The sequence below is a fragment of the Haliotis asinina genome, chromosome 3 (genome assembly GCF_037392515.1).
Source record: "Haliotis asinina isolate JCU_RB_2024 chromosome 3, JCU_Hal_asi_v2, whole genome shotgun sequence".
Classification (NCBI taxonomy): domain Eukaryota; kingdom Metazoa; phylum Mollusca; class Gastropoda; order Lepetellida; family Haliotidae; genus Haliotis; species Haliotis asinina.
In genome coordinates, this window is record NC_090282.1 from 56,257,767 (window position 1) to 56,363,140 (window position 105,374).

General features: G+C 40.1%; 7 protein-coding genes across 14 annotated transcripts; 2 read left to right on the forward strand and 5 right to left on the reverse strand.

Moving 5' to 3' along the window:
* Positions 1–3,070: 3,070 nt before the first annotated feature.
* Positions 3,071–15,406, reverse strand: LOC137278208 (uncharacterized). 2 transcript variants are annotated; one of them, XM_067810416.1, is made up of 22 exons: positions 14,859–15,406; positions 12,257–12,746; positions 12,051–12,106; positions 10,927–11,578; positions 10,637–10,753; positions 10,418–10,509; positions 10,148–10,243; positions 9,820–9,939; positions 9,599–9,721; positions 9,403–9,477; positions 8,932–9,053; positions 8,311–8,415; positions 7,466–7,561; positions 6,815–6,937; positions 6,406–6,634; positions 6,047–6,193; positions 5,848–5,939; positions 5,681–5,754; positions 5,403–5,482; positions 5,050–5,200; positions 4,521–4,594; positions 3,071–4,423 (listed from the first exon to the last, which is right to left on the reverse strand). In XM_067810416.1, exons 1-22 carry the CDS (start codon positions 15,151–15,153, stop codon positions 4,407–4,409), a joined length of 3,426 nt encoding a protein of 1,141 aa, XP_067666517.1. In that variant the 5' UTR covers positions 15,154–15,406; the 3' UTR covers positions 3,071–4,406. The 2 variants fall into 2 exon arrangements, 1 of the variants encoding a protein (XP_067666517.1); XR_010956650.1 differs by having other exon boundaries at positions 3,783–4,423; positions 6,387–6,634; positions 14,859–15,349.
* A 1,380-nt stretch (positions 15,407–16,786) lies between these two features.
* On the reverse strand, positions 16,787–30,998 carry LOC137278209 (zinc finger protein 585A-like). 2 transcript variants are annotated; one of them, XM_067810418.1, is made up of 6 exons: positions 30,838–30,921; positions 27,718–27,793; positions 26,597–26,890; positions 25,956–25,985; positions 25,767–25,820; positions 16,787–23,514 (listed from the first exon to the last, which is right to left on the reverse strand). In XM_067810418.1, the coding sequence occupies exons 2-6, from the start codon at positions 27,779–27,781 to the stop codon at positions 20,468–20,470; spliced, it is 3,489 nt and encodes a 1,162-aa protein (XP_067666519.1). In that variant the 5' UTR covers positions 27,782–27,793; positions 30,838–30,921; the 3' UTR covers positions 16,787–20,467. The 2 variants fall into 2 exon arrangements, with proteins under 2 accessions (XP_067666519.1, XP_067666518.1); XM_067810417.1 differs by having other exon boundaries at positions 25,767–25,985; positions 30,838–30,998.
* Positions 30,999–38,115: 7,117 nt separating this feature from the next.
* LOC137278210 (uncharacterized) lies at positions 38,116–59,776 on the reverse strand. Of its 2 annotated transcripts, none has more exons than XM_067810420.1 (25): positions 59,701–59,776; positions 57,976–58,120; positions 54,907–55,026; positions 53,887–54,276; positions 52,781–53,201; positions 51,555–51,595; positions 50,494–50,770; positions 50,069–50,248; positions 49,882–49,922; positions 49,571–49,678; positions 49,130–49,243; positions 48,213–48,335; positions 48,046–48,120; positions 44,913–45,025; positions 44,329–44,430; positions 44,092–44,181; positions 43,695–43,814; positions 42,460–42,655; positions 41,858–42,001; positions 41,464–41,549; positions 40,721–40,791; positions 40,324–40,391; positions 39,690–39,858; positions 39,502–39,575; positions 38,116–39,264 (listed from the first exon to the last, which is right to left on the reverse strand). In XM_067810420.1, the coding sequence occupies exons 2-25, from the start codon at positions 58,073–58,075 to the stop codon at positions 39,209–39,211; spliced, it is 3,279 nt and encodes a 1,092-aa protein (XP_067666521.1). In that variant the 5' UTR covers positions 58,076–58,120; positions 59,701–59,776; the 3' UTR covers positions 38,116–39,208. The 2 variants fall into 2 exon arrangements, with proteins under 2 accessions (XP_067666521.1, XP_067666520.1); XM_067810419.1 differs by lacking the exon at positions 59,701–59,776 and adding an exon at positions 58,719–58,775.
* LOC137278212 (uncharacterized) lies at positions 58,824–77,218 on the forward strand. Of its 5 annotated transcripts, none has more exons than XM_067810424.1 (23): positions 58,824–58,902; positions 60,350–60,508; positions 61,411–61,885; positions 62,247–62,684; positions 63,066–63,205; positions 63,334–63,456; positions 63,736–63,858; positions 64,154–64,225; positions 64,341–64,465; positions 64,805–64,909; positions 65,026–65,115; positions 66,061–66,141; positions 68,481–68,570; positions 68,688–68,777; positions 69,287–69,373; positions 69,856–70,048; positions 71,210–71,356; positions 72,395–72,477; positions 73,718–73,788; positions 73,892–73,971; positions 74,239–74,410; positions 74,738–74,817; positions 76,464–77,218. In XM_067810424.1, the coding sequence occupies exons 2-23, from the start codon at positions 60,376–60,378 to the stop codon at positions 76,466–76,468; spliced, it is 3,003 nt and encodes a 1,000-aa protein (XP_067666525.1). In that variant the 5' UTR covers positions 58,824–58,902; positions 60,350–60,375; the 3' UTR covers positions 76,469–77,218. The 5 variants fall into 5 exon arrangements, with proteins under 5 accessions (XP_067666525.1, XP_067666523.1, XP_067666524.1 ...); XM_067810422.1 differs by having other exon boundaries at positions 58,831–58,891; positions 63,063–63,205; XM_067810423.1 differs by having other exon boundaries at positions 58,835–58,902; positions 63,063–63,205.
* Positions 77,219–78,142: 924 nt separating this feature from the next.
* Positions 78,143–78,673, reverse strand: LOC137278927 (histone-lysine N-methyltransferase SETMAR-like). Its single transcript, XM_067811427.1, has one exon. The coding sequence runs from the start codon at positions 78,671–78,673 to the stop codon at positions 78,143–78,145; it is 531 nt and encodes a 176-aa protein (XP_067667528.1).
* Positions 78,674–84,955: 6,282 nt separating this feature from the next.
* On the forward strand, positions 84,956–98,184 carry LOC137278214 (uncharacterized). The gene is made up of 19 exons (XM_067810428.1): positions 84,956–85,040; positions 87,284–87,508; positions 87,829–88,227; positions 88,356–88,806; positions 88,914–89,101; positions 89,238–89,357; positions 89,975–90,097; positions 90,405–90,479; positions 90,665–90,783; positions 92,703–92,798; positions 93,058–93,147; positions 93,453–93,575; positions 94,196–94,418; positions 94,508–94,648; positions 94,847–94,938; positions 96,245–96,318; positions 96,430–96,503; positions 97,682–97,829; positions 97,981–98,184. Exons 2-19 carry the CDS (start codon positions 87,328–87,330, stop codon positions 98,066–98,068), a joined length of 2,805 nt encoding a protein of 934 aa, XP_067666529.1. The 5' UTR covers positions 84,956–85,040; positions 87,284–87,327; the 3' UTR covers positions 98,069–98,184.
* A 154-nt stretch (positions 98,185–98,338) lies between these two features.
* LOC137278213 (zinc finger protein 676-like) lies at positions 98,339–103,882 on the reverse strand. The gene is made up of 3 exons (XM_067810427.1): positions 103,788–103,882; positions 101,944–102,131; positions 98,339–101,186 (listed from the first exon to the last, which is right to left on the reverse strand). The coding sequence occupies exons 2-3, from the start codon at positions 102,052–102,054 to the stop codon at positions 98,820–98,822; spliced, it is 2,478 nt and encodes an 825-aa protein (XP_067666528.1). The 5' UTR covers positions 102,055–102,131; positions 103,788–103,882; the 3' UTR covers positions 98,339–98,819.
* Between the last annotated feature and the right edge of the window lie 1,492 nt (positions 103,883–105,374).

Sequence of the window (105,374 nt, forward strand, 5' to 3'; positions counted from 1 at the left end):
ATACGTCATACATATTTGGTAAATGGACTGAAGGAAAGTGGCTCATATCAGGCTTAAAGACGCTAAAGATGGCGTTTCGCCAGTTACCGTGCCTGGTGTCCGGCATTAAATGAACAAAACAAGGAACAAGGACTGTTTTACTATGTCGGATTTAAGGTATTTCATTCTTAAACCCCATTTACCATCTGATATCGTCCTAGTCTAACCTCGAACTACTTACATGTACATGCAAGTTAGCGACGATTGTTATAACCATAGGTAAACCAACAAGAGACAATGCAGTGTTATAACAGCTGTACAAGGAAACAAATAACAAATCGTCATGTGAGTGTTTACTCGGTTGAAGGGCCATGACTCTAAATGCATTGAGCTCTCTCTCTCTCTCTCTCTCTCTCTCTCTCTCTCTCTCTCTCTCTCTCTCTCTCTCTCTCACTCTCTCTCTCACTCTCTCTCTCTCTCTCTCTCTCTCAAAACAACTTCTAGTTAAATATCACAAGATACGAAATGACAAATATATATTTTGGGGGACAGCGGGCGATTAGTGTTTGTTTAGATCGGACGCTTGATGTCCTTACTAAATGTAGATCGTTGTAGATCGACAGTGTAATATATCAAATATATCAATGAAATCATAACAAATATTAGTAAACAGAGCACTAACCATCTGCTTGCAACTACTTTCAGTTTGAACAACAAATTTAGACAACCCTCACCTCAATATGTCACCGATGATGTTGGTATTGATCACGATATCGGCCACTTTCCAGCGTCACCTCGGGTGAATCAGGACATAGAATTCTCCCATACAGCATCCTGACGTGTAACTGGAAATAACCAACTGGAAAACGATACTACTTCCCGCTTGGGTAACGCTCGATACAAAATATATTTCTTCAAGTTAAAGTGAATTTAAAATGCATTGACAGGAGTGGAATACTTGTAGATAGTTGCAAGAAGTTTTAGAATGGCGTCATTTGATGCTTCGTCCATTTGATGACTGGAGCTGCAACTATAACCAATAACAGTACTACAGCTACCGTAGTCGACTGATGACTGCAGCTGCAACTATAACCAATAACACTACTACAGCTACCGTAGTCGACTGATGACTGCAGCTGCAACTATAACCAATAACACTACTACAGCTACCGTAGTCGACTGATGACTGCAGCTGCAACTATAACCAATAACACTACTACAGCTACCGTAGTCGACTGATGACTGCAGCTGCAACTATAACCAATAACACTACTACAGCTACCGTAGTCGACTGATGACTGCAGCTCCAACTATAACCAATAACACCACTACAGCTACCGTAGTCGACTGATGACTGCAGCTGCAACTAATATGACTACCACTATCACCACTACTAGTACTACCACCACCACCACAATTACTACTACAACTGTCACGGAACCTTTGCGTGATCAACACCCGTGACTGAAAGAACTAATTCCACAACTACTACTGTGTATAGTTGGCCGTAAGTGTGTGTGTGTGTGTGTGTGAGAGAGAGAGAGAGAGAGAGAGAGAGAGAGAGAGAAGGGGAGGGAGAGGGAGAGGGAGAGGCCTGAGACAATGAAATCCATTAAAGCCCATGCACGTCTAGAGTAAGTAGCAAGTCTAAATAATCATCATTATCTATGAGCAATGTTTCTGTAAAATATGTTCATTTCATATATTAGATGTTAGTCTACCAGTCGGTGTGTTGGGGGTAAATATCTTTGTTCTCTCCAAAACAATCAAAAGCAGCCAGTATACACATACACACAGTTCTTGTTGTTTAAGATACATGTATTATTTCAATCAATGTTTATGCCCAGCTTCACCACTACCACTATTGCGTTTGCTGTTGTGTTTTGCATGTGCATTTTTAGACCACCAGTCCACTGAGACGAAAAGAGGGACAACCTACACCTGCTAGATACAAGTTCCCCTTTGTCAGCACAATAAAACTGGTTGGATTCACGACTTGACGGACAAAACCGTATGAGCCCTGTATACAAACTACATTTCGAAAGGTATTGTTGTAGTGACTGAAATACAGTTTGACAGTGATGTCTTTCAATTACACTTAAATGGTTCTTTGTTTATCTGAATAGAATACTTGAGCAGTGCAACCTATAAACAGACACGTGTATACATATGAATATTGTACACAGTCAAACAAACGAAAATATGTGCTATGTCAGTATCGGCTTATATTTGAATGTGGATACTGCAATACACAACTAATGGGAATAAGGTACGTCAAAACGCCAATGTAGACTATGCAATAACACATCTATGTGGCGAACACTGAACTATTCACTCTATGCTTTCTTCAGCTGGGTTAAGCTAGAAACCGCAATGACTAATCAAGGTCCGAAAGTAGTCACACGTCAGTCGATCAATCTCCTGCCAGTGAAAACCTTTCCGATAAATGTAAACCTGTGTCCATGGTTACAGACTACTATGTCGGCTGTGTTTAATTTGCGGCACAAGTGGATTGTGGATGAATTTTCAATTGCATATTGTATGGAGCTATTCCTCAAGAAGTTATTCACAGAGGCCTTGCCACCAGCATGAAAAGTGGGGTTGATATATCGAACTGAGACGATCGAATCTGATGTCAACACATAAAGGCTACGACTTTTAAACAACACAATATCGACATGTTTCTAAACAAAATGGAGGTTATCGTGGGAACTGGGGTGTGCTTTACAAGGCAGTTGTTCTGGCCATGTAAAATGGACGTTTTCTTCTCGTTTAAAATATTGCTCACTGTTTGTATATATCCCAGAAATAGCATACGGATAAAGATGTTAGATACTACACAGGCCTCTTTTCATTCAGTGAACACATAACAAAATATGGTATAACTGAAAATAACATATGTTGCCTTTGACCACGCTAGAAAAAACATGGTGTATTCACGCCATCCACAACTAGATTGTTGTAATAATATATACTTCGTGGATCAATAGATGAATAATCATGGTTGCCATTTCACTGACAGCATGCACTTCACTACTATTCTCCAAATCAAGACTATTATTTGATGGAGAAAGAAACAAACCAAGAATAATGTATACAAAAATGTTTATTTAGTAACAAACAAATATAGCATACCAGCAACATCATTAACAATAATCTGGAACATTGCATTTATTCTGTATTATAACGTCACATTCATCTGACCTGAAATGGCCTTTTTGCTTGAAGTGTTCAAAGTATCTTGATTGTATCTTGAAGTATTAAAGTATCTTGCTTCAAGAATCATAGAATATGTCTTCCCTTCCAGAGTCACTGAATCCTTGATACCTGCTAGAAATGATAGAATGTAAATGGTACATATTTAGGCAAAACATGCTTTCTTCAAAACATCTAATACACCATCTTGTCTCAACAATATCTTAGTTATATATTCGTGTGTTCATGTGTCTTGTTTAGTGCAAAGGTTATGACGTGGAAATGTAGTATGACTGTCAGTTGACGCCATATGACACAAATTTCACCTCGGTATTATCAAATTCCTTTAAACCGAGTCTACGAAGATTACAAAGGCGTATGCTAAAAGAATCTTTGCTCGGGTGGATTTCTTGATCTTCCTCCCATAATTTGCGTTTAAGATACATTACTAATGTTACGTAAATATACTTGTCAAGATAGTCCTGCAATGGTTTATTTGGGTTAATTCGATGTATTCCCTAGTGTGTATTATATTCTTCTCATGTACATAATCTTACAAATGGGAGGATTGTATTGTAATAGTGAAGGAAACATTTTGAGAGTTTGGGTTTTTTTTTTCTTTTATGTTTCATGTACTTGTGAATCGAGTTGCCAAATCTCATCTGTATCTCATCTCAAATGTATTGAATGTATGTCAACGTCAACTACATCCACGTACACACCTACACCATTATAGACACATGATTATGGATAAATATCTTTTGAGCGATGTAGACATGTACCCTTGTAACTATAGACATTGACGTTGACACTGAGTGTGATGTTCCAACTAGCAGACCTTAGGCTCTTCCTCCACATATCTGACTTGGAAGCCAAGTAAACAAGTTCCCATCATTCACGCTATTAATTAAATTGTGAAATAGGCTATGTTCGGCAAGTAGAGAGGCACTAATGTACTAAGAGTAGAAAGTAGGAAATAATAATACCGTAACGTGAGAAAGCTTTAATTATATTTCGAAAAGAGAATATCTTAGACTAAATTTGACATTCCACGCAAATATTCAGAACAAATATGCAAATTTTACAAAACAGACAAAGTCTCTTGTAGGTAAATAAGACGCATTGTTCTGTGATAACCGACTGCTGGCAGACAGTAATCCTGAGGTAGCTGCCTGATCATAAAGACAACACTGCCTCAGAGCCTCACATGTAATTCATACAGCAGGGTAGAATCACTTCTCGTCAGCACCTGCAAATGAATGTAAGACAAAAATTAAAAGTCAACCAGGATTTAATTTGGATTTTGTTCGGAAATACATTCAGCGATCAACAGAAATACCACTTACATGTTCTCTTCACTTCTCTTCTGGATTCATTACTTAAATCCTTCTCAAACATGTCCTTGAAGAGTACTCTGTAACTGTAAACACCATTACATATACAGCAGTCTCATAGTCTCTGTGGAAAGTCTAGTGGAGAGCAATGTCATTGCGCTCATGGACATACAACTGACAAAAATTATCACAATCATCATCAACACAATTTGTACGCTTATCCGTTGCACATGCGTGTGTGTATTAGTGTATGCAAGCATGTATTTATAATTTTGTGCATGTGTTTGTGTACAAGTGTGTGTGATTTATTCTTATACGTGTGTGGATCTATACGTATGTGTGAATGTCACACGGCATTTGCAGTCAAGCGAATGTCAGTCAGATGGAACCAGTCCCATCTTTGATTTCAATCAATCTTGACTGATCGGTCTCATTTAAGTGAGCTGACATCAGTATCAAATAGGATACTTTATGTATGTCTAAACCTGGAGTGGGGAATGAAACCAATCACAGATACGTCAAGGACAAAATTGGACTTTACCTTTTATCACTCCTCTGTATAAGGCACGACCCATTACTCCGTTTTTGATACTGGTCTTCAAGCTTTCTCTGCTGATCTTCTGTATATTTCTGCCACTGTTTTCTTTCGTCCTTCCAGTACCACACCCACGTACCCTTATTCTGCACCTTGACTGTAAGATAGCAGAAGGTTTAGATATAGACAACCTCTGCATCAGATACTGATCATGTTTCATCGCTGCACAGTAGGCCGTCTGACTTGTGCTTCTGACAATATGAGTGTGTAATAATGGGATATATTGATAAAGATATTCTAAACCATATGACTGACATGGTGGACATATTGTGATCACTCAAACTTTGACATCACTTAACCTTGTGTGTCTTCCTCGATGTTGGTAGGGAGCTTCCCCTGATATGATCTTGTAAGTTCAGTCAGTATGTCACCCGGGTCTCTGGAAAAATATCCGTTTTAAACGCAGTTTTACTTACGAGAAAATATGTAGTTCCTTCACAGTAACGTATGTTTGTTATTATTTATAATTGTCCACTACAGAGCACCATGATTCCAATGTTTCCCTGATACAGTGGAATATACATTATATTATGTTGTGTATTTTGCGTAGTACAGGAAGTAGCTAGAAGAACAGTACCTTAAACTGAGATCCAGTTTTCCGTCAGCACCATATCGATATGCGCCTATGTAACAGGTCTGTTTCCAGCGAACCTGGTGAGATACAATGGAGGTTGTTATGTTGGTTTTAGTCTACCGAGAGAAGGAAGTCGCTCTGACAGAGATTCCGTAGCCATTTCATCTTACCTTTACCATCCCTTGGTCATTCTTTCTGATGACGACACCAACACATCCAGGTCCTCCATCCTGGCAGCCGTAGTCGTCCTTCCAATCAGGCCCTGCAGAAAGAGTGATTAGTTTCAACATTTCACAGTAATATTAAACACTAGGACAATTAAGACGGTCATTTGAAATACACAAACAACGCCAGTCATTTCACACTTACCTCTCGTGACCTCACAGCCCACTTCAATAAGCATGTCCGATGCAACTAGTCTGGGTTGATCAGGAGCTGGCCACACGTCGTATTGGCCGTCCAAGCCATACCGATACTGGTTGAAAGTCCCATTATCCCACTGGACATACAGTAAATCTAAACAGAAACATCACTTTGCTTATTATACAAAAGACAAATGTTTGAGGGTCGAAAACCATATTTCACCCTGGCTGGGACATGGCCATGTTGGAATCATTGTTCATGAATTAATGTCCCTTTTGTAAATACAAGGTTAAATTGCCGTTTCACAACAAAATTACGTCGGTTTCACAATATTATTTTCACTTACAAATACTAATGATAATTACGTTGTTCTCCCCCATATCGTCCTCCCCCTTCATTATGGTTGATGATTGTGCCCGGGCCTTCTGTGTCTTGGTTCCCCCAGTTCCAGTCCGGACCCCTGGTCACCCTAGTCCCTAAGGGAGGAAGGCTATCCACTTCAGATATATTGTCAAACCCATCAGCGCCCTGGTCTTCGTTCCCATATCCTTCTTTACCTTCAAGCTTAGCCATGACACTCTCAATAACCTCGGTCTACAAAGTAAAACGTTTGATCCGTGAGGAAGACAGAATATCTTCTTGGGGTACATTATTCCAACATTTTAACAATGCTGTGGAAGCTGTTGGGCCTGAGACTTAAGGCTATTGAAGGTTTTCAGAATGAAATTTAGTTGGGAATAGAACTAACCGACTAATTGTGAGAGCCTCACATACCTTGTACTCCTCCTCCATGTCCCCAGCCAGTGCACCCATAATTGTCTCAATGTCCTGACGAATGTCTCCTGACTCAGGACCAAGCTGTCTTTGGAGACATACGAACACCTTGCCCACAGTTTCCTGAACAATCAAGCAAAACAAACCGATGAAGACGCAGGCATATTACCATACGTGTATAGACAGTAGTAAGTATATATTGCCATGATATTAATGTGGGTGCACAGTTTGAGTGAACTTAGGCATGTCAGTTCAAAATTTACCCATATAGATACAGTATCTCAGGATGATGTTGCGTAAATGCATTCCTTAACTCCTTGAGTACAAGTATGACTATTCATCAGACTGAATATGTTTTCAAATGTGTACAAACGTTTATTTATCAGTCAAAACGTTTTAAGTAGTGACATCAGTTGTGTCCTTCACACTTTTCTCTCTTTGACCTTTACGCTTTCTCTCTATAACTTCCTAAATTGTATGATACTTAAAAGCATGCATATAGTTAGTGGTTATTACAAGTAGGATAACATGTCCCTAATACTTATATTTTTATTAAAATATGCTTAAATCGGGTATGAGTAAACATGAGAAAAGTCTATTTCGTAACCTTCCATTAAAGGCCGAGGAAAATGGAACTGTGGATCCTGTTACCTGTATTCTCTGGTACTGACTCAGTTTCGGTATAACTGAGAGACCGCCCACCATGTAATGTCCCTTGCCCATATCTGCCAGCGACTTTAGGAATGACTGAAATGACGTCATCATATACACGATGAAGCCTGACCTCGCTATGATCATTACAGTTGTTACCCGGTAGATGTGGGATGGAATTTACACACGGTTTTTTTATAAACGTGAAATATACTACACTTAAAATACATGGTAACACCCTAAAATTTTATAGTCATATATCTTTATAAATGGTACAGCCCCGGCCTCATTGAAATCTGTTAAACGAAGTGATGTCATTGATACCCTAAGCTAAATGCAACATTATATGTGCTAACACTTTAAAAAGCATGTTAGAACATGAAGTAAAGTGATGGAATTGTGATGCTTCAATGCTCTGAGTAGCTTCTTCTAAATAAAACGTAGCCACAGGCTGCATTGGAAGTCTTCCTCATGCAACAGGCTGTTGTGGTTGGGCGTTGAAATCAAACATGGTGCTCGAGTATTTCAGCACCTTTGTTCTTCGCTGCTTTTGACAATGTTTCATTTGACTCAAACACAACGTATACTAAATCCGTTGTTTCACTGCATGTTCTAAAATGTTGTTTAGAGCTCTCATATAGCATACAAAAGTTGCTTTTACTTAAGGGTATAAATGACCTCTCTTTGCTTCAGTTTATATATGACTATAAAACATTAGGGTGTTCCTAGAGTGTTTGTTTGTCAAATATTTTTATGGCGTCTGGGGATTACGTATGTGACTATGAATAAAACACAAGAGATCCAAACATCGTCAATGCTGACTTGACAGGAGGGAAGAAACGTACCGTATTTGCATTTCCTACCGGAATCCACACCAAAGGTTTAGGAAACGTTGTTTGATTCTTCTTTGCCGTAAATTCTTGCATCAGCTGAATGATGCGCAGCTTGACCTTATAAAGAGATTATCAAAGATTATCAGTTCTGTCTTGGCAAATGAGAACACAGCGAAATTATACAATTATACTACGTGCAGCACTATTTGCTACTACCACCAAGATCTGCACCCGAGGCGGCTCCACTCAGGCTTACGCCCCAAGCTTCCACGCTCACCTCGGCGACCCTCCTACTCCTTGCGGCGTGGCTCCCCCAAGGGGTTCTTTAGTGCCGCAACGGACTCCCTTACGTTGTCTACCCGTGAAGGTCCCGGGGTAGAATAGGTCTTCGGCAACTCATGCTTGCCATAAAAGGCGACCATGCTTGTCGTAAGAGGCGACTAACGGGATCGGGTGGTCAGGCTCGCTGACTTGGTTGACACATGTCATCGGTTCCGAATTACGTAGATCGATGCTCATGTTGTTGATCACTGGATTGTCTGGTCCAGGCTCGATTATTTACAGACCGCCGCCATATAGCTGGAATAGTGCTGAGTGTGGCGTAAAACTAAACTCACTCACTCACTCCCTTACGTTGTCATCGACGTTGTCCACATCGCCTGTACAATCCTCTGATTCATCGGAGGCCTTCCCGTCTGTGATTATGATGACACGGGGCTGAAGTCGATGGACACCAGAGATGCTCAATGCACCCCCTAAAAATCGCGGACTCAGGAATACATAAGGCATGTTCATTGTGCAACACCAAAGATCTTATCTGATGACAGAATGTCTACATCTATATACTAGTCACGTAATACTGTTACACATATAAACTAGTCACGTGATATGTTACATCTATAAACTAGTCACGTGGTAACAGCATCACACCTACACACTAACCTGATGATTTGGACACTAGCTGATCAGATGATCTACGCACAATTAGGCGAGCTTTAGACTTACCGTGCCTTAACACACATACATCAATCAGATGACTGTGACACTTTAGATATACACAAACACAGTGTATACAAATCGTGTAAGTATTTTTAACATACTTACCTCGTCCATTGATGGCACAGAGGCAGACCATAAGTGCTTCAAATAGTGGTGATCGACCGCCAAGTTGAAGTTTATCTAGGACAGAAATATTTGAAGGCATCTCTACTTTGTTGGTGTACGACAATTCTAACAGACATTTAACAGTTGTTCCTGTTAGCACTCAGTAATGATTTCAACGTTAACGTGTATATCTTACCAATTTTGTCTCTGATACTGGTATAGTCATTGCTCAAATGGTGTTCGATTTTTGAACGTCCTCCGAATGTCACAACAGCGATATTCTCCTCGATTTCGTGCTTCGCTGCAATATCATCCAAGGCTGAAACAATACATGGTATTTAGTTATCATTTGAACCAGCAGTTCTGTTAGGTGGTCGCACATATGTATCGCACCGACACTAGGCAGAGTCTACATACCGTCAATAAATGCAAAAGCAATGTCCTTCATTTCTGTTAGTCCTTTCTGCCCCATACTGCTTGAAGTGTCCAGACAAAGGATCGTGTCGAGGGCTTTGGTCTTTGGAGGCATCGGGATCTCTGTGGGAATATACAAGGGAAAGTGTATGCAGTAGGAATTACACGCCCTTGGTCTGCAAACATTTAACGACCGATAAATCCACTTTAAAAGATATAAAGAAATACTTTAATATTTACTTTTACATAAATGAAACAATAAATTGACGACAGCTTTATGACACAAATTCCAGTGTCAGTTGACAGTGTATATTCATTTACACGGCCGTACCGTCGATCATTGCCAGTTCAACCGTTTGTATCAACCGTTGTACTTCTGGGGATGAGCCGTGTACTCCATGTATCTTTAAGAAGTGTTGTGCTTGTTCTGTAATTAGCAAAAAGAAGTATTACGTTACTTTCGATGTGTCAATTTGTCATCCCTCGCATGTTCTGATATTCAAAATTCGCTAGTAGTGAAACCTAGAGGAGGAATTGCTGAGTGCAGCATAAGCCTCAGTTTACTCACTCACCTAGTGGAAGGTACATGAAATTTTCTTACGTCTTTGATGTCTTGGAACCTGAGATGGACGGTGTTGTGGTTGTGGTTGTGGTTGTGGTTGTGGTTGTGGTTGTGGTTGTGGCCTGCTGTTTCTATAATAAAAGAGTGCACATCCCTGTGAAAACTGACATGTACACAAGTTTGGTTATTCTATTATTTTTCACTGACAGAATAATTTATCAGAGCAATATATCCCATGCATTAGAGGAATTAACCTACCCTGAAGCTTTATTCTCGCAAAGTGGCAAGAGGTCCCTGCCTTGCGTCGCAACTATTAACTTTGGGTCGAGTCTGTAACCACCTGCTGCGCCTTGACTTGAGCCGAGCATCTCTTCTCTAAGGTAAAATGAAGAGGTCTTAAGATAAATGTAAATGGTTAAGAAAACGTAGTTTAATGTATAACCACATATTATGTCATTGTGGTATTGGTTAGAATATTCATGCAACAAAAAGTATGTTATTTCCAGATACATTCATCATTAGTAAGACTAAATGTCTTAACATCTCACTGTTTTGCATCGGTATTGGATGACGTTTCCTGTTGTTTCTCCGGTTTCCCCAAAGTTGACAGGGGTGTTGCTCTGTTGAAAAGGACATCATATACATTTTCTTCAGGATTCCATGGACCTTCCTGTCGTGACACCTCAGACAGAGGATGTCCAACTCCATTCTTCGACAGTTTGTCATCCAACTTCAAACGATTATCACTTAACGGATTTTCTGGTACCACTTGTTGATGGGCAAAGTTTTCTTGGTCAGTATCCTCATGTTGTTTCTGATTTTGTCCCGACTGTTCCGATATATCAAGCTCTGGTTCCACTTGACTTTTGCGTACCTTCATTTGGCTTACAGAATAATTTGTTTGACTCATTACGACAACGTCCTCCTTTCCTATAGCCTGACCTCCCTCAGAGGTAGATGTCGGATGAGTGTCGCTGTCAGTGTCTAAATCATGCGACCCAGACGGATGTGGGGACTCAGTGGCACCTTCCTGGGGCTGTTTTGTGCTTATTTTCTGTTGCACAAAGGACATGAGCGTTTTCAGCGTGCTGTTAATCTCCTCGTTCTGGGCCCGCTGTTCTTCAAACTTCGCCTCAATGACACTTCTTTGGGTCTTCAGATTTTCTTCAATATCCTCAAACTTCCTCTCTGTTTCAGTGTCTGCAATACTCATAGATCAGTCATGTGTAAGCAAGACAGGTTTAGTGACATCGTAGTGGCATCTTTCACTGAAGATGTCGGCATGTGAAACTTAGCATGGGGGTGAGTGAGTTTAGTTTTACGCCGCACTCGGAAATGTTCCAGCTATGTGGCGTTGGTCTGTAAATAATCGAGGCTGAACCAGATATTTTAGTGATCAACAGCAGGAGCATCGATCTGCACAATTGGAAACCTATAACACGTGTCAACCGAGCCTGACCAGCCGGTCCCGTTAGTCACCTCTTACGACAAGCATAGTCGCCTTTATGGCAAGCATGGGTTGCTGAAGGCCTATTCTACCCCGAACCTTCATGAGTGTCTTGGAACGGGGACGACCCAATTTTGCATTGTATGGAACACATACTTAAATTTAAATTCATATTCAAATCTATTTCGTGCATTAGAAATTTAATTTTAAAATGTCAAGGGTTACCACTGTCGTCCAGTGAATCGACCACTGTACTCCGGTTTCCAGCTTCACCAGCGCACCTTAAACATCAAATGTTAACGGATGAAATAACCAATGGGTTTATATGCTGACATTGAACATCGTGCGTGATCAACCTAGTAGTATAACAGATAAACGGGCATAACGCTTTTACGTGTTTAACAAGCCGTGGCAACAAGTACACAACATACCCAGTTTCATCAACGTTGTCAGCAGTGTTTGCCAGAACAGAGTCACCACCAGAACGGGTTTGGTTCGTTGGCTGTGTAGATACTGGAGTATCGTCTGCCTCAGTATTGCGTTCATCATAAGTTGGCTCAGATGAATCACTGAGGTCCAAACTTAGTTCCAGTGAAATGTCTCTGTTGGCACATGCAGACAAGACAATTTGGACATCTCGTTCCAAGTCTTCAATCACACTCCCAATTTCATCCAAGCTTACAGTACTCTCATGAGCTAGCCCAAAGCCAAACGGGTTATCCTGTACGTATGTTACTCTTGCTCGGTAGTTTGAGTGAATCTTTTCTGTTAGTTCGCGCAGCCGCTTGTAATTGTTCGAAATTAAGCCGAGGATAATGTCCGTATTCATAGCTTTCGATTCCGCATAAACGTGCACTTGGCAAAAGGAACGTGGCCTGTTTGTGAGACAAGACCATGACAATGCGGCAACCGTAAGAGCATCTGTAATGAGAAGCAGCATTTAACTGACATATCTGTCTTGTTGATCATCATCAGACGGAAATGAATTACGCACGCACAAACAAAATACATATATTATATAAAGAAACATTTGAGCACCTCCTGACATATCTCACGATTGAGTGAGACCAAATCTTAACCCTTTGGAATATATCTAGGACATGGTTGGTCGTCATATGCATGAAAGGGATCCAAATGGAAGCTACTTTATACGAGAAATGAGGTAGACTGGCCATTTATCATGAGCAATTATAATCATAAAACGAACATGGATTCCAATAATTTTGAGTCCAAATATCATACTGGTCAGAAAATCTCATGTTTTCCATCGAGGTCCCCACGAGAAGTTTTATGTACCTGCCGCTAACCTGTCATTACAAATACACAGGATGTGTTTAATAAAGTTGTGAATGTAAAGTTTATATGAATGTTCACTGACACTACTCCTTTTTATTATAATGATAAGCCTGTTTATATTTGGGTGCTCTATTAGTTTCAGTTACTCATGGACATGAAGTCATCACATGCTAAACTTCACATTGTCAAACAAACTGCGATATTGATCAAACACAAAATGCTAAAACAAATATTAGGTCGGAATGGCGGAATGGGATTACACATTAAGAGTTGAGTTGGGTGCTACGGCACATCAGCAATACTCAAGCCATACATTGACGAGGTCAAGCCTGAAGTCATACACTTTTAAAATACAAAGTCCAAAAAGAGTTATTTTTCTTTGTTTGTTTTTTGTTGGGTTTATTTTTTTTTTTTTCTGAGGGGGGAGTTGTGTTTGTTTGTTTGGGTTTTTTGCTTTTTGTAATGTTTGGGGGTTTTTTTTTGTGTGTTTTGTTGGGGTTTTTTTGTGTGTGTTTTTCAAAAAAACAAAGAAACATATATGTTCATTACATTATAATCACTTACAAACAGGAAGCAACAAATTTAAAAACAAACAATCTGCCATTCACATAACATACTAGTAGTTACAATTCATGGTACAGATCGATTTCCCTCAGGTAGCTAACAATTATATGTCCGCTGACTCGGGAAAACAGGACTTTCTGATTTACCGCCTCTCCTTGCAATTGACAAGTTACACAGTCAAGCAAAATATTTTGATGGCGAACGCTTCATCGCGAGTGATACACATAAGGAGTCCACCTCCATCAGTTTTTAGGAGGCAGTCATGGGTAAACCGACAATCGTCGTAAACTTACATTATCACAACTTGACTGACAACCAAAGTAGGTATACCGAATTGTTGACTGCAATTCGTGAAGCTTATTTCTTCCTGCTTAGATGTCCCACCTTTTTGCATAAGATCCCGACTATGCCTTTTGAAAGTGGGTTTGAAGTTACTGTTCGGGATCAACAGTGGGGATACGGGCTTGCCAAGGGCTGTTTTTGCCGACGTGACCCGACAACTAGCAGAGGACGATGTCACATTAGCCCGTAGAAATATCGTTGTAAAGTTCTAAACTGTTTATGATGATAGTGTGACCTGAACTAACATTTTGAAGTGTTCGGTGGCAAGAAAAGATAAATCTGTAATGAAGGTTTTGCAGTGGTTCTGTTGTTTAATATAAGACAAGGCCTGGAACGTAGCTTTAGTCTAAGCTGTGAAAATGAAACTGTTGACTGAAATTCTGGAGGAGCCATTCTTGAATCCAATGACTGTAGCAGTGACAACTTGGCCATCATCCTTGGATCCGTCTGTGAAAATGGATCTATGGATGTAATGCTGGAACGCTAAAGGATTTGTTTCTGACATGTTGAGTTTGATGAGGGTAAGATCGACTTGTGCAAGTCAGGGTGGCGAAGACAGAAGTCGGTAAGGTGCTATGATGCTGAGATCAATTTTAGCTGCAAATATGTGTGTTTGAATTTTTATTCCAAGACGTTTTCATAGAGAGGGTTGAAATCAATTGTATGCTGAATTAGAATGATTTGAACGTATTGATATAGGTACAGAACCGCTATAATAGAGAGGGGGGAAAGTGTGTTCCTGCAGGATGTTGGTAACAGTTGAGCCATAACAAAAGTATAATAATCTTCTCAATAACGACAACAACACACCATTCATGGTGAGACTCTGACCTGTAATGTTGTCTCCTGCTGTCAACATGTTCAAAGCATCCTGGTCTGTGTTGATATCCACCACGTCACAGTTTTCTGTAATCATTTTAACATCAGCGCCCACTGTCTCTCGGAAAATAAGGCGTCCCATTTTCTGATTTCCTTTACTATCGTCAGTGTCACCATGTTCTTGTTTCCTGTCGTTACTACTGTTAGCAGATGGTTCTGGCGGTATATCGATTATAAATTCTTCATCAGAAGACTCCATTGTGAGGGTGCGCTGCCTTTCTTGTGTGGCTAGTTGCCTCTCTCTCATGAAGCCGTATGGGCCACGTACTGCTGTCTGGTGGTGGACGTACAGTGGATGATGTAATGGTATTATCACTTTCAGAATGATCAGACGTTTCACATCAGAGTTTAGATGATGGAAAGTTTCACACTGAAAATACTTTTATACTTCTAAGCATACTCACAAACCTACTAGGATATCAAGTAGATAGGGCTTTCACTATGTCACCCGTTCATTCTGCAACGTACATGCAGCTACACGGGAAGTAGCCTATTTTAATGCTCTAGTCATACCGAAAGTGTAATCCCAGGAAACTACATGGGAATCCCCCAGCTGAAAATAGACGGGCTGAGTGTGGCCTTTCTGACACGTGATATGTTAGCTTTCATGTCGGTCGAGGTGACTCAAAGCAACTCATTATGACCTGATATTGTAGCTGAGAGACCTAACGCTCGGAGAGACATAAGCATGCTTATTATTGTATTAGGAGGAGGTAAAGCTAGGGTCTGTTTCCTTCCCAACTCTTACAAAATATAACATGTAGTATTCAAACAATTATTCCCATTTAAATTCTGTTTGACTACTAAGACAGAAGACTAAATTTTATGCATAGAAACAAACCTTGCCTTTTAGACACACGGTTACATGTTTATGGACACATGGTGTGCTGTAAATTCAGAACGAATGAATGCTTCTCGGGTTATTCATTTTCTCGTGCATTTCGTGTGGATATATATGACATGCAAGTGTATCTGAGGGTTAACGAGGAACCAGCATGCTGAACTGTCAGTGGATATATAAGATGTGCATGTCTGTGTGAGGGTTAAAGAGGAAACTGCATGCTGAACTGTCAGTGGATATATAAGATGTGCATGTGGGTCTGAGGGTTAAAGAGGAAACTGCATGCTGAACTGTCAGTGTATATATAAGATGTGCATGTGTATATGAGGGTTAAAGAGGAAACTGCATGCTGAACTGTCAGTGGATATATAAGATGTGCATGTGTGTCTAAGGGTTAACGAGGAACCAGCATGCTGAACTGTCAGTGGATATATAAGATGTGCATGTGTATATGAGGGTTGAAGGGGAACCAGCATGCTGAACTGTCAGTGGATACAGTATACAGACCCACCATGCTCAGGGGTAGAACTGGTCTTGAGCAACACATGCCGGTCATAAGTGGAGACTAACAGGATCGGCTGGCCACAGGTCATCGTATACAATTGCGTAGGTCATGATGTTGATCACTGGATTGTCTGGTCCAAACTAGATCATTTACAGATAGCCAACATGTAGTTGTAATATTGCTGTTCCTGCACAATTTGGCACAAAGATATCTTTGGCACGATTATCATAAGTACTGCCAAGTACTTCACTGTGTGACATTGTACTCATCCAACATACCATAATTGTCACGTAGAAAATAATTAACAAATCAGAAAGCTTTAAACAAATTGCATCAGCAATTTTCCTAAATATTTCTTTGACAATCTTGATCCAAGTGTAGTTACAGAATTATTTCTAGAACATTTCCTAACTAGAGGAGTTTGTAAGTGCCACCTGAAACAGAAGCAGCTCTTTCAACTTAAAATCTGAGCTCTTACAGCTGACAAATGGGAACGAGCATGTTTCACTAGAAAACAAGTCAAAGAACACATACTTCAAAAAGATAGGATTTTATTCTTGAATGTATGAACACAGACATGGGCCATTTCATATACATGAATTATTACTGTGGGCATACACTTTGTGATCTTGTTCAGATGAGTCGACTTGACACAGTATTTGAATTAAGCAAAATCATACAATATAATCTGTCAAGCCTTGGTAAACAATAGAATTACATAAAGATTCTTAGTACCTCAAAATTGTTTGCTCTTTTCACTCACAAAAACATTAAAATGAATAAGGCTGCACATGTTGTTGGAGTCACTTTTTGTCAAGTTTGCTATTTAACATTTTAAGAGATCTGAGGCAACGGAACATAATAAGAAAGGTAACAAGGGACACTGCACAATCAAACGCATTACAAAAGTGAACTGACACAAGTCATCATAATCTGAGCTACAACATCACTCGCAAGCCAATATGTAAATTGAAATAGAAGTTTAAGGTGAGAAAGTCTACACTGCTCTGAGGACCAAACACAATGAAGCATGCAAAATCATTAACATAATGCAATAATACACACAAAGTGTGGGATGTACATGTACACAGATATAAGAAGTGCAAAGTCATCTACAACTGACTCAAGCAGAAATATTGGGAGGCATAAACCATGTTCTTGGGAGGCATAAACCATGTTCTTGGGAATGACCACAAAATGTTGAAGATGTCTTCCTCTGTTTTATCAAATATCAAAATCCTGGGTATAGTCTAAAAGAAAAGAAATCATGAAGACATATCACAGAAAAGAACTTAAACTGAATGTTGACAAATGATGTCTTAATGGGTATTGTGTTTATAGATAGGATGCACTTTCCGTGTACAAAGGAAGATTGGATTGGGTTTGGTTTTTTTGACAAAGGATTTAAAAAAATGCACAACCACCTGATTGATTTTGTTTTTTATATCTATAAAATGACAAACATATTCCTACCACATATCATGGTGAGGGTACAAAATGGGTTTTAGCATACTGCATTCATATGAAGAATCAATTCTGAGTCTCCTGGGTGATGAGCTAATGCCTGAACCAGAAGGCAACTTTCCTGTCCCAGTTAATACAGACCAGCACATATCCTTAGTCATATTGGTTAAAGGATACACAGTAATCTAATGATGTTACCCTTGCATAAGGATAAAAATTGTCCAGCTGCCAAAGGCTTTGAATCAAGCGAATTTTAACTAATGCACTGAAAAACATTGTCGTTCCGAAGTTCCTATCATCATTTACTTTTCACATCATCACAGACCTACTCTTCCATTGCAATTTAGTATTATCAACATAAGCCATGAAAAGAACCGACTATGTGATGTGACTGTAGCATACTGTCAGGTCCAAAATAATGTTTCTATGGAAGCTGAATCCATTTAGTTTTAAGGAAACATGTACAAAGAAATGACATCACCCCCAAGAGTTGAATGACCAGCAACATTCCCACAGAGCAGTCTGTAGCAAACTATTTATAATATATGTAATACAATAATTTGCAGGCAGAAATATTCAGACAAATGGCCTATTCACAGTCTGACCAAGAGAAAACCTCACCAATGTGAACTTGTGATAGTTGTCTTTTGTGTATTGAGAGACACAAGACTACTATAAAATAGGGAAGCTGTGTCCAACCATATGAAAGCATTTCCAGGTTTGCAATACTGTCATTCTGAACATTTTTTGGCAATATACATCCCAACATAGCATCATAAATGACTCTTCCTGAAGATGACAAAAAACATATGACAGTCACATTGTAGCATATTACAAACAAAACAAAACAGTTCTTTAATTCATGTAAAACCAATCTCACAATTAATATACTACCTGGCAAAATATGACTCATTTTCACAACAGAAAAAAAAACAGACCAGGAAACAGACCAGACATACACAAGATAAATAGTAACAGTTTCAGGCTTATGTATGCTGGCACCTTAAGCATGACATCTACACACATCTCTGAAGTTGGATAACAAACTTGTTACACTGTGACACCAATTTCAAGTTCCAATAGAACAATATCTCATACTGCACACACAAATTTTAAGAATGGTCAAATATCATTGAATGGAATTGGCAAACCTTTGATACAAGCTGATTCAGACCAACAACAGTATAGAAGTGTCAGGATACAAGAAGATGTACGAGTGGAGTATGGGCAAAGTGCACCAATCATCAGATCAAGACCAGGTCATACATCAACATGGGGACATGTCCTAAACACTTAATGCTATCAAATATGACACACAGTACACACTTTGGGTCTCTCAAGCTGTGTTGACTGGATACCACCTAAAGGAAGCTAGACATTTTCAAGAGCCATATTCAGTAGTAATCTCTCGCAAAATGTCAACAAATTCCTGTCTTGCATACATCACTCAATACAAGTGTATTTACTAATAGACAAACAATTAATACATTATCATAATTTCACTGACTAACAATTGATGTCATGTTCAGTGAAAACATTATCCTGCCACAGGGACCAAATCCTTTGTACAGTAGCACTGCCTTCCTACGAGGGGCAAGACTGGTGATCCTGAAAATTACTATGGGCTTTAGTATACGCAAGCTGGCTGCCTCATGAAAATTTAGCCATGTACCTAGCTTGTTCAAAGTACCATCATACTTGGCATGTCTGCAAGACAGCACAGCATACAGTTCATCACATACTGAGTGAAAACAATGAAAACGACATAACTGAAATCAATTACTGCAACAATGACAAGCAGTATCTTACATGTGGTCAGTACTGTGTTTCTACTGGTATCGCATGCCAAAACACGTAAGTACTTAACATGTTACACTGTGATACAACATGAGATAATACAGTGCATACTGTGTGATGATTACATATATTTCCATTCCACTAAGGTGCTATTGTGCAGGTACATTCAAGTAATGTATCTATTCCTATGAACATTCTCAAAATGACCGAGGTGATTGTTTATTTGCACTTGACATAACCAGTGCTAAAGGTTATGTATTATGCAGATATTATGACATGATCTAATGACATTGTATTCAAGCATTACAGTAAAACATCTATTATTTACAAAATGTAAACATACTACTTTGGAACATTATTACAATGATTATTGGAGTTTAATATGTTTACAATAAAAAAAGATTTACAATTATATACCAAGATTACACAACATAAAATTCTAGAATCTAATTCAGTTGACTTTGTGTAATCTTTAACAACTTGAATCAAATGAATTATTCTCACTGTGACCTGTTCACTGACTAAATACTGAATTCTTGAGGTAATACCAACAAACACAAGACTACAGCTATGACAACACTGGACATTACTTATCCAGCAGTTAAACATTTGGACACTTGGGCTAACAAAAATACCTTACAATGAAACTTATTTCAAAGAGGAAGTAGATACGGAAAGTAAAAAACCTTAAAAATAACTAGTCCCATATCCAAAATCATGTACAAATTAAACAATTCCCCCAACCAAGCTTTAAAACTGAAGAGAGATTTAAATATTTGAATAATAACTCCCCAAGATGATGATCACTTAACCATGTTTTCAGTGCAACACTTATGATCATATGGTCAAGGGGAGATAATTACTATTTGAAACTTAACTTCTCTGTGCCAGCTTAATCCACTGGTTACTGTATATTCAACTGAGAGAATCCACTCTTTACCATGTAAAACAAATTCAGTTTTCATAATCATTATCAACTGGTTCCTGCTTCACTTCAACAATAAAATCTTCATCCTTCTCATTATTTTCAGACAGCATATTCTGATCAGGTGAACTAGCACGGGACAGGCTTTTCTCTGAACCATTTGAGTCTAAAGAGCTTGACATGGTGTGCTGCATCACGGGGGGAACATAGATCCTCTCCTGCAAATTATCTGGTGCCTCTGTATCAGGACCTTCAGTACTGGATGTGTGGCCAGCGGTCATCTGTAGATCTTGGAGTAAATTGTCTTTGCCAGGTGTCATTTCAGATGTGCTGTAATCATTTGAAGAGTCAGGGTCCCACATACTTTCGGTTTTAACGCTGACACTATCTGATCTTGAATCTTCCCCGTCTGTATTCGGTGGTCTGAGAAAATACAAATTTTGGGGATCTTTTTCAGGATGGCTTGTTTGGACATGTCTTCTCAAATGTCTGTCAAGAAAATAGAACTTTTCACAGAAGTGACACCTGTAAACACGTCGCCCCGAGTCATCTTTTTCTTCTTCCACTGCACGGCCATCATTTAATGTGGAAGTAGGCATCAATAAGACATTCATGTCAATATCCATTTCTTCAGGGTGAGAACTCCTCACATGTCTTCGTAAGTGTTGAGATGTGCCATATGCTTTGTCACAGAAATAACAGCCATAGGGTCTTTCCCCTTTATGCAATTTCATATGCGCATGTAAAAGTTTGGATGTAGCAAATTCTTCAAGGCAGACAATGCAGCGGAAGTTTTGCTCCCTTTTACCATGGATCTGCATGTGACTTCTCAGATGAGATGCCTGCAAGAAAGACTTGCCACAATCTTTGCACATGAATGGTCTGGCCCCAGTGTGACATTTAATATGAGTTGCAAGATGGTATGGTGAGGGACATATTTTGCCACAAAAAGGACACTTAAGATCCACAGCAACAGGCCCTTCCCCTGGATTTTCCTGTATATTCTCACTGGTATCTGGCAGTTGTTCATCAGCTTCAACAGGTTCCTTCTTTATAACAGGTAGTTCATCCCCAAGCTCTTCAACAGGAGTCATCTCTTCCTCAATAAGTTTTTTCATGCCTGAACCTTTCGATGCTCGATTTGATATACGGGTCCTTGAAGAAGAAGGGGTTCCTCTTGCCTGGGCTAACAGTTTCCCCGATGGAGTTTTCTTCAGTGGAGAAAATGAAATAGTGCAATCCCTTGGATCTGCAGGAATAAATTCTTCTGGACGTCTGTTTGCATTTTCCTCCAACTCTTTCTCTTTCTTCTCATGCATTTTGATATGGTTCTTCAAGTTGTTACTTTTGATAAAGCCTTTTCCACAAAGATGGCAGACATGAGGCCTCTCACCAGTGTGCAACTTCACATGATTACGGAGGGTTGTAGCAAACTGGAAAGCCTTGCCACAAATTGTGCATGGAAAGTCTCTCTGTCCAGTGTGTATCTTAATGTGCATGGACACATGTCCTCTTTGTGTGAAGGATTTTCCGCAAATTCCACATGTAAATGGCTTTTCTCCTGTATGAATACGTATATGAGCCCTAAGATCAGACTTGCTGTGAAACTTCCGACTACAAAACTCGCATTCATTCTTCTTTTCCAATGCTGGACGATCATGACACTTTCTCATGTGTGTATCATAGAGGGCACTTTTGCTTCTAAATGTCTCTTTGCAGTACTTGCACTCATACAACCTCTTGCCATTCTCATCAACTGGAAAGGACTTTGTAGATTCTTCCTCAGCATTGTTACGTGCTGTATTATTACCACCAGCAGCATCTGGTATCAAATCCCCATGCAATTTCTTGTGTTTGGAAAGAGTTGCCCTGTGAGAAAATTCAGCACCACAAACCTCACATTTGTAGTTTTCTGGGCTTGTGTTTCCAGAGCATGTAGTGGTTCTGAGGTGATCATTCAGCATCACCTTAGAGAAGAATACCAGGCCACATGTACTGCAGAGAAACACCTTGTCTTTCTTCCTAACAATAGCTTCACATGTCTTCCTCATATGTTTTGCGAGAGACTGCTTGTGGTGAAAGAGCATTCCACATCCAGTGCAAAACAGATTCAGCTCTTCATTTTTCACTTCAATTTCTCCTTTACAATATTTCTGTTTGTGGATTTTTAATGAACCTGGAAGTGAATATTTTCGGTTACATTTATCACATTCATACAACTGTGCTTTCTTCTCATTTACCTCATCCACAGAAAGTGGAGGATTACTTTCAACTTTCCTCTCGTGTAGCCGTTTGTGTTTGGTCAGAGTGTAAATGTCCCGGAATCCTTTCAAGCACACGTCACACTTAAATGGTTCTTCTCCAGTGTGCAGATACCTGTGTTTCTTCAGTGCTCCAGCTCTGGAGAAGGATGAATCACAAAAGTCACATTTAAACCGCTTGTTTGTTTGATGGACCATCATATGTTTTCGGAGATAATCCCTAGCTTTGAATGCTTTGTTGCACAGGAAACATTCATGTATTTTGTCAACTACATGTACACATTTCTTGTGTGTTCGAAGTAAACCCATTTTGACAAATGTCTTACCACACAGATCGCATTCAAAAAGTTTGTTCTCATTGTGGTACTTTCGGTGCATGGAGAAAGATGAGTTATCTCTGAATCTTTTGCCACAGAGAAGACAAAGAAATGGCTTTTCCCCTGTGTGTACCCTGGTGTGTCTGTTCAAGTTCATATTGGAGCTGAATGACTTGTCACAGTAACGACATGCAAAAGGCTTCTCCGAAGAATGCATGGACAAGATGTGAGCTTTAAGCCTGAAGGGTTTGAGGAATCTCTTGTCACACTGGTCACATTTGTACCTCAGGTCTCCTTTGTGCTTGCGGACATGGTAGTTGAGTGTGCTAGAATGAGCAAAGGACTTAGCACAGATAGGACATACAAACTTCTTAGGAAGTCTGTGGCTAGACATGTGACCTCTCAGGGACAATGGTGTTGCAAAAGCCACGGGACACAGTCGACACTGATATGGTGTTTCACTGTTGGGTGGCACAGGAGTTTCAACTGGATTGTAGCCTACAAAGAAAAAAATAAATTAAGAGACCTGATCTCTTGCATAGACAGCAATAAAATATGATTCATAAAACTAGGCTGAACATACAATACCTCTACTCATATTGAAAATTTTAAACACTGGTTTGTTTTTATATACAGACTGATGTGACACAGCTGGAAATTTGATGAGCACAGCATTTACAAGACCCTAACTCATAATGGAGTAGTAACACTGACATGACAACAAAAGTCAGTGTTTGACAGTTTGGCAATAGCATACTGATCTAAATTCCTGAAAGATGCAAATTAGCAAATGTAATCAATGAGGATTTTATAACTACTGCCATGAATATTACACCTACATGAGTACAAATGAGTTTCAATTCAGTTAAGTTGAAAAAAATGTGCTTGATCTACATTATCAAAGGACGTCTCACATGTTGGAACCACCCACAACGCTTGCGTTCACACATACATGCTGGACATTTGAAGCCAAGTGTCATGAAAAGACATGCAATAAAAAAGCAGCACTATTGACCAAACTCATTGTGCTGTCCTCAGTTGCTGGAAACGTGGAAATGTCCTCATTACAGTGCTAACCTAATGAGACACTAAGCTCTAGTAAAACCGATTTGCTATCTGTAAACATGATACTGTCTTTAGGCCAGACAGTGCTTTTAAATCCCATTCATGACAACATTTAAGGGAACTTTTACAATGTAAAAAATGTAATTTTCTGAATATTTCATACTTATCCCGACTCATGCTTATTATGTTTATCTCCTCCCTCTATGTGAAGTTAGTGGAACACTTGAAATCCCTTGAACTTCCCTTCTAATTGAAGTGGATGTACAATACACCCACCGATCGGAAGCCTCCCTTTCCCGCCTATGATCACATGACCAGACATGCTTGTCACTCTCCCCAAAATCTCATACGCCCAACATAAGAATTACAGTGAATTCAGCGTGCCTGAGAGGGGCGGTTGGGAGGGTTTGACATCATGAATCTGGATAAGTATAAAATATCAATTTTATTCAGAAAATTACATAATTTCCTTATCCGACTCATGCTTATTATGCCAACAGAATCAGACGGAAATGGCAATGGGTCAGGACATGCTGGATTCTGCTGGCTGCCATTTAAGTACGTTCAGTACTTTCCCACTTCGGGAACTGTAATGGCAGTAGCCTGGTCCTCTTCCTCCAATATTCATGTGTGAAATGGGGGTATCACAACCAGTCGAACTTGTCTTCTCGTGAAGCAGTCACTGACTGGAACATGATGACATATAGATCAGAGTACGAGTACAGGGTCATAGCCACTCAATCTAGCCTGTTCAAAATGTGCGCATGGACTCTCAACCATTATACTCCACAGAGCATCTTGGTCTCAACAAGTCATGTGATAAAAGGGTGAGTGAAACTCAGCGCCTTTGTGGAACTGTTGGTTGTTGTGCGACAAGTGGCCCAAATTGGTGAATGCTAGCAACATCCTCCGTGGCGCTGTCCCCGTACGTAGTGGCTGGCAAACACCACATTTGATTTCCAAAAGCAGTCCTCTATTATAGTTGTTAGCAAGTTTCCACAGAGCAAGTGTCAACGCAAAGGCTATCACTTCGTGTTGATTGGAAGCTCGTTGAGGTTCAGTTTCCAGTAGTTGAGGTGTAAGTCCTCCTACTTTGTAGGCTCTCAGTATAATGGCTTTCATTCATACTGAGATAGTGTTGTGGGATACTTCCGTAGGTGTCTCAGAAGATAATGGGAAGAACAGGCACTTGAAACGTCTCCTTGGTTTAGTTCACTGGAGATATACTTTCAACACTCTGACTGGGCACAATGATGAATCCTGTGTATCATGTGGCCCGAGGACTGCAGATAATGCCGAACTGTGCCACTGTAGCTAGGCCAAGTAGAAACAACGTTTTCGGTATCAATAATTCAAGCAATGTACAATCTAGTAGCTCATAAACAGAGGTGTTGTAATAAGCCATTTAATTTCAAGCTGGAGCTTTAAATCTGCATTGTCGGTCTACCAGCTTGAACGACAAGTACTTTAGTCAGCTTGATCTCCCTTTTGGAAAGGGAGGTTTCCAGTGGGTGAGTGTATTGTCCACTTCAGTTAGAAGGGATGTTCAAGAGATTTCAAAAGTTCCACTAACTTCGCATAGAGGGAGGAGACAACAATAATAAGCATGAGTCAGGATAAGGAAAAATGAATTCATTAGCTAGAGATAATACATGCCAGACCAGAGACATGTTTATACCTCATACCTGGCATAGCCGCAAATTCCAGATTCCCAACATTCAACTGCCCCTGCTCAGTAGGTGTTTCCCCTTCTCCATATGCAGTAGGTGTTTCCCCTTCTCCAAATGCAGTAGGTGTTTCCCCTTCTCCAAATACAGTAGGTGTTTCCCCTTCTCCATATGCAGTAGGTGCTGCCCCTTCCCCAAATGCAGTAGGTGTTTCCCTTTCTCCAAACACATTCATACCTGAAAACATGAAATGATAAACAACCTTAATATGCGTTCTTCACTTGTTTACATGTTTCAACCAATCTGTTTCTGTAATACTACATAAAGTTATGATTACCATGTTTAAAAGATTTCTTTGCCTTTTCTATAAGGAACTCAAAGTTGCTATTCTCAGTCTCATATCCATGTAATCAATATATTATATTTGGCAATGAAGGGGAGAGTGACAAGAGCATGCCAGTGTTCAGGTCACATGGACACTTTGGTGAGAGAAGGGAGGTAATCCACTGGGTGAGTGATTTATCTATTGTTTTCCAAAAGGAATACAGTGATCACTAATCCTTGCTAGTGATTGCTTGGAGGGAGGAATGAATTGTGGTATGTCCAAATTCCAGTGATACTGAAGTAAAATGACAGACACTTAAAGTTTACATACCATCTGCAAGACCTCTGCATGCATGAAATGTCCCATCACTAGTGTTTCACAGATGATTTACACAATAAATATCTTACAACAAACTATGATCAGCCCAAGTAGGAGACATTCAAACTTTTCTAGATTGGCCCAAGTCTAAGAAGGTCAAGTCTCAAATGAGGAGTAAACTAAAGATTAAGTTGCATTAACTTACCCGAATGTTCATCACCAAAGAAAGGTGGCTCAGTATTTGATGATTCTGAGATGGTGGGGTTAGGTGACGGAGACTGCCCAATGTTTTTGGACTGCAATCGAATCAGTCCAAGTAGTTTGCTGGTTTTCATTGCTGGGGTCATTTGTTTCTTCATTTTCATCTTCCGTCTCTTTAGGTCTTGAAGGTAGTTGAAAGATGTGTCTTGTCCCGTGACGAGAGGGAATGCCACGTTATCAGAATCTTGACTCTGGCTTTCCCCTGTGCCGGACTCAGACTCAGAAGCTGTGGATGAAGCTGTAAATTGGAAGGGGGGAAAGGAATACAACACTGTCCATGATTGTCTTGATTTTGAAAATGAATGCGCCACCATATTTGTCAGGGTATGAAGACATGCATTTCATCCGACAATGTCCCTTTCCACAAGCATATACAGTCGAACCCCTTTCTACTTGGACACTGTGTATTTGGATGCCTTGCTATCTGGGCGATTTTCAAGAGTAAACAAACTGTCCGGATAAATGGTTTTCCACTGTATGTGCAATGAACTACAAACAAAGTTAAAAATGACAGTATATGATTAAAAGATTAATTAGTGCACATGAACATGATGAAGAAGTAGTCTCACTGGTTCGTAGGAACACCAAAATCTGAATGAGTGAATTTAGAACAATGCAGCAGTATTTCAGCGTATCAGACTGATGTGTGAAGAGAGCCTGAAGTGAAACCTTGTTTGAAGTTGAGAAACTGTATACATGGTATATCACATTCCATAGGTAAGCTGATCCCTGAATGTGACCCTTCAAATCAGTATCAAAATGTTATGTCCGTAGATACCCCAACCCTGCAATCTTTGCTAATATTTTCGGCATGATCATTCATTGGGAACACATCTAACAAATCCAGAAAGAATTATGCAAGTTTATCATTTGTTATTTACACCTTTGGTCCACATTATTCACAGCAAATTCAGCAATCACTATCATACTGATGTCATTTTCTTACCCCCTGAAAAAATTTTGACAAAAGTGTAATCCATTGTGGTACCCCCATCTACAGACTTTTGCTGTAGGTCCTCAAAATGCGGCTTGTATACAGTTATTTATTGTACATCAATTACATACCCTGGCCATTTTCCACGCTGTCTTCCTCAGATGCCAGATCTGTTTGAGTACATGCCTCCGCCATTGTTTACAGAATCTGTAAAATGCAAACATTTTCATGACATAAAATCAATCAAATACAGGTCTGTTAACAATCAGCCTGTACAACCTATGTTTTCATTTTAATCAGGATGTTTTTTGACTGACAATTGCATGTTTTCAAATCCATCTTGAGTAACATGTGACATACAAGAAGCATGGTTCACCCACCAAAACTATCAGGTGAAGGATTGGCTAGTGTTTCAATCTTGGTTCCTGTAGGAAGAAGCTAATGCAAAATGTTTTGGAAATGTTTTCAAAACCAAATTAACATATATGTACCTTCTGGGACATAAATTCAAATATTAAAAAAATAACCCCATGATAATAATTGACTAGCTATTCAGGCCATTCACTGTAGAGATTTACTGGCGCCACTAGATTTTTACTAGCCATGGACTAGCTGGCCATTGGTCCTTTCGCATACTGAGTATTTATAGGTTGTGAGTTAAATTATTTTTACCATTGGCCTCTGTTAAATTGCATCCTTTTTTTTTCATAAAATGATCAAATATATTCTTCATATAAAGCATGTTTAATAACTGACAATGGATCCACAAGAGAACCTGACACCCTTCAAGCCATTCCTTCTTGCAACATTGTAGGTGAATATCTTTTAAATAATATTTCTTTCAGATATATGAGGTAAGTTTGATTTAAAAAATTCACAAAACATTAAAAAATTTAATGTGAGTTAATCATGTTGAGCAACCCCAATATACCATAACAACATTTCTTTCACAATTTCCCTTAATGTTCTTAGGCACTGGCACCATAATACAAAAGTCAGGGAGCAACCTAATAACTTTTAAATAAGGGTTACTATACTTTTTATAAGAAACACAAGTTTTTCAATCAAACTGAAAACATTCTCAGAACCCTAAATTGATAGAGTTTTTGCAATAAAGTGATGCCTGATGATGTTAACAAGAACTTTTGTTGCATTTTGTAAGGTCCGAATAAAAACTCATCAATAGAAGAAATCACCAAAACACCATGCCAATGAACGTGGGTGTATCACGCACACACCTCTTGTGAAATCGAACATCCATGAATTGTCACCACCATTGGTAGTTATAAGACTGCACAATAGTTGGGTCTACCATTCCTTGTTCAAAAATGCCAACAGTTTAACTGAGATTGAAAGAAACCAGTCTATCAGATGTTTGGAAGGAGGAGTGTTTGTCCAAAATGTAGCCCGTCATTTCGACATATACAAAAGAACAATCTCCAGCATCTCCAGCATCGATACAACGCTACACAGACCATAGATGACCTTCCTTGGAGAGGTCGTCCAAGGGTTGCCTCCCTTCAACAAGATTGACACATTTCCGATCAACACCAATGAGATCCTTTCCTGTCAACCTCTTTATCTTTCAAAAACTTAATAATGTCATCAGTCTTGGTAGCCAACGAAAACTCATCACTCATTTTGTTGACTATCTGACCCTGTCTACATTTATACTAAACTTACAGAATTAATAACATGCACAATCATTAGTTTTACAGTGATGTCTATACAGGAACATTCCTTTTCATCAGAAATATTATTCCCTAATCACTTTTATATGAACTTGTGAAGAATATAATATCAGAGCTGACAAACACTATGCATAAATTATGTCATTTTGACTACTCCCCTGGGGCATTTTGTAGCTGGGGCAGTTAGACTGATACCCACTTCACTCACTGAATACTCAGGTACACAAGACATTTACATTCCAGGGAGGGAACCAATCTCATACCAAACAACACATTATTCAGTGTTTGTAAAGCTTTTTCAAATTACATTCAACCCTGTGTTGTCATAAAGGTTATTTGCACACATGACTAAAATATGCTTGAGAGATCATAAGAGGCTTTAGGCAGCACAACTCCACTCATGTTTGCCATATTCATTTTACCTGGCACTAGCAAAAAACATAATGGTCCACACAAATTGACAAAACAAATTAACGTGAGAAACTCAGCTGCACAAATGAAAATCAGGAATCAACTGCATTCAGGACATAAATGCTTGTTTATAAACAAAACTCACTGCCATTCCTAATGATTAAGACTATAATATTAATAAAAGAATACTTTGCATGGTTTATAACACTGATGACTTGAGTGGAAAAAAGATGATGTAAGTAAGTGAGTTGAGTTATATACAGTCTGTAAGTCTGTAAATAATCAAGTCTGGACCAGACAATCCAGTGATCAACAACATGAACGTTGATATGCGGAACTGGGAATCGATAACATGTCACCTATTAACCAGTTCTGTGAAAAAATATCGCAATCTGTATTGTTTGAAAAACGCATTGCGACACACCAATTTACTGGTAATATCGTGCAGTCCTATTGTGAAGATGTGAAAATCAAATATTTGTTGTAATACATATTGCAAAAGACCATCACACACACAGCAAACATGTACAAGATACAACACTCATGTTAACACAATCCATATAAACAAAGTAATACCAGAGACCATATAATACCTGTCAATCTAAAATCATATGGGCATATAACAATATGACAATGGCAACTGGCAAAGCACACCTTCCACATAGCTACCCTCCTGAGCTGGCACATTACCAACCTCCAGTTTACAGGAAACAATGTCAATGATTTACATAATGTTAGTAATTTTCAAAAGCCATCATATCTCCATCAAAATTTTGCGGTAAACATTCTCACACTGAATCACATCTCACGGCGAATTCAATGCTCTTAACATTTCCCAACCCTAACTGGGCCCCTTATGATAACGAAACCTGCGGGTTCGCTCGCTCATTGTCTGCACTGGACTAGAACGTGGGACAAACACTAAATACAACTCTAAACATTTCAAACATCCGGTATCTCGGTATGTGGTTGCTAAAACAACTACAATATTGCCTGGATATGACATACTGCCTCACTAAACGCTATCTGTATCGATTTGGAGATGTCTTGGCGAAATGGGAAGTCGCCAGATGGTTGTTTTGGTTCGGGGGTCACCGGAAAATTGGTCGTTAGCATGGAACCTACTTGATCAAACGCATCCAAACTCACCTTAAATGTCGGTGTAAGTCCTTAAGTTAGTCAAGACACATGAATGAAGGTAATGAGAAATCACAGAACCCCAATATGGGTGTTGAGAATCGAGCAAAGTCTACACCCAGACCCGTCGAGACAATGTCTGCTGAACCATCTAGGTCACACTGCGCGTGCGTGGAAATCGATTGGGTGTTGGATCGGCTTTTGCTGCGAAAGCGGATCGCATGTGTTGAGGTGTTTGGCTGGAAGCCCACATATATTTACACACTATACACATAGGTTTCAGAATGAAATGTTTCAGATGATGTGACACTATGGTTATCCCAAATCTGGGTCGTTATTCAATTTACACGCCAGAACTGTTCATAAACGATGCTGTCCTGTGTCACATTAATTATGCAGTTGGACTGTATATTTAATATAATATATAAACCATACTCATAAATAATTGTGCTCTGTATACAACCCCCAATGTTCACTCAGAACATGTATAAAAAATATGTTAATGTTTATATTACATAGCACGACGTTAAGAATATTTTCTTTGCGTTACCGTTGAGCAAATAGAATACAGAATGTGTGTGTGGTGTGCGTGTGTGTGTGTGTGTGTGTGTGTGCGTACGTGTGTGTTTTCTCGGCTTCTCTGTGTAAATCCCAGTTTCGTCTAGGTGATGTTTATGTTATACACATATATCAATATTTCAAAACAGTTTCATAAGGATCAAACTTCATGCATAATATTTTACCTCACTTCATTAACTCTTAATGACGCTATTGAATTCTGTTGACGTTTCCTCTACATTTATTTGTTACTATATTCATGTTCGTATACGACCTCTGTACATCTATATACACCAGCAAAACCTCCCTTCCCCTTCCCACCACATTTCATACCCGAGCTAATAGGCGGATCCAGAGAGGGGGCGGGGGTGCAGGTTTGCAACACCCCACCCCACCACCGTCCCTTTTTGTCCTGATATTTCGCTTAGAGACCATTGAAATTCAGGTGAAAATGACGTATACTCCCCCCATCTTCTCAATATGTGCAACCCGCCACCCACCCACCCCTTAAATCTACCCCTTCTCATAAGCTTAGGCTGTATCCGCTCGTCCTAGCTCCTGCCAACTCCAAGTCACAACATTGTGTGACTGAATTACTGTATGTATCAATATTTAAAATATTCCTGAACTATAGAATACATTATCTTAAATGCCTCCACGTTCAGCCCTACCGCTGCAAGCTCACCCTAGCTCCCTTTCCCAGAGACTCATACAATTGAATGCATGGTTGTGTATTGTTGTGCTATAGTGTGATTAAGACATTCAACAATAAATACTATTATTTATTGTCCCTCTTTTCTCGATACATATTTTAACTAAATGATGCTACACCCAAAACATTCTGCGTTGGAAGAGTGTGTCTATCACCCACCGTCGGTCGACACGCTTCCAGCGCCTCAAGAGACTCGGGTGATCTGTTCACCATCAATACACGTATGTGAATACGATTTCACCGCCCGACAAGCTCTCACATCTGCCTAGGTCAAATACAACATATCGGGAACCGTTTATCTTAGTTTGTACATTCTTGGAAAGACCGCCCACGGTTTTATTTTCGCACTGGCAAACCCTTAAACCATTGAGCAGTTTGAACCTATTTCTGCCGTGGGAAGTGCGTCACGGGCACGGCAGGTGGGGCTTGGCTACAAGGGAGGTAACTGCAATCAAGCACGGCTTCCTGTTGACGGCTGGAGTGGGAAGGGGTTTAATGCTGCTGACGGGAATTTTCCACTCATATCACCGCGTGAGACGCCAGGAATTGGCTCCTCTTCTGACAAAAGATTCGATCCGTCTCCATGGAAATGAGACAGACAAAGAGATTTAAGGGTTCAGTTTTAGCCAGAGGCTATGTTGCGATCGGCAATGTAGGTATAATAAATTGTCATGGTTATACAATTCATCAAACTGAGATTTTATACATGGGCTCAGCGAGTGTTTATCAATTATCTAAGGAGTCATTTGATTTAATATTTATTACTCTATGTTTCATTATTTCTGTCGGTTGCATGGATGATTGTTGGCGACTAGCTACAGATTAATTATTCACATGTGTATATCGCTGGCCGATCCAGAGGGAGGGATTCATTGGGTTCGGGAACCCCCCGCCCTGAAAATGACTTATGTTCACATTAAAGATTTTTCATTTTTCGCGTTGGCGGAGCCACTGAATCCTCTGAACCCCCTCCATTAAGAATTCATGGCTAAGCCCATGTTATATATCAGAAATCGTTTGTTCGTTTGGTACATTTTTGAATATCACAAACGCTCGTTGTGATATCGCACTAGTGAATATTTTACTATTGACTTTGTTGCATCAACATTTTATTACTATTATAAAATAAAGGATTTTAGAGGTCACATGCAACGTAAAACACAACTTTGCAGATCCTGATACCTTTCCATATGCACTTACCGAAACAAATCATCAAAAATGCCAATTCAACCTATAAAGTTGAAAAAACGCGATGAAAAAAAGCCCGCGAAATCGGAGTTGAAACGATTCACTAAATTTCCCCCAGCGCTGGGTGAAAAACTGGTTTCAACACTTGTGCTGCGCCCATAACGCATGCGAAGTGAATGGATTCGCGGAGCTTGAAACAGTATGTATGCCCGGAGTATGAGGTCGTGAGCATTAGTCTTATCTTGGTTGTGTACACAAACAAGTAAATAATCTACTCGTTACCTTAAAAAACTTGTTGATTGTGGTAAGCAGCCTCTAGCTGTCACAGGGAAAGCCCAATGCCTGCTTTGTTGACACCTATATGTCTGCCTGCCTGTCTATTATAAAGACAATATGCCATACACAGCTACAATCATTGACGACATACCATATCATAAGCAGTCTCTAGCTGTCACAGGGAAAGCCCAATGTCTGCTTTATTGACACCAATATGTCTGCCTGCCTGTCTATTATAAAGACAATATGCCATACACAGCTGCAATCATTGACGACATACCATATCATAAGCAGTCTCTAGCTGTCACAGAGAAAGCCCAATGTCTGCTTTATTGACACCAATATGTCTGCCTGCCTGTCTACTGTAAAGTTAATATGCCATACACAGCTGCAATCATTGACGACATGCAGTTTGAACTTAACACCTATCAGGCTATACGCCACAAACAAAATAAATTGATTTATGACTCGTGCACCCGAGTCCTGTCTCTGCCACATTGTGTAATTAGGCAGGTGTGATACTTGAACACATGACAATGTTTGTCATGATTTCTCTTGTCTTCTTCCTGTTGCCCAACAAGACACAGTGCATTTACAAAAGAGCGTTTCAACTCTTGACTGTCTGCTCAAAGCGTGGACTACAGCTGCAGCTGCAGCTGTTTCAGGTAACTCCATCTATACAGACGTGCGTTCTTTCTGTCACTTACTTTAACTGATGTATTTGCGTAATGTAACATGTAACATAACTGTACACGTACATTTTGTTTGCAGGTGGATTATGAGGATTCAGCAAGACTTGCGCCATCGAAATGTGCCAGTGTCGTTGGCTGGTCTGCTTCTTCCATTACACTCAGTGTATTTGGAGGAAGACCAAAGCACTTGGAATGCAGGTCGACTACAGCGAGAACCCGGAGCTGCAACAGTTTGTTCGTCGTGTTGCGGTGCCCCCTCTGATGCCAGTAGATGGGTATGCATGTTTCAGGTAAATTTACTTGTAGCAGATAAAATACCATATCTATTTCATACTCAACATTTTCATCTAAATGTAAACTTTATGGTTGTACGTTAATTTTTCGGGTTGAGGAAATGTGGCTTTCAACATTGGAGGCCATGCCAGATGATCATCGCTGCACCAGACTGGCAGATTACGTGACAACCCAGTGTGTCGAAGGAACCCTGCATCTTCACCAATTGAACCATCACTCGATATTGGGGCCCCGAACGAACAACCACCTGGAAGGGTGGCACCTCAAGCTGAAGACTGTCATGTCCAAGGCGCATCCCTCACTCTTTCAGTTCCTTGATTTTCTTAAGAAGGAGCAACACACCAACGAAACGCTAACAGTACAATTTATGACGCTGGGAAGCAGAGGCCACACAAGAAGAGAAAATATCGTCACATTGACTCCCGGCTGCATGTGCTCAAACAAAGACTGGAGGACATAATATAATAGACCTGGAAGAGTATGCTGATGAGTGCGTGAAATTGATTCATGTGTGAGACTGAGTGATGCTCTGTGATATGGTGACAATTAATTTTAAATTAATAAGTGCCAATCATTGAGGGGTGAATACTGTTACTTTTATTGTTGATTTATCTTCCCCGAGACTGTGTATCGCTAAATAAACATTCTCACTTTGTCGAACTGAGATGCCCAGCTTTCTCATATTTTTACCAAAAGGTCGACATAGTGAGAATTAACCATTCGGAGAACATGTATTTACAAGACCCAACATCTCTATATACATTCTTTATACATTCTTTATATGACTTCCTGTAGTGTATATGATTTTATTTGATAACGGTATATGAATCCATGCTGAAACGACGCATCAAATAAAACAAAAGTTGTTATCCGTGAAGAATCCCCTTACTTTCTTGTGACTCGCCCATCAAACAGACCATCTTTCTGTACACACAATGAGCCCTCAGCGTATCAGCAAATGAACCAGCCATTCGGAAGCCGTCGTAACACTTGAGTGCACATCCACCCGCTGTGACTGGGTTTGGTCTCCCGAGGGCTTCGTTTCGGGGGAAGTAAGCCCAAGTTCAAAATATTGCACTTTTGAATCGGCTTATAGTTTTGTTTATTTGTTTTTTACGAGCAGCTATGTATATTATATGTCATTAATAAGTGATAATTGTGTTTTAATTATGTTTGACTTTTTGGTTGTATGTAACCTTTAACGTAATTCAATCAATGGGAGTCGCATATCCGCACCGATCTTATGCCTGGTAAATATGTAGCTGTTACATTGTCTTCTGTAACACGTATCTTGAATCAGCAATAGGATTATTGAACATTCCTGGCGGACAGTCCTTCATCCTGGCCAGTTGAGAAATGGATATCGTACACATTCATGATGAAAGTACCACGTACAATTCTCTGCAAATGGATATCCTACAATTTCATGGTGTAAGTACCACGTATAATTCTCTACATATGGATATCCTTCACCCTCACATACAATTCTCTACAAATGACAGTAGCAAGTGACCAGCGCAAAAGGGATGCAGTTTACACAACCATAGACAGGTCATAACAGGGCTGAGAGTGCATTATCACTGTGGTCATGTTATACACTATAACAGTTGATGACCGACAATAACAGTAACTCGTCGATGTAATATGGCACACAATTAGCCAGGTTACGTGAGAGATAGCCTACAGCGTCATCCGTCGAGTGAGTGAGGTGTGATTATGGTTTTACATCAGCTTTAACAATATTCCAACAATATCGCGGCGGAGATCACAAGGAATGCGGTTTACACATTGTACCCGTGTGTAGAATCGAACCCGGGTGTTCGGCGTGACGAGCGGACGCTTTAACTACTGTGCCATCCAACCACCGCCCACCCGTCAATGGAAGATGACAGTTAACCAGGTCACGTGAGAGATGGCTTACAATACCACCCGTCGATGTAATATGGCACACAATTAACCAGGTCACGTGAGGGACAGCTGACACAGTCACATGCTGATGTTAGAGGACACACAGTTTATTTCACAGGTCACGTGAGAGATGCCGTCCACTGTCATTCGTTGATGTAATGCGACACACAATTAACCCGGTCACGTGAGATATGGCGTCCACTGTCATTCGTTGATGTAATGCGTCACACAATTAACCCGGTCACATGAGATATGGCGTCCACTGTCATTCGTTGATGTAATGCGACACTCAATTAACCCGGTCACATGAGATATGGCCTACACTGTCATTCGTTGATGTAATGCGACACACAATTAACCAGAAATTGCTTACACTGTTACCCGTCGATGGGCAATAACACACGATTAACTATGACAGATGGTTCTCTGGTTACCTGTACAGGTGATCACAACGGACAGTCAGAGAGACCATCCTATAGCTGTGGGTACTTATTTGACAGTTATGTAAATATATTTCAGCTGAGCAACTGAATTACTCAATACAGTGGCAGTTTAGCCTAGCGTAGTATAAACGAAACGTAGTATCTACGAAACTAAAAACTTTACACTCGTTTCAAAGACAATAATTTGAACATTTTGGAAAATGGGTTTGAAATAACGATTGTATTCAATTCTCTTGTCATTAAGATGTTATAGTATACAGATCATGTTTGTCATGGAATCCTTTCTACCGGAAATGCGACTACATTGTCCGTGATCAAAAACTGTGAGTCACAACTCAATGAAATCATGTCAGTATCGGGTGTGTCCTCCATGGGCGTTCACAACTGCGATACAACGTCTCCTCATGGATTGGATGATGCGTCTGAACACAGCTTTGGGAATGCGCCGCCATATTTGTACCAACATGGCACCAAGCTTCTGCAAGTTCTGTGGAGGGTTCCTTACTTGACGGAGCCGCCTGCCTAACACATCCAACACATGCTCTATGGGGTTGAGGTGGTGAGATCTTGAGGGCCACTCCATGACATTGATGCCAGCGTTCCTGAGGAAATTCGTTCGTAAATTGGCGTAAATATGAGGTCTGGAGTTATCCTGTTGGAAAGTCAGACCTTGGCCATGAGCTGCCATGAATGGCAAAAACTCTGGAACGAACACCTGATCCCTGTATGCTGTCGCATTAAGGTCTCCCTGGATGACAATGGGTTCGGGATCGAGCATGACCGTTGACAGCACCCCAAACCATAACGCTACCGCCCACAAATCGATCCACTTCCTGTACGCAAACACTGGGCACTGCGTTCTCCTCGTCTTCTCCAAACTGTAACCCTTCCATTAGCAAAGGTTACCGTGAACCTTGATTCATCATTAAACCCAACCCTGTTCCAAGCTAGCTCACTGGTCTTAAGACTCCATGCCACAGTTCAGCATGAACACTCAACGCGGACACATTATATTGACTCCCAGCCGACCAGTTTGACCCATATATGCCGAGCGCCAGGCAGGTACCAACAAGTACCTTATTTTAACGTCTTTAGGCATGCATTCCGCTGTCGAGGAGGACGCTCTAACCACAACGCCACGAAAGCAAACTAACAAAGATAGTCTTATTGTTAGATGCCCATGCATTATTAATATGAACAAAAGAAAATGAGGAGATTATTAAGTGGACATTGTTTTATGTCAGGCATACATAATAAAAACTTGTTCTGTTAATCAGGACAAAGAGTCTGCACATTCATCTGCAGTGTGGGCGAATGGACAGTATACATATGTTCCCACGACAGTCATTTTGTGCCTTCAGCCTCTGACGTCACAGTATTTCTTATAAATTTACATATCGGAAGGACATTATTTCAATAACACTGGCAGAATAAGAGCAAAATAACATGATGTTCGATAAGTTTTGTTTGGTTTTGGTTGGATGGTTGTTTATCGCCGCGCCTGGACCTGACAATCCTGAGATCAACAGCATGAGCATAGATCTATGCAACTGGGAGCCGATGACATGTGTCAACCATGTAAGTGAGCCTGACCACCCGATCCCGTTAGTCGCCTTTTACGACAAGCATAGATGTTTTTAGAACAAAAGGGGCTGAATAATGTTCATGGTAACAATATTCACTCTCAGTTAAATCAGTATGAAAAACAATAGCAAAAATTTAACTCTCCACTTTGATATCGTTTTGTCATGGAGAGTCAACCATATGTTCCATATGCCATTTACTGTGTTTTATAGTTTTCATTTTTAAAAAAATATATAAACACTTTTGTTTTTGCCTCTGTTACGTTGATAGTTGCTCACCACTGTAGTCCTTTCATTTGATTCTATCACATTTACCCTTTGTTTTTGGCGCCACAGTTCGCTAGACCAGAAACATTAACGTGGTCCGAATCTAGTCTAGCCATTATATAAGTATTCTCTTTATTAGAACCCTTCCTATGACCCTGTGGTTCACCGCTGTGCACGTGGTAAACAGCCGTATAACTCCTCCCATATTCCATTCTCCACACGGACACCGTGATATTGCTGGAGTAAAACCTCACTCACTCACTCACTCACTCACTCACTCACTCACTCACTCACTCACTCACTCACTCACTCACTCACTCACTCACTCACTCACTCACTCACTCACTCACTCACTCACTCACTCACTCACTCACTCACTCACTCACGGGTAATCAATAACTAAACTCTGCGTTTTCTTTAAGTTTCAATTTCTGGCTTTCCCCAGACCTGGTGCCAGGTCTGCTAATCCTGGAGCGATTCCGCTACTTTCAGATTTGCAAGTTCCCCGTTGTCTACATCTGAAATATACCACAAACACAATGTCATATTGATCTGAAACACCTTCGTAAATTTGGCATTTTGTAACCTTATGTTGCGCGTATCATTTATTAGAATAAAAAGGCCGAAGGTTTTCAGTATTTTCTCTCAAAATATCGCTTTTTATATCAAAACTAAATTTTCGGTCAAATACCTGTTACAATTTAAGAGATCTCAAAGATAGTTGTATTTATTAGTATGATGAAATAGACGCTTACGGAGTCTTTGTACGTCATGGCGTATGTTTTCTTGTAAAGATTTTTCTTGCATCGACTTGAAGTATATCCGGTAGCTGAAAATGGTAAAGGTACACGTTTTCACCAATGACGTAACTGAAAATCATTGCTCATTCCCCATTACAGCACAAAGACTTTGGGGACATGCTCGATCGAGATTAGTTACTCACCTTCCATCCCGTTTCTTCACTAAACACGTCCCGTCCTTTTTCCGTTTGTACTCTTGGTGAATCTTAACCTGCAGGTCGTCCTGGTACAATCTCCACTGATGGCCGTCGTGCCATCTCCACACGGCCGGGCGAGAGTCCTCCTCCTCCTCTGCGTGTGGGCTTCCCAGGCCTGAAACAGTTACCTTTCTAGCTCTTTACAGTCCGTTTTGCTCAAAAGTGGACCGATGACTTGCAATCTAACTAGAAAAGTAATAAACATAAAATACTCAATGAAACGCTAAACATAATCAAAACATCAGACCAACTCTGTGTCCTCGGGTCTAGTCTTCACTTGTGCAGCACGTTACGTAAAGGTGTGAAAGAAACACATACCTGTGTCCTTGATCAAGTGTTCACTTATGTAGCACCACACGTACAATAGTGAAACAAACACATACCTGTGTCCTTTATCTCTCCTTCACTTATGTAGCAAGACACCATCACGTGTGAAACAAACACATACCTATCTCCCGAGGTTTGTTTTCAGTTGTGAGGCACCGCACCTGCGCGTGTGAAACAAACACATACCTGGATCAGGTTTCCCAAGATCCAGTTTTACTAATGTGGCACTATGTGTACTTGTAATGAAACCTACCTGTATCTCGGGGTCGTCCTGGGAACATCCTCTCTCCATCTGTTTGTTTCTTGTGAAAGAGAGGGTTGCTGAAACACATATTTCACAGTGCCACATACCTTTGGAGTATTGTTGATCCTTCGAAGTGAGTGAGTGTGTGAGTGTGTTATCAGATGGATTAGCAGACGAGGGCCCGACTCAGGCTGACATGTATGGTGTGTGCATTCGTGTTATGGGATTACCCAAGGTTTTTTAGGAACTGAGGTTTCGATTGGAGACAATTATATTCTGAAATTACATTTCTGTAAACATACCCTCATCAATATTAAAGAGCATTCTTTGTCTATAGAATATGTGAAAATCTAATGTTACATTGTTTTGTAGTTTTTGGACACAAGGTGTTGCTTTAAATACTCACCATATCTCCAGCTCGTATACTCCATCCAGTCCAAACTTGTGGGTTTTGATGTTGCCGTTACTCCAGCGCACCTGATGAGGATAAAGAGATGTCAGATTGTTATAAAAGTGTCTAAACTGATGTGTCCACAAATGTGTCCTTCTTCTATACATTGTTAAATTATGAATAGAACTGTCGGTAAGGTAAAAAATATGCCAGATTTGAAGAATCCTGTTTATATTTTGAATTATTGACGTTTTTGTTCTGGTTCTTTCTTGCGTGAAAATTACGAATAAGACCAACGATCACTACGATTTTAATCTTGGTTTTGATCGACCTTTGAAATCAGCTGAAAACCTCAACGGAAAGAAGTTATTCAAAGTACTTTTATACAACAAAATTTTATACAACACAATGATTGTGTTAACAACCATTACAATGCATTTACTTGTCGGTCGCAACAGCTGAACTGTTCATTTTGCACTTAACTTCTTCAAGTTTAGATCCTTGATGTACCGGGTTAGAACTGGTCTTCAGCAATTACAGACCACCGCAATACGGTTGGAATAGCGCGGCGTTAAACAAGAAACAACCAATACGTTTTCAAGTTTACTTCATCGCAGTTACATTCAAGGGTGGTTATATGGCTTTGTACCAGCCCAGATGTCCCAGTGTACAGTAGACCAACTGCAGTCATTTCAACAATCCTAATGTCCCTGGAATGCATGAAGCAGAGCAGACACGAAGCCAAAGTTAATTCCCACCTTCACTTCCTGATCACCCCTTGTTCTGATAACGACGCCAGTGTTACCCTCTCCACCGTCATAGTTCTTTGACTCCCAGCCTTGACCTGTCATCCAAGCACAACCATACAAATAGTCCTTATTAATCGACTGAACCGTTACTATCGTATCTATCATATATATATATATATATATATATACAGAAAGAGAGAGAGAGAGAGAGAGAGAGAGAGAGAGAACAAAGTGTATTACCGGGATAGATATGATTTAGTATTTTCTTTTAACAGTTAAGTTAATTCAGTCAGTGGATGCCTCCACAATTGTTCATTACGATTTACAACGAATTAGCAAGTATAAAACAGACAGTATTCAAAGATTGTATAAAACAGGCAGTATTAATCAGACATGTGTTTACCTCGTTTAACTCTGACTCCAATTTGGAGGAACTGTTCTGTTGGGACGCGAGGATGTCCGTCAACTGGTACGACGTCAAAGACACTATTTAAATCGGAGCGATGCCGACTGGTGCTGCCACTATCCCAGAGAACCCACACCCAGTCTGGAACAGTGGAACAGGATGATGACCACCATTAGTTCTTTATCTATAAGGACCATATGCATTCTACCACAAAAGACACGTCCTAATATCAGCATAGCATACCCAGGACTTAACTACATGTGGTGTAGAAATTGTTCTGCTCTTTAATTCTTGTATTTCTGAATACAGTAAAAACTTTATCATCAAAAGTCATTCCAGGAATACGATGCATCACCATGAGTTAAGACAGTCATGTTACCATGCTTTCATTCCAGTGTGCCGTAAAAATTACAGTGTTTCACAGTGTAAGAGAGCAGGGACTAAATGTAATGGCTGTGATCAGAATATGGCGAAAACTTACTCCAGTTCCATAATGGCCTCAGAACATCCTTAAAAATGATTTCGACTTTATATGAAAGTGTGAAAATGGCCAGATCGCATATAATTGTGTTTTGGTGACTAGCGGCACCTAAACTTACTTTCGCTCTCATCGTGGTTAATAATAGTGCCCACATCCTGTGAGTGCTGATCCTCCTCCTGCAAGTCCTTGTCTCTCATTACTCTGCTCCCAAGTGGTTCAAGCTCAGGGTTCTCGTACACGTTGTCGAAGTCGTCAGGCTTCATGTCTCCCTTCTCACTGGCGATCTTGTTCCGTACAACAGCTACAATCTCATCCTGTAAAACAGTTCATTTTACGCCGCGCACTTAGTGATATTCAGCTTCATTGTGGCGGTATCTGAAGAAGACGTTCCAGTAAACAACAGAATGTGCATCGATCTACACAACTGGGAAACGATGACATGTGTCAACCAAGTCAGCTTCCCAACCCCGTTAGTCGCCTCTTACGACAAACATGAGTATTCGAGCATAAGTGTTGAAGCTGATGTTGGTATTAAACGGGTATGTGACAATGTGATATTTGAAATATTTGTATGCAGAAGTATGTGAATGATTCGTATGAGTTATTAAGCAAGCCAAGCGGTAGAACGGGTGGTAACAATTTATGAACCTATCAAATGTATAAGGATGTGTATAGCTGTGAAGGTTATGTGCACATGAGTATGCCCCGTTCTTACCGCCCTGCCTTCTCCAAATTCAGATCATGTACTGCTCCTCTGTATTCGGAAACCGGGAGATATTCAAATGTGAATGTGAATGAGATGGTATGTATTCAGTGTAGTGAGAGTGTTGAGGATGAAAAACATGTTCCGTTGTACTGCCCCATGTGTAATGACTCGCGTGAAAGGAATACGAAAATGTGTTTTATAGCTGTCCCAACGTCTTAGATCTCTGTGGTGATGACAAGTCAATTTCACTTTTTAAACACAATGTCTATTATAGTACAAAAGCCTGCTATATATTAATATTTACTTTCATCATATTTTTGTTTTTATAATGCATTATAGTCTCCCATAGCCCTTAAAAGGGTGGCTACACACACACATGTGTGTGCGTGCGTGCGTGCGTGCGTGCGTGCGTGCGTGCGTGCGTGCGTGCGTGCGTGCGTGCGTGCGTGTGTCTATCCGACGAATATCTGCCAGTCTATCTGTACTGGGCTTGATGTAAGTTATTAGAATGAGTACAATTTTATTGTTTCTGAATAGATATATCTTCCCTAAGTCAGTTAATCATTTTTGCTAATAAGACACTTCTAAGAACTTTGGACATAACTATCCCTAGTGGTTGAAGATTACGTATAGTCTTCAGAGCTTACAATGTCACTAGGATTGACCTCCCCAGCAATGCCGCGCGCTACGTGCTTTATGGCCTGTTGTACATCAGGATAGACCTCTATGTTGCTGTGGACACAAGCATAGATCTTGCCGATACTGTCCTGGAATGGAATCATATCATCAGCGCAACCATCTTGCACATTTATGGTAAATAAGCACTTTAATGCATTCATTGTCAATGTGTGTCGTTTGTGAACTCATACATGTGACGTCTGGCCGCCGCTACAGAAATTGAGTGCTTTTCCGTAATATGTTGAATTAGGTTACAATATTGGGCATTTTAAGTCTGGCGAGGCGCTCCTTCCGGTTCCAACATAGTACCTGACTCCCTCTGTTATTATATATCTTAATATTTCAGAATCTATAATTTAACGGTACCTGTATTTTATAGTAACGGATCAACTTTGGTAGGTCCTTTGCCTCTGCTACTTGCCCGTTACCAAGTTTTGCTAGAGAGTTCAGCAAGTCCTGAAAAAGATCACTCTCACGATCCGATTTTGTTCTCAAGCCTTCAAGTGCAGATTTTTTTTTTTGTGGTTACTTTACGATTTATGTGAAGCGTTAGGAAAATATACTTAACCATATATAAAGACACATTCAAGGACCAAATCTTACTTTATCTGCGTCTCCGACTGGAATCCAAACAATAGGAGAGGGCGTGGTCTTGTGTTTCTTGGATCCTAGTTCTGTTATTAGACGGATAATAGGAACCTTAGCCTGAAACATATCCCAAGATTTCTCTGCATTCACAAACTAATCATCCAGTAAATTCAACATACGCTAAGACATTGATTGACTACAGAAACCTCTGGTCGTTTCATATCACTACTGTTCTCTCATTACATGATCATATACTTGAAAATGTGTAAAATAATTATTGTAAATGCAAGGTGTGACTTAAGCAGTCCTATTCACTTAAGCCATATCATTTAGATTTCTCAATCTCTAACTTAGAAGTCTAAGGGAGACAATTTTTCATTTAACGTCGCTTATGTTTTGATTACCTCCCTTGTGTAAATGAGCGTTAAGGGCTCTTGAACAATAGATCCTCAAAGAAGATCATCTGGCACATTGTTCATGGAAGTGATTATCACTGTTTGTTTCGTAAGTGGCAACCACGTCAGAATGCCCAACATTAAAGCCAATAACTTGTAGGAGTTAGCTGAAGCAACACTGGAATATTTGTGAGAGTAACTCACGCTGTCTGACTGGATATCGGGGCCGCTGTCTTGTTTTTCGTCAGTCAACTTTCCATCAGTGATGACAATAATCCTGGGCCTGATAAGGTGTTTGTACACCTTTAGCACGCCACCTAGTGTCGGGTAATTCAAAGAGGTTACCATTGCTTGACTTCCATCAGTGTCATCAATGATTTAATAGTTTTTAGTTTTAAACATATTTTATTCGTGAGAAAAGGATTGGGTACAACTAAGGATTGGTTGGATTGATTGGTTACAGCTTAGAACACCTTCTCCGTAGTATTTACATAATATTATTTACATTCATTATACAAGATGGACAGACAAGAACAGAAAGATGAGAAAGATTGGGGCAATTGCAATAATTAAGAAAATCTTTTTGATTGACAAATGCATGTTTTTTTGAACAATTTGAAATATGTTTTGATTTGCATGATCAGTCAGATCTGCATTGCCACGTAACAGTAAATCAGAGTTTATAGTAACATTGGTAACACTGCGTAAATTAGCCATCATGGCAGATCTCTGTTGAGTATATAGTTGACAGTCAAATAGGTAATGATAAGAGTTTTCACAAATATATCCACAAGAACATTTAGGGTTATCTATTATGCCAGCACGGAATAGATCGTAATTCAGTTGACTACACTTGTAACGTAGTTTTGTAAGTGTAATATTAGTGATTCTCGGTCCAAAATCAAAGTATTTGGGAGCTGTGTTTTGTGTTACAACAATATTTGATTTAAAAGAATTCAGTGACACGCTTTTTCTAACTTCAACTGGAAATGCATTCCACATTCTAATTGTGGATGGAAAATACGAATTATAAGAAAACTTCAAACGGGAGAAGGGAAGCGAGATATCGTCAGAGTTACGAAGATTATAGCTACTTTTTGACGCTACCTTCCCAGGAACAAGGTCATTAAGGTACGATGGTGCCATATTGTGCTGTATTTTGTAGAAAAGACAAAGTTTTCGCTTTCTCCTACGCTCTGCTAAAGATTCCCAACCAGTTTCATAATACAGATGTTCATGATGTGTATATTTGGGTAAACCTGTTACAATTTTTGCTGCTTCTAATTGCAGTTGTTCTAATCTATTTGCTTGGTATTGAGCACACCCATCCCATACCTCACACGCATATTCGAAATGGGGTCTTATGAACATTGCATAAATTCTATTCAATACACAGCGGGGTAATAATAATTTGAGTTTATGTAGAGAAGAAATCATTTTTGAAGTTGTTTTTACAATAGTATCAATGTGGTCAGACCATTTACAATCTTTTGAAAACGTTAATCCCAAATGTTTATGATTTTCAACGGTTTTAACCCGAACCCCGTTAAAGTAGAGATTGAGTGCCTCAATATTCTTATGTAAGGTGAAAATAATTGCCTCAGTTTTATCAGGATTGTATGTTGTAAGCCATCGCTTTGACCAAGCCCGCAGTCTTTCCAAGTTTGAATTCAGTTCTCTTTCAATGAATAGATGATCATGAGAAGATAAGCCTAGCGACGAATCATCAGCAAATAATCGTGTCAAGCAGTCTAAGTCATCAACAATGTCATTGACATAAACAAGAAATAAGAAAGGACCGAGGACTGACCCTTGTGGGACACCAGCTTGTAAATATCTCGGCTTGGATAGGGCTCCATTTATAAAGACGCTTTGTGAACGATTACTTATGTAATCAGCTAGCCATGAATTCCGTACTTTTCTAATTTCAACAATAAACCTTTATGCCACACACGATCAAAAGCTTTAGAGACATCACAAAAAACCATACAATAGTGTTTTTTATCATCTAAGGCCTCACATATTTGGTCATAAATTTCAATTAATTGATGGACAGTTGAATGACCAGACTGAAATCCTGATTGGTACTTATATAATAATTGGTTTACATGAAAATAGTTGTACAGATGTTTGAACATCACTCTCTCAAACACCTTGCCCACACAACTGATCAAGGATATAGGTCGATAGTTAGAGACCATTGAGCGGTCGCCCTTTTTAAATAAGAGCATTACATTTGATTCTTTCCACACACTTGGATATATACTAGTCTTTAATGATTGATTGAATAACATGCATAGTGGAATACTTATTGAATGTGCTACATTTTTAAGAAACTTATTACTGATTCTGTCCGGGCCAGAAGCTTTTTTGAGATGTAAACATTGGATTATATCAGACACTTCATTTACATAAATAGATACACAATCTAAAATAAAATCAGTACGTTTGTGGAAGAATGGCATATCAGTGTTTACTTCGTTAATACTAGATATAGACTGAAAATACTGATTAAGTTTCTCTGCTTTCTGCATATCAGTGAACAAAGTTGGATTTTCATCTGCATCATTTTGTTTCAAAGGCGGAATACAAGTGACGGATCCTGAATCTTTAATCAAGAACCGAAGTAATTTCCAGTAGGAATTGTTATTACTGCAGTACAAATCAAGCAAAAAATCGTTTGTAAGACTGACATAAAATGAATCCTTTGCATAACATTTCATATTATTTACTTTGTTTCTTGTAAGCCAGGATATCTACTAGACGGCTTGTTTTCTTAGCCTTTTTTCTCATTCTATTTCTTTTTCTACATTCCCTTCGAATTTCTGAATTAAACCAGGGTTTGTCAGTTGGTCGAATGGTGACCGTTTTGGAAGGAATGCACAATGAAATAAAGCGGTTGAGATTGTGCACAGGCTTCATTAACATTCATGCAGCAACTAAATATGTATTTCCAATTTGTCCCATTAATCATAGCGTTGAGTTGCTCATAGTCACCTCTTTCATAACATAATACTTTTCTCTTATAGGCTAACTTGGTATTTACATGAGCATCAACAGTGATATATGTACCTTTGTGATCACTGATACTTTGACATAAATCTATAACACCACTCTCTAAAACATCAACATCTTCAGATATAATAATGGGATCAAGCAGTGTGCTCGTTGTTTTAGTTACTCTCGTTTGCTCTTTAATAAGATGTTTTTTTAATATGCATTACGTTACCAGTTATGTTGGCTTGAAACGTTGGCATACTAAATACCAGCATGTATATAGGATCATCAGATGTAAAATGTTATCATATAAAGTAGGGTATAATTTGTAACGAATTACCTTTCCCTTGGCTAGCTGCCATAGCGACGATCAACATCTCGAAAAGTGGTGACCTTCCCTCTGGTTTTAATGTCTCTGAAAAAAGACAAAAGTAAACATTAATTCATACAGTTGATTTAAGTTCTACTTTATTGTTCATGGAGTGAAGGACAAAGATTCAGACTGACCGAGAGCATCTCTGACTTTGGAGTAGTCGTTAGTAAGCTGTTGAACCACCCTTGCTCGGCCGGACACACTGACCACAGCGACGTTCTCTTCCATATTATCATTCTCAGCGACATCCTCAATACCTGGACATAGGATGGTGATATCATACCGAGTGTTGAAACAGAACTTAGAAGATAAAGCTACATAGTTTTCAATTTGGCGATCCTCTATAGTTGACTTAAATGTATTTTATAACCTGAACGCATGAAAAGATTAGAGGTATAAGAGAATCGCCGTCAACATAATGTGATGGCGTACACAATAACAATGACTGGGATTTTGACCTTGGTGTTTCAGATGTATCGATGACCTTATGTCATTCAATTATAGTCAGAGTACTAAGAACCCGTGAAGGTTCCGGGGTAGAATAGGCCTTCAGCAACCCATGCCTGCCATAAAAGGCGACCATGCGTGTCGTAAGAGGCGACTAACAGGATCGGGTGGTCAGTCTAGCTGACTTGGTTGACACATGTCATCGGTTCCCAATTGCGCAGATCGATGCTCATGTTGTTGATCACTAGATTGTCTGGTCCAGACTCGATAATTTACAGAGCGCCGCCATATAGCTGGAATATTGCTACGTGCGACGTAAAACTAAACTCACTCACTCAGATTACTAAGTCGTTCTTCAGTAATTTACCCACACTGACTAGAAATAGAAAAGATCTGTGAAGACCAGCCACTGGTGTATATATTGAACACCCGCTATCAGACTATTTGATAGTGACACATATACACATGCTTGTAACATTTAGAATCGTACAGCTCATGGTTATTATGGAATATTGTGAAAATGCTTTCTACTTTGTTCGTTTGTTTACGTTTCGGATTGAGCATTGAAATGCAGCATGGTTAATTTAAAAACCTGGGAACTTACCACTGATGAAGGTCTCCGCGATGTCCTTCATCTGACGGAAGGCATCACCAGTCATACTTTGGGAGCAGTCGAGACAGAGGATGGTGCCAAGAGAATGAGCTCGAGGGGACAAATCTGTTGACACAGGTAGCACCAACCTCAGCACAGACATTCTCATAGCATTTACCTCGAAGTTGTCAAACTGCCGAAATGGCATATTAGATACATCGTGACCAACCCATTTACATTCTAGCAGTGTTGTTCCGGTTCGTTACGATTGTCACACACACAGTTTAATTTAATTATCCTCACAAAATTATTTCCCCCTCTCTATCTCGAAATTATATCACGGTTGAGGATTTTGGCTTCCACATCGTAACTTGCAGATGGACTGACGTTTGCGTTCTGAAACATCTCGATGGGCTGTCTATCGCCCACCGTTGCTGTGTATCCACCTCTTACCATCTTCAAGGGCTAACTGTACTGACTTCTCTATCTTCATTAGGTCTGCTTCAGAGTAGTTTTTCAGCGCTGATCTTGCTAGTGTCATCAGTTTGTTTGTTGACACACCTGAAAACAACGGCGTGGATATCAAAACATGGACAAATTTGTTTTCAAATTCGTAGTGTTTCATTTCAACTCATGTTATCTTCGGGAATCTTTTTTAAAGTTTTGACAAAGCCCCTCTTGATTCTGTTTACTCATCACACACTTTGGCGCGTACATATATCTATCACAGATGACTAGTACCGAATGTAACAGCCATCACTCACCTTTAACTTTTGGTTTTGCACCGCCTGTAGATGTGGCAGAGCTGTCGAAAAAACAGATTCGTTAAAAACACTGCCACTTAGTAAAACATTTTTATGACAAAATAGGACATTGTGATTGAAATCGATTCTTTTATTGTTGATATGTTGTGATATATGATATGGATATCTTTAGAGATATCTTCCTTACTGTGTTACAGATCCTTGTTCAGCAGCTGTAGAGTAACAGAGATCTGAACCTCCTGTAGGATGTGGGTCAGTGAGATCTGCTGCAGGTGTAGGACCAACGTCCGATAGATGTCGTGATGTACCTTCTTGCTCAGCTTCAGTGGGAGGCATCGACGCTTTGGGGGGTTCAGCTACTGACTGACTATATTTCAAAAAGTGTTACTCCATAGTGTTGTGATTACCTATTGCTACATGTCCTAAAGTAGGCACCAGGACATAAATTGTTCACATAAATCCAATTAAAAGGCACGCATGATTTGCCTTAACTGTTCATAAATGAAATATCAAATAATGATTTCGTCTTTGAATGAGTTAGTTAGCGCAGAGGTGTCAGGTAAATACCCCATATGATTCAAGTCTTAAAAGCAACATATGCAAAAACCTCACCGTACAAAAGCGTTTCCATGGCGCTGCTCTTGAACTGCTGCTGCCACGGCAGACTGAAAGATGCCAGGCTGTAAGGTTTTCGGACATGGAATGTTTTCAAGACCTGCCATGTCCGAAGGATAAGACTGCGCTGCATCAACATTAGCTGCGGTAGGAGCCCCTTCATTACAAACTTCATGGACCTGCTTTTGTATTCTTCTTACACTATCTAAGATTGACTTGATCTGAGTTGCTTGTAGAAATTGATCTGCTTCCTTTGCATTATGGTTATCATCATCTGGAAGGAAACCATTCACATTATGTTTTAATTCAAAACGAGAGATTCCTAACATTTTACAGATGCTACCACTAAATATCTCTTTATCGGGTTTGGGGTTAGAACAATGAAACCGATATTGAAAGGTAGCCCCGCACTCAGTCTAATGTCACATTCCTCGTACTATCTAAGAAATTAATAATTTGTAGTGCAAATTGCGACTTTTCACTATCGTTTCATGCACACTTTGGGCCGACTATCGACTTCGGAACAGCTGGAGATAAATATCGGTTTAGAGAGAGTGAGTTTTGCAACCAGCAATATTCCTGCTACATATCGGCGGTCTGTGAATAATCGACTCTGGACCAGAAAATCAAGTGACCAACAACATGTGCGTCTACGCAGTTGGGACACAATGACATGTGTCAACAATGTCAGCCTGTTAGTCGCCTCTTATGAAAAACATGGGTTCCTGAAGACAAATGCTCTCCCTGATTTGGAATAGATAACCTCGGTTATGAAACGTCAGTGTGACTCCTGAATCCTTGACCGTCTGTATGGTGGAATACAGAATACTTTCATCTATGCAAGGAAAGGGTCATACTTCCATGTATAAAAGAATCTCAATTTACTTTGGGTATTGCGAAAGACGGAATGTTGAATGTATAAACGAAGCTATGCGTCGCCAGTTTACTTAGAAACGTTTGCACTATAATAGTTTTGGTATCAAACTAGTACAGCAAATCTGTAGAAAGACTTCCACAACTCTTTTGAATATACAGTGGTCGCGTAAGTGCACGTGTACCTGACAGACAGTACAGCTCGTTGTCCTCCTGCTCTTGTGTTCTGTTGGAGAAAGATAGCATTAGATTTCACATGATCATTCAGTACATCCCTGTTCCCTTGGACCAACGTGCAGATGTATTTACGCGATTATCATTTTCAACCATGGTTACGTCGTCCTATTGTTGTTCTACTTACTTCTGAGAGAGGGATTCTAGGAAGGAAGGCCAGTCTTAACGTGCACTTTACACAGCTGCAGTTTACAAAGTGATTTTGCAAACCCATGGGTGTGGATGTGGACTTGGGTCCTGGTGTGGGAGTGGGTGTGGGTGAGGATGTTTTTGTGGGTGTGGGTAAGGCTGTGAGTGTGGGTAAGGGTGTTTTGTGTCTGTGTCTCTGTGTGTGTCTGTCTGTCTGTCTGTGTGTGTGTGTGTCGGGTGGGGGTGGGGGTGGGGGGTATGAGTGAGGGTGTATTTGTGGGTGTTTGTGTGGGTGTGGATATGGCGTCCCCTGACAAATGACCAGAAATGACCGACGTAAATCTTAAGAACATTAATAGCTATCCACTTACATAGCGTTGAACGTCACAGGGGCATGCTGTAAAAACATGCAACATGATGGATATTCTTACCCCGGATGACGCCTGTGATGTTATATTGACATACCATCTGCTACCTATTTACTACTGGGTGAACAGGAGCAATTTCTAACACACTCACTTGCCTAAGTTGTGACAACAGAGGTGTTTGGTAGTGGGATGGGACTAGAAACTCCCAGAAGTGATGTTGTCAGACCGTGACCCATCCGTGACCCATCCGTGACCAACATTGCTTAACTTAACCTGATTTGTCACCAGCGCTCTATGCACAAGATCACACACCACCACAAAACATTTGCATAATATATTCAACAGATCAAAAAGATTAACTGAGCGTTTCTGGCAACAACTGACACAGTGGCTTACGTGCAAAAACTCATTTATTTTTTTCAAACGTTGTTATTTTATTGTCTGTTACCACATCATATTAACTGTGTGGAAATACAAATAGTACGGATAACACTTAAGCATCGAGGTTGAATATCTTATGATAACATAACAAATGAATGGTATCAATCTGGCAATGCAGCATGAAGTCCACCTGTTTCGAAGCAATGACCAGCATATGATTGTGTCTGTGTGAACTGACAGCGAAATGGAGGCATGAGAAGCTTCCTGGAAACAGATTTGGTTTGGTTTAATCCACCTACCTTATTGCTTCTGTTGTCGACAGTGCATGTCTGGAACGCGGCATGGGTTCACATGCTGGTACGCTCTCAAAGGATATCTCAACTTCAACTTTACACTTGGTAATTCGGAACACAAAGTCTTTAAACATGTTGATAAGTGGGCCTGGCCTGCTCTCCATGTCCTGCACTGACTGTTGGCTAGCATGCGCTACTTCAATCACGATAGATCCGAAGAATATCCGATTCATGGTAGCTTTGTACTCCTTAAAAATGTCTTGTACCATTTTGCGTGAGAAACAAAAATCGTCTTCTTTAAATCCCGCAAGTAAAAAGTCATAAATATTGTCAATAACCTCCGAAACTTTAAAGTGAATATTTCTCTTGATCGTCATTTCGGAAGACTCCCAAGTGAATGTGATACTTTTCCCATCGCCGAACCTTCCTGAAAGGACGCCTCAATATTCATTCATCCCATCCTCTTCTGTACTATCATGAAATATGCTGCTCACTTAAGAAATGCTGAAACCTTTCTAACGTTTGTGTACAACAAATTTCACAAAGGTCTCATAAGAATCAACATGATGCACATAAAATTGAGACAATGAAGAGAGAATTTCATAAAATAATTTACAAATGTGGACATTGTTACACCACGTGGGTATTCAACACTGTAAGAACTGTGGACATTGCTGTGCCATGTGATATATTCTATGCTCTAAGAACTGTGGACATTTCTAAGCCATTTGATATATTCTATGCTCTAAGAACTGTGGACATTTCTATGCCATTTGATATATTCTATGCTTTAAGAACTGTGGACATTGCTATGCCGCACGATGTATTCCACACCGTAGGTCTGAGTACATTCTATGCCATGTGATGTATTCCATACTGTTCACCTAACCTATGGGGAAATAAAAACATAAAACAAATACAATAAAATAATAATTGACAAATAACTTCCGATATGGCTGCCTTTGCATATGGGAACGTGTCATCAAACGTCATGTTACCTCATGGTGTTTATTAACACTTATTTATCAGTTATCATCAGTACAGTAGCCTAGTGGTTCAAGCATTCGCTCATCACCGAAGGGTGTGAGACACCAATATTGTATGTACAGTACCTGCAAGTTCACCGCCGCTTGCCAATCTGTCCATAGCTTGGTCATCAATTCGGATGTCTACGATGGTACAGCAGTTTCCAATCTGAACGAGTTTGCCTTCCACCTCTTTGCGAAAATGAATGTTAGGTACATCATCTTCTTTGACCAAATCATTTGGTTCTTCTGTGATATGTGGTCCTTCTGGGCCCCTCATTTTCGTGTCCCTTGGGTCCCTTATTGTCGTGCCTCCTCGGTCCCTCATCTTCGTGTCCCTTGGGTCCCTTATTGTCGTGCCTCCTCGGTCCCTCATCTTCGTGTCCCTTGGGTCCCTCATCGACGTGCGCCTTGTGCCTCCCGCAGTCACATGTGTCTTCTCGCCATGATGACTGACGTCACCAGGCGAAGTCCTATCTGAAATATTATGAACGATCATGAAAGGTGATGATCACAATATTGTTTAACTGTTTAAGAGAACGTAATACCAAGTGCAGGAGAAACAGAAGCATATCTCATAGCTATATCAACTAAATTGAAAAAGGTCATTTCATTGACGAGTATTAACATGGTGTACAAATTCCGATCATGATAAACTGTTTATAGCCATTTGTTCTCACAATACACCGCACATTTTTACATAATCTTACAACTGGCAGTTGTGTAATACAGCAAATGGCGAGAAACATTTCACTTTAGGAAAACAACGCTAAATATACAGAAAGTCGTCCATGAATTGGATTAGGTTGGTTTCATCTTGTGACAGTCAGCGCATGGTGATGGTGAAGTGCATCGTCCGCACAAGCTCAGGTGAATGTGTACGTCCATAATGGTTTTAGGTGACACAATGAAAATGATGACTATGTTACCTGGACAACCCAAGGGCTTTTGGGCTTATAATGATTACACAAGACACAGCATTGAACACCATCTCTCCCTCAACGACCCCCCCCCCCCCCACACACACACACACACACCACATTAAACCATTGTTGACGCACAGTTTAACTTGAGTTTTATCTAGCTGTGTTCGTCCCCAAAACATACCTGTGTTTGATTTAATTCTAACATATGTATTGTCGTCGCCACGCATCACCTCATTTTCCTCTCCATCCACTAAGATTGTCCTCCTCAAATCGGACTGTGTCGATGATGATGGATGATCTACTGTGTAGGACAAATGTCGAACGGTAAATAATTCGTTTTTCAAATCTTAATAACCCGGTTAAGGTAGAATGGAGATAAACACACTGTGTATAAAAAAATAGAGGTATAAAACAAAATTATAATAGCTCTATTTTCTTAATTTAGATCCTCAGGCTACGTGTTCGATGTTAAATCAAATTTAGAGCGTCTATGATTTTTCCGATTTCCAACACACCATATGTTTATCGCTTATATGAGTATAGCAGAACCAGGTCACATTGTACACTCTTTGCAAAAAGAATCGCACAACCCAAATATCAATGAAAATTTGGTGTTATTCAAGGACGTGTAGATCAGCGGAAAACAAAGATACATACTGAAATTTTGTGGAGCAATGCATTGCTATCTTGCCCATATTTCATGAGAATAACAGTTATGACAGTCATTACTGCTGTCCACCAGGTGGTATTGGAGTCAGTATATCGTATGACCACCTCCAGCTGCTACCACTGCCCGACACCTCCTGGGTACAGATCGAATTAGTCGTTGGATGTTTTGCTGTGGAATCCTTCTCCATTCATCTTGCAGCATGTGGAACAACTGCTGAGGATTCTGTGGTGGGTTACGACGTCGACGTCGACGTACCCGTCTATCGATCTGATCCCATAGGTGTTCGATTTGGGTTTAGATCCGGGGATTTGGAGGGCCAGAGGAGGGTATTGATGTTGTTATTGGCCAGGTAGTCGACGGTGACACGTGCTATGTCGGGCCTGGCGCTGTCCTGTTGGAAGAGCTGCTGTTGACGTTCAACAAGGTGAAGGACGTGCGGTCTGATTGATGTATCGATTGGCCGTCAGATTGCCTTGGACAAGCACAAGTTCCGATCTGCGGGTGCATGAGATAACACATAACACTACCTTAGCCAGATCTGTCCACCTATTTGATGCAGTTAAGAGCAAAACGGCCATGACGTCGTCTGCAGACACTGTCTCTACCATCACGTCGCCTGAGGAGATAACGGGATTCTTCGCTAAACCATATGCGCCTATTGTTTGCCTGATTCCATGACAGAACCGTGTTACACCATCTCACTCGTCGACGCCGATGTACTCGTGTCAAGGCGGGGCAACTTTTGGACGTTTGGCACGCATTCCTACTTCTCGGAGACGGTTGCTGATTGTCTGATCGGATACTCTTCAGGCTCCAAACTGTTCTTGTGCTGTGTCCCGGGTGGTACGATGGCGGTCACGTAGGTGGGTTACCCGGATGTACCGATCTTGGGCAGGTGTGGTGACTCTAAGTCTTTCTGATCTTGGACGTTCATTTGTCGAACTTGTTTGACGAAATCGAACCCACAATCGAGTTATTGTGCTGGGATCAACGTTGAAGATCCTTGTCACCTCACTCTTTGATTCGCCAGCTTGCAATCGTCCAATTTCCTCATTTCGATCAGCAGTGTTGAAACATCCCATTTTCGTGTACAATACTTGCAAAAATCGTGGATGGAATTGTGACATTCATTTGGGTCTTTTATAGTCACATGCTGTACTCATGTTTTGCACGTGAGGAATAATCATTGTGTCTGATATTCGTGCTGCATGACATCCACGCGCATCATGACAATCCTGACTGATAAAACCGTTCAAAATCATTTTTGGTTGCGTTTGGTCAAGCATGACATATGTGTACAAAACTGTATCATTTTTTAATTTCATTTTGTGTTTGTTTGTTTTTTTTAGAGTATAAATATGCATACTATATCCAGGACATACTGGAAATATCCATGCCAGAACCAGGACAGATTAGAAATATGTACACCAAAACCAGGACATATAATATATTTTATACAAGGTCCACAACATATCGTAAATATGTATAAAAGAGCCAGGACATATCGTAAATGTCTATGCCAGAACCAGGAGATACTGTAATATGTATACCAGAACGAGGACAGGTTGCACCCCAGAACCAGGACATACTGTAATATGTATACCAGAACGAGGACAGGTTGCACCCCAGAACCAGGACATACAGTAATATGTATACCAGAACGAGGACAGGTTGCACCCCAGAACCAGGACATACTGTAATATGTATACCAGAACGAGGACAGGTTGCACCCCAGAACCAGGACATACTGTAATATGTATACCAGAACGAGGACAGGTTGCACCCCAGAACCAGGACATATTGTAATATGTATACCAGAACGAGGACAGGTTGCATCCCAGAACCAGGACATACTGTAATATGTATACCAGAACGAGGACAGGTTGCATCCCAGAACCAGGACATACTGTAATATGTTTACCTGAACGAGGACAGGTTGCATCCCAGAACCAGGACATACTGTAATATGTATACCAGAACGAGGACAGGTTGCACCCCAGAACCAGGACATATTGTAATATGTTTACCAGAACGAGGACAGGTTGCATCCCAGAACCAGGACATACTGTAATATGTTTACCAGAACGAGGACAGGTTGCATCCCAGAACCAGGACATACTGTAATATGTATACCAGAACGAGGACAGGTTGCACCCCAGAACCAGGACATATTGTAATATGTATACCAGAACGAGGACAGGTTGCACCCCAGAACCAGGACATACTGTAATATGTTTACCAGAACGAGGACAGGTTGCATCCCAGAACCAGGACATACTGTAATATGTTTACCACAACCGGGACAGGTTGTAAATATGTGTACTAAATCTGTAGTCTGTAAAGATATGCGAACTTATTTTGTAACTTACATATTATTAATGTTGTTGAACATGTACAAAAATAAAGATGTCATTTCTCAAATGATAAAAATATGCAGGTTTGGCGTGCGGTCCCTCATGATACGACAGTAGGGAGACATTATCATGCTGGCCATATTGTGTGCATGTGCTACAACAACGTAAAAATCAAAGTTTTTCATCCCATCTTCAGTCGCAGAGTTGAACAAATCTTTATACAAACCTTTGACCTCAGCTCCACTTTCGTTGTCCACTAATACATTCGACTTTCCTACCATCAGCTTGTTACGCCGTCCCCTTATTTCGATGTTCTCCTCTGCCATGCTGAATCTTACTTTTGCCAGGCTAATCTTCTTTTTGGCGTTTATCTGAAACAACACACATTTGCATGTGGACATCTGACCTCACGTTCCATGCCGGTACGTAATACAGCTGTTCATTATTGGACATGTGATGTTTATGCCATACATACTAATGACAGATGTTTCCATACATACATGCATGCATGCATACATACACATACATACATACATACATACATACATACATACATACATACATACATACATACATACATACATACATACATACATACATACATACATACATGACAATATCTTAAAACTAACAATTGTATGTATGGCATAACCAACACGTCCAATAATGAACAACTGTATTACGTTGTAATACATGTGTTGTAATACATGTGTTGTAATAAATACATATGGTATTAATATTAGTCTTTTGACCTTTGACATGCCAGTGAGATTTACTAATGACTCCCGTGAAGTGGTGGTTTCAGTCGCCATAACTAACGGTGGAGCAAACCGAAACTAGACAAATGAAAAATCAAAACTGGTTTAATCCCACATATACATCGAAGTAGTTAGTGCATACTAAAGGTGTAGATATGCTATTTCCTTTAGTGGTACGTGTTCATACGTCTGACTGTGTAATGTTTCTTACCCGCTGTTCTTGTGAGAGTATCCAGATGACGGGGTACTGGAAATCCCCAGTTTGTTGTTTAATTCTATGATGTGGATCCATATATAGGACATAAAGTATTCAAGTATTTGATAAAGGTTCAGTTGGTCAGTTTGACCTGGGTGTTGTTACCATACGTGTTCCTCAACAGACAGGTGAATTTCTTGTACGTATTGATATGCATGGACATGTGCTGATTTGTGAAACGTTACCATAGCCACCAGTGAAAAGAATGAATAAGGTATTCCATGGGCATGTATCTATGTCATGACTTGTTTTGATCAGCGGAAACAGTTTCGACATATATGTAAAACTAAAGGTTGGTTTTAAGCAAACATTGTAACGATGAAAATGGATTTCTACACATTGTAACAAAATCTCTTGTTTATTCATCACTAGACGATGGATGCATGCAAGAGCACTGTTCAATCACATCACGGCCTGTTTGTACCAGGAAGTAGCGCAAGATGACCCCAAACTGTCATTGACAGCTTGGATCTATATTTAGCACTGGTGGAAAGTCCTTGCTTGGGTTTCTCGGGAATATTCGTCTCTTTGAAAGTGCAGTGACTGTAAAGAGTGATAGCATGCACGGCGTTTTGCTCATATGTAACTCAGTTCCTGCAAGTGTAGCGCCCATGTACCGCCAACTGTCTCACGTATAAGTATCTGTTTGGGTACATAACATACATGGGTGAATGTGTCTTTTTGTGCATATACATACGCAGTGATTTGCTTGTCGTTTAATGTTATCATTTAAGGATATTAGTTAGCCCGAAGTCCGAAACGTGAAACCGGGATGTCTGTTTAGTATAATTATTTGATCATTACAATCATCAGTGACACGTGATGAAAATCTATTTATAAATGAGGAAACTACAAGGGAACGAAAGTGAAAGGAGGCAGAAACAAGTGAGTTTATATCGCTTATATTGTAAATCGAGCATCGCATTATTATACTCACAGTGTTGCCAGTCCCGACGTGCTGAAATGTTAGTTTTGGAAGAAATAATACGATTATGTTCACACCTCATCTGGCGAATATCTTTTAAGAGGATGTACTTTGATACTCTGCTTGAATTTCGTCCGCATTTCTTGTCGTTTTGTGACACAAGGGAGCTAACTCTATAAGTACTTTTAAATGTGTAATACATTTGCAGACACAGACAGAACTCGGGGCGTAGGCCAACCAGTCAATTCTGTTGACGCAACAGACAGAAATAATCCAGTTTGCAAACAGTGGAGCCCAGACATTGGCAGCTATCTGCGACGCCGTGTATCGATGGCACAATCCAGATCGGAATACACGCGCGCGCACGCAGTTACGCACACACAGACACAGACACACACACACACACACACGCGCACACACACACACACACACACACACACACAAAGGCCACTCTTTAAGCTCATCGTTTCACAATTTTAATAAACACGGAAAGAGATAAGATGGGAACTGAGAGGTTTCGTCAGTCGTTTGTCAAGGACATTACTTAATCATCCTTATGAAACTTTTTCACAGCGTCATAAAATCATCATTATTCATATTTGTGCTTCTCTGAAGCTTCATTGCTTGGTTTATTATACCGTGTCGTTTCATCCTATTTCAGGTAGTTGTTGTTGAAACAAAGGAACTATGATGACAGAACTTCATTTTCGAGAAATACGGAACGGCGTTGCCTTATCTCCCACCGACAGCCCAGTGGTCGTTGATATTGCATGTAACCAGGACATGGTCGAGATGTTGGATAAGGACGAGGAGGTTGAGGGTAAGGACAGAAAGATCTCTGTGTATAAACTGACGGCCACCACAGATTTTAAAAAAATGTGAAATAACCACGAAAGATAGATCCATAACACACAATGAACAGAGAGAAGCTGCTTTCATCTGAGTACAGCCCCTCCTCCGCTCACGTCGCGGCCAACGACGAGCCGTCCGAGTCTGCACAGACGATATTCGGCTGTCAACTGTTGTTCAAGGAAAGGTCTGTAAGCCTGGATTTCATAGGACCCCAGTCGTCTGGCTACTGTCCATTTGCTTACACACGGTAACCCAAGCCATGCGCCGCTCGTAATGCCACCATAGGGAAGCGGTTTCTGCGCCAATGGGAAGCGGTTTCTGAGATGTCGCGTGCGCAGATACTGGTCTCATACTGTTACACGTAGTCTGCTTGATTATTTTGTTGCGTTTTTAAAAGAGTGAATGTCTGACAACTCGTTTTCATTGGTTTTACAACCGTTCAACTTTTTTCCTGTTTGCGCGAAAATCATGTCAACCATATTTGGACAAGCAAGTGGAAAACTCACTGTTGCGTTTTGGTGATGTGTTTTCATGTGATCGTGATTGCAGCTGAATTTGGAATTATTGGAGATTTCAATTTCAGAGTGGTTACGTGTTTTTTTAGCCCGTCAGTTTATCGCATCTTCATAATGTGACGTTGAGATTGACATCTAGCGATCGATGGGGAAATTACCATCGCGCTGAGCATGCACTAGTTGCGTGGATATGTGCGCTATATAAATATACTGTAGTAATAATAATTCTTAATATCAGCTGATTTTAAATGATAAATGTTCGGAATGCTCTCAGGAACTGGTCCCTATATTTCACACCCTAATCCCATGCTATCCTATTTTATTTAATACATCTACATTCTTATGTTACTTTCAGAGACAGAACCACTGATCTGCATCCATTGGGAACACGATCCGGATGCTTCATACGTACTGTCCTCGGTAACTCTCTCCAGGAGTTCCCAGGAACAGTTGGACTTGCAACACGAGGTGGCAACATCGCTTGCCCGAAATACATCCATGCTGCAACAGTTTCTATCTGACCTGTTCAAGAGTTTCGATGCCAAACTTGTTGCGGTCAAATATGCTCCTCTCCAATTCATACTGCAACACAACGACAGAGAATCGATGGCGTCAATGGCCCGGAATTCAACTGTCTTGCAGGCCATATTCAAGGAAATGATGTCCTCCAGCTGCAGCATCCTGCCTCCAGTGCAGCTGCGGATGAAGATTTTCAACTCATCCCTTCCACCCTGTGCTGTCTTGAAGCGCGAGTGTTTCCTCCAAGCAGACCATGCATTCCGAACAGATTTTATGAACATTCCGTGTCCTCAGAGTATGGACCGGACAGTGTAAGGTCCTTACTTACTAAGCTATGACATGTGTCCAGGAAGGGCCCTGTTAATATCTATTTGGGTTTCGTGTATTTACCACTCTGACATCATTCTAATGCATATATGTGTAAATGTAACAGTATACCAATAAGCAGTCGTGTGGTAACGTGTTAATTAAAGTTTGTCGACCCAATGGACAAAATGTTCTTTGAACGATACATTGTACAGTTATACCGTTTCTACTAGCATGGTGAGTTGCTTTGTGACTAAATGTATCCAATATGGGATTTTGTTCTAGCAATACCAGATGGAGGAGTAGGATATGTATGTTAGAGAATTAGTAGCATGCCAATAATTAACCCGTGTCTTTCATTCACAGATCTACAGATACAATACTACAAGACATCGAAGGCGAAAATCAGGAATCCATTGGGAAACGTTTCATTTCTCTGGAACATGAGATGTCCGAGCAGAGAAGAATAATTGAGGCACACGCAAGGGAGCAAAGAGAACAAACGTATGAAATCCGAGAGGCTCTGTCCATGATCACACAGCGCATCAGAGGCGACTCCGAGAACGATGTACCACTGGTAACCCTTGGTCAGCTTGTGTCCGTTAATGACAAGACGAAACCAAGCGAGCATTCCTCTGTAGAGACATCTTCTCCGATGAAGGAGCTTGACATCAGTAAATGCGGTCCCCAACATGACCCAAAACGCACTGACACTTCAGATAGCAGCCTAAGAGAGGAACAAGTTCAAGGAAATCCCGATGAACGGGAACCTGGTGCACCAACGCATTCCAAAGAGATTAGAAGGTGTTGTATGGCATAAATAAATAAATCAGTATAAATCAGTATATTCGATATATAAAACTTATATGGATACATACTAATAATTCCAACTCAATTTGCGTGACATTTACTTTTAATTAACATCAGTAATAATTATACAATAGTTTACCGTCAAAGGTACATATACAGTCTGCTGTGTTAGAAGTTGTGGATGTTTACTGTCAAAAGTACATATACAGTCTGCTGTGTTATAAGGTGTCGATGTTTACTGTCAAAAGTACACATACAGTCTGCTGTGTTAGAAGGTGTGGATGTTTACTATCAAATGTACATATACAGTCTGCTCTCCTAGAAGGTGTGGATGTTTACTGTCAAAGGTACACATACATTGTGATGTGTTAGAAGGTCTGGATGTTCTGGTGACAAAGGGATCTTGGAAGAAGGAGGGAAGATGAGGGAAGTACTAGCTGAAATTAAGGCAGCTCTAGCCAAACATTACCAAGTGGGCAAAATCTGGGATTGTGTGGAGAAGACTTTGGATGAAGGTAATACAAGATTTAGGAACCACATATAAGTAAGAATGTCGCATTGCAAAGTGAATATGTACTGTAAATTGATGCAGAGACGACACTGACAACCACACTGCCAACATATCTGTTGGTTCCTTTGACAGAGGGTTCTCCGCATCCAAAAGCGAGAGGCGTCATGAACACCGTCTTGTGTCTAGACACATCATCCAGTATTGGGGAAGAGGGGCTTGAGGACATGAAGCGTCACCTTGAAGTGTTCATTGATAGTAAGAAACGTATTGTTAATGTTGAAGGTGATGAGAATCTCTTCAGAAACATGATTGTCCATCGAGCAAAGCAGGAAGTCATTGTTAAAGTTACAAGTAACCTGTGCTCTGTTTAACGTATTTCAGATCGGGGAGTGCCGCAAATTTTATAAACACATCTCTAGCTAAGTCTCAGTGATCCACGTCCACCATACACCTGACATTCTGCTGACTGTAGAAACAAACACTCGTGTGTAGTTAACGTATTTTATAATGTGAAATAATGTGTCTTCGAACCAGACATAGAAGAATCTGCGGAGGATCTGGAACAGGAGGAAAACCTTGCTGTTGTCACATTTGGAGGTGGGGCCTCGATTCTGCATCCCATCTCGAACGATTATGGCAGTGTAAGAGATGTGATAGGTGAGGCGCCGTGGTCAGTGGTAAGAAACGTATTGAAACTGAAGGAAGGTAATTATGTGTAACCTTTACAACATAAAACATTTAAAATTATGCAATGGAAAGTACTTACGTTATCACATTGATGCATATATGCAAACCACACTCCTGCAGTTAGCTCTGACTCTCTGCGCAGGAAACCTCTGTGAATATCTTTCTCGCCAAACATTTAAACAGCGTATAGGCCTTGGGGAGACGTTTCACAGTATTTAGCAATACTTCGATCGTCATATGTCATATATAACATCTCCTGTTTCAGAGAAGATTGAGCTTGGTGGATCGTCTCCTCTACTTCAAGGACTGTTGGTCAGTGTTGCATCATTAGCTCTCGGTATGTCACATTGTATCAAAAGCACCATGCCTTATATCAGTGTAAGATTACACGTTTGAGGACATTGTTGATATTGATTAGTATTTCAGACCATGTTGTTGTTTTGGGTTACAAGGACAAGGTGGTAGTGGTTCGGAGATATCTCAACTCTCGCGGATCATTGTTATGACAGATGGTCTTGTGACAGGAGAAAGAACTGCTTCTGATACTGACACAAAAACCACATGGTTGTCCCAACAGGTACGTACACTCTTTAGTACACTACACAGACTTACCGATAGTAACGGATTTGTCTGTTTGACGCATTCAGCCTATTCTACCTATTTGGCGGCTTTCCATAAATAATCGTGTCTGGTCCAGACAGTCTTATGGTAACTCATGACAAACTACATTATGCCGACTTATATGTCTCAATTAGAAATAAAGTCATTCATCAATATTCCAGCTATATGGCGGCGGTCCAAAAATATTCGAATCTAGACCAGACAATCTTTTGGTAACTGATGACAAACTACATTATGGCGACTTTAAGATGACACCCTATATGTCTAAATAAGAAATATAAAACAATTTCTTTAGGACAAGAACTGTCTTCTGTCGACACTGAGGATCTTAAGACCGAAAGAGACGACATGCGAGGTGATGGGTGCCATGGTGTGGATCCCTGTGGGAGATGCCAACTCGGTAATGAGTGTTTTTTTACTTTGTCCCTCAACAGTTCATAATCGAAAATTACATAATGCTCACTGTTTGTGTCATAAATGAAAACGTGTTATGTGTGTGGTGTGTTTACTTGACAGACATTTCTACAAGACGTGGTCAGTTGGTCAAATGGGAATCTTTTGAACGGAACGGAAATCAAGAGTCTATGTCGCCATCAGGAACCTAAGGTAAATTATCATGATTTCGTGAGTGAAAGAGGTGCAGCAGAGATAGTGTGTGACACCAGCAGTGCCGCATCAACGGTTTCTTGTTTATGCACTTGGCTATTCAAGAATGTTTTGCCTTCCCAAATTTGTACGGTAGAGGACCTAATTTCTGATCTTCTTTGACATATATACACAAGGAACTTACTTAAGCATAACCTGTATTTTTGCAATGATAGGTTTCTAACACCTTCATAAAACGTCTCGTGGCGACAACGATGAAAGTAACATTGACAGTAACATTAGTTTATTCGTAATATCAACCTCAGAAGCCTATAAAACAGTCACAAGGTTTGGCAGTTTCGTGAAAATAACATTCTTTTGACCCGTATGATACTTTGACTCACGAAAAACGACAAAATAATTGGAATCCATGTTCATTTTCATTTATCCATGATCATTGCTCATTTAAAAAAACAACAAATCACTCATTTTCAAATAAAGTCACGTCTGTTCAAAAATGGCACTTGAATGTTTAATGTTTAATTTATTGGTGAACGTGAGCATTCAAAATGTAATTTTGCGTGTCTTACACGATTCAAATCGATAGCGAGTGCATCCTCCACTGTATGGCAGCCAGCAATCTCCCCGCATACCCCTTGCCAGCCTCCTGATCCTCTGAAAGGGCACACTACGCCATTCGTGGCGTTAAGCAGCTTCCATTTTGGCCAGATTCTGTACCGGGGGATTCTTCTGTTGCAAACGACGACCAATCATGTCCCTTATGTGCTCCAAAGGCTTAAGTTCGGGTCTCATTCAAACGTGAGATATGTCAGGAGGTGCTTAATTAAGTTCCGTGTGTATGGTCGGAGAAGTATTCTGTGTGGAAATATTTATCAAGACCTATGTAACTGAAGCAAGAAAACAATTGTCAGCATGGCGGATGTTGGATTGTTTCTGTAATTACAGAGAGATCCAGGGAGCAGTGCGCCATCAGTGTCGTCACTAGGAGGAGCAGACCATACAGAAAGAACGCCAGATATCACCGTGGTATGTGGCATGCCGATCTGGTTTAGTCGACGTACACTTTACCCATGTAATTTTAATAAAGGTTGGTTGGCTGGTTGGTTGGTTGGTTGGTTGGTTGGTTGGTTGGTTAACGCAGCAGCAATCTTCCTGCTATATGGAGACGGTATAGTGATCACAACCGATCTAGGCAAATAGGATGCGGTGACATGAGTCAACCAAGTCTATGATTCTGACCATGGGATCCCGCTAGTCGCTACATTTACAACAAGCCTGGGTAACTGAAGAAGAAGATTTTGATATTTACTACAAGGATGTTATCTGTCCTCACACAGCGTGTCAACAAAGCATGAAGTCAGTCAATACCTTACTGACTCCCTTTTTGGATCGAGGGTAAATATAAAAAGTCAAGTCAAACAATCGATTAGTCGACATTGTTCGACGACATAGATTTCACTATATATAAAAGGTCAAATAGCCGTAAAAATGACTTGCATGAATTACAGGAAAAACAACAACAATGATACTGGGCGTTCGAAAATGGTAAAGCGTACCCTACCCTACAGGTAGTGACCTGAGGCGAGTAAAATTCTATTCGGGTCACTAAATCTCCACAGTCAGTGGCCCGGCTGGCTTGCTAATTTTCATTTTTTGTAAATACACTCTTTAAAAAACCGCAAAACCCAGATATCAATGAACATTTGGTGTTATTCAAGGACGTGTAGATCAGCGGAATGAATTAAATTTTGTGGAGCAAAGCATTGCTATCTTGTCCATATTTTACGAGCACAACGGTCATCACAGGCACTACAGTGGTGTTGAAATCAGTACCTCGTATGACCACCTCCAACTGCTATCACTGCCGTACACTTCCTGGGTACAGATCAAATAAGTCGTTGGATGCTTTGTTGTGGATTCCTCCTGCAGCATGTGGAACAACTGTTGAGGATTCTGTGATGGATTCCGACGTCGACGTACCCGTCTATCGATCTGACCCCAAAGGTATTCGATTGGGTTTAGATCCGGGGATCTGGAGGGCCAGATGAAGGTACTGATGTTGCTTCTGGCCAGGTAGTCCACGATGGCACGTGCTATGTGGGGCCTGGTGTTGTCCTGTTGGAAGAGCTGCTGTTGACGGTCAACAAGGTGGAGTATCGATTGGCACTCAGATTGCCTTGGACAAGCACAAGTTCCATCTGCGGGTGTATGAGATCGCTCCCAACACCATAACACTTTCTTCACCGAATTTGTCCACATGTCTGATGCAGTTAAGAGCAAAACGGCCATGACGTCTGTAGGTACGGTCTCTACCATCACGTCGCCTGAGGAGATAACGGGATTCATCGCTAAACTATATGCGCCATTGTTTGCCTAATTCCATAGCAGAACCGTGTTACACCATCTCACTCGTCGACGCCGATGTAGTCGTGTCAAGGCGGGTCAACTTTTCAACCTGTTCTTGTGCTGTGTCCCGGGCGGTACGATGGCGGTCACGTAGGTGGGTTACCCGGATGTACCGATCTTGGGCAGGTGTGGTGACTCTACGTCTTCCTGATCTTGGACGGTCATTTGTCGAATTTGTTTGACGAAATCGAACCCACAATCGAGTTATTGTGCTAGGATCAACGATGAAGATGCTTGACACCTCACTCTTTGATTCGCCAGCTTGCAATCGTCCAATTTCCTCATTTCGATCTGCAGAGTTGAGACAACCCATTTTCGTGTACAATACTTGCAAAGATCGATGAAATTGTGACATTCATTTGGGTCTTTTATAGTCACATGCTGTACTCATGTTTTGCACGTGAGAAACAATCATTGTGCCTGATATTCGTGCTGCGTGACATCCACGCACATCATGACAATCCTGATTGATAAAACCGTTCAAAATCATTTTTGGTTGCGTTTGGTCAAGCATGATCTTCTAAAACATTCCAGAAACAATGAGCCAACCTTAAAAATGTTTGAGTTTACATATATGTACAAAACTGTAAGTATCATTTTTGAATTTCATCTTGCGTTTATTTGTTTTGACTTTTTGAAGAGTGTATATCACTCTTATCACTCTTTCTGAATGTTGGGTTATGATACATTTTTACATCATGCAAGATTATATCATGATTCATCACATTAGCTACTGATTGATGAATTATTTACTTTATCTGAGCACGAACAAAATATTTCTAAAATGGCATTTTCCTATCTGTTTTATGGTATTACATCTGTTGTTATCGTTTGCTTAGGTTTTTAATGGTATTTCATATTTTGTGCTCTTTTGCTTAGTTTCTGCATTCATATATAGGATAGCCAGTTGTTTTGTGGGCAAGTTATTTTAAGGTATACAGTGTGTTGTGACTTGACAGGTACCGCAGCAAGACACATCTACACGTTCGGATGGAAGGGGTGTAGAGAACAAGGACATCCCGAGCCCCGCTCCCCACCAAGACATTCAGGTAAATAGATTAGGAGTAATTATGGAATTATGGGCCAGGAATACTGTACATGTATAAGCCATACCGAATGTTGCTTAGATGTAGTAATTTACATTGTATCATAAATCTCCATGGCAGAACGATACTGGGAACAGCTCTCCACCTTTTCCTTCTTTGAGGCGAGAACTGCGAGCTGGGGAAACATTAGACGTCAGTGCAGCTGAAACGGTATGTGTGTCCAACAGTGCACCACCCCCAGTGACTGAGTGAGTTTAGTTTTACGTCGCACTTAGCAATATTCCTGCTATGGGGCATCCGTCTGTAAATAATTGAGTCAATCCAGACAATTCGGTGATCAACAGCATGAGTATCGATCTACGCAACGGGGATACGTAGACGTGTCAGCTGCTTCAGCGAGCCTGGCCACCTAATCCCTTTAGTCGCCTCTTACAGCAGGCATGGGTTTCGAAAGACTAAATGTAGCCCGGATCTTCACGTGTTACAATACACCCAGAGTGTACTGCTTCAAGACGGTTGTTAATGTATGTTTGCACACTGATACTACGCTTCACATAGTTCATTCCAGCTGGCCCAAGCGATCTTCTTTTAATTCCGTTTAAGTGTGAGCCATCTGCGTTTGAATAGGTATTAAATATGGAAATATACGTCAGGGCATACGTGCATTCGAAGGGTAAGGGTGGAGTAATACTTTCCCTATTACATGTCCATGACATAAGGATCCTGGAAACAGTATGTCACCTGTGTCGTCATTTGAAAGAAGACGAAGTACAGAGAGAACATCAGATCCCAAAGAGATGGACAAGGTATGTGCTCCTTGTTTTACTGTATGGAGACTGAGCATATGCCCATTATTGTTTGCAGCAAAGGCCAAGACTATATATAGCTACATTGTTACTAGAATATGAAATCAAACTTAGTTTAACCACACGGACCACACCGGTATGTATCATTCCCTTGGCCCCACTCCACAGAGCGATCGTAACCTGGACTCGCGACAGTCGCAGCGCGACGGTCACTTTGTGAAATGGGCCCCTGTACATCAAGATGTGGCTACATGGAACTGAAAACGGGCTACCAACTTTAGTTAGTTATATGCATGTAGATCGTAACATGCATTTCGTGTGAAATATACCGCAAGTGACAAGAAGCAAAAACAATTCGGTATATCAGTTCGTTGCAAGTGTGTTCATTGAAATAAACGTCCTTATTTGTGTTTATTTATTGTCTTAATGTTCATTTCACATTCTGGATTGGCTGCAGATACAATATTGAAATGTCTATTTAGTATGGGTCCACTAGTAGTCGGGACGTCGGTGGACGGAGGGGTGACCGCAAGGCAACTGACGTGTTTGACAATGTCTACGAGTCAGAGGGTCTACCCATCCTTGGATCACGAGTGATGAGGGGCGTGGACTGGAAGTGGGATGACCAGGACATGGAGGGTCCTGGCACTATCACCAACCATGGAGCAGAAGGAAGTGAGTGAGTGATTGTGTGAGTCTAGTTTTACGCCGCACTCAGCAATATTCCAGCTATATGGCGGCGGTCTGTAAATAATCGAGTCTGGACCAGACAATCCAGTGATCAACAACATGGGCATCGATCTGCGCAGTTGGGAACCGATGACATGTGTCAACCAAGTCAGCGAGCCTGAATACCCGATCCCGATGGTCACTTCTTACGACAAGCATAGTCGCTTTTTATGGCAAGCATGGGTTGATGAAGACCTATTCTACCCCGGGACCTTCACGGGTCCAGAAGGAACTGAGACATTTAAGACATAAAAGTCATGTTACAAGGAATTTTCAATATCCCCGTTAAGAAACCCAACTTACCCTTAGAACTAAATTAGGATCCCCGCTCTTCTGTAGAAAAACGAGGTTAACGTCCCTTTGCAAAAAGGAATCGTTAATACAATGTCCGCTTCTCTTTTCATAATATGCCGGCCATTAAGTGGACATTAGCATTAAGATCAATTTATCGTCATGTGTTTGTAAAGGAGACGATATATAGTGAAACCTACGAACACTGATACTTGTCTAATCCAGCACACTGTCAAAACCGGCTCAAAAAGTGTGGTCCAGCCAGTTTACAACGCTATTATGGAAACAGTGCTGTAATCCGTCACAAGTCTATGCCGTTTTCCGACCCGACTTTCCTGTCCTAACAAGCAGTTTTAAGTGCAGTTAACACTATCTAAACCGGCATGGCCATGAACAGTCCAATCAAGGACCCATGATGTCAATAACATTGGTTTTATTGACTCGTCAGTCACTTTCTGTGTCATGATGGCTAGACCATCTAAGAAGGCATGTTTAGAATTAACACTTGTTAAACAAATTCTGCTGACTTTGATACTCTTCCTCGGCCCTCTCCAAAAGTTAAATATCAAACTGGCAGGAAAACTGTTTCGAACAATTGGGAAAAGAAAAGCGTGAAGCTTATCGATACAAATTTGAAGAAAACCATAATTCACAGACAAAACGGGTGTTGTTGGAAAATTATGGTCACTGTCTAATCCGGCAGCCTGCCTAAACCACTTATTTCGCCCTCGTGGGGTGCCGGTTCAGACAGCTTTCACTGTAATGTATCTTCCTGAAGGTAGCTGGAGAGTTGACTTACTCTATTCTACTTTGTAGAGTCCGTGTGGGTTGCCTGGGATCATGGCGAGTGCAACCGGTACAGGTATGGCCTAGGCGGACACTTTGACCTGAAGATTGTAGACGACCAACCAAGATCCCCAAGAAGAGACGGACGGATTCAGATCGGAATGCTGGTTGAAAGAGGTACCGTTTAAAGTGTTTTTGTCCATGATACAATAACAGATTATTCTTTTTTCTGGATCAGGACTTAAGTATCAAACGAGGTGTTCACTGGTATTTATTCACTGAGAAAATGTACGACGAATAAACACGACAAATGTCTTCCACATCCATCCATCGATCGTACCTTTTCGACTCACGTGGGTATATGTGCATGAATAACGATGTTACCAGAGTGAATATTCCTTGTCCAGTCAACGATAAACACAGTTGGGGGTAGTCAGTAGTTCCCAAGGAAATGTATGGTGCAAGCCAAACTGGGACATTACTCAAACTTGCACATTCCAAATGTGAACGAGAGCCTTAGAATTCTCTCTCTCTCTCTGCCTTAACGATGAATTATCGAGCAGCTTCTGATCAGGACTCATATGAGGTTCTTCTAAATGTTGATAAATGGAGCATGCCCCATTGTACCTTAAATTGCTGGAGCCGCAGGACATGATCGTCATAACGGGGACATTAACTATACTGGACAAAATAAGTTAAGGATATTGGTATATTTATGATTGATAATTTATCAGTGTGTCAATGAATAAATAGGTCATTATTCATAATTTCAGAATTTGAATATACACCTAACTATTTTTGTTCAGTATATTTGAAAGTTATTCCTCTTATCACTCGTAATAGTGAGATGTAGCTATGACACAGATAAGGCGATCTAATCGCTCTCCCCTATATATCTCAGGTTGGTAAATCAGTGGTAGGGAACGATATCAGACTATCGATGTACTGGACGCTTTACTACATTTCTTAAACCAAACTACTTCGTTTTGAATTTGCCAATGCGAGCAGAAATCCTCTGAAGATATTTAACTTTGTCAACGTTCACCTCTTTTAGTGGGAAATGCTAGTATATCAAAGGGGAAACATTGTTTGACTTTGCAAAACTGCAAGAATAATGTATTTTTGAGAATGTGCATGAGTTAATTCCATTACAAAGTCCCTCCTTGATAGTGCTGATGTCAAAAAATGACTGTTCCATGTCGGACATACCATCAGGCGCAGACTGGCAAAAGACCGACGACGATGGCGGACCCAGCAGCAGCGGGACAGTGATTAGACGACAGTCAGACAGAGTGATGGTGAGATATCCTTTGTCACCAGCAGTATCAACATTCTAAAGGCTCTTAGGACAAAATATATTTGCTCAAAGGCAGGTGTTATTGCTACACAACGAAGACACAGAAACTTTTACCGGCGCGAATGAAATTTTATTACATTGAAAGGTAAATGTTTCAAGGTATGGTAACGATCTAATGTCCATAACAGCAGCGTACCAGACATATGCAGATGAGCCACAACACATGTACATGAGGACTTCAGACTGTCAGTAGAGAGAGTGTTCTCCTTGTGCGCTGATGCAGATCTGGCTCGTTCACTTCACTAAGGTCTCGCATAAGGCTGATGAAGAGTCCTAGGTACTGTCATTCCATATTCGAGGTAGGACTTAGAGTTCCTGCAGTACTGTTTGAGGATTCTCAAATTCTCTCTCCATTTCAACCCAAATGCGTTCATAGTGTTACGAATCGGGAACCAGGGAATCATTTTAACTTTAACTCGACCAATGTTTGGTATGGCGTGATTGTTTTAAAATCTCACACCAGGTGCGATCTTTAGCGAAATCAGTAAAGTGAAAATTTGCAAAATAACCAAACCACACAGCAATTAAAGTTCCCTTCTATCACAATCATACAAATGCCTGATGTAACCGTTACTCCTCGCCCAGTCATCAGTGAAGATAATTGTCCATTGCAAGTGCTGTCTGCTTCACATCGACAGTGTTCTGAACTAAGCACTGTCCGTCGGACTGTGAGTCTAGCTAGCATGCTGGTTGGGACTTTTAAGAAGTGTCTTGTCGTGGGTCGCTACTGGTTGGCGGCACTATGGGGACAGTCCATAACTTGGCTGTCTGGGTTAAAAACGTGGCCTTCCGTGCCAAATGGTGTTCCTATGCATGCTAAGGTACCCGATCGAAGGAAACATGCAAACGTGTGGGATGTAAAATCAATCCCAGAACGGTGAATAGAGGTGCTTTTCTGACTTTTATGAGTCTTACGACTGCACTGGGTGCAAATGTGTCCCGAATATGTCATGCTTCTGAAACATTTCTACCTGTTGGACCACTGCTTGCATGCCTTTCCTTCGACCATTTAAACACGCGTGTTCTAACCCAAAATAAATTCACATGACTACCAAAGAAAACATTCCATGTCACAATAACTTCTGCCTCTGGGTATATGTGAGCAGATGTGGAATGATTCTTGCAATTACATCATTAGTTTACTGTTGCACAAGGTAAAACGTTTGTCTCACTGTATGCAGGTGAAATGGAAAACGGGAAAGATTGGTGTATATAGATACGGACAAGGTGGCAAGTTTGATGTCTGTGTTCGGTGAGTAGTATTTCTGGTTACATATACTCAAATGAACAGTCATAATTTCAGGATTGCACTGGTATGTGTCTGACATTCCTACACTTGTCATTTAATTTGGCAGAGATCCTGTTTCTTGTTTGATGGAACAAACAAAAAAGCAAAAGAGTTTCCAGCATGACCAACAGCCCACTGCACTAACAGGTTAGTGAAAACGTGCACATTTTGTTTAAGATGTTAAAAGAGTTATCCTTCGTTGTATACTGTGAAACTCTCACCAAACAATAGCTACGGGTCAGATCATACTTCCGGGTCACAGAAAATCTCAGAGGAGATAACTGTGACAAATGGCCTTTCAGAATACACGGGGAAACAGGTTTTCATACTTCTGAGGATTAGTTAAATGTTTAGAATAATGCATTTGCATGCACACATTTCCGAGTCACGTGGTAACTTTAATATTCAATACAGCCGGAGTACCGAAGCCTAAAGAGGCAAGTGCCAGATATAAGGAAAGCAGTGTCTGGCAGTGGCTGGATGGAGATGGTGTATGGACGACGTATTCTGAAGAAAATAGTGTCCAACTCAGCAGAGCATATGACAATCAAGAGGGACACTGTGTTATTGAAAAGGACGGTAAAAGGTAGGGAGTTACGCTTAAACCTCTGTTTTTTATTGTGTACCCGAGGTTTGCAGGTTACTACCTTCAGTTGTCATCATTTTTTCTGTCTAATAACGTTTTCTTCTATTGCTAGCGACAGAGAAGGTGCCAATATTGTGATGACCCACTCTGATTGATTATATGTAGATCATATACCATAACCACTATTTTGGATAATGTGGTTATCAATCTGTGCCTGTTGTTGTGTTGTTTTTTCGGTGTTTTTCGTTTGTTTTGGTTTTGTTTTTTAACGCTTACTAATGATTCTTTTATGTAGTATCATGGTCAGTCTGTGTCTGTTCGTTTCAGATTCCTGGTTTTATTCCAAAACCTTGTAGAGAAATCACTGACAGACAGATGCACAAGGAAGGTGCGAAAATGGCCAATTGGTAAGAGAAGATAGTCAATCTTACTGTACATCGAGGAAGTGATATACTATAGAAATTATTGAAAATAATATCAGTCAGTGAGTTCTATGGTCATTTATTGGTTTAGTTGTTATTAAGATTCGCATTTTCATAAGAGAAAACAATTTACAGAGAGAATAACAATGTTGAAATGATTGTTTTTGTAGGGGTTATATCAACGTTAAAATAGCATATGCAAGTGGGTGGTTCAATGTTGAAATGACATTGAGTTCTGGTTGAATTTGAAAGTTAAGATGCCGTGTGAGGTAATATTTCAAGTCACATTAGTAGTATTTTAGACACATCGTGACTAAAACAAAGTTTAAATTCACCTTAAATACATGTAAAGTATAAATACCTGTCAGCGAAGAACAGGAAAACCAACTAGAATGTCACACTGTCAGTATTATAGCATCTATCACTAAAACTGGATTTCACATTCGGACAAGACAGTGTAAAAATTGGCTACAGGACTCCAACAACCGAAGTTAGTTCACATCCTAGAGACCACGGGACTTAAACAACATCTGGTTGCTACTTGCATGGAGCTTAGCTGGATTTACATCACCTCTTCAGTTGTTAGGAATTTAGACACATCCAACCATACAATAAAAATACAGTTTTGCTGCGATTAAAAACAGTGGACAGTTTTAATGTAATTTGAATGTTTTGGGACTTACGTACCGTTAAAATGCGGATGCTGATTCTAATCGGTGTCACTATCAATATCAATGTCGAGTTGTTGCTATTGAGTGTTGCTATTTTGTTTAATACTGCTTGCGTGATCTATAGCAGTAGGGAAGTTTAAATCTATTACCAAGTATACCCTGAGATATTAGCATTAGAGACACAGTCTAGACTATCGTAGTCTAGACTACGAATTTGCACGTCTTATGTCACTTCTAAGGCAAGGCTTTAGGATTCTACCAACACCAACACAAAGGTTGTTTTATCTCCCTTGAATCACCTCAGACCTCCATCGAAGAGTCGAATTAGCTGAAGAGATGAAGAAACATTGTTAACGCAAAGGTTTGCTTTATCTCCCTTGAATCACCTCAGACCTCTGTCAAAGAGTCGAATGTAAAGAAGAAACATTTCTAACTCATCAACATAATTATGATGATGAAGTAACTGAGATTATTCAATAAAGTTACTACCAACATTCGTCGTTGTAAAATGAGTGTTCAGCGTGACAGCCAGTCCCTATAGCCTTGTAAACAACACAAAATATACTATCTTGTAGCATGTAATGTAAACGATTCAGTGTAAATTGCATCATTTGTTTAAAGGATGATAGTCCTCACACAGAACGCATCTGCCTGGAGAGATCTATGGTAGATTTACCCGAGATGACCGGGAATGTTCAGTTTCAGTAGTAGGCCTGGCAGTCTCAGTAAATACATATCTTGCATTTGATGTCAATGGTAAATCCTGTGGTTACAAAAAATATTTCACATATCATATTTGAACCCGCAAAATTAAACCAAATGTATGTGAATATTTAAAGTCAACAAGATGTTTTGTTTTGTATTCTTGTGTGTGTGTGTGTGTGTGTGTGTGTGTGTGTGTGTGTGTGCGTGCATGTGTGTGCGTATCTTTTCAACCACAGCTTCTATCTTACATTTCAGATTAAAGCGAGAGGCTGCCCATTATAAGCGGGTGACACATGTTCGTTCTCTAGTCGACAGTCCCTGTTGAGTTACCCTTTACGCATACTGGATTACCGTTACACTTGACGAGGACATTGCATAGCGTTGCTTATACGAATCTGACATTCATTTCCTTGATATCCGATGTTCTGGTTTAAATACCAGTGAACAATGTGTGAGGAGCGATACTTTCCCCTCGACAGCGATGAACATTACACTCCAACTTATATTTCGAAGGATACTGTCTCACTGTTACTTGCGTGAAGTTGATCATATTTTACCTATAGTATAATTTGCTTTCGTATGTAAGACAGCACAGGCTGTTTGATGCTGCCTTAACCAAAGGAAAGATTTTCTCTGTAAACGCCACATTATTTATGTCAGTGTTCCCTTAAAACTTGTAAATATTCTGAACAATCGATCAGCTCTACCGGAACTTGTTTTGGGGGGTTGTTTTTGCACAGAGCACCGTTTCGATGTAAATTCTTTCACTTTTGTCAAGCTTAAGTGATCACCAGCAAGTGATATGTAGCATACATACTTTATTAGTATGTTATGACAAGCAGCTGATAAACAGGTAAATGATAACTAATGGATCGCCAAGAAAACAGATGTTCCTTATTTTCTTACTATTGTTTTTGATTTGCACACTGGTATCTGCTGTCTGATGATGTAACACACGTGTTGTTAACTGATGCGATGCAAACAGTTTTTAATAAATACCATTGAATTAATCCCATGTGTGAGGCTCGTCGTTTTAGCTTCCTTACAAACTGCAAGCCAGCAAGCGGAACCTGTCCTGTTGGCACTGGTGGGATGGGATAACAAATGAACAGCGGTGACCTTTCTTCCTCACATTAACAGCTGCATCCGTAACACGATATTACACACACCCATTGATCACGACATTTCATCCTTTGATACTAACGGCTTATGGGGAATACTGCACTTTGTAGGACACACTGAATGTTGATTTGTATTGATTCTGACCTGAAAATATCGAAGCAACACACAGAAACAACCGATTTAAGGTGAAATCTATTAATACACTGACTTTCTTCTTTAATTTTTTGTCACATTTATTTACGAGGAGGGTTCAATACGTTTTGCAACTTCGATATAAAAAAGACTTACATGACCAATTTTTTACTTTAATTTTTCAATATAACATCCCTTCATCTCAAGGCACTTATTCCATTTTTCTTTAAGGCTTTTGATACCACTTTTGTAGAAGTCTTCAGGTTGCCCCACTAACCAAGCCTCTGTGGCAGCTTTGACATCTTCGTCATCCCGGAATTGCCTTCCATGTAAGACAGATTTCAGGTTCCTGAATACGAAGTAGTCGCTGGGGGTTGGGTCTGGGCTGTAGGCTAGGTGACTTAACTGTTCGAATCCACATTCACGTATTGCAGCCTGAGCTACTCGAGACTTGTGAACTTTGGCATTGTCGTGCAAAAGCAGAATATCACGTGACAACACCACGTGACAACATTCCACGACGTTTCTGACGAATGGATTTTCAGTTCTTGCATTAAGTTGGCATAATATTGACCATTCAATCTAGTTTTGTGTGGCAAGCAATCAGTTGATAATATGCCTTTGGCATCCCAAAAGATACTGGCCATAACCTTGCCGGCAGATGGTTGAGTGCGAAACTTCTATTGAGGTGGAGAACTGGGGTGCTTCCACTGCAACGATTTCAGTTTAGTTTCACGGTCCCAGTGGTGGATCCATGTTTCGTCACCGGTCACCAGACAAGAAAGAAATCTAGCTTCATCTGCATTGTAGAGATCAAGGAGCTCCGTACAACTTTGCGTTCTTTGATGGCGATCTTGAGCGCTGAGGTTTCTGGGTACCCATCTTGCAGACACTTTGCACATTCCAAGATGATCATGAATTATCTTTTCAACACTCCCAACCGTTATCTGGAATTCCAAAGACAGTTCTGACACTTTCACTCGCCGGTCTGCTAAAATTCCCTTTTCTATAGCGGCGATAACTTCAGGTTGGGTGACCTCTGAGGGCCTGTCTGACCGTGGTTCATCGTCTAGCGACTTCCTGCCCTGCTTAAACTGGAGAGACCAGCGACAAACTGTGGAAAAGCTGGGAGCATCCTCACCCATCACAATACACATGCGATTATGTATTTCTGTAGCTTTGCATCCTTCCTTTGTAACGAACTTTTCCATAGCGCGTTGCTCATGTTTAAGGGAATCCATGATTGTGGAGACCCTTGCGGTCAATAGAGCAATTATATCTAAATTATTGTTGTGTCTAGGAATTGTTAATATATGTGTCAACATTATGGTTTGACTAAGGTAACACCTGCTAAGAGCTGACACTGTAGATGTAAACACAAATGGCCAGCTTGCAAAACTTATTGAACGCCCCTCGTATAATCCATACTCCAGGTGCGACTACTAGTAACTAGCTGCAGAATCGACTCGAGCTGCAACGTTATAACACCCTAGTCGTATCAGTTTTGACAAGCTCTCAAACAGTTAAAAGTGACACGAGGGAAATATCAGCTTCTCTGTTTCGTGTGATTTGACCAATTAGTTCTCTCCCTTTGTCTTTTCCCATTCTAGATATAAATGGAATTTATTTGAATCCATTCTCAGTGAAATCAAGAGTGAGAGGGTCTTTTTCTTCCAGTTCCTGTAAAAGGGAATGATAGGCGGTTTTCCTCTTTTCATTTGCAAAAACATTCAGCAATTACCGCCAGCGTCTCCTTGTATTGCTCATAAAAGACGAGATTATCGCGAGATTCCAAGTCGCATCAGCTTTCTTCTATGTATACTACATGTAGATATAACAGGTTCTTTCTACAAGTCGGACCTTATATGACATTAACCCCTATTCGGTCATCGGATAAAACTCTTGAAAGCATTGGTTGTACATGGGAAGAGAAATACATCAATAAAATACCTTCTCAAAGCAATTTAATTATTGACATTGATATCATTATCATATTCAATAGATGTATTAGTAGAACACAGGATACAATGGAAAGATATGACGTCAAGTTTCTTCCTTAAAATTCACTGTGTGTGCGGATTGTTTAATAGCAGGCTATTCTCTCGTTGACTCTTACTTATCTGAAAACATTTTGTCACATCGAATATATACTGAACATCATTGAAAACGCACCACCCCTAAAATTGTGGATTTCTAAGAGCAGAAGTGAGCAATCTATGTAAATTTTACATATTTGTGTAGACCAATGTTTGATAAAGAAAAGAAGCAAAAAACAATCAAGCAAAACAGTGAAGATTTAATGCAGCTGACAATGAAATAAAGATGGGGTCAAAATGGAAAGTCAGTAGCGTGTATGACCCCCGTTAGCAGCAACACAAGCTGTGCAACGTCTCCTCATTGAACGGATAAGTCTCTGAATAAAGTCCTGAGGCACTGCATTCCACTTTTGCTGCAAGGCATTGTCGAGTTCCCCAAGGTTGTTGATCTGCGGACGACGTGCGAGGCGTTGGCCGATGTAATCCCACAAGTGTTCGATGGGTGACAAATCTGGTGACAATGCAGGCCAATGAAGTAGAGGAATGTTGTTGTTAGCCAGATACTGTATCGAAACACGTGCAGTGTGGGCTCGTGCATTGTCATGTTGAAATGTGTGCAGATCTTGATGCTGGTGAAAGAAGGGAACGACGTTCTTCTGAAGAATGTTGTCACGGTAGTAAACGGCATTCACTCTGCCACGACAAACAATCACAGCGGTTCTGTGGTGATAACTTATCCCCAACTCCCCACACCATACTGCTGCCTCCACCCCACCGATCGGTTTGCACAACACAATCCTGATGATAACGTTCACCCCGTCGACGCCATACCCGTAGACGCCCGTCAGCATTTCGCAAGTGAAAACGCGACTCGTCGGAGAACACCACACCATGCCAACGTCGTAACAACCACACACGATGCTGTTCAGCCCATTGTCGGCGTTCACGGCGATGCCTGTCAGTCAGGATGGGTCCAACGTAAGGGCGTCGACAACGTAACCCTGCCGCACGGAGACGGCGTCGGACGGTGGAAGCGCTGATCAAACCACGTCGACCCTGGACAGCGTTGGCGGTTCTGGCAGCGGGCAAGGTTCGATCCCGAATATGGCGCCGTACAATGTCTCGATCTTGACGAGGGGTGGTAACACGTGCCTGACCTGGGCGTTGCCGGTCCCTGCTGGTTCCTGTTTGTTGGTATCTGTTAGCAAGCCTCAGAATGGTCGAATGATGACACCCAAATCGTCGTGCAATGTTTCTGCTTGAAGCGCCGACCTGCAACATACCCAAGGCCTGTTCTCGTTCCTCTGGTGACAATCTTGGCATGGCGAAAAAACTTTACTTACGAAAGTACTGCGAAAATGAGAACGGTTTTGTGCCGAAGGTCATTTATACCCCTGAACAGCATGCTTTCTGCATGCAATTTGTGCCCTTCGTGTGTGATGTGCATGAATTTTGTTGTTTTCATGTGATGTGTTCGATGATGTGTTCGAACGATCCGTTTTTTACTGTAGAGCGTTATTTGCGATCTAGTGTGTTATTATCAAAATTCCCACCATTAATTTTCCATTTCCAAAAGATTCTATTGCCTTATTTCAAAATTTACAGGTGGTGCGTTTTCAATGATGTTCAGTATATTATAAATCAATGCAACAATATATCTAAAATATATAATTATTACATAAGTACTAAACAAACTAAACCCATTTTTAAGAATATATAAGACATGACATAACATTTAAGCTAGCATTCGCATTCATGTATTCCTGTATTCCTACTGAATTTTATGATATAATGAGATTTTTAACCTATAAAATCCCTTATTTCATGTTTGGTCACATATTATAGCATGATATCTTAGGCACAAATATAAGGCGGAGTGTAAACAGATGCAATTCTATGAATATTTAATTTTATCGTAATAAAGAAGTTCTATACTCAGAAAACTGGCCCCCAACCCACACCCACACCCACACCCACACCCACACCCACACCCACACCCCTACCCACACCCCTGAAACGATCATAATTTCTAGAAAAAGATATCATCCAATGTCAAAGATAGAAATAATTTTTTCAAACCTCACCATTCATTTAATACGACCAATGCAACCACATCTTTAAAACAGTACTAACATATTTATCACAATTAAAACTCAGAATAGGTTCGAGTTACATATACAGGGAAACCAATCACAAAGAGGTAAAGACACAAATGTCATGAAAATATAAGCAGGATATTTCAGATAACAATTCCTGTGACGACTGTAAAAGCAAAAGTGGTGATAGTTTGTATTACAATACAGACCATTTAAGTCACCAGGTCCGGGACTTTCAGGCTAAGTGAGTAATTCAGGTTTTACACACGTTTTTCACTACGTCTTATCCACAGTCGGTTGGTGGTGTAGCCTCGTGGTTGAAACGTTCGCTCGTCACACCGAGACCCAGGTTCTATTCCCCACTTGGGAACAGTGTGTAAGGCCCATTTCTGGTGTCCCCCATCGTCACATACCTAAAACATCCTGCGAGTAAAAGTAGCGTAAGGCTAAAGAAGACAAAACCGAAGTGTTATGTACACTATCAGCTACGACGAAATTTCTTTTTCAGCTACTTTAGTTTGGTAGCTGAGTTTCCTTGTTGCTTCTCTTGCTTTCCTTTCTCCATCTCTGACTTAATTTTTTCAATAATGTCGCTTTTCGTTTTATACCACTCCAAAGTAGGGTTTGGGTCTTTGTGATATTTTTAGTAAATTGAAGCATCAGGTGTTGCAATCAAATACAGTATGGTTCAAAATTATTGAGAATAGCTAAAGCATTTCATATTATTAAACGAGAACAAATCAGATAAAATTGAATGTATTGTGAAAGTGAACTGACCTTTTCATGCTGTGTAGGTAACAATTTAATATTTTATCAAGTCTCCTTGAGCTTCACGGCACAGTCTAAGACGGGTAGGCATACTTCCTATCAGAGAGGTTAGTGTTTCGTGAGTTATGCTGTCCCAGTATCGGACCACTTCTCTCTTCATGTCTTCAATTTTTGTCAACCCCTTTTGATTCACACATTCCTTCATCATCCCCCAAATGTTCTCAATGGGATTTAAGTCAGGACTATATGCAGGAAATGGTAATGCAGTCACATTTTTCTCCTGAAACCACTGCTTGGCATGTTTTGTGGTGTGTTTAGGAACATTATCTTGCTGCAAAATCCAGTCATTTCCATAAAACACATGTGCACTTGGAAGGAGAAAATTATCTAATATGTTAGTGTAGCGTTGACTTGTCAGATTTCCCTCAAACACACACAGCGGGGTCGTTCCTAGTAAGGATATCCCTCCCCATACATGAAACTTTGGGCTGTATTTAGGTCGTCGATACAACGGTGCTGACGCAGACTTTGTCCATATTTTCACATTATTGGGATATACCCATATTGAGCTTTCATCAGTAAAAATCACATTTTCCCAGTCAAAGTTTTTATGTGCCAAACACCACTCAACACGCCTGTCTTTATGTTCTTGTTTCATGAGAGGAGAAGGAATTCCAGTCTTTTTCTCCCATCCAAGATCAATCAAATTTCTTCTAACTGTAGATTTTGATACAACTGTTGATCCCCTTTCTATCATTTCATACCTGATGTTGGAGATGCTTGCCCTTTGCTTTTTAGACGCTAAAATTCCCAGCCGGACGCGATCTGAGAAGTCCAATTTTCTGGGTCTCCCTGCTCCATTCTGGTGCCCAAAATCCTTTCCCTCTTTAAAATTCTTCCAAATCCTATACACAGTAGAAAGAGGAGTTCCTGTTCTCTCTGCCAATGTATTTACATCATCAATTCCTTGATTACACAACTCAAAAATCAACCTTCTTTTATCTTCAGCAGACATTGTTGACAGTGCTGAGGAAAATGACGTCTGCTACAAATTCAGGGGAGGTAACTCTAATTGTACTATACTCAGTAGGCCAAGATGAGTTACCTCCCTTATACCATTACTTAGTTTTATGTATCAGTGAATCAGTTGAGGTGTTAGGATAGCTCAAAGTAAGAAGAAAAATTCTCAATAATTATGAACCAGACTATATATGTCTTTACGTTTTTCAATGCATGTGTACGTGAATTTCTTGTAGTCATCAAGGGTGACTTCTTTCTGCATACTGCAGAGGAAAAGGCGGATTTCCAACTCAAGACTCTGCCATGCCGCGCCTGCTTCACTGGCCACCTTCCGTTTCTCATTCCATTCATCAAGGATGTACGTGCCTCCTAGTTTGTAGGTGCTCAATGTTATCATAATAAAACCTATGATTGTCTTTGCTGCAGCTGTAAACCGACCTGTGCCTAGAGGGATGTAACTTGATAGGTGAGCTGCAGCCACACCTGTAGGAACACTGGCTAATATCGTCCCGTAGCTATATTTTTTGTCATAGCTTTTAGACTGTTCGCTGTTCGCATGTTCGCTGAAATCATACTACGAATCTGCAGGTCTTTTAAAATTTTGGTGCAGCACTCGATTTCTTTTGCATCACTAGCAGGTTGAGATGGACACTGTGAGCTAAACCTGTTGAGAAACGAAACCGCCAAGAAGTGATATATACTGAATGCATTGTGTTTCGGTCACCCATTTCTCCTTCGTTTGCTCCAATTATTTAGTGTGTTTTTTTTTAAGCATTATTCTTTTAAAGAAAATCGTATTGGCGTTACTTTTGGAGTATGGATATGCATACATAGTACCTTTATGTGTTACCGTTATAAATGTTATCAAGTTATCACAAAGTTTTATCATGAGGTGTTTGAGAGGCATTCACGCATGAAACCGGTGTGATTATCTGTACCGAAACGTTGATATTGTACAATAAAACAAGTCATTCCATAAAGACTTCTCATTCCTATAACTTTTGTCATATATATCTTTGGCTGTCGCATATGTATATGTGGTGCAGTAAAACAACTCAACTCATTGAAAGGGGCCCGAAAACACTTAAATATTTAAGTCATTTACATTTCATTAAATGTTAGGGCAAAGTTCAGATGAAGTGGAGATGAAAGGAAGGCGAATGTCAGTGTGTGTATCTACATTTTGGCTTTTACCTCGAGCATAATTAGTGTATTTTGTTTCGTGCGCCATTTTGAGCTTCTTCAATTTTATTTGCTCTATCAAATAATCTGATGTGTTGTGACCTGACTTTTCAAGTTGAACTCCATTCCTCATCGGTCTGAAGAGGCGATGCCCTTGCTAGAACGTCTTCAGAAACATTGTCCTAAGGTACGGATATACTCAGTTAACATGGGTCATATGGTTCATGGTAATTAATCGACTGGTCGCTGTGACATGGCTGAAAGGCCTGGTGACGGGTTTGTGTGCAGATTGCATATTGTGTTGCCTAACGCTGCTGTGTGTAGGAAGTACATCGACGGGTCCGTGTATGTGCATTCTATATTTAGATCCACGTCATACAAAATTAGGCCATTTGATTTTTTTTCAAAACGAAAGTGGGTGCAACGGTTGTTGATGGTCACAACCAGGCTTGAAATCCTTGACGAACGTGAAACACGTACGTATGAAAAACATGTCAGTTGTAGCGTGTTGTACCTAGAGCTCTGTTACCGCTGTAAATACATGATAATATAGCCCTTGTAAAACCTGCTGCTCGTCACAGCCACTGACCGGGGACTTTGACTTCACCGTACCCAGTTCAAGTTGACACGGCATAAGGAAGTGTGGCTGTTAAGTGCCTTAGATATGACTAAATGCTAACTATGTATACATTATGTTGATCGTGTGTTTCAATTCATCAGTATAAGAGTCTTGAACTAGTATCATGGTTACTTAATGGGCGTTGTTTGCCGTATACCTTTGTTGTGCCCTTTAATCTACAATGGTGTTAAGTGCAGGACTCTGTAAGTCCTACCTATAGGAAGTTGCGTCTCCAAACTTCAATTTAGCATTATAATGAATAAACGGCACATGTACTAGATGTTTACGTTAACCTCATATCACAGATATCTTCGTGTAAGACAGACCTCCCAAAATACAACACAATTTAGGGTTGGTAGCATTAGGCTTAATTAAGCTGTACCCTTAATAATAATGGTATATGCCCAGATAAATAAGACGACATTAGGCATTAACTATAGTTTTATTAGTTCGTGTAATGATTTATGAGAAAGATTTATAAGACATATTGAAACTCTTGCTTTCGGTGATATATGGCATGAGCAAGATTTTAATGTCTCTAATCTGCCTGTCATTAAACAAAGACTCTTTGATCATGCTTTCCAGTTTAATGGAAGACAGTTGTCCGACTTTACTAAGTGTAGATTGTGTGAACATATTACTGATGTTTTCACTTCGCACTATTATCTTAAAAAATCAATTCCTGAAGTTTATACAAAACATTCGTAGAATCCCCACGCTCTTAACAAAACCTATATATTGAAATAAGAAGGTATTATAATATTGGCATAAAATATAGAACATGTCTGTCCGGTTCCAGTTACGGAGAGGATGAATTCCATTTTGTTTCAAATGTCCTGTTTATCAAGAGTTAAGGAAATTGTACTTTAATCATTATTACTAAAAAAACATCCGTTTTCCAACTTGTCCAGCTCTTGAGTGCCGAGAATGTTAACCAGCACTGTAATCTATTCCTGCTCAAGGCTTCAATCAGCTTTCTTGTCTGTACTAAGAATGTATATTTTCATATTCATCACTAGGTAACCAAAAGAACTGAACTGAGTTAATTCTGATAGCGATGGGTCAGTACAAGGAGACAGGAGATAGAAGTGTGTGTTACTGTAGTCTGTACAGACTGTTTGAGTCAGAAACGGATCGACAAATTGCAAATTTTATCATTGTACAAAATTGCCACATAAATATTTCTATAAATAATAACATAAGTATTTCTGTTTAGGTGTTTTACTAGTACCTTTTATTACCTGGGCTAAAGCTCATAAGACGAGTATCAGGAAATAAGATAATACCCCGCAAAGCCTTAACAACCGGTACCTTCCCTACTCCCCATGTTACCGCGGTAACAAGATCGGGGTTACATTGGTCTTCAGCAACTTATGCATGTTGTAAGAGGTGAACAACGGGTAGGGTGGTCAGACCCGCTGACACATGTGATCGTAACCCAATCACGTAAATCGATGTTCATGATGTTGAGCACTGGAATGTCTTGCCCAGACTCGATTATTTGCAGACCGCCGCCATACAGCTGGAATAGCGCCGAGTGCGATGTTAAACAAGAAATCAACCAAACCTTGGCAGAATCTTCTATTATACTCTCTCTGTCGCTCTCTCTCTCTCTCGATCGATCGATCGATCGCCATCGTGCTTTATTGTATCAGTGATGGAATGTTACACACCCTGTGCCTTTCATCATGAGCTTTAAAGTGTACGTATTTCAAACGTGTATACAAATAGAAAATGTGGTAAAAAGGTATTGTTCCAAATGTATGTGTCATAATATTGTAATTGTTGTCCATAATATTTTTGTACATAAGATGATACTTACATAACGATGGCCCTAATCAGCCACCATAAATAACAGAGGTCACATAATATGACGGTCACTCCCTGCACCAGTTCTGCCGAAGCTACTGTGACTTGAATTTCCTGTAGCACATACGTTCCGCTCTCTCATGAATTTTCTACACATACCAGTTATAATCTGTAAAACATACTAAAAAGTCCCACTTGTTGTAGACAAAGTAGTAGTAGTAGTAGTAGTAGTAGTAGTAGTTTCAAAGAAACTGTCTGCCATTTGTTATCAAGATGAGTGTATTTCAACAGCCACTTGAGACGAACATCAAGAGACAAAAGTGAATGACCACGCCATGGACAGGTTGGTTAAAGAGAGAGAGAATTCCAGGAAGAGAACAAAAACATGGGATGGTACCAAGACATTAGTATTTCGTGAGGTTGACGATGCCGGGCATGTAACACTGGAACAGGGTACGGAGGTAGTCGACATCACACTCAGTCACCATGCACTACATCAGACTGGTTCATCTCAGGGTATGTATTTCAAATCTACAACAAGCCAGTATAATATAGTTCAATAACAATATATTTAAATGGTAAGCATGCGCTCTTTCATATCCTTATACGTGCATGCATACCTGTTCACATACACACAAAAAAAACAAAAAACACACACACATACATACATACATACATACATACATACATACATACATACATACATACATACATACATACATACATACATACATACATACATACATACATACATACATAGACCATCCCTCCCTCTTTCACACATGCATGCTTAATATGCATTCACTCTATGGCTCATTAAGAATATATTATTTCAGACTTCCAAGAATTGATCCGGCTGACATGGGACAGTGTTGATCCCAGATCTTGTCTTCGATCGTCTTATGAAACCGTTCACAGTGATCAGAACCTACTCGAGACGATCGTCCACTGTCTTTGTGAAAACAATTTCAGCACTCTCCGCAAACTATGTCTCACATTTTACAATGCATATACAACCAAGCTTACCTGCGTCACAATCAACCCTCTGACCTTCACCTTCCTTCATCAGAGAGGGCAAGGTACTGAAGAAATGAGACACCTCGGACCAAAGCTGGCAAAGGTTTTGAAAAACCAACTTTCCGGAAGCCTCCCTGAAACCGATGATGTGAAGCTGAACCTACAGTTCTGTAGTGACGACTCTGAGTCAAGACAGCATCGCCTCCAGATACCAGGAGGTCATTGTCTAAGTATTACCCTGTCCATTTCATATGTGTTTGGGCATGAAATGTTCAAAATGTTTTCCTTTTTCAGCTCTATGTTTGTGAGCTGTTTGTTCTTCTAATAATTTTGGGTTTTTTTTCAGAAAGTGAAACAGAAACACGTGTTTCACAGATAGAGAAACAGATCGAGTCACTCCGATGTATGTTTGAGGACCAGAGAATCCTATTTGAAAGAATGCTTAATTCTCCATCACTTTCCACTGGTCCCGTATTCAGGCAATGTGAAGAAAATCGGGAACATGTTGCCGGTCGAATATCCTCCAGTGAAGGGGCATCTGAGCAATGCGCGAAGGCGGCACAAGGTAAAGGGTTCACACAGGAGACTCTTTCTGTCACCTTTCCAGAAACTGTTACAGCAGCAACAACGTCAGTTGCTGAGTTTCGACAAGTTAATCAAGTGACAGGGATAACGGGCTCCTGCCCGAATATAGACAACACAGAGGGTACCTCAGAGGAGACGACGGTACCAAAACATGTCCTAGACCCTAATCACACTGTGGACAAAGCAGGTGTCACACAACCATCTAGTTTTGGGTACGTATTATTAAACATCAATATTATCGTGTTTAAATAAAACAGGCTGTCATATTATCAGCACAATATACATATCACTGCTTGATATTAATGGGTTCTTTTATAAGACTGTCATCGACCGATGGATTTGGTGGCGTTCCGGGATTTTCAGACGTAAAACGTATGCAAGTTATCGAGCGAAGACCGTCACTTGGTCAAGATCAACCATCTTCCTCCACATCAGCAGGAAATGCCACATCTAAGCAAAGTTTTAACTACCAAGGAAGGAAAACAAAAAACAGCAGTTGGATGAAAGGTAGGGGTCATACTATCGACTAGTCTCACATACTTGTAGAATATGGTAGTTGAACGATAATGAAGACGTTGTGCGTTGTAGACAACCTTCACTTGTCTGTGTTAAAAATAACAATATCGTTTTGGTATACATCCAGTGGATCCAGCGCCACCTAAGGCAACAGGTATGGATACTGTCCTGTGTCTCGATGCATCCTCAAGTATGGGATCAGATGGATTTCAAGAAATGAAGAAGATCGCTTGTAGTTTCATTGACGGTAATAATTGTTATAAGTACAGTTCCAGTTAAGAAGCAGAAACCCTCATTTTGATGATATCATTATTTTGGGGTGATAAAAATGTTGCATACTCATTTGAAAGGCAGCTTATTAGCCTATTTCACCTTCTACTGGGCTGTGATGTTTCGCTTAAGCATGTCTGGACAACAGTTTCTCCATTCTCCTCGATACATACAGTACAAGTATGTTTTATACATACTCCGCTAAGGAATACACATAGGTGCAAGTAACTTGTACAGTGTTCTTTTGCAACATTCCAATAGAAAAGCATTATACTCTGAAAATGGTTCACCTTGTGTGTGTGTGTGTGTGTGTGTGTGTGTGTGTGTCTGTGTGTATGTAAGTATGTACATATCTTTGTATGTGTGTTACGTATGTATGCATACCTCTACGTGTTCAGTTAACGTAAAATGTATACAATCGTATGTTTATAACGTTTTCATTTATTTAGTTTTGTTTGTCTCTCATATCCTGTAGGGTGGTTTCCGTACTTAACTTCACCAAAATGTTAGTATTACATTACAATGTACAGAAAGTAAGAGTTAAAAAAGCATCTCTCCCTCCCTAAAATGACAAACTGAACTTCGCTGTTGCAGGACTTGAAGACATCACATCCAAGTATGAGATAGAGGAGAATGTTGCCGTGGTAGCATTTGGGGGACCACCCCGGATTGAACACCACCTCAGCAATGACTACGGGAGTGTAATAACTGCCATCGGTATGTAGAGGAATGTCTTCATTTATACACGTTTCTCACTGACTGATTGGGATTTGCATTAGAACAAATCTTGAGTTTATGGTCTATGCCAGTTTACAGATTTCATTAACGCCCCAAACATATAACTTTCACGAGGAATAGGAACTTCGTGAATAAAAATGTTGGTGCTGTGCTTCCCAATGAAGATACGTCAGACCAAGTGTTTTACATACAGGTGCTGTTACAATAACTCAGGCTTCGGTGCGTTTATCGCTATCTTTGTTAACAATGTTTGACCAGTAAAACACAATAGTTCTGTATTTTTCAGGAAACATTTCATTTGGAGGTAGATCGCCGCTTTTTCATGCACTCCAAGAATGTCTTCATGCGCTGAATAGACGAGGTAAGAACTTTGTTCAAAGATGTGACTTCGATTTCCCAACTCATCATGTCGGCACCATATGCGTCGTCTTTGGATCATTGCCTCTTTAGCGCTTCTACAATGTTGAAGGGATACCGATTTGGTGTTGAGTAACTGACTCTCTTTGACGGAAATTACAATGTTCTTTACCTGTGAATTTCTTGCAGGGTCCACCCTTAGTATCTCCAACGTTCATCGCATCCCACCACGTATCATCATCATTACCGATGGGAAGGCGTCTGTTGATGGAGATGTTGGAATCGATGCAGAAACTATCGACGACAACGTACGTCAATACTTCAAAGCTTCAATGTTATCAAGAGCTATTGAATACTAGCTCTGTCTGAGATGAAGATTAACTTCATATCTTAACTATTTAGTATCCTCATACTCATTTTGAATCATCAGAACTATTATTATTATGTTTTACAGATTAAGATAGATATGCAGCAGAGGGGGTTCGGAAGTTCCTGGCACAGTCAGGCCGCTAAGGCTCATCATCAGCTCACGGCCCTCGCCCCCTTTTACACGCAGCCCAGACAACGAATGGGACTTCTCCCAGGAAACACTGCCTAATCGAACCCACCAAGAACTTTTCGGAGAATATGGAGGCTGTCCAACACTGCAGCCTTCTGCATTACCCAGATTGTCAGAAGGGCTGTGCTCCCGGTGGAGAACCTGGGCACTCTCCTGATCTGCGCCAAGAGATTAGGAGGCACCAAACCAAAGACACCGAGAACAATGGGAAGCTTGATGACAGTGTACTTGGGATGCAGGCGAGACATTTCAAATGTGAGGTCAGCATATTTATCATGCTTTTCCTGAATCTTGCCAATCACGTTGCTGTCAAAAGGGACACAAAATTCAATGATATAAATTATATCAAAGCTACAGGCATGGCGGACACAATTGTAAGAGCAATTAGCCATGCCATCATGTATTTTAAGATATGCTGTTTGTGCCAAGGAAGGGCATCCACTTACAAGGTGTTAACCAGTCTCTGTACATTCATTGCATAATCGACATTTAATGTTATTTTGATTAATCACATTTTGACGATTGCGAGTGGAAAGTGACTGGTCCTGGGCAGCAAAAAGGAAACCAGCAGACTTCATCCAGGCAAAGGAGTCGCTTGGATTGCCGTTCTGTTCCACACACTGCATGTTTTCATGATGCAGTGGCTTCTCAGACAGCTTCTCCACAAAGGACCGACTCTGGTCAGATTTGGTGAAGGACTTCACTTGGTTTACTCCCATGGCTGTTCCGTTTGTCGCAATTTGTCGCAATCCACAAAATCAACTTCAAATTTCAAATTGTGTCCAACAATCTTGGCACGCTTAAAATAGCTGTGGAATCCCTTGCTTCCATCATGAGCCTTGACATGCATCACCAGAGGATCAAATAAATATGTGCAAATGTGCACAATAAAATTCTGCCATGAAGAGCCTCCACATTGATCAAACCCCGACCTCCAGAATTGATTGGCATATATAAGCGATTAAGAGAGGAACGAGGGTGAGGTGCTCTGTTATCAAACATGATCCTTCTAGTCAGGCGGTCAAGACTGTGGATGTCTTGTTTTGTCCAATCAACTACTCCAAATTAATAGGAGAGGACTGGCACAGCCAAAGTATTGGTGGTTTTGACCTTGTTTCGAGCATTTAGCTCTGAACTCCAGATTTTCTGTAAACGTGATTTATACTCGGCCCGAAGTTTATCTTGAATCTGGGCATTCTGGAGCTTGTCTCGAACTTGCATTCCAAGATAGGTACAGGCCTGATCTTCCGCAAGATGCTCAATAACTCCTCTCCTTTGTAACCTGACTGATCCATCATTAGCTACCTTGCCACGTTTCAAATGGAGAGCATTACACTTGTCGAGTCCAAATGTGATGCCAATATAAAGGACTCGACGTCATCCATGCATAGGAGATGAGTAAGAAGTGTTGGGGATCTGTGCTGAGGAGGTCCGGGATAGTAACCCCTGTCCGTTCCCCCTCCCCCTGCCAAATCAATCAATCAATCTATCTATCAGTGTCACAGTGGCATGACCGTATACGTAGCGAAGTGTTGAGGTGGGGAAAGGCCTCATGAAACCAAATGCAAATAAATACTATTCACGTTTACTCACATATGATCTTCACACGTCATGTGCCTTTATGTATCAGATTCTCGTTGATTTTCATTACCGTAATCATCATTGCAGGTGAAGTTGAACGTCATTCAAATGATGAAAGGATTTCAGGATTCGTCCGAACTTCCAAGACCTGTTGCATGGATTCCTGCAGGCAATGCCAACTTGGTAAGAAGTAGCAGGAAGAATGATGGCCAAACCTTGGCATGAATGCAACCGTCTTAAAACTGACCACAAAATGCTTCTTTTCAAGAAAACACATCAACACCATCACGATGAGCATACAATAGTCGCTAAAATATATATCCAATGCTGCTGTAAGTACGTGAAAAACTTATTCAAATGTATGTGCTCATATGCATACAAATAGACTTATGTAGGAAACTGAAAATACACTTTAGATACACGTTAATGTTTTGCATTGTAGGAGTTCATCAAGTCACTTGCGAAACTGGCAGGTGGTATATATGTTTCTGGCAATGACGTCACACGCTTGTGCACATACCAAAGGGTTCAGGTATATATATTCTACAGATATATCATTTTAGAAGCGAATAGAATCAGAAAACATTTTAAAATATACCAGTAGGCCCTAAATAATGTATTCCCTGTTTTAATGATTACATATTTTTCTAACCAATAAGACATCCCAGATAGTTACTATCATAAAGAAATGTTCCAATTGCAAATGGTATTTTTAACTGTTTCAGTTATTTCATATTTTGAACCCACGAATTCAATTATACACAATGATACGGTGGTGTGCAGAAAGTTCTGGTTTTGCCAAAGTCGAGTGTACGCTTTACCTGTTTCCTGTCGTAGGTAACCGTCGGCAAGATATTTGTGTGTGTGCAGAACAACATTGGATGCAGTGGCTCAGGAAACGAGACCGACATCAATGAGATACTGAACATCTTTGCTGGGGATTTGGATCCCGAAGATAGGGTTAGTAGCGTATCAAATGGGATAGACAGGGAGACACATAATCTTGACACGTATTTTTATCATGTATTTTTACAGTTGTTGCACAATATGCACAATAATGCTATGGATGTCATGTTTTTGAAAGTGTGTCCGGCTCAAGAATGAAATAATTACCCGTTCATTTATGCTAACAAATAGGAAACGTGAAAGGACACTATGAAAAAATGCTCATGTACGTCTGTGATTGTTCAGTAGCCCGCAGGTTTCAACTGACATAGCATGTGTATTGTCTGTCTTAAAATTATGAAGAATCTGGTTGTGTTGAGTCAGAGACGTGTCCCACATCCACAGAACATGTCACAAGTCGACTTAAGACTTACATGAATGTGTAAGATTTTCTTTCATCACAGCAAACATCACACCAAGCGACACTGGAAACATCATTCATCCTTTGTACCATGTAGGGAATAGAAACTGAGTCTTCGGAGACTAGTAAACTTCATAAACAGTCCCGCACATTTCCAAATGTGATAGAATTGTTACATTAATTAAATATGAATGTTATTTTTCACACATCAGTGCATCATTGCTCTCAGTATCATCATAAGTATGTTTATATCCTCATAACTCCTATTTTACAGGAAGAAGTAATTAATACGGTAAAGCTCAAGCTTGAAGGAAACCCAGAGGTTAGGCGCGAAAGCAAAGGCCCAGCAGATTTCGACAACGTCATTGAACGTGACGATCCCGTACTGCCTAGGCTTGGAACCAGGGTTGTAAGGGGGCGCGACTGGAAATGGGACAACCAAGACACTGACGGGGCTGGGACAGTTATCAACCACACAAACGACCCAAGGAACCTTTGTAAGTTTTTTTAATTAGACCACCGCTAGTATCAGTGTTTGACGTCTTTTATTGATGTCTGTGTCGGATATGGTTACTGTATGTTTCAGATTGGATTTGGGTGCACTGGGACAATGGCACTTACAATAAGTACAGATATGGAACTGATGGGGCATTTGATGTGAAAATCGTCGAATGTCAGCCGAGGACAACTGAATCTTTGATTGACATTGGCTGTGAAGTTCAGAGAGGTACAAATATCATTTATATGCAAATTCTATCGGCTAAAATGACTTAAGATGATATTCAAATTATTGCTATTTAATGTTTCAGCAGAATATGTCAAATATGTCAAAAGTCAAGTACTACGAGTCTTTACACTTTAGTGTTTTTTATACGAAAACCTTTCTGATAAGATGAATTATGTCATTAAATTGTTTTATTTCTAGGATCGGACTGGCATGATGACTGTGGGGATCAAGATGGAGGTCCTGGGGGTGTTGGCGTTGTCATCAGGGTGAACGATAACGGAATGGTTAAGGTACATAAATTAGGAACATCGTCTGCACTGGATGAGATAACCGCTCACCACATTCCCAGTCTGCCCCCCAGTTCCATACGACCACTATTGTACCTTTGCTAAAGGCCGCCGACGTAAGAGAATTCACCACATCTTATTCAGGCCATTCAGTTTATTTCACATATAATTTCATCTGTTTCCTTTTTAACGTACGGTGGGGCAGCCTAATATACTTAGAATAAAAAGTTAAGCGGCATCCAGTATATTTACCTGATATGGGGTGTCTGAAAAAAAAACCCAAGTATCATAATTTGGTTTAATAATGTCCAGTTTAAGAACAAAACCATAACTGGAATTATCTTTTACTATAAACAGGATGTATGCGCATTTGGAAAACACTTTGTTACCTTATTTTGAAAAGTTAAAATTAAAAAATGTCACATGATTGTATCCGAGGATAAGAATAGTTATTTTGCATTAAAAAGCAGTACCATAGTATCTTTAACAATATTTCCATCAGTTGTAAGAACAGTGAATGAGTTTAGTTTTACGTCGCACGCAACAATGTTCCAGGTATATGGCGGCGGTCTGTGCAATTGTGATTATTATAATATCCTTATGTCAGTTAATAGATGAACTTGCTCTAAATATGGATTGGTCTTCCCAATTATTGTAGCCTAACATTTCCGCAGCATCACATCTTGAAGCTTAACTTTTTTTATTCCCGGTATAGCTATAGCGTCTGCTGAAGATCCCACATGAGTCCTTTTCTTGTGTCTCCATTCGTGATATTGCTAAAAACGTGACAAAACAATACCCACTCGCTCATTTTTCATAACAGAATTTGTGACAGAATAATATACTTTCTGTGAAAAAATTCTAAAATGTAAAATACTACTTCGATTTGCTTTGTCATCCTTTGTTTTCATTAGTTGGCCAGCTCCACGTGCTATCATCAAAACTGTGAGGATAGCAAAAGATCCAGCCAGTTTGGCGTATAAATATGTTACAATGAAACTCATTGTCGCAAGTTGCTTAGTATATCTGTTAGCATGTGCAAAAATAGTATGAAGGACGCACTAAAATGCGTTCAGTGGAGCAGTCTGTTCTGACTTTACTTATAGGAACGTCAGCGTATTATGTTAAAACAATCCCTGGTCAGGAGAGTATGCACGCCGGCTGTTCCGTACAAAAATGACAAATCAGATGTATAAGTAAGTCTACTTTTAAAACATTTCTTCGAGTATATCAGTACACGATCGTCAGCAGGGTGCAACGATAGATGTGTAGACTGTTTTAGCATTGGATGTTCTTTACACACTATCAGGTACGCTGGAAACTGACTCACCAGATCAAAGAATACAGATATGGATATGATGGGAAAATGGACCTGGTCTTGAGGTAAAGCTTATTAATTAAAACGTTCATAATTTAGGTATCTACCTTTGTCAAATGCCAATTGTTTGCCTATATAATTGAAAACAATTACTTTAACTTGGACAAATGTTGCAGAGATCCGGTCGATATTGTGAGGGAGTACACAAAAGTTGATGACTCTCCTGGTACTGATGCGTCAAAAGACAAAGGTAGAACAATTGGAAGGTATCAAAATGATAAACATATGAAGTGGGGTGAACTGGAGTTTGACTAGAATTTGATATTAATTCACCCATTTATAAGGGTTTGCATCCACATGTCCACGTGACAAAAGGCAAGAAAGCAAGTTTCCATCCTTCGTCATTTTGTATGGCATGAGCACGAACCAAATCGTTGACGTACTCCTAACCCGATAGACGTATGTTATACTGGAGGCACAGTAGTAGCAATGGGGTACATAGTATTGGTCACAGAGACTACATGACAAGAAGGTGATCGGATCTGGGACATACAGTCCAGCGGTTGGTGATATGAAGGAAAATCTGCACAGAGCTAGGTCTGTAAGATGATCAGATGAATGGTAGGATTTCCAATCACAAAGGACTTTGTAGGTTTTAGAATAAACTTTATGCCCAGCTCTTGATTGTACATATATGAACTCCAAAAATATTGACTTAACTATTTGGCAGACCCTGTTTATGCAAGGATCGGCAATTTTTTGTTTGGTCCCAGAACTACCGAAGCACTGTCAAGGAGCAGCAAAAAACTATTAGTTTTTGGTACTACGGTAGCAGCTGTCAGAGGATCCACGCGCAAGGGATACATGACACACACCATGTGAATCCATGAGCATGAGCTGTGATTACCAGCTACGTGACTTGTCTCCGCTCCTCAAAAGATTTTGTGATGCACTCGTCAAGGATATATGTTACTAATAACACCTCTGACGGCTTGTTCTTTGGTCAAATGTACACACTTCTGCAATATTCTCTAATCTTCCCTTGGCACCCATGAAAACACTATTTTGGAATCCGAGACGGAGCCTGGGTGTGATCGTATCGCTCGGATTTGATAAGTCTTTGTACGCAATAGTGTCTGTGATAATTTCAACAGATTCACAAATTTATAATTTGACGGATTACCTATTCATTGGTGATCATTAGCAAACTTTCAGCATCATAAGTATGTATACCTTCAAAAGTTTCAAACCACAAAAAGTTCATGGTAAATTATCCTCTCATCATGTATGCTGTTTGCAAAGAATTAAAGAAAAAATGTTGGATGTGGTTAATATAGTTATATTGCAGAATATTTACAGAGTACGGTTTAATTACTAAACCCAGAAAACAATAATGGAGAAATACATGGCAGTTTATGTTTTGAACAGCTTACCCTACTCAAACTCAGTGGGTGTGGCTGTGGAAAGATGAAGCTGGACACTGGCTGCACTACAGTGACGAAGATGAGAAGAGACTGGAGCAGATCTACAGTAAACGTCCAAATGGTTCCTGTCTTCTTAGAATCAACGGCATACAGTTAGTATTTATTTCATTCAAACATAACTAGTTTGTCTAGATTCCAAAACAAACTAAGACTACAATGATTTAGTATGCAGAAATGGTGTTGGAACCTATCATGGCTATTGTTGACTTAACTTCAAAGGATCTTTCTTTTCTTCTGCTTCAGGTACAGGGTGCTTTTCAAGGAGTGGAAACAACGGCGATTGGAGGACAATGTCAGAATGGATGTTCAAAGAAGAGCACTGGATCAATGACATGTCAAAAAGTACTCTCATATTTCACAATCATCCAAAAAAAGAACTGCATTGAATCCTGACTGAAAACAGTGCTTGCTTAAATATTACCTACATGAATGCTACCAAACAAGGACAAGGACAAACGTTCAATGACTAATTTTGCCTCTTACACCAAAACAGAATCTCTTTCAACAGAAAACAGAGACAAATAATTGAATTTTCATTTCCTGATATCAATGTCCAATTTTACAGTGATTTATTCATGTAAATTGCAATCCGCCCGTCGAGGATTCCAAGCCTGTTCCCTTTTCTGTGGTTTTGCTAAACAGTACATAGGAACAGTGGGAATCTCGTTAACCCATTCATACTTGTCACTAAATAGATGACGAGGCACTTGGATACCTTAAGAGAGCATTACAAAGGTACACATGAAATGTATTTCAACAAGGTCAAAAATCAATGCTGCTGTGTATTTCATCTTCCTATTTGTAAAAATATTTTCCAATGCTAATACTGTAACCCTTACATATCATGTAGCACGCTCAACTGGAGCTATATGAACTAAGAAAAAATGTTTATAGTATATGATGGAGTGTTATGAACAAATTTCTCTATGATTGAAAATTGACAATTGCAATTGCATCTGAAATATTTATATAAGTGTTGTAAGATGACCTCCTACAATTTATTACACTTGGAAGTAATGAAGTGTTCAGTAAAATATGATGCGCATGATTTTTAGGCTGATGCCTAGACTACTTCATCTGCATCATGTAGGACTTTGCAAGGAAGAATCATGGGCCTTCTTCTGATGTTTGTGCAAGTCCTGGGCATGTTTGTACCTTTTGTTACACAAAGTGCAAGGCAGTCTGAAGTCAGTGTGGCCCCTGGTGTGTCGTTCAACGTGTGTCCGAGTCTTAAACCTCTTCCCACAAACTTGACACAAGAACGGTCGAGTGCCAACATGAATGTTTTGTACATGGTTCTTAAGAATGGACTTGTCAGCAAACTTCAGTCCACACTGAGAACAGGAATATGGCCGTTCGCCAGTGTGCTTCAACCTATGTCTGTTGAGGTTGGACTGGTTGGAGTAGATCTTTCCACAAGTCTCACACTGCATGGACTGTGTAACCTCACCACTTGCCCCTAGAACTCTCGACTTGCTACACCTCTTCAGTGCTTCATGTTTCAAAAGTGCTTTTGATGAAGAAAAATACCTTTCACAAATGTGACAACAATAGTTCACTCCACTTGGATGTGAAACTTTGTGATGTGTATTTAGTGACTTATGACTAGCAAACACTTTGAAACAAAGTTGGCACTTAAGGAAATGTGTCAGATCACATTGGGCATGTCTCTTGTGTTTCAGGTAGCTTGTCCTCCTGCTGTAGGTCTTGTCACAGACAGAGCAGTGGTACCCTCCATCCTGGGTCTGTTCCAAGTGGGTCATCCTATGACTCTCAAGCATCTTTTTGCTTGAAAAGTGCTTGAGACAAGTGCTACAGCTGTAATACCTACATTCCTTCTTGGAAACTTTATGACGAAATATACTTGTTTTTGTTGAATATACCTTGTTGCAACTTTTACAAAAATATGGTTCAATTTTCTTCTTTACACCTTTCCCTTCTCCTTTGGAACAGCTTCTCTGTGTAGTGTGTCTTCCCAGGCCACATTTGCCGTGAAATTGCAGACCACATGACTCACATTTGAAAGTAGTCTCTGGTAACTTATCCCGAGGTCTTTGCAGCTGAGTCTGGTGTCTGATGTTTACTCCACATTCACCAACATGGTGCAACAGCTGACAGTGACTAGAGAATGTCTGTGCACATTCCCTACACTTGACTGTGTTGTTTGGGTTCATTACTTTTCTGTGATTCACATACAAAGATATGCTCTGATATAGCCTGCCACAAACAAGACACTGGTACACACCATCTGCTACCTTTCGTGCTTGAACCGACCTAGTACAACCCTTCAGATGTCTGTGCAGATTCATCTCACAAGAAAAAACCTTGCCACAGGTATGACATTTGAACACTTCTTCATGAGCCACTTCCATGTGTCTGTTCATTACTGTTACACTGGTAAAATCTTCACAACAGATTCTACACATATACCTTCTTTGACATTGGTGTCTCAAGAATATCATCCTTGAAGAAAAACATAGCTGACACAGAAGACACAATATATTGTTCCCCTTTTCCTTACAATGTCCCTGATAATGTTGTTTTCGCAAACACTGAGACACAAACATCTCCTGACATAGCTCACATTTAAGCTTGTTTGCCCTCTCTTTATGCCTCAAATAAAGTCTCTGCAAAGGGAAGACAAGTTTGCAATCTGAACAAACATATTTTTTGTGGTCCTGTTTCCTCCTAAAGATATTTCTCCTTCTTTTAACTTGAAACCATTTATGTGCTTGAAATACCCTATTAACTGTTACAGTTTTCAAACTGGTATGTTTAACATCTTCACAGTCATCAGTTTCAGAGTATTCTTGAGGGTCTGCATCCCAAGTGTACTGCCGGGGATCTGACATCAAGGTATTTTTGTCAACAGTTGATATTTGACTCCTGATTTCTAACTCTGCTGGCTTTACTAAACTTGTCTTGGAAGATGCTGACAAATAAGCTGCTGTATTGCAAAATGCTGTGGAAACTGATTCACAAAAGTCCATATTTGCCCTCTTTGAGGCATCCACTATTTCACTGACTTCATCCTGCTTAAATGTGGACGGATCATTTGGAACCTGATTTCTGGTACCAGATGCACATGATGAACCCAAACTCTGGGGAACTGTTTCCAGGCGATGTTTTCCTGCTTCAGCAGTGATGTCAGTATTTAAGTCTGAAGTGTTCTTTCTTCCTGATGGTTCATCCCTCACTGAAACAACATCTGCAATGACACAAATCTTGTCGGATGAAATTGAAGCATCACCCCAATAAACAACTGACTTTGAGAAGCGTATTACCACATCATTAGAAAGTACTAGAACCGCAGACAATGATTCGTTTGGAAAGAATTTTGAAAACTGATGTGATGAACAGAATTGGTGTGGGTTAGCTCCTCTTGGTGGGTTTGAATCGTACACATTTTTTATCTCTCCAACTTTCACAAACACTGGCTTGTCCTCGGTCTGTAAGAAATCATAGGATATGTGTACACTTCAAGTTCAAATCAATAAACATGATAAGCTTGACAAAATATTGTTAAAGATAAACTGCTCACATCTGAAATGAGGACTGAAATCATTGTATTCAAGTACATGACTTTGCTATTTGTCTATCTATTTGTCGCAATATGATTTTTAAACTAGTTGTGATATCTAATTTACAATAATAAAACATAAATGAGATTTATGGAAGTGGTTATGAGCTGGTACACAGATAGAAATGGATACATCAATCACACATGCCAGCAGTACATACGTTGCTGCTATGCATTCATTATTCCTTCAGCTACTTTACAACAAGCATTGATATTGCCTGGTGCTCTGAGATGAGCAAACTTCCGAGGTCTGTAAAGCTGTATGTGTACTTTGTATTTGAAAGGGTGAACGCTGTTTTATGCCACAGTATTCCAGTGATATATCTGTACAAACACCCGTGAATAACCTGGTTTAGGACATGCAATCCAAGTTTTATAATTATTGTATCATGAGAACAGTGCATGCTGTCAAGGATGTACAGTCTACCAGGTTGTTCATTGTTGCAAACAGATCCTCTGCTCATAACAAATAGCTCTACTTATTAGGTTGTGGAAATCATGGCACTGAAGACATATACCACTCCAAATCCAAAGTAGAGGATTCTTTTCATGTGTGATTTTGTTTGCTCAATAAAATAACATTCATTCACTAGTGAATATATATTTACATATGAAAATGTACATACTTCAGTATCCAGATGGCCAAATGATTCTCCATCAGTTTGGGCAAGCTGCGACGCTGCTACTTTACGGACAACATTAATCTTTAGCCATATCTCCTCAGTTAGGCTCTCCATGACAATGAGGTGGAACACAGATCATAGAAATCTCAACTGTGCCATGTCTAATCATGGAATCTTTTCCCAACTGTGCCCTGTTACAAAATGAAATTGAAAATAATCAACTGAAGGTTCAGTTAAGCTTAAATATAAATAGGAAATTAGTACTTACATGAACCACAAAATTTATCACTATTTCCTTGGGTGTTGGTACCCTATGACTTCATACCCAAGGTACCAAATCAAGACTTAGCAGGGCTACACGTTCATTCCTTCAAGGTGATTGTACCCAAATATGTTTTCTATTCTAACTCAAAGTCATCTTTGTGAAAAGTGTTTCACTGATTTTATCTATAGCACTCATCACAATATGAGGGATTACAACTGGACTTATATTGAGTGTTAATAGTCATCCAATATATTTCAAATCATCTGTTCATAAGTTCATAGTTATGACATACTGACTCGGTAACAGATGTGTTCATTAACTATTGGATGGTTCTACTCAATGGAGTCACCAGACTATTGGGTGCATTTGAATAACTTGTTTCAAACTTCTTGGATCCTTGTGTCCACTTGAAGGAAAGATGTTTTCCTTATGAAAACGGAAAATATCAACAAAAGGGTATGAACTAAATCATTTTCAGTTAAGACTGAATGATGATAAAATGCTCCATAAAAAATGGAACTACATGTTACTTCTTATGTCAATCTAATTACATGCGGAAAAGAAATGAATAGAATTTTTGTTCTTATAGCCACAGGTCACTCGCCTGCTTTCTTTACCATTTGTACTTATTAACGCATGCCTTGTCATGTTCCAACGCACACACTGACTTGGCTCATTTCAAGCGCAACTTTCCCAAATTTCCATCTCCATTTTAAGGATTCAACAGATACCATGCAGACGATACTGACAAATTATAAGTGTCAATTTTCATCTTTATCTTTACGTTTTTCCCTGAGAAAACAAACACTGCCAAAATTGCAAACAACTATTCAAAATGTCAAGTTTGGTAAGTTCAACCCCGCGGTGACATCTCCATATTCCCATCAGCTTATATCTGCATCCGTCAACATTCACAATGAAAGCGAGTTTTGTTCTTTTAAACTTTTTTTAAAACAAATTCCAATAATGAAATTTCTTCAATATGTCAAAGTTTGAAACACAATAGTTTCATTACCAAGTGTATGTCAAATTATGTGAATAACTTAAAAACTTCAGAAATGGCGATAATTGGTCTTGTTAGTTGCAGGGAAGGCACAATCTACACGACCGCGCTTCCTGTTGACCGCGTTTTGGAAAAACACGATCGACAACAGTAAACAAGCAGAAAACATCGGTGAATAGCTGATCTATCATCAAGATAAATTTTATTTCATTCTGTTAAGAAATAACGGAGCAAATCGTTAAAAACCGCTTAAAATGGCGATAACTGGTCGCTAGCCAGGACCTTTGAAAGTGTCCCAAATATGACGTCACAGCAGTATTCCAATAGGGGCAAAATGGTACACCATGGCATATACGTGTAGTGTTTGCCTGTTTGAACATATTCATATTTCATTATACAATATAACTAATTAAAATAACCCAGATATGGAGTTGATTATTGCTTTCCAGTGACATCTAAAAATTTTTGAGTACGTTATCACTGTGACAGCGGCTACCGAAAACCGGACAGTAGGACTAGTATGTGTACACAGAGCCTGCCAACGGCAAGGTATGAGAGAAATACGTTCAACACAGTCACCTTTTCTTAAAGAATGTCTGGCGTGATTGTTATCAGGGATTACGTCCACTCCTTGTAGATATTACTAACATGAAGTAATCGTCTGCAAACCGTGTGCCTATTCATCAAGGGGACGCAACTCTTGGCTTTTCCCGTACAATCAACAGCTTTCCTGCATAGGGTCAAATGGATGATTGCTTTTACTCGATGAAAACGACGCTCTCACTGAAATTGGTTGTCATAAATGTTTTCGTTGAAACCTTTTAAACATGTTTCACTATTTTAAATGGTCATACACCGAAGATGTGCTTTGCAAGGATATTTTGTTTCCAAACGTGTTTCTAAATGATTAATGAGCTGAATTTGTTTTCGGATTGTCTTTCCAGTAGATCTATAAGTTTTGTTCAACAAGCATCTGAGTGGTGTGTGTGAGAACGTTGGTTTGACATGATAATGTATTTAGAAATAATTCCTATGATGGTGGCAGCCAACTCTCGTCCTTCCTAATTTAACATTGTGTTCCTAGTAGTAGCGATACTTAGAAATTACCGAAAAAGAATTATGTCATTTGGATGGGTGTTACTCACATGTCGTAGGTGCCTGATAATAATTAACGAAATGGGAAAACACATTAGAGCGGTGTCGGGTATAACTGAGCAGCTAACACCACACCCGCCTAATTCCTACCGTGTCTCGTCACACACAACACGTCCTTCGACTTCAGGGTGTATCAGTGGAAATTTAAATGTCCTGGTGTGTACTGGTGTGTAAATGCTCTGGATAGTGTACTGGGAATGAGATACATTGGATGCTTTACACTCACGACCAAAAAATCTGTTCAGTATTTGGGTTTTTTTCAATTGCCTTTCTGCAATGCATGAGCGACTTATCTGTTTACATCCGTTAATGTGGACATAACAACCATGATAAGACATCGTCATAATAATGAAAGTCTGTGCGATGTGATCTGGTCATGTTGACAGCTTTTGTATTGTAAGTTCTAGTTTGTAGATATTATAATACGCCCGTGCACTGATTTATTTTTGTTTTAATGTTGGACTTGTCCATATTTTATTTCGGTGGGTAACATAGTTGGAAGGAATTGTCCAGCTGAACATTTTAAATGTAGCAGTATACATGCATGTTATTCCCCCTGACGTCTTTAATTTGCATTCTAGAAGTTGGGTAGAATAAGGATGAAGACTGTCTTTTATGGATGAAAATTTCTGTATTCTGTAAGGACAATATACCGCCATGTAGAAAAACTTGATTATTAAATGGTGACAATGATGCAACAAAGTGGGATGTGTTTCTGTGTTGGCAGTGTTTAGCAGTGTATGGCAGTGTATTGCAAAAACAAGCTCTCCTACACGGCGATAAAGTCGGGCACATCCGATTTCCAAGCACAAACACAGTTTTTCTCACGTTCACAACTTTCAACAACAAAACAAAAACAAGTACAATTGGACCAGCTGTGCGGATTACGTTTTTTTATTGTCATCATTCCCAACATGAACAGTACCAAATTCTCGAACATAAACACCAACATTGTTCAAATTTGAGATCTGAACACGGTCAAAGGTAACTGAAGCCCGACTCGTAAGACCA

Bases quoted from the DNA above. Each gene is read 5' to 3' on its own strand.
- LOC137278212 (XM_067810422.1), top strand. From the start codon at position 60,376: ATGATGACAGAACTTCATTTTCGAGAAATACGGAACGGCGTTGCCTTA. The intron at 72,478-73,717 runs GTGAGATATCCT...CACTGTATGCAG, and splicing joins GACAGTCAGACAGAGTGATG to GTGAAATGGAAAACGGGAAA. The intron at 74,411-74,737 runs GTAGGGAGTTAC...TGTTCGTTTCAG, and splicing joins ATTGAAAAGGACGGTAAAAG to ATTCCTGGTTTTATTCCAAA.
- LOC137278210 (XM_067810420.1), bottom strand. From the start codon at position 58,075: ATGGCAGAGGAGAACATCGAAATAAGGGGACGGCGTAACAAGCTGATG. The intron at 49,679-49,881 runs GTGAGTGATGGC...CGTTGTTTTCAG, and splicing joins TGCAAAACCAAAAGTTAAAG to GTGTGTCAACAAACAAACTG. The intron at 40,792-41,463 runs GTGGGAATTAAC...TATCCTCATCAG, and splicing joins GGGGTGATCAGGAAGTGAAG to GTGCGCTGGAGTAACGGCAA.
- LOC137278927 (XM_067811427.1), bottom strand. From the start codon at position 78,673: ATGGAAAAGTTCGTTACAAAGGAAGGATGCAAAGCTACAGAAATACAT.
- LOC137278209 (XM_067810417.1), bottom strand. From the start codon at position 27,781: ATGGCGGAGGCATGTACTCAAACAGATCTGGCATCTGAGGAAGACAGC. The intron at 26,891-27,717 runs GTATGTAATTGA...TCCAATTTACAG, and splicing joins CAGCGTGGAAAATGGCCAGG to CTTCATCCACAGCTTCTGAG. The intron at 25,986-26,596 runs GTAAGTTAATGC...TCATGTTTTCAG, and splicing joins CTTTGGTGATGAACATTCGG to GTATGAATGTGTTTGGAGAA.
- LOC137278213 (XM_067810427.1), bottom strand. From the start codon at position 102,054: ATGGAGAGCCTAACTGAGGAGATATGGCTAAAGATTAATGTTGTCCGT. The intron at 101,187-101,943 runs GTATGTACATTT...GATTTCTTACAG, and splicing joins TTGGCCATCTGGATACTGAA to ACCGAGGACAAGCCAGTGTT.
- LOC137278214 (XM_067810428.1), top strand. From the start codon at position 87,328: ATGGACAGGTTGGTTAAAGAGAGAGAGAATTCCAGGAAGAGAACAAAA. The intron at 89,102-89,237 runs GTAGGGGTCATA...GTATACATCCAG, and splicing joins AAACAGCAGTTGGATGAAAG to TGGATCCAGCGCCACCTAAG. The intron at 93,148-93,452 runs GTATATATATTC...TTCCTGTCGTAG, and splicing joins GCACATACCAAAGGGTTCAG to GTAACCGTCGGCAAGATATT.
- LOC137278208 (XM_067810416.1), bottom strand. From the start codon at position 15,153: ATGAGAGAGAGGCAACTAGCCACACAAGAAAGGCAGCGCACCCTCACA. The intron at 5,755-5,847 runs GTAAGATGAAAT...GTATCTCACCAG, and splicing joins ATGACCAAGGGATGGTAAAG to GTTCGCTGGAAACAGACCTG. The intron at 5,483-5,680 runs GTACTGTTCTTC...ATATTTTTCCAG, and splicing joins AAACTGGATCTCAGTTTAAG to AGACCCGGGTGACATACTGA.